The sequence below is a fragment of the Trichosurus vulpecula genome, chromosome 3 (genome assembly GCF_011100635.1).
Source record: "Trichosurus vulpecula isolate mTriVul1 chromosome 3, mTriVul1.pri, whole genome shotgun sequence".
In the NCBI taxonomy this organism is placed as follows: Eukaryota; Metazoa; Chordata; class Mammalia; order Diprotodontia; family Phalangeridae; genus Trichosurus; species Trichosurus vulpecula.
Window position 1 is genome coordinate 379559712 of NC_050575.1, and position 143610 is coordinate 379703321.

The following is a 143610-nucleotide window of genomic DNA, read 5'->3' on the forward strand; positions in this document are numbered from 1 at the left end:
AAGGTCTGAAGCTGGATTTGGCCTGGAAGGCCCAGTATAAATCTCTCATTTTATAAATGAGGAAAGTGAGGCTGGGGGGTGTGGGGGTTGGTAAGTGACTTGTCCATAGTCATACAGGCAGTGGAATTTGAATCTAGGTCCTCTCACTACAAAGCTAGTTCTCTGGCCACTGTATGAGGCTGTCTCCCTCACTCTAGGGCATGAGACTCCAATATGCCTCTCACACCCCCTTCCCTCTCACATATGACTTGGTAAGGTTGGGAAAATGTCCATGAGGAAAGATAACTATGTGGAAGGGAGGCCTAGCCTCTACCAAGTCCTGAGTATTAATTCCTGCCCTTCCTCCCATGCTTCAATCTCTCTCTCTTCTGGGTGGGAGCCCCTTCCCTTAGGACACAGTGCCAGGGAGGAAGCTGCCTTGGGTGGCATGGTGAGCATGCGGAGGAGGTACTGCCGGGTGGGCCTGGCAAAGAGCCTTGGAACCCTGGAAGCTAGGCCAGTAGGAGGAAGGAGGGAGCTGGGTACTGCAGAGGTGAAACCTGGGACCATTGCTGGGGTGGGGAGCATGGAAGGGAGACAATAGGAGCAGAGAGAAGCCTCTTATCCTTCTCAGAAAGTAAAAGTTATTAACAGCAGAGTTCTGGACATGGGACATCCAGTAGTGTCCACTATGCTGGTCTTTTCCTCTAGGGCCCTGGCTAAGAGAAGAGTAAGCCCTAATGAGGGGGAGGATCTTCTGGGCTCTGCATCAGATTAGATGCTGCCAATGTGCCCCAAGGAGGGGGGCATTGCCAGGGCTGCCCCCTCTTCATGTCTGCACCCAATCCTCTCAGCAAGGAGCCTGGCAGATACTCATTGGCACAAATGCCCAGGCCCTTGGCAGAGATCTGCCATGATGGGAGCAGGGAGCATGGGGGGTATTTCCAGCTTTGGGCAAGGACCTCAACCATATATACATATGCACACACATACACATATGCATACTTACACATAGGAACACATTCACATACACATATTCATAAGGATAGTCAGGCATGAATTCATGCAGAGACACAAACATATAAACTTACACACACAGTCAATTCAATACCTACTCTGTGACAGACATTACAATGGGCATTAGGGCTAGAGACACTCAGGGAGTATAGTCTACTAGTAGGGAAATAACATGTACACGTATAAATAAACACCAAATATGTATAAAGTCAATTCCAGGGGAGAGCATAGGCTTCATATGAAGGGCCGTTGGTTAACAATAAGACAAGGCTTGCAAAGGTAGAAAAGATTGAGGGGGTGGGGCTGACATTGGTGGGTGGGAAGGAGCCAGGACTGGGGAGAGGGATTCCTGAATGTAATAGGTACAGCCAGACATGGCAGACTAGCAAGGCTTGTGGCCCAATTGCTCTCCTTTCAACCATTTCTGTGCAAAGCCCACGAATAGGTACCAAAGACTATTACTAGTCTTGTTCATAAAGTAGTGGCAGCTGTCTTGGACAGTTGAGGTACTTCCTCAACTCAATCACTTACCCTCGACACCTAAAGCAAGGGGCACTCCTCTCTTCCGACCAAGCTCAGGAAGGTACCCTGAGGCCCTTATTGGGGGCTGAGCCAGGAAAGGACTAAATGAAACGTTTCTAAGGTTCCCTCAAATTTTGCCGTTTTGTGTGACAGGAAGAGGGGGAGTTGTCTGAAGAGTCAGGGAAGGAGGGAGAAGATGGAGGTCCCTTACTTCTCATCCCTCGTCCTGACTATTGACCCCTCATTCCTCTCTGGAGTAAGGAGCCACTCCCCCACTCCCCAAAGATTTTCCAGTCCAGAACTGTGCAGTCCAGGTGTGTGTTTGTGAATGGGGGGGGGGGGGGATCAAGGAGTTCATGCTGTGGGCACCTTATAGCATCATATAATGTCAGAACTGGAATGGCCCTTAGAACACAGAATGTTAATCCTGGAAGGGAACCTAGAATATCAAATGAGATAATATATGGAAAGCACCTTATAAACCTCGAAGTGCTATGTAAATGTTAACTATTTTTATTATTAATGTCAGAAGTAGAAAGCACTTTAGGACACAGAGCATAGAATGTCAGAACCAGAAGGGACCTTAGAGATCTCTAGCGCAAAGAATGTAGAATACAAATCTGGAAGGGATATTAGGATGTATGGGGAGGCATATGCTTTGGGCAACCTGAGCAGAGTTTTAGAGAGCAGAGATCCAGGATCAGGTTCAGGTCTGTTCAAGAGACTTTGCCCTTCTCCCCCTTTCCTCTGCATTGTGCTGATTTAGGGGGACACCCCAGACCCAGGCTGGCCCCTAGGTTGGCACCAAGCTCTGAGAAGATGAGCTGGAAGTGCCTGGGCTTAGAATAGGGGCCATACCAGGACTTGGGATGTCTTCCTACCACATAGCCCTGCTTCTCCTCAGAAGTCTTGGGGTGGGGCTGGTGCCTACGACTGTGCATGTAGTGTACTTTTGTGTGTTAACTGTGTGTACAAATGTGTGATGCTGTGGGTCATATATGTGTGCTCATGCTAGTCTGTACCTGTGTCTGTCTAAGAAAAGAAGAGGGAGAGAAAGGAGGGAGAGAGGGAGAGAGAGAGAGAGAGAGAGAGAGAGGACAAAGGAAAAAAGAGAAAGTGAAAGAGGGTGGAAGAAAGAAGAGAGAAAGTAAGACGCAAGGAAAAAGGAAAGGCACAGAACATAGACTCGAAGAAAGAAAGGAGGGAGTAAAAGATAGGGAAGAACGAGATGGAAGAGTAGAGGGAGCGAGGTTGTGCGTGAGCGCTGTGGGTGTGAGAATGTGTGTAACAGGGTGAGTGAAAGTATGTGTACCGTGGTGTGTGTGTATGTATGAGCGAGAGTACATAGACCCTAGGGAAAGGAAGAGGGGGATGGGGGAGAGAACTCCGCGCAGCGCTCAGAGCTACATCTTGAGCAGCCCCCAGGGCGTTCAGAATACAAAAGGTGGTGCAGAGAGCCTGGAAGCCAGGCTCCCCCAGCTCCGCGTGCCGCATGCGAGGTGCTGTGGACAGATCCCCGCTGCCTGCATGCCCGGCAGTCCGGAGCGCCAGGTGCCCACGGGCGGGCACCGCATCAGGCGGAGCGCGAAGGGCGAGAAGCTCGGGGAAGTGGCGGCCCAACAGCTCGGGCCGGGCTGAGCCGGGCAAGGCCGGGTTGGGCTCGGTGGGGCAGCTAACTCCTCCAGTCAACTTTGTTCCGGCTTCTTCGAAAGCCGAGCCGAGCCCTGCGGGCGGGGGCGGGGCCGGCTGGGAGCGGGAGGGAGGCGGCCGGGCGGGCGGGCTGGGGCGCAGGGCCGGGGGCGGGCTCGGCCACCAGCTCGGAGGCTGGGAGGGGAGGGGAGGCAGGGGAAGGGGAGGGGGGCACCTGCCCGGGCTCGGCCAGCCCGCGGGGGGCTGGGGGGGGAGGGGATTCGGGCTCGCGGCCCCGGGTGTCCGCGGCCGCCCGGGTAGGGGGTCGGGTGGCCCGGGCCGCTCCGCCTCTCGGCCCCGCCCCCTCTGTCCTTTATAAAGCTCTGGGGGAGCGGGCGAGGGCGAGTTGAGAGAGAGAGGGAGTGCGTCCTGCAGCCTGGCTGGACCCCTCCGGCCCGTGGTCCTCCCTCCCTCCTTCCCTTCCTCTCCCTCCGTCTCTCCCTCGTGCACTCGCTCCCTTTCTCTTCTGTCCCTCCGCGCTGCAGCTCGGACCCGACCCGCCCCCGGGCCATGGAGCGCTGGCCCTATGGCTGTGCGTGGCTCCTGGTGGCCGGCCGAGCGCTGCTCCAGATGCTCCGCTCCGACCTGCGCCTGAGCCGCGCGCTGCTCGGGGCCCTGGCACTGCTAGCCCTGCTGGACTGGCTGTGTCGCCGCCTGCTGCCCACGCTGCCCGGGGTGGCCGTGGTCGCCGGTGCGGGCTGGCTGGTGTTGTCCCGACTGGCTCGGCGGCCCAGGCTGCCCGTGGCAGGGAAGGTGGTCTTCATCACTGGTGAGTGAGAGGTGGACGAGTGGGTGTGGCACTCTGGGGCACTGGGTGTCCTCCCCCTCCCCACTGGACCAGGCAGTGGCCAAGTGGCTACGTCCCCGGAGGGGCCTGAGAAAGGACGGGAAACAACTAACTACTTGGTGGGGGGGGGGGGAGGTAAGGGGGGCGGGAGACAGTGTCGTGTCTTGGAAATTTGGAGTCAAAAGACCTGGGTTCTAATCCTGAACTTTGTTACTTTAGTAGGTGTGAACTTGGGTTAGGTACGACACCTGTTCGTGCCTCAATTTCTTCATTTGTAAGGTAAGAAGGTTAAAATAGAGATGACTCAGAGGTCCTTTTCAGGTCTAAAGAGTATGATCCTAATGCTTCCCCTAGACCAGTGGGTACAGCTCACCAGAGGTGACCAAAACTACTCTGCCCCTGTCCCTGGAGCGAAGAGATGCTACTCCACTCAGTACCTTTGGATCTCTTTGAATAAAACCCCTACTTGCGGTGATTGAGGTGCTTTGGTTAGAAAGCCTGTTGTCCGGTGGTGGGATGCTGAGACATGGTAGGTGCCTTATGCCAAGCTTTCTGCTCTGATTTGGGTGGGGTGGATTTTGGAGGAAGGGTCTGGATTCAGTTCCAGAAAGGAGGCAGTCCCAACACTCAAGGTCTTGGTAGGGCACGGGACCAGTGACGCCTCTTCATTTGGTGGTGCCCATGATCAAGAAGAATGGTGATGGTGGTGGGGTGCTCTCTGAATCAGAAGATGGTTTTATGGCACCGTTCTTGCTCACAGGCTGACAGAAATGAAGGAAACTAGGGGAACTAAGTTAGTGGAAATGCTATTGGAATTGGAGTCAGCACTTTGCTGTTTACCACCTTTGTGTAATCTTCAGCACCTCACTTCCCTTCACTGGGATTCAGTTTCCTCGTCTGTAAAATAAGGAGTTGTCCTCTATGGTTTCTGCTACTTGAATATAGTATGAGCTCACATGAGGGACTTCTTATCACTTATCCATCTCCTGGCATTTTTGGAGTGGCATGAGTCTGTTAGATATTGCCCAGCACTGAGACTCTTCCAGTCAAGCTGGGACGGCTGGAAGGGGTTAGAGCTGGAAGGAACCTTAGCACATAGAATGGTAGAGCTGGTTGACTCTTGGAAGTCAGCTTGTCCAACCCCTTCATTCATTGACCTATGGGAAGAGAGAGAGAGAAGGGACCAGTGTATGGCTAGACTCAAGTGAGGGAGTGAGGAGGACTCGGCCTGAGGTAACTCCTGCCTGGCACATGGGGTATGAGCTCGGGCTAACACCCTCTGACCACCCCCCCCCCCGACTGCCAAAGACACTTTTTGTGGTGTTTACACCATGGGACAGGCTTGGGTGCTGTTTCTCCTGCTCTACGAAATGCTCAGACTTCTTAGGAAGTGAAGTGGGAGGGGGAAGTAGAGGGCAAATCCAAGGTGGGGGAAGCAGAAGAATTAGTGATGTCCTGGGACAGACCTCTCTTCCCTTCTCTGAGCTTTCAGATCTGACAGTGGCTCATAGGATTCAAAGCATCACAGATGCGGAAATGAAATTACTTGCTCAGGATGACCTGAGTTTTTTGGTAGAAGGTGGGATTCAAACCCAGGTTCTCTGACTTGAGATCTAAGGCTGCTGGTGCCCAGACTTGAAAGGAGGGAGGGCAGCTGGGAGGACAGCGGCAAAGTTCTTGGTTGTGTCTGTGACACCTTATGGGTGAGGGCTGAGGAGTAGTGAGGAGAAATGGCTCAGGGATTTGTGTAGGAGAAGCAAGAATTTTATGTCAACCCCGGGGCAGTCTCGGGCAGTGTCTATGGCCAAGACTGGGCAAAGGCCCCAGCAAGAGGTTGAGCAGGGGGCTCAGGTGCCTCCTAGACTCTGCGCTGGGCTAAGCTTCCTTTGTTTGGAGATGGGAATAAATCTATCAACAGAAAAGGGAGTGAGGGTTGACACCGAAGGGGGGGGGAGGGGAGAGGGCCCAAAGGGACTTTTCCTCTTCCTGCCAGACTGGCACTGGCTCCCGGTGCCCAAGGTGGTAAGGAGGACCATGGAGAACCAGCTCGCAGTGCCCCACCCCATCCAGTCTCCTTAGCTAGGATGGGGGGGTGGAGTAGATGATAAAGGAGGGAGTTTCTCCAGGTGGCCTCAGACCCCCAGGGCAAGGAGGCTGCTTCTCCACTTCAGGTGCTTCCTGATCTGCCAGCTGCCCTTCTTTGCCTCATGAGTACCCTCTCCAGTGATTCAGTCCTGAGTGGGGCAGGGGACACTTGGTCCGTTGTGAGGGGAAGAAGGGAGCCACGCTGTGTAGTGGAAAGAGCATTATACTTAGAGTCAGAGGTGGGTTCAAATTAATGCTCCCTGGACATCACTTTCTTGAATGATCCGTTGTATGGCCACAGCGCAATGGATGATTTCTAAGATCTATTCTGTCCATAAATCTTATGATCCTGGAAATATGCAGTTAGGAGATTGGGTTGTGGCTGAGGATTTTAGGAGGGTAGAAATATGCAATAAGGTTGAAAAGGCACAGAATGTGGAGAGCTCTAAAAGCCAGGCAAAGAGATTTGGACTTTATCTTTTGGGCAGTGGGGAGCCATTGAAAAATTTTGAGCAGAGTCCTGAGGATAGAATGTCAGCTTCCTGAGAGCAAGGGTCATTATTAATTTGTCTTTGCATCCTCAGCACCGAGCATTGTACCTTTGTACATAGTGGGCACTTAATAAATGTTTGTTAATTGAATGGAACTGAAGGAGAGTGTGCTCTGGGATAGATTTGGGGCAAAAGGAGGTTGGACGTAGGGGTGCTGGGAAGGAGTCTAGGTCCTAAGGATTAGAGCAGTCCTAAAAGGGTGCCTTGTTAAGTAGTGAGTTTATCAAGGGAGACATTTAAGTAGAGGGGCTGACTGCTTGTTGAGGATGTAGTAAAGGGACTTAGGAAAGATTTCTGATGTCCCTTCTACCTCCTCTTCTGGCCTGTAGCAGGAGGGAGGTGCATGAGACATAAGGAGCACTAAGGAGGAAGAGTCTGCACACTTGGAAGGACTTGGTGAACTGAGGCAGTCCTATGCGTTTAGGCAGAGATGTTGACCTCCAGAAACTCTGGCCTAGCTAGGGTTCCCAGTAAGATCAGTGTGGGCTGCCTGCTTCTAGTGATCTAGCCCTGAGGGGTGAGTATCTGTGTACTGAGCTCAACTGATGCCCACTTACCGTCTTCCTTGGGGTCCATTCCTATGGGATCTCTAGCACCAATCCTGCATCCTACTTTTTCAAAAAATATTTTTATTATTTCATTAGATATTCTCCAATTACGTATAAAATGTTTTAATAATCATTTAAAAACCTTGGAGTTCCAAATTCTCTTTCCCACCCCTTCCCCCTCTTAAGAAGGTAAGCAATTTGATTTCAGTTATACATATGAGGTCATGCAAAACATATTTCCATATTAGCCATGTTGCAAAAGAAAACACAAACAAAAGAAACCAATGAAAGGGAAGATAATGAAAAGAAGTATGCATTCAATCTGTATTCAGGGTTCATCAGTTCTCTCTCTGGAGATGGATAGCGTTTTTTTCACCATGGGTCCTTTGGAATTGTCTTTGTCAGGGTAGCTGAGTCTTTCACAGTTGCCCCAATCCTACTTTGAGAGCCTCCTGGATAGAGACCCTACCTCAGGGACTGGCAGCATACTTGAGAAGTTTGCTGTTTTTCTCAGGTCCCCTTTGCTATTTGTTTTTCTTTGCTCAGGACTCATTGGAGAGGGAACCTCTCTCTCAACTCCCAAACCAGACCCCCTTTCTCTGGCCCCTCTCTACCCTGCTCAGACATTCCCCAGGCTATATGGGGTGGGGGGAATGATACAGTTTTCCTGCCACCTCCCTTTCCCCTCTTGGGGACTCAGCCCTCTGGGTGACCAATCTCACCTTTAGATGCCTGTCTTTAGAACCTGGAGCTGATGTGATATGGAGTCAGTAGACCCACCTTGGACCACATAAGGGTGATGCTCTAGACATCATTTGGGAATAACAATAGATATCTTCCTCACAGGAATTTCTCAGGGTGCCAGACAACTCTTTCAGATTCAGAGTTTGAGCGTGGTCGATGATCTGCAGTAGTAAAGGGGATTTTCCCAATGGGAATTCCTTACACCAAGGACTTTGTGGTCCAAAGAAAGATCTATTGACGTAGAAGGCTTAAGAGAGAAGGCCCAGCAGACCTGGGAAAGCCATGAGCATCTGGAAACTCATCTGATCCCTTACACAACCAGGGGACACAGTATGGAGCACTCTACCTTCTATCCTTTCCACACAATTTCTTTTTAGGTCAATGGGAAACAAGGCACTCAGAGGCCTCTTTGTTGTTGTTGAGTCATTTTTTAATTGTGTCCTACTCGTCATTATCCCATGTGGGGTTTTCTTGGCAAAGATACTTGAGTGGTTTGCTATTTCCTTCTCCAGCTCATTTTACAGATGAGGAAACCGAGGTAAACAGGATTAGGTGACTTGCTCAGGGTCACTCAGCTAGTAAGCATCTGGGGCTGGATTTGAACTCAGGAAGATGAGTCTTCCCAACTCCAGGCCCAGTGCTGTATCTACTTTGCCACCTAGCTGCCCCAGAAGGCTCTGGGCATCTCCAAATTTCTGACTGTCTTCATGGTTCCTAGATAGTGAGTATCAGAGGCAGGGAGAGATTCAGGCCAGGCTCATAGGAGTCCAAGAAGAAGGAATGCAGGCTTCAGGGAGAAAGGGAAGGCCTTGGGGATGGGGATTCTTGAGCTCTGTGGTGGGAGGAGTGGGAGGACCCCTCCCTGGCACAGCATCTGGGCAGTCTCTGCTGCCCTAGGCTGACATCCTGCATCCCTGCTCTGCACCTCAGTTATCTTCTATGACCAAAATGGACTGCATGTTTCTACAAGTCCTTTCTCCCTGCTCTCATTTGGTTCTAAGATTCCCTTCCTGCTCTACAATTCTGATTCTATTATTCTCTGGATGTACATCTCCCCTTACCCCAGCTCCTGAATGAGAAGATCAGTGACCAGAAAGACCTCCCCTGAGCTAAGTAGCTCCTCCCCATTCTAAAGGTGAAAGTGGGCCCAGAGCTTCCCCAACCTGGCAGGAGTTCCCCAATTCCCCAATCAGCCAGGCACACAAACATCAGGCAAGGGCATATTAGGTGCCTGCTGCCCCCTTTCTCAGCCAAATGGGCCAGGAGTTAGGGGTTGGGAAGAGGGCATCAGTTTGAGGGATGAGGTCATGAACCGGGAGGTCATGGAAGGCCTCTAGCCTGATTTCCCCCTTTGGGTAAGAGGGACTGACTACCAGGGAAGGAAGAATGATCTCTCCAGAGGGGAGCTGTTCCATACACATCCTTGTTCCCCTGCCTCTCCCCCTGGACAGCCTGCAGCCTTTCCCAGACACATGGACACACACGTGTTCACTCCTACATGGATATCTGGGCAGAAGCCTATGGATGGGGACACTCAGGCTTGTGTGCACAAAGACACATGGCCCCACATGCATACACAGAAGCAGAAGAATGCTGTGGAGAGAGCTCTGGATTGGCACACAGTGGCCCTGGGTTTGAATCTCAGCTCAGCTACTTACTAGCTGTGTGACCTTGGGTAAGTTACTTAGATCTCTGGGCCTCTAGTTCAAAATCTATGTTCCTGTGTACACATGTGCCTAGATATGCAGAGAGTGGCATCCTGCAACATGTGACTGGATGTGGGGAGACTTGCCCAGAAATGCGCCCAAACCCGGCCATCCATGGACACAAATACCATGCCAACATGTGAACTGAGACCCGGACACAGCAGGACACATGGACAAACAAACACACCTTCACGTGCGCGTGGACAGACGGAGGCGTGGGTGCCCAGATCCATACAGGGACGGGTCCACGTGAACCTCACCCACGAGCGCGCGCGCACACACACACACACACACACAGTGGGGCCACCGCGGCAGGACCGCAGGTTCCCAGGGGGTGGGGGTGGCAGCCCCGCACGCCAGCCGGGCCCCAGACAAAGCTCTGGGTAGCCCTCAGCCTGGCTTTGTTCTCCCGAGGTAACGGGAGGGGGCGGGGCCGGGAGCCAGACGGAGCCTGGTCGGGAGGAGGGGCCAGACTGGGGTGGCGGGAGGCAGAGTGGGGCGGGACTGAGAGGGCCAAGTCGGGAGCGGGGTCAAGGCTGGAAGGTTTCAGACCAGCCAAAAGGGAAAAGGGGGAGGGGTGGGTCACCTTCCCAGGACCCCCTCCCAACCAGAACTTCTCTGGGCCAGTTCCAAAAATGGGACACATTCCTTTCTCAGATCTAAAGAGTGCGTGTCCCCCTCCCCCTCCCCGCCCCCCCCCATGTCCATCCGCACTCCTTCCCCCTTCTCTTTTCCCTCTCCTCTTCTCCCTCCTTCCTCCTCTTCCTTGCTGGCTGTCCTTGCGTCTTCTTTCCCCTCCCTCCCTTCCTCCATCCCGGCCAAATCCCGAGCTGGACATCGGCCCGGAGAGGCCCCTTAGGACTCAGCCGGGACCAGCTGGACCAGAGCAGGGAACCAAAGAGACCAGGACCAAGACCCATGCGCTCACCTCCGCCGGTGGGGAGGAGACGTTAGGGGCTGAGGGGCCAAGGAGTGCCAGGGAGTGGGGAGAAGGGACAGACTGGGTGCCTCTAAAGAATTCATTCATAGAATTTCCATAGGGAGGGAAATTTAAAGACCATCTCAGGTTCAACCACCTCATCGTATATTCAGACGAAGTTAAGGCTCTGAAAAGTGCCTTCTCTGGGGGGCACTCTGGCTGGTCCCACATTTGCAGAGTGGAGATTCAGGTCCAGGTTTTTGTCCATGGTTTTGGAAGAGGACCAAGGACTCCCCAATAGAGTAACTCTGGCTGAGGTGGTGAATGCACGAGGTGGGATAGTGAGCAAGAAGGCTGAAAAGGTAGGTTGTAGTCAGACTGGGGGAGCTTAAAAGCAAAGCTGAGATATACTTTATCCTGTGGGGAGTGGGGAACCATAGAAAGGTTTTGGGCAGGAGTGACCCAAGAGTAGAACCGTGCTTTAGGACGATTCAACAAGCCTTTATTAAACATCTTTGTTCCAGGCCTTGTCCTAGGTGCTGGGGGAGAAAAAACAATGGGAGAATAATTTGGCAGCTTGTTGTGAATACATCAGGACAGGAAGACCAATTAGGGGGCAATTGCATAAGTTCAGGCCAGAGGTAACAAGAGTCTGAAGTAGGGTCTAGCACTTGATGGGGAGGAGGAGTGTGTGTGTGTGTGTGTGTGTGTGTGTGTATTGAGGTACAAAGGAAAGTATGTTGAGTTGCTGAATTGTCTAGTGCATACAGAGGCCCTTGGGTGTTCGCTCTCAGCCCTACCCTGCTTGGCTAGGCTTTGTCTCTGGGCACCATGGATCTTATACCTGACCATCCTGTTCTTGGGACCAGAATGGGCTCTTTTGGGGAGAGGGGTGGAAGGCCTACATAATGGGTACCTAGAAGAGTGGATGCGCCTTTGGTCAGGAACCACAGGGAGAGTGCTACCAGGGAGGGCCCCGTGGTTTGGGGGCAGCACTGTGGCTCCTGAAGTCTCCCACTTCCCTGGCCATGGACAAGAAGGTGAAGGAGATGCAGGGAGAGAGCAGAGGGTGGCACAGGGCAGAGTTGTGGTCCCAGGTGTTTCCTTGGCTCTAGGGTCCCCAGGGGAAGGGTGTTAGCAGGGTTGCTTGGAAGAGTCCAGCCAACCACTTGTTGACTTTTTAGTGAGTGCCTTCCCTTCTCCCATCAAGATCTCTTCCTCTCTGCTGCCCATCATACCCTGATTCTGGCTAATGAGGTGAAGGATGAAGCATTCATAATGCCCAGATCTCCTTTGGATACAGGAAGAAGTGAAAGGGTGACTGGGCTGGTTCTGGTGGGAAGACATCATTTCCTGGGGACAGTGTTATTCAGAGATAAGAGCACTGAGGTGGCAGTCAGATGTAGTAGGTTCTACCACCAGCACAGACATTTTCCTCTCCTTGTAACTCACATCTGTAACATAAGGGATAGAGGATCTCTAAGATCCTCTCCAGCTCTGACTTGCTATTGGATTAAACAAAAACACCTTATTAAGTGTCTAGTGTACCAGATACTATGCTGGGGCCTGGGGAATAAAATAACACCCCCCCCCCAAAAAAAGTCTTTGTTAGTGAAGTAATTTGACTCCCACCCAGCCCTGGGCCAGCACCTGCCCACTAGTTAAGAAAACTCTATTTTGGTGGGGAGCAGGTCACACAGTGTGATATTAACTCAGGTCTTCCTGATTCCAGGTCTGGCATTCTATCCACTGGAACACTAGCTGCCAACAAGTTCGTAGATAAATAAGTGCAACACACACACACACACACACACACACACACAAAAACCCAAACAAATTTTGGTGGAAGTGAGGGAGAGCAGGGCAGCCAAGGGTATCAGGAAAGTGGCCCTGGAAGGGAGCCGTAAGTAAAATCCAGGTGAGGACAGAAGGCATTCCAGGAAGGGGCCATAACTTATGCAAGTCATGGAGGGTGGAGTTAGAATGCCATGTACTGAGAACAGCAAGGAGGACCAAGGGGAGGAATGTCGCACCTTTAAGTGCCAAGCAGAGAACCTAAGGGGTTAAGGAGTCACCGAAGCAGGGGACTTGACATTGTCACACCTGTGCTTTGGGAATTTCACTTTGGTAGTAGTGGGAATTTGACTGCTGTTGTAGTCAACAGCAGTGAGGCTCAGTGGATAAAACGTGGAATCTGAAGGCAGGAAGACCTGAGTTCAAGTCCAGCCTCAGACACCTACTAGCTGTGTGACCCTGGGCAAGTCATGTCACTGCTGTCTGCCTCAGTTTCCCTAGCTGTAAAAGGGGGGGTAACAGTAGCACCTATCTCCCAGGATCATTGTGAGGATCAACTGAAATGTTTGTAAAGTACCTTGCAAACCTCTGAGTTATATAAATGCTGCCTTTTACTGAATGGAATTTACTGCAAGGTTTGGATGGGGGCCAATGGAAGGTGGAGGCATATGTCCCACACCACTATACAAAACCCAGAATGCCAGAGGCTGCTGGCTCTGTTCCTTCAGCTAATAATTCCTTCCTTGCCCCACAGGCTGTGACTCTGGCTTCGGAAAAGAGACAGCCAAAAGGCTAGATGCCATGGGCTTCACCGTGCTGGCTACGGTATTGGAGCCGGAGGGCAGAGGGGCCCAGGAGCTTCGGGCCTCTTGCTCCTCCCGCCTGACCCTATTGCAGATGGATCTGACCAAACCTGGGGACATCACCCGAGCCTTGGAGCTTGCCAAGGCCCAAACCGCCAGCTCTGGTCAGTCTTCCTCTTTAGTGACCTTGGGAGAAAAGAAAATGGGGGGAGGGGAGGCCAGGCAGAGGAGAGGAAGGGATCAGGAGTGGGGTCACCAGGGGAGGAAGTTTAATCAGGGAACATTGAACCAATCAATCAACCAGCATTCATGAAATACCTACTATGTGTTGGGTACTTGTGCTCAGTGATGGGGATTCAAATGCAGTGAGACTGTCCCTACCTTCAAAGAGTTTACCCTTTCCTTGGTGGGGAGAGGGTACAGTATGTTCACTGAGGAAGTAAATGCAGGATATTTGCAAAATAAATGCAAAGTGATTGGGGGAGGGGGCACTCACAACTAAAGCAATCAGGGAAGGCCTCTTGAATGACTTTAACTCAGTCTGGAAAGGAGTTTTGGGTTCCAAGAATTGGAGGTAAAGAGGGAAAACATTCCAGGCAGGGAAAGTAGCCTCTGCAAAGGAAAGGAAGAAAGAAGTGGAAGAGCAAATAGACCAATTTGGCTAAACTGTAGAGTCTAGGAAGGGGAGTAATGTACAAGGTGCTCAGAAAGCCTTAGTGCAGCCTTCAGCTCTTAAACTTCAAAACTGTCTCCCTGGAAAGACGGGCTGGAGCTAGCCTGTCAAGGACTTTAACTGCCAAATGAAGGAGTTTGTGTCTGATCCTAGAGGCAATGGAGTCATTGAAGATTCTTGAGCAATAGAGTGACATAGTCAGATGGGTTCAAGCTGTAGGAATATTAATTTGGTAGCTGTATGGAGGTTGGACTGGAAAGCAGGGAGACCAATTAGGACCAAATAGTCCAGGTGAGGAGAGAGGTTATAAGACCACCTGAACTAGGATGGTTGTAGTGTGACTAGAGAGGGGACAGATTCCGGAGGTGCTGAGGAGGTGGACTAGACAGCACCAGACAATTGATTGGATACGCAGTGTCAGGGAGAGGGAGTAGGAGAGAACTGGGGGGTCATGAACCTGGGTGACTGCAAGATTAATAGTGAAACAGGAGAAGTGGGTTTGAGGGGAAGATAAGAGTTCCCTCTTGGACAGTGTTTAGTTGGAGATGCCTATGGGACACTCTTAGTGTGTGTAGCTCAGGAGGAAGTTGGAAAGTCACCTGCAGACATGATCATTGAGTCAGTAGGAGCGATGATATGATCAACAAGAGTATAGAGTGAGAAGGTCCAGAAAATGGGGTGTGTGTGTGTGTGTGTGTGCACGTGTGTGCGTGCGCGCGCCCCTCCCCCCTCGAGTGTGTGTGGTGTCTCTAGAAGATAAGGTGGGATAGCATCCAGGCCGGGAAGGGAAGAGGCTGAGTGCTGGGGCTGGGGATCAGGAGGATGTGAGGTGGGGGAGGGCAAGAGCCCAGGAACAGAAGCTGGGCTGGCCACGACCTTCTCTTCTACGGTCCAGGGCTCTGGGGACTAGTGAACAACGCGGGCTACAACGACATAGTGGCCGACGTGGAGCTGTCCCCAGTGGCCACCTTCCGCAGCTGCATGGAGATCAACTTCTTCGGGGCTCTGGAGCTGACCAAAGGGCTGCTGCCACTGTTACGTCGCTCCCGGGGCCGCATTGTCACCGTGGGCAGCCCAGCAGGTGAGGGAGGGTCACCAGGGCTGGGGGCTGCGGCTTGGGCGGGAGGGCTAACTCAGCTTCGGCCATGCTCAGCCCAGGGGTCCCGGAGCTGACAGGGGAGGAGAGGAAGATGTGCCGGAACCTCAGGACGGTGTGCGCGTGTGCCTTCCCACCAGGAGACATGCCGTATCCTTGCCTGGCTGCCTATGGGGCGTCCAAGGCGGCGGTGGCTTTGCTCATGGACACATTCCGCAGCGAACTCCTCCCCTGGGGGGTGAAGGTCAGCGTCATCCAGCCCGGATGCTTCAAGACAGGTGCAGATCCTGGGACTGGGAGGTTGAGGGCGGGGCCTAGGCTAGCCAAGTCCACTCCCCGAAGGGGAGGGCAGGACAGATACGCTGGGGGTGGAGTCTGGGAGGGTACCCGAGACTAGGCAGGTAGAGTCAACTTGTCGGAGGCTGGGGACCCCTTCCCCCTTTTCATAGACCCGGAAACAGAGGTCCCAGATGGGATGAGTTCACTGCTTGCTGGGTCCAGGCCTCGAGGATATTCCTTTGGCTCTGTACTGGGGAGAGGGTTGGCTGGGTGACCTTTTGAGGTCCTTCCAGCACCCTCCACGAGATTCCAGATGGGGCAGCTCTGGGCTTGGTTGGGGAGGTCGGTGCGCGAGTCCACCCCAACACCTGCTGCGGTTCCTGCAGCGTCCATGGAGGACCCCGGCCTCTGGGAGCAGCGGAAGCGGCTGCTTGTGGCCAGCCTGCCCGGGGAGCTGCTGCAGGCCTACGGAGAGGACTACATCGAGCACACGCACGGCCAGTTTCTGCGCACCTTGCGTCTGGCCGTGCCCGACCTGAGCCCCGTGGTGGAGGCCATCACCGACGCGCTGCTGGCCGCTCGGCCCCACCGCCGCTACTACCCTGGCAGGGGCCTGGCGCTCATGTACTTCATTCACTACTACCTGCCCGAGGGGCTGCGACGCCGCTTCCTGCAGGAGTTTTTTATCAACCACTCGCTGCCTCGGGCCCTGCGGCCCCCGGCCCAGAACCAGACCCAGACCACGTCCCAGTGAACCGGACACAGCCGCCCAGGGCACCCGCTGGGGAACTACCTGCCCAGGACTCTGCGGGGCAAGCGAAAGCGCTCTGGACTTAGGAGTCAGAAGATCGGGGTTCGAATCTCAGCTTTGCTCCTGCCTACCCGTGTGACCTTGGGCACCTCATTTCCCCCCACCACGCCGTTTCCTTTTAACAGAGGAGCCGGTTTGCATTAAATGATCTCGAGGGTTCCTTCCAATCTAAATCCTTTGATCTCGTGACTCAGCGTGTGGGCACGGCCCAGGGCAAATCCAGATGTTGCCTTGTCATCCGCTGAGTGGCCCCTTCCACTTCAGTGGTGTCTCTAGAGCCTTCCCTCAGAAGAACTCTGAGGGGAGGAGGGAGGACAGGGTCCTACTCATGAAGGGCTGTGCCTGGTAAAACCTCAATGAAAGGAATGTTTCCCAACGTGCTGGGATCTGAAGGGTTAATTCCAACCACGTCTTGGCTGGTTCAAGAATGAGAATCCTCCCTTAGAGCTGCGGGCTCGGCTGTATCCTCTATGCCACCCCACTACCGAGTGATTGTCACTTTTAAAATACATAAATAAACTGGAATTTTTATTTCTCCTACAAGTGGTCAGAATGCATCCTTTCTTTTTTTCTTCCTGGCAATCAGGGTTAAGAGATTTGCCCGGAGGCATGCAGCTAATGCAGAGGCATGCAGTCTGAGGCTGGATTTGAACTCAGGTTCTCCTGACTCCATTTTGCCACCTATTTGCCCCCAGCATCCATTTTCGAAGGTGGTGTCCTGGCAAGGGTTATGAGGATAACACTGACAAGAGGGATGACAGTGATTAGGGGTTTGCAACACAGTGACTGGGAGATGTAGGTGTGTTTGCTAGATTGTAACTTGAAGGAAGGGAGGGATTTTCCCATCTCCTCTAGCCCAGAGAATTCATTAGAAAGCCTCCAGCACAGCTTGCAGCAACCTGCACTTAGCCAGAATGGGATTATACCATAGGAGGTCTGCCCTTCTGGTAGCATCTGCCCGGGCTTCCAGATGAGCCAGCATAGATGTCGTCAGAGGGCAATGCACAGAGTAGGCCCTTTTTACTGATCTGCCCAGACCTGGGATTTCCTCAGTTTGTAGAACTGGTTAAGAAAACTCCTCTTAGGAAGGACAGCAGCTGTTGTGGGACAGTCTTAAGAGAGTGGCCTGGGGCTGGGCACTTGTGTGGCCATGATGGTCATGGTGCTCAGGGGGGTCAGGGAGAGAAATGGACCTCAATGTCCTGGACCCTCTATACTTTCTATGTACTACCTGTCACTTGGTAAATAACCCTGAGGTATGGAATTCCATCCAGGTGTAACTGGCCATGCCTGATGCTGCAGGTACTTATGTGACACCATGATGGGGGGGTGGGGTGGGGGAGGAGGGGTCTGACATGGCATGTGCTATGGGACATTGGTGATCAGTGCCTGGGGGTGTCCAGTACTGGTCTGGGTGACCTGTAACTAAGGGTGTTGTGGGTAGGTGCATGTGACCCTGAGGGACAGGGAATGTGGATCTTGTAGAGGGTGGGGGAAGAAAATGAGTGCTGGTCCGATCCCTCTCAAAGGCCTGATTCTGTTCCATAAAGAATGTGGATGGTTTCCTGTCAGCCCTGCTCTCAAGCCAGGTGCCCAACTCCTTGTGGGCAGCAGGGCCCTTTTGGGAGGGTTTTGTGCCCGGCTCTATGCCAGGTGAAGTGTTTTCGGGGTGGGGAGGACAAAGCCAGACTGACAGGTCTTTCCTGTCTACCTCCTAGCAGGGGAGGTGCTCAAGTCCCTGCCCTTGGCCAGTGACTGACAACCCTGCCCTCACCTGCCCCCCAGGCCAAAGGTAGGGCCTGACCCCCATCCCCAGCTCATAGCTTCCTGATTTAGGCATGGGGGTCCCTGGGTATGTTGTCATAGGCACAAGACATGAGCAGTAGCTTCAGGACAACCATAACCATTAGATGGTCCTGACTCTGAGGAAGTCTGTATGTGAGAAAGTGTGATGGTGGATAAGGGACTTACATCTTAGACTAGTTTGAGCTGGAGAGAAGGAGGCTTCTTCAGGGGTAGATGCCTTCCCCTTCTCAACATCCCGTGGGCTCAGAAACCTTCAGAAAAGAGGCTGGGGTGTCCAACAGGATGTCTCAGAGTCTCAGGCCAAGGTCGGTGATGAGAGGGAGTACTTCTATTGGGCTGGGGGGGCACATACCCACATGCCTCAGGCAGGGCTGCTTTAGTAGTCTAAACTAAGAGTGTGGACCAGCCCCAGCGCCATTCATGGCAAGGGAAAGGAATAAGACACCAGGCTCACAGAGTGGGCAGTTTTATTGTTAGGAGAAACACAAAAACTCAGGGTGAGTTTGAGAGAAGAGAGATACCCCATTCAGTGGAGGAAGGCCTGCACAGCCCCTGACTTCTGTACCAAAGCCTCCTAGCTGAGGGTGACAGGGAGAGGAAAGGCTCCTTAGTTTCTAGAGCCAGAGCCCTGGCTCATGCTGGTAGGGGAAGGTCTGGGGATGTGTGTATATATGTATGTGTGTATGTCAGGGAGAGGGATTAGTATGCAGGGTACTCCCCTGCCTCTAATATGTACATATCACTTTTCCACTAGGGACAGGGCCTTGGGGAAACTGAGAGGAAAGGGGAAGACAGGGGGCAGTCAAGCTGGCTTTCCTGAAGGAGGGGGAGGAGAGGGTATCAAAGTGACCACATGCTTCTCAGATGCCTTTAACAGCTGTAAACATCAGGACAGGGGGACCCCTGTATCCATTTTTCTTAGGGCAGGGGTTTTAACAACACAGAAGTTATAGAGGCTGCTTGTGGGGCATGATGCCAGGATCTTAGACCCCTACCACTCTAGCCCTGACACAGCTCCAGAGGACAAAGGCCGGGGTGGGGAGGAGGAAGGAAGGGGTAGCCCTGCTTCAGCAGCAGTAAGTGCATATGGAACAGGCCAGAACAGTGCCTGAGTTACAAATACACACATGCCCAGTACCAAGGGCTCCCGAGGACCCACATACACATGGAGCCCCACTGTCCTTCCCCAGGGGCCTCTTGGGATCGTGGCCAAAGGACAGTAAACGGGGGATCAGAAGAGGGAGCTAGAAGATGGGGATGTAGTTGTCAATCTTGGCCCGGTGGCGTTGGGCAATGCACTCGGCAATCCACACAATGTTACGGCACTCCTGCTCCTTTAGCTTGACGAAGGCATAGAAGACACCAAAGTGGAACTGGTTGAGGAAGGCCAGCTTGTTCAGCTTCACCTGCCAGAGCAGAGGTGGGTGTGTCACCCCAGGGAACCTCCAGTGGTGGCTCATGGAGGTCGAGAACAAGGATGACAGAGACTCCCACCCAGCCCTGCCCACTAGTCAAGAAAACTCTATTTTGCTGGGGAGCAGGGAAATGAAGACTAAAGAACATTCTTTTACCTCGTGCTCAAAGAATCGGTCCTCCAAGGTCTTATCGCCAGGATTGCTGCCAGCCCCTTCAAAGAGCAGTTTATATTCCTAGAAGGAGATGATGGGAGTGATGCTTAGGCTGGAAATCACAGTGGAGGGTGGTCCTGAGAAGAGGAACATGGGAAGGCGATAGGGAGGGGATGAGACAGGAAAGGCAGATAATGCCAGTGAAGGTCAGAGTAGGGCCCTGGCACTTGAGTGACGGGACCTGACGGCACATGAAGACATGAAAGGGAGAAAAGGAAAGGTGATGAAACAAAAAAGGAATCTCACTTTTTTTGTCAGGGTAGAAGGGTGGGGAAGGAAGTGGGGCCCCTCCCATCCCCACTCACCGGGTAGTAGTCAGCCACAGTCTTGACCTGCTCGTAGTCATCGGCACGGGCCAGTTGGGCCAGGCCCTCAGGGTAGAGCTTCCCACAATGTGGGAACAGCTTGGCCCGGTCCTCCTTGGAGAGCTCGGTGCCAAATGAGTTGATGGTAATGATGAAGGCTCTGCGGTCAGCCTCAAACTGGCATGGATAAACATACATTGGGGGTAAGGGTGGAATGGTAAACTCATGAGCACTGAACCAGACTGCTTTGGTGAATCTGATCTCAGGCTCCCTTGCTACCCTTCCCTGTGTGATGATTCCCTCAGGGATGGTGTTGGGGGGAAGGAGGGATGGTGAAAGGCAGGGCTCAGGTATCAAGGCTTGCTGTTGACCACGGAATGGGAATTTGTACAAACTGAGGCAGCTGGGGGAGGCTGGGAGGCACTTACCTCCAGGATAGGACACATGGCATCTGCAGTGGTGCCACCCAGCAAGGCGCAGAACTTGTAGAAAGACTCTAGGTAGGCCTGGAAACAGAACATTGGTGGACAGGTCAGCTGATCATTCTGTTCCTCTCTTGGTCTTCCCATTCCCACCGGCCGGTCCCACATATGGGGAGGGCTTGGGGGAAATAAGAGCTTGGCCCTTCTGGCCTATGCACAAGGCATCTGGGTAGCAACCTTCCTCCTCAAACCTATGTCTTCCCTCTCACTGGCCTCTCTGGTGAAGCTGCAGAATACTGACAAGTCTCCCCTCCCCCTGCCCTAATCATGATTATGCCACCCACAACCTGTGTGACCTTGGGCATCACCTGTTCTAGGCCTGTTTTTCCATCTAGAAAATGACGGGGATGGGGTAGGGTGGACTACATAATCTTTAGGGATTCCTTCCATCTCAAAAACCTCAGGCTTCATCCCTGGCCTCTCCCACAGCCAGACTCAGCATAGGGCTGAGCAAGTTGCAGGAACTCCTCTAAGCCCTGCTGGTGGGGGGGGGGGGTCAGTTGGGCTCTCTATTCTTGTCACTCAGTTCCCACAAACCCTTGGTCTTATTCCTGGTCCACTGTTCTGCCACATGAGCTCGTGAAGGTGGCCGGGTGGGAATGACCGAAGAGAAAAGAGCTGGGCTGCAGTGTCAGAATGATGTTTGTGGGCGTGAGGACATAGGAAGGTCCTATAAAGCATCTGGCCTGCCCGAGGTTGTCTGCTCCCCGGTCTGGTCTGTGCCTTGGTCTTACTCTATGGCGCTCTCTCCCCACCTCTTCCTCCTGCAATGCTGTCTTCTCCCCTGAGTTAGGATGGACTCTAGCATCATCGGATCCTCCTCAGTACTCTTAGAAGGGAGAAAACTAAGGCCCAGAGACAAGACGGGGCCAGTTTGAAGGGACTTTTTAAGCAGTCATTGAATCCAGCCCATCCTGAGGTGCCACAATGCTGAACAGTGATGTCAGTTGATGGGGACTTCACACCACAGAGGATGACCATCCCATTAGGAGATAGTGTCCTCATCTGTAAAATGGGAAAGTGAGGCTGCACTATACCATCTGGTCTACTCAGAGTTACACCCCAACTTCCCTTCTCCCCTCTCCACCCTGGCTGCTTGCTGCCTTCTGCCTAGCTTCCTCCAAAGCCAGGGGAAAGGAGGTATAGAGGGACCAGGGAACTTTCTCATCCAGGTGAAGCTATTCTTTGGAGACCCTAGGAAAGGCAGGGAAAAGGGCCCTCTGCAGGGCAGCTCCCACAATGACGACTGGTAAATGGAGGCTGCGGTGGCTAACTTTTCCTACTCTGGCCAAGCTGGAAGGACCTGGAGTCACCAGGCCTTTCTTCTTGAGCATGGGTCTTGGTGCAGATGAGGCCTGCAGACAGATGGAGCCCAGACTGAGCATGGCTTGAGCAGGCTGCCCATCTGCCCCCATGGGCAGGGAATGCTCCATGGTGGCACTCACCAGACTGGTACTTGCTGGCCTGAAAGCAGTCAACTGTGGCAGTGTCTAGGCCCTGGGGTAACCTGTGAGCAGAAACCTGTTTGCTCCTGTTTGGCTCTCTTCCTCCTTCTCTGGCCATGCCTTCTCAGTCTCCAGGTCATGCCAGCTAACCACAGGCTCCATGCTAGCCCCTCTCCTCCTTTCTTGCTCTACTATTTGTCTTGGTGACCCATCTGCTCCCATGGATTCAACTATCTCTATACAGATGATGCTCAAATCTATTTGTAAAAGAGACTGAGGAAGACAGGGTTTAAGTGACTTGCCCAGACTCTGTACACAGCTAGTATCTATCTCTGAACCGAGATCATCCCAGTTAGGTTCCCCAACTTCTCTCCTGACCTTTGGTCTCGCATCTTTACCTGCCTATTAGAACTGGATGTCTCAGACATATCCCAAACCGAGCTCGTTATCTTCTGTCCCCTGTGTTACTGCTGAGGGTACTACTGTCCTCCTAGCCACCCAGGCTGACATCTTGGAATCCTCCTCCCATCTCACTCAGTTGCCAAGGCCAGACCTGCAGCCTGGGTGTCATCCTGGACTCCTTCCTCTCTCCTCTCTCACCTGACAGACCCAGTCAGTCACCAACCCTCCAAACATCTCCTTTCAATTCCCCCTCTTCTCTGACTCTGTCTGCCACCACTCTGCCACAAGCCCTCGTGGCTGCAGGCCTGGATTATTGCAACAGTGTGTCTGCCTCAAGTTTCTCACCACTCCAGTTCATCCTCCACTTAGCTGTCAAATGGATCTTCTTAAAGCAAAGATCTAACCAAGTCACTCCTGTATTTATTCAATTCTATTACTTCCAGGATCAAATGTAAAATCCTCTGTTCAAAGCCCTTCATAAACTGACCCCTTTCTATCTCCTCAGGCTTCTTACACCTTAGATCTACCTTTTCCCCCTCACTCTCTGACATCACTGACACTGTCCTTCCTTCTTGTTGGTCTTTGTACGAGATGCTCTCCCTGCTCTGGGCATTTTCACTGGTTGTCCCTTTTGCCTGCAACTATTTCCTTCCAGATCTCTGCCTTCCAGTTTCCCGGGCTTCCTTGGAGTCTTAATGAGAGTCTCACCTACTGCAAGAAGGCTTTCCCCAATACGCCTTAATCTTAATGCCTTAATAAATGCTTGCTGACTTACTCCCAGTATTGGTACCACCTCAGAGCTGGGCCTAATCCTGGGCCACCCGCTGATCTGCCCTAAAGGCAATCACCCAGGATCCTTTCCTGACCATGTCAGTCTAGGTTCCTCTTCCAGTCCAAAACAGGTGCTCTTTCTTAGGCCTCTCCACTCACTTCTGACATCATCTATTTTCTCTATAGGCAAGCCTTTCTTCATCCTCAGGCAGACCGGTTCTCTTGTTCACTTCCCCCACCACCGCCGAAGGAAACTCCTTACAGGTTTCTGATCTCCTAACAGCAATGCAATCACTTAGACTTCAATACTTAAAATCATTCTGGGACTTCCTTGTGTGTATTCCCCCCCAAAGGTGCAGACTGCAACTAATCCATGACTTTCTGGTCTTTGAAACTTTTGTATGTTTTTTTCTATAAATCTTCCACTACAGTCCACTACACTGGGGGGGCTTCTCCTAAGTTTCTTAGCATTATGTGTTTAAATAAATCAGGTTAGAGTTGTCTCAATTGCAAACCATGTATTATTTTTATTCTTCCAGTTTGGCATTGATTAAAATGTTTTTATTGATATGTTTCATTTTTGCATTGAGTAAAATTTCTCCTATATTCCTCTTCCTCTTCCCTCCCAAAGAATCATCCCTAATAACAAAGAGGTTTCTTAAAAGAAAAAGGAGGAAGAGAAAAAAATATCAGTAAAACTGATCAATACACCGAAAAATCTAACAATATATGCAACGTTGCACACTTGCGAACCGCTCTCTACACCAACCAAAGGAATATGGGCAGGAAGGCTCTGCTCATCTCTCTTCTTTGTGGCCAAGCTTCTTTTCTGGAATTATACAATGTTCGCTTTTGTTTTGTGGTGGCTGTTTTCTCTGTTTACTTTGTTGTAGTCATTGTTTATGTTTTCTTGGTTCTCCTTACTTCACTTTGCATCAGTTCATGTAAAGTCTTTCTTTGCTTCTCTGTACAATATTTGTTGTTTCTTACAGCACAGCAATATTCTATGATATCCCTCCACCACAATTCATTTAGTCAACCCCAAATGATGGGTCTCTTTATTATTATGGGCTTTGGACAAAGGATTTTACATTTGATCCTGGAAGTAACTAAAGGCCTAAGCAGAGAACTATTTCCAGTTCTTTGCTACCACAAAAAGTGCTGTCATCAATATTGTGGTGTATATGGAACCTTTCTTTTTCTTTTTTTTTTCTTATCAGTTTTGGTATTGGTTTTGATCTTTGTTCTACTAGGTCAAGGCTCTGCCAGATCAGAGGCAACTGACTGGGAAAGGACATTCATTGTGACAAGCAGTTGCTTCCTATGGCTTCACATGCAGTCAGTTTCCATTTATGGAACACAACCTGTCATTGAGCTCTCCCAATGATGACCAGCACTTCCAAACATCCTTCTTGAAGCAGACAGTGGTGACAGATGGGTGTGCAGCTCTTACCCTCTGGCCTCAGACTGCAGCATCCTAAGCAGCATAGTCCAATGTTTGGGGAGGGGGGGTGCCATCCTCCTTTATACTTACCTTTGTACTAAAGTCACCAAGTATCAATGTAGAGAGAGATTTAATTTGGAAAGTTTCATCAAGACTTTCTTCACAGAATCAAGAAATTCTCCATAAAATTTCTCTGTCTCTTCGTTCTCTTAAGCAGACGATGGTGCCGAAGCTACACGAGCCTTCATGGTTCTCTCTTTGCCATGTTCTCCAGTCATGAGTGCTACAAAGCCTGAGTGCCATGTGCTCCATGGAATGGTCTAGGAATTCAGAAGAAAGCTAGTCTACTCCCCACTTTGTTCACCTCTCCTTCTATTTATGTTCAACTTACCTAGAGCTTCTAGATTCTTTTATAGTGAGAAGGTCAACATTAACAGGATTCAGTTTCTCCAACAATACTATAATTTGGTCACTGGACAAGGCTCGCACATGCTTAGAGTTCCAATAATTATTAACATTCATAGGAGCCTGAAAATTGCAGTTCTTGGCCCTCTCTGGTCCTTTTCCTGATTATTACTACAGAAAGGGACCATGGAGCATTAAGGGCTATTTTTAATTCTTTTTTTCTTTCATGGGATATTACAGCAAAACAATTCTTTCCTTAATGGCTAGCTGACTGATGACGAGCTTCTCCTTACTTAACTAATTTCATCCTGGGACAGCACTCAAAACTTTTGTGGCATGATAAAACCTACTAGAGCTTATGTTCCACTGCCAGCCTTCAAGACCTCAGTCATCTTCATACAATGAGGCAGTGTAGAATCTAGAGACACACACAGTAAGAGAAGGGGATTATTTCTTCCTAAGAGGCTTAAAGGGACTCCCAGATGGAGCTCACCTTAAGGGGGAGAGGCAGAGTATAGCAGCTGACCCTCAGGCTCAGGTATGTGCCCTAAAGAAAAGGTGACCTAGGATCCTCTGTACTGCTTCATTTGCCCACAATTTGACTACACTGGAGGTGACATAATTCTAAATTCCTGAAAACTTGTCAGCTCTGAACTCCAGGAACACCTGAGTTTATGGAATCAGAGGCAGGGAAAGCTAACCCCTAGCCTCACCTGTTCAAAGAATTTGAAGTTGGAAGGGACCTTAGATATAGTAATTTATATTTCCAAAAGTGGGGAAACAATCTTGGGATAAAGTCACTTGTTTCTGGTCACATACCTAGTAAATGTCAAAGCTGGGATGGAAGCCAAGTCTCTCATCTCTTTCCATCACACCGTGTTGCCCCTAGACTAGCGGCGTGATCACGTCCATTCCCTCCTTAGAAGATCAGGAAATGGAGACCCAGAAAGGTGAGACAACTTGTCCACAGTCACGAGACAGCACCAGCACTAGGATTCAAACCTGGGTCCTTAAGAACGCATTGCTACTTCCTTTCTGCTGTGACACTGTCCGATTTCCCTGAGCCGTCTTGATGAAGGCCCCTCCTTTGCCAGAAGCCTGGTGTGACTGGCCCCCAAGCAGTGATACGGCCTCTCCTAAGTCTCTGCCACTGTTACTAGCCAAAAAGGCCATTTCTTTTCTTTGATCTGCCAGACGGTAAGAAACTCTTCCCCACCTCAGCCCCATCTCATACATCACGGGCCAAGTTGTCAGCTCCATTTTTGCTGAAGAATCATTATTGCCAGTGTGGATGTCAGAAGCACATCACACAGGCTGGATATTTTGGGGCCACCAGCAGGAACAAACCACTTCTCACTGGACAAATTGGATTGCCAGCCACACAGGGAAGAGTGATGAGTGGTGAAGAGGTATGGGGAGGAGAGAAGGCAACAACCAAGTACTATAAAGCACAGTCTTACTTAGGGCTGGCAGTCTCCCTTGCCACTGACTCCTGTGGTAAGGAAACAGTGAACTCCAGATCTCTTTAGAAGGATCTGGTAGAATCTTAATTCCAAAGTAATTTATATTTATTCCATAAAACCCCAAACTTCTGCAAAGAATCTAGGCTGCCCAGCTTTGAGCCCCCTCGCGCTGGGTCAGTGCTGGGGAGAAACAGCAGACATATTGATTCAGGATGGGTCTGCATCCCACACAAGAACCCAAGTTCTTATGCTATGTCTGTACCTCACAAGCTCTGATGACACATTCACCAATGCCTTGGCACTATGATGGGATGACTAAAGCCAGTGATTGCTTCTTCCCAGGGAAGACAACAGGATGTACAGCATGAATCTGGGGCCAGAAATTCCAGAATCTTTGAGCTGGAAGGGACTTTAGAGGTTTAGTCCAAACTATATCTGCAGAGGAATCCCTGACAAGTGAGCAGTGCCTTCCCCCTCCCCCCTCATCTCCCCCCCACCCAGGTTCCACCTGAAGGCCTCCAAGAGCTAGTTAATGAGAGGTCTGGCTATTCTAGGACGGTTGTCCCTTGAAGTCCTGGTGAGGAATAGGGCAGGGCCTCAAACCCATGCTTCCTTCCTGCTCTGTGATTTAGGCCAATGGCACACACATATACAACATGCATGCTGCCAGCCTGCCTCAGGACATCCAGGGAACACAAGAGGTTAATGATCAGGTACAAACTGGTCATGAGGGCAGGGGGGTGTTAATGGTGGTGGTGGTAGAAAGGACGTGTCAGAAAAGCAAGGAGCCTCTCCTGCAGAGATCAATCCTGAACCCTAGAGAATAAGTGCCTTTATCAGACATCCACCACCATAGCCAGGTAAGCTGCTGAAGAGCTGAGACAGGACAGCAAAGACCTTCCAGTGGGGGGATAGTCTTAGGCCACTTTGATTGCAAAATCGATTCTGCTGAGAGAGAAAATATGGGGCTAGGATAGTAGGCAATGGGGAGGGCAGGGGAGAGAACAGAGTCAAAGTCTCGTAGGATTTAGAGCTGGGAAGGACCTTGGAGGGAATCTAGGCTAGTCGCTTCATTTGGAAGAAAAACAGGCCCAGGAAGGAAATGACTTTCCCAAGGTTGTCCAAATTGAAAGTTGCAGACCTGGGATTCTGGCTTCAGATCCAGTTCTTTTACAAAATGAAATTATTGTCTAATTGTTAGTGTCCTGGTATGAACCTTTCACGTTCAAGATTAACTGAGAAGTCTGAGGTAGGTAGGTAGTTACTACCCACTTGGAACCTGGCAGCTTTGCCATGGCATGGTCTCTTTGGCTCAGCCAAGAGGCCAGGCCTCTCAGATTTCCCTGGCAGCTAGGGACATCACCCTTTTTGCAAATCACTCAGGACTTCAGCACATCCTTCCCAGTCCACTTCCTGGATCAAACACAGATTCCCAAATCCTTCCTCCTCTCCAGTCCAGATGCCACTAGTCTCATTAGGTAGTGCCTGTGCCCACTGCAGACCTGGCACATGCCACCTGGCTGGGGTAGCCCTAGGGAGATGACTTCTCCTACTAATCCACACCTGGGGAGCCCTTCCAAACCTGAGCATGTCCAGATGTGCCAGGGGCCTGATCACAGTCTCTCAGTTTTACTGATGACTTAGTTCAGGGCTGGACATGTTATTTCTTCAGGTGAAACTGCCAGCCTGGTCTATGGCCCCTTACTCTGCCTCCTCTAACTCAACTGTTTGCCCAAGAAGCTATTCTGGAGTGGGGGAGACAGGTGGGGTTCCTTATACAATAACCCTAATCCCAGAACATAAGGAAGGAAGACCTTAGGGTGAAGCAACAGAAACCTGTACTTTCTCTGGGATGCCTGGTCTCATAGGAATAAAAGTCACAGAATGACCAAGGCTCCCTGCCCCCCCCCCCCCATTTCAAATTCCTTGGAATTCTCAAGGATCCAGCTGGCTGCTCAAAGCCCATGTCAGCTGCTTGCAATTCCCATTCATTATAGGGCAGGAGGGCTTAGCTAATCTCCCCATCTGTGGCCACTGGGATGGACATGGAGCCAAGCAGGCAGGCAGGCATCCCTGGCATCAAGCCCACAGGGGCTTGATGTTTACAATCAATCCTGTGAGCCAGAGAGGGCTTGGGTCAGTGCCTTCTTCACCACCACCCTGCGCCACCGCCCCCTGCCCCCCGCTGGAGAGCAAGCTGATGACTCCAGCCTGAACCAGTCTTGATAAGGACTGCAGGGTAAAGGGTAATCCAGGGGCACAGATGTTGCAGCTGGGCCTGGTGGGGTGGGATAGGGAGGCAGGGACACCCCCTCAGCCCAGGTCTCCCTAGGGATATTGATCTAGGCCTTCATGGCGTTAACTCAGGCTAGGACTGAAGCATTGGTTGGGAAGTTGGGGGGGTGGGAAGGGAGCAGCAGAGGGGGCACCATCAGGCCTGGCTGATTTTAAGGAAAAGCATTGGTGCCAAGGAAACGGACTAAGAGTCAGGAGACCTGGGTTCAAGTCCCAGCTCTGCCACTAACTTTGTTATTTGATCTGAACAGGTGATTTCCCTCTCTGGGTCTGGAAAATGAAGGCACAGTGCTGGATGGCCTCTGAGATAATTTTAAGCTCTAACAAGCAGAATCTAGGAGGGGGAGGGAAAGGTGCCCACTAGGAAGAAGAAGCCCTCTGGAAAATGGCTGGCCATCCATCCCCAGGAAGGCTGGTGGCTCATATCAGAGAAGAGTTCCCTCTCAATTCTCTGGGTTTTCAAGAAGGGTTTGGGAAGGCTGCTGCAGGGGCTCCCCTGCCTACCATCACACCCACAGGTGCACGAACTACATAGACCCTATGCTTTACCCAGCTGGGGTCCTGCTGCCTCCTGAGAGCTGTGGGTTGGGGAGAAGAGTGGGTGAGGAAGGCAAGAAGAGGAAGAAGGAGGCCTCAGCAACTGGAACCAAGCTCTCAGGGTGGGGCGGGGTCTGCAGGAGGTGAGAAGCATCCAGCTGGCAGTGGAGACTAGGGAGGAAGAGATGTTCATGTTAATAAAATCAGCAGATGGTTCCCCTGGTGCCTGAGGTCGGCTTATTGAGTCAGCAGGGGTCATTCCCCCATCCCAACAGCTGGCCATTGTTGTTCTGTCTCTCAGCCCCTCTGTTTTTGGGGGAATGGAGGTGCCTGGCTAATAGAAGGAGCCAGGAGACCTGGTTCCTGGACCTGGCCTCTCGCCTCAGAAGCCCAAGGCCTGGCTTCTGGCTCTTGTGTTCTCAAAGATCAAAGCAGTTTCAGGTACATGTTAAAGTCAAGTGTGTGAGGTTTGAATTCTTGCCACTCCATAGATTACCAGGAGGAATGGGAGGATGTTAAAAGAATATTATGGATCATCATTTAGTCCAATCTCTTCCTCTCAGCTTACAGAAGAGGAAACCAAGGCTCCAAGGAGTAAGCTGATGTTACAGGGAGGGTCACCATTGGAATCAGGACCCCTGCGATTGTAATCCTGCCTTGATACTTCATCTGTGTGTGACCACGGCTAACACTTCACTACCTCCCAGGGATGTTACAAGGAAGTGCTCTGAGGTCCCTCCACTCATGAATCCATCACTGTGGGGACTCTTATTTTGCTGACTCTCCCCACAGATACAATCAGGAACTCATCTGTAACTTAGAGGTCAAGTACCCTGCTCCTGGCTGCACTACTAGCATTGTGTCAGAGGCAGGACTCACCCCAGAAGTTTCTGGATTCCAAGACTGCACTCTATTCATTGGGCCAGCCCATCTTGTACAAATAGGAGTTGTGGTAATTAAATGATTTGCCTAAGATCATAATCCGGATCCAAACCTGGGCCCTTGAACTCTGTATCCAGTGAGGTTTCCACTGTCACACGCGGCCTCTTCAAGGCTGGAAACCTCTTTCAGTTTCCCCCACCCCCATCCTAGGGGCCACATCTGCTTCTGTGGGCCCCAGGAAAACTAGGGAGCAGTATCCTCTGCCCTGACCGCTGTGCTCTTCCTCAGACAAAGTGTCTGCCACCAGACCAGGAGATTGGCCTCCCTTGTGGGATCTGTCAGCAGGGGCAGGCTGTCTCCTCACGGTTTACTTTCTTGGAATGCTTTCTGGCTGGTGCTGGCTTAGAGGGGACAATCTCCCCCAGTATCAGAGGCTGGCCTATTGGGTCTAGGGCTACACCTTGAGCTTGAGAGACCCAACAACTCTTTAGTCTATCTTTGCCTGCTCACCTAAACATCCCACACCTATACCATGAAACAAACAAGAGAAGCTGGGAGGCAAGCTAGTTTTCTAAGACAAGAGTAATGTCCCTGTGGTCACAAGCTCCGCTCACCACCTCCTCTCCTGCCCAGGGATACTCAGAATCATAGACGGTATCGAAGGATGTCAGAGCTGAAAGGGACTCTAGAGACCACTTCATCCTGTTTTTATAGATGAAGAAAATGAGGCCCAGAAAGTCAAGTGACTTGCCAAGTGGTCCATAGCAGAGCAGGGATTTGAACCCAGGTCTTCTGATTTCAAGCATGTGACTCTTTACATTCCAAGATGTGGTGCCCTGAACTTCTGGAGAACAAGGGCAGTGCTGAGAGGCTGCAGGCTGCAAAGCTTAGGCCCCTGCTGGATACTCTCTAAGTGAAGCTGATGGGGAGCCAAGGATATCAGTAGCAGTGTCCTCGGAATCCCTGTGTCTTTCCTGCCCACGAGGACCTGGTCTCACCCCTCAGAAGCCTGAGAGCTAATCAATCAGGCCAGCTCCCTCCCTGGACAAGGGGCACAGCTCACAGGAACCGTGAGCTCTCCTTCCTCAGCCCAGCTGAGACGGCTTGAAAGGGACCCATTGGCAGGGGCTGGCTGAAGCGTGCACGTGCCAGCACCCTCGGGCACTCCCCACCCAGCTCAGCTGTCAAGCCTGGGGAGGAGTCGCCCCACTTGTCCTACATCCTCTCCTCTGAGGGTCTAGGCTAGAGATGGCCTGAGAAGTCACGTTAGTCCGAGGCCCTGCCTTGGCTTTAAGGAAAAGGTGACTTCCAGGAGAGGGAGTAACTTGCCTTGGGAAGTTAGGGCAGAGAGGGGATGGGATGCCCATCCTTGGCCTCCAAATCCAGGGTGCTTTCCTAATTCTATGGCAGTTGTCCTTGTCTTGTCCCTGGTCTGTGACCTTCCCTGCCTGGGCCTGGGTGCCCACTCTCTGGCAAGGGGGCGTGTGTAAGGAGGGTGGGGAGCAGTCCTGAGCCAGCTCCAACAGGTCATAGCACATGGCAGCACTCAAGCTGATCTTATCTGGGCCCCACCGAGGGTGCCCCGGGGATGGAGAACCTGTTCTGAGCTGGGTCTTCACGCTGCACTGAGCCCCTGGGAGCAGCACCTGGCTCAGCCTGAGCTCCAACGTGCTGCATAAATCACCCCCCTCCACATTCCGATCCGCCAGCAGCTGGCCAGACCCCTGTGGAGGCTGAGAAGCCCACGCCACCATGGTGGGGAGGCTGGCAGGGCATCTTTTTCTCAGTTCCCTCCTCACTCTTCCACCAGTCCCACGGATGAGTTCTAGGGGGGAGGGGTACCTTGTACAGAGTGTTGCGGATGATCTCGATGTTCATCTCGTCAAGGTCCTGCTCGGAGATGCAGTCTTGGAAGAACGCAGCTGAAAATGGAGAGACAGGCAGGGTAGGGAAGAATTTGGCAGGCTAAGGCACCTCTCCTTTGGGCCAGGCTCCTTGTGAGGGAGGCCTGGGGGAGAGGAGAGATGGAAGGAGCGAGGACAGGCTCAGAGGAGCCCGAGGAAAGGACTTGACAGTGCAGCTGGAGCTCGGGCGAGAATCCAGCTTGGGGTAGGAGAGGACAGAGGGTCCCCCCCAACCCCCCACCAAGGGCTCCAGGAGTTAGCCCCCCTGCCCCAGGATTTGCTTTAGGGAAATCAAGAGCCTTTTCCAGGCATCTTCTCCATGACTCTCTTTGACTTCCAAACTGCTTGGAAGTGGTGAGGCAGAGATTCGGTAACACGTTTGGGCTGATTTAGGGCTTCTTCCTTGCACTTTTATTTTCTAGAACTGATTTATAAATAAGAAAACTGGCAAGTGTTGGGGCCATAACATGATCTAATCGCCTCTGGTATTGACCCAAAAGCACACAATGCCAAGGACATGCTTGCATAAGAGGCCATAACTCCCCCTTCTCCCCAATGCACACACTCTCGCCTCAGTGTCTACCAAGTGGGGCCAAGACTCAGTGAGACCACCAGTTTCTGTGACTTTCTTCCAAGCTCTGCTTGAGGACCTGGGACAACAGGCATTAGGTGTAGACCCAAGGGAAGAAGGTGCCTCCCAATCAATCTTTAATAAGAATCTTTTTCCATCTGTCTGTCTAGCATGACCTTTATTGGGTTCATTCATTCATTCACTTTAGGCCAAACTAGTCTCTTTCTTTCTGTACTGCCACTAGTAATGGTCTGGTCTAGTCTAGGTAGTCCCTTCTTTCCTTTCCATCCTAGCAAAACCTCACCGAAAAATCCAACCACTGTTTCCAGGGGAAGGGGAATGAAAGGGACAGGGAAGGAGCATGACCTCCTCCCTTCGCTTAGGACACTCACTGCCAGGTAGACTGTACTGGTGGGGAGAAATCTGGTGGAGTTTGGGCACCTGGGATCCTAGAGGGTTTGGTGGAAATAAGGGTAATAGATGAAGGTTGGGGATAGACAAAGATGTCGGACATTCATTAAATTCATCTCTATGATTTTATACGAGGAAATTGAGGTCCCAGAGCTAGTAAGTAGGGCCAGACTCTATCTTTCCTGTCTCCCAACTTAGAACTCTATCCACCAAATATCCACTTATGGCAAAGAGGATTTAATAAGGAAACTGGGAAACCCAAATTCAAATCCCAACTCCCAGACTAGCGTTGTAGATGCTAACCTAAACCTCAGCTGCTTCAACTGTAACATGAGAACCATAATACTTATGCTTCCCCTCTTAGAGTTATTGTGAGGAATGGTCTTTTTTATAAGCATTAGAAATAAAAATATGAATTGTTATTCAGCCTGCACAGTATTTAACCAATGTACTCTTCCTGAAAATGGCCACCGTGTGGATTCATTTTGCTAGGCTACAATTATTTGTTACAAGGGTTTCTCTCTCCTCCCTCCCTCTCTGTGTCTGTCTGTCTGTCTCTCTCCTTCCCTTCCTCCCTCTTTCTCTTCTTCCCTCCCCATTTTAATTGGGACAGAATTCAAGGAGGAGAGGGGAACAGCAATAATGATGTCAAAAAAAGAGGGCCACTGGAATTTAAAAAAATGGATGGAGACAAAAATGCACTAAAGAGAGCAAAAAAGTTCAGAAGGAAGCACATACAAGCAGGACAACTTTGAAAGTAGCATGTGGAGCTTATATGTTAAAAAAAAAGCATGTGGTCTGACCTGGAGACTCATGGTTTCATATACAATCCTCTTTTTATAGTCTCTGCTAATGCTTTTTTACAATGTTTAAGCTCGTAATAAAAAAAAAAACCTAAAGTAATAAAAATTTTGACTCTCTTCAAGACTACCGTACTTTCTATGAATATGTCAAAATCAAGCAACAATACATGAGCAGCTGTCATGGATTGCTCAAAAGTTCATACACACAAAGACATACATGTCATATGTTCCTCAGATTTGCAGATGATGTAAAATTGGAAAGGACAGCTAGTTAACATATGGGACAATAAAATTAGCATCCAAATGAATTTCGACAGTCTAGAAGATTGGGCTGAATCTAAGAAGATAAGATTTAATAGGGATAAATATGAAGTCTTACACTCAGATCCAAAAACTCAAGTTTGCAAGTAGAAAAGATTGGGGGAGGGGAAGAAGGGGAGAACATGCTAGAAACGCATCTGAAGAAGATCTGCAGGCTTCAGTGGGCTGAAGGCGCAAATGACGTTTGGCTGGACTGAGAGAGACAGCGTGTGCAGGACCTAGTGGTTACTAATTTCTCTTGACTCTGTCCTTGTCAGACAACATCTGGAGTACTGCTCTAGGTAACCCATTTTAGAAGAAATATTGGCAAGCTGGAGACCTTCCAAAAACAGGCAAACCTGATGTTGGCAAAAGGCCTCAAGATCCTGCCAAGACAGCTGAAAGACCTAGAGATTTTTAGTCTAGAGAAGAGAAGACTTGGGGAAAACAGTAGCTATTTTCAAATATTAAGGGTTTGTCATGTGGAAGAGAGATTAGGCTTGTTGTTCTGGCCCAGAAATTAGAATGAGGAATAGTGGGATGTGAGGAAGACCCTTCTAACAATGAGAACTGCCCCAAAGAGGAAAGGCTGCCTCACAAGGGGAAGGCTACTTGGAGCTGTGCTGTACAGGAGATCCTTTTTCTGGAGGGGTTCGACTAACTGCCTCTGAGGCCCTTTCCAACTCTAAGATTATCTGCTTCTGTGAAACATGAGGTAACACAGGCCTAGAAAAGTGCCACAACCTTCCCCAAGTCACACAATGAGACAGTCTCAATTCTCTGGGTTTGAAACATGCCTTTCCATCCCTCGTTCTGAAAGCAGGCACAGGAGTGGGAAGGTGACCTAACCCTAGGGAACAGAGAGCCCAGGCCTTAAGTGAACAAATGAGACAGACTGGGAAGGACCCAGGGTGATCACTACTTACCAAGTGGGGTGTCCACTAAGATAGCGCTATATAATTCTGCTGGTGTCTGAGCAATGTTCACGGCCTCCATCTGCTCAAAGCTGCCTAGCGGGTGGCACTTGGGCACAAGCTCAGCAATGGAACGCTGGTGCAAGGTCCCTGTTATCAGCAGGATGACATTGTCGATCATGTAGCTGTAGCTGGAAGGGAAACAAATACACTGGATATCAGGGCATCAGTGAAGGGGTGAGAGACGACCAGGATCTTGTCTACTTGTGCCTAGGCAATGGACCTCAATGGAGGGCCCACCAGTGCCTTGTACCTCCTGCACAGTAGTGAAGAGGAAGTATTATAGTGAGGGCAGTGGAGTGGAATGAAAACCCCATGGGAATTAGAAGACTCAATTTCATGTTCCAGCTCTATCACTTACTAACTTTTGATCTTGAGAAAAATCATTTCACCTCACTGCACCTCAGCCTCCCCATCTACACAATGAGAATGCTTTTGGTATGTACATCCAGATTTTTCATGAGAATCCAATGTGGTTTTGAAACATAAGTAAAATACTGCTAGAAAATAAACTTACTTTTGCATACTAAAGACCAGTTCCAAAATTACTATAATAAAACAATTTTTACTTTGAGTTTTTAAATTTTAATCTAATAAAATGCAAAAGGAGATGTTTTAATCATTACTTTTCTAAACCACCCAAACTAAGTCATCTTCACCATCAGGTCTATTAAGGATGAAGTTAGAGACCACAGACAGGTTTAGATTTAGGGGAAAGTGTGAGCTTGCATTTGAACAAATATCATCAATGTGTTATTATTCTAGTGAACTCGGGCTCTTCCCAGAACAAGTTGGGTGGGAACGGAGTATACGGTGGCAGAGGCTCCCTAGTTAGGCCTAGTATGTTGTTCTGGGGAAGAGCAAAGGTGGGAGTTACCAGGTAGTGCTAAAAAAACAAAACAAACCCCCCAATCTGGACCCTACTGCCATCATGGTAGAGAGGGGCCTGAGACAACAAGGCCCAGGCACTGCCTCCCTCCTGTCCTTTCTCAGTCTGGCCGTTACCTTGGGTGAGGTAACAAGAATCTGGTATGCTAGAGGGGAGAGGATGGCAAAAGTCTCTGTTTCAGAGAACAGGAGAGAGCTGTTTTAAACAAACGTCTCAGTCCTGTGCTATCTGTCATTTTTAGAAGGTACAGATGGCATAGCTATCCAATTTTCAGAAGACACAAATCTGGAAGGGGCAGCTAACATGCTGGAAGACAAAATCAGGATCCAAAGAAATGCCAACAGGTGGAAGCCTGACTAGCCAGTCATTTGTCTGAGAAAGATCTGGAGGTTATGAAGGGTTACAACCTCCGTAGGAGTATACATAGCAAACACAAAAAGCTAATGTGATTTTAGGTTGCATTAAGTGAGGAAGAGCATCTAGAGCCAAGGAGGAAAGAATTCCTCTGCGCTCTTCCCTGGTCAGACCACATCAGAAGAAGGATCATGGGATCACTCATCAACCGAGAGCTGCCAGAAACTGCAAGGATCACCTTGTCCAAGCCCCTTGGTAAAAAGCCGTTGAGTTTCAGGGAGGTTCAATGACTTGCCCAATGTCTCAATGGGAACATCAGAGGTAGTATTTGAACTTAGGTCCCCTGACTCCCAAGACAGTACATTTCCTAGTCTTTGCTGCCTCCTAACACAATAGGTTCAATGTTGGCTGCCACATTTTAGGAAGGACATTAATAAGTTGGAGGGTGTTCAAAAAAGGGCAAAACAGGATGGTGAAGGGCCTCAGGATAATGTCATATGACAACTGAAAGATTTTGAGATATTTAACCTGGAAGAAAAGACTATGGGAAAACACCAGCTCTTCTACGTCCAGCCCAACCCTCACAGGTATGTGGGGTGAGGGGTGGAGAGATAACTTCTGGAGAGAAAAGGCCAGCCACTCTACCCCACCCACCCTCAATTGCCAACTTATTGCCACTCATGGGGTAAGCACCCTGAGGGAGAGATAGGAGACAGCATGTACCAGATAAGTCAAGCCATCACCTCCACCTTGACCACCATCTCCCCTCAGACCCTGATGGAGATAGTCCAGGATCCTGAACTCAAGAGTCTTAGGCATATTAGTGACCCCAATTTGCTTCCAGTCCAGCCCCCATTAACCATCACTGAAGGGAGGAATCATTGTGGAGAAAGGGCTCACCTTCTTTATCACCACTGGCAACAACTGTTGACCAACTTCCAAAAGCAGGCAGATGAGCACAAGAGCCCTGGGGTGACAGGACCATCCCCACCTCCCCAACCAGACCACCAGCTTCCAGCCCAGTCCTCATAGCCACCATCCAAGGAAACAATCCTAAAGAGAATCAGGAGGGCTAGGAGCTCAGACATCCCCACCAAATGCCAACCAATTGTACTTGCTGGACAGGGAAGCTCACCTAGCTGAGGCAGCAAGGCACTCGGAGGGAAAGATGAGAGGCAGTACATGGCCAACCTACCACCACCCTGATGAAGGGACCTCTCCATCTGACCTGCAGCAAAACCCTCCCAAGATGTGTTGCCTCTCTCCTGTTAGAATGTGAGCTCCTCAGAGATCAGAGATTGCTTTATTTTTCTGTTTGTACCCCAGTGCTTAGCAGTGGGTGCATGGTAAAACTTGATAAATGTTCATTGGTTCATTTGTGTTTGAGACACCATGCTGGGTGCTCTCAAGGAGCTCACGCTCATGAGCCCTGATTTGGAAGTTATTCTGTTATCTATCTGTATCCTCAGTGCTTAACTAGGTGCTTCATTCATTCATTCAACATGATTTAGTGTCCAAGTGTTTGAAGGACAACTGCTTGGAAGACGGATTAGATGTGTTCTACTTGGCCTTGACTAGGAACAACAGGAGGAGGTAGCAAAGGGACAAAATTAGGCATGATGTAAGGAAAAATTTCCTGACAAATGAAGCTGTCCAAGAGCAGAGTACACAGCTTGGGGACACTTTAAGCAAAGGCTGGATAACCATTTGCTGGGTAAGTCATAGAGGGGAATCCTATGTCCAGATATTGGTTGGGTTAGACAGCTCCGATGTCCCTTTCCACTCTGAAATTCCATGATTCACTGTGGTTCAAACACCACCTTTTACAAAAAAGAAAAATGAGGCCTGAAGAAGTTAATTTCAAGGTCATAAGGTCAGATCTAGAATCCAGGTCTCCTGGCTGCTAGCTTGGGGTTCTTTCATAACTATCCTGCCCTTCAGCATGGAATAAGAGACTATAAATGAAGGATTTGTGAGAAAGAACTGGCAATACTTAGCCTGGAGCAGAGAAAATTTAGGGGATAAATAGGAGTCCGTGGAATAGGAATCAGACTAATTCTGGCTGGCCCCACAGGGCAGAACTAGGAATCGTGGTTGGAAGTTGCAGAGAAGCGAAAAACCTTCTAACCATACCAGCTCTCCCAAAGTGGAATGAGCCACCTCAGGAGAAACCACATAGCACCACACAACAAACAAGTATCTGCTGCATTGATTTGCACTGATGTGCACAAAGCACTGAGGGGCTGAGGAAACAGTGTTTAGACAGGACAGGAATCCTTCCCCCAAGGATTCTAGTAGGGAGCAAGATAAAATGAGAATCGGCCATAGTATATACATCCATTACAAAGTCACGAAGCAAAGGGCTTCCTGAGGTCTGAAGGGGAGGGCTGTCTCAAGTGGTACAGAGCAGAAATCAGAGGAGGGTTTGTGGAGAAGGTGGCATTGGCATTGACCTGCAAAGGTGGAGAGGAGTTCCACCATGGAAGAGAGGGAAGGCCACATTCAGGCTCCTGAAGTCTAGTGTCATCTTCTGCCTACTCTGTATTTATCCTATAGATTCTGACATACATACATGTCATCTCCTCAATTAGAATGTAAGCTCCTTGAAGGAAGGGTCTATTTTTTGCTTTTATTCATATCCCCAGAACTTAGCACAATGCTTGCTATAGATTAAGAGCTTAATGCTTGTTGTCGGGCTGACAGAGAACACTTTGAGCAAATGCATGGAGACAGGAGAGTGTAGAGCAAGCTAGGGACCAGTTTGACTGAAACATAAAGAAATGATAATAATAATAATGATGGCTAATAATAATTACAGCTAGCAATATATAGAACTTTAAAAAGTGTTGTACCAGAAGCGAGCGAGACACACCACAGAGTATAAGTTTTAAGTGGAGAATTTATTAGCCGGCGGCCATCGGGGTACGGCACCACAAATCAATGGCAAATGTGTTGGGGTGATGGCTTGGCTTATATAGGATATGGGGGTACAGAGTAGGGGGGAAGAGGAACAAAGGTCCTGGCTGATCAAAAGATTCAGTCAGGTTATCGTACTAGTGGGATAATCTCATTTACATTCCTTGGTGGAGTCCCAGAGTCCCAGGGATATCTCCCAGGAAGGGTCTGTCAAGTTATCTCTCAGTGGGATGGTCCTATCTATTGCCATTTCAGGAAGGAGCCATGGAGTCCCAGGGGGTTTGCTAAATACCAAAGATATCTGAATCCATTCTTTCTGGGGGGGCTTGTCAGTAGCTAGGGGTTACTCAGGGGTTCCTAATTTTCCTTGTATTACAAAAGGACCTCTGACACCAAGCAAAGAACTTTAAATTTACTTGAAAGGCAACTGGGAACTAGTTAAGAGTTTTGAGCAGAAGGATGACATAACTCTACCTGTACCTAAGAAAGGTTATTCTGGTAGTGATAGAAGCTTCCAGGCAGTGTGGTGTAGTGGGTACAGGGCTGGCTTGAGTGCTGGGAATGCACAAATTCAAGTCCCATAATGGCTTATGAAACTCTGGGCGCTGGCCCTCAATGCTCCAGGCTACTCTAAGACCATCAGTTGCAGAGCAGGTGCTAATGTGGTATTAGAAGAGGCTGTTTCTTCACAAGGAGATCCTGACATTAATGAAATCATAGCTGTGGCCCCCAATTTAAGTTAGAAGGTGAGAAGGTTGGGTATATCTGAGGGAGAGGCTTAGGGATATCAGCAGGGGGCATGTGGAGCTGATCATTCAAAACTGTGGAAAGACCAAAGGGTGGAAGAGGAATGAACAAGGCCATTGGATTGGACAACTACGAGTTCATCTGTGACCACAATCACCTCCTGATAGAGATCTCACCTAGAGAGAAAATGTCATAGAAATAAACTACAGGAGAATGGAAGGATAAAACTGTCACAAAGATGGATCAAGACATTTTGACCAAACAAGCAAGAGAATTCCAGAAGACAAAAGCCATGCAGTTAAAATTAGAAGGGAAACAATTAACTGGAAAGCCAATCTTTGCAGCAAATTTCTCTGATAAAGGTCTGCTCTCAAATATACCTAGGGAATGATTAGAAATATAGAAGTATCATTCTCCACTAAATAAATGACCAAAGTGTAGGAGAAGGATGTTCTTAAGGGAAGAGCTGCCAACAGCCATGTTTTCAAAAATGCTCCAAATCACTTATCAGTAATGAGGAAAATGTAAATTAAAACAATTCTAAGATTCTATCCTCATCTCTATGAGATTGGCAAAGATGACCAAAAAAGGAGTAGAAGTGCTTCTGGAGGTCAGACACACAAATGCACTGCTGGTTGAGTGATGAACTAGTCTAACAATTCTGAAAGCAATTTGGAATCATACTCCAAATATCATGAAACTGTGCATATTCTTTGACCCACCACTAAAGGGATTATTCCCCCAATATATAAAAGAAAGAGGAAAGGACCCACACACACAAAAGTATCTACAACATCACTTTTAGCTATAGCAAAGAACTAGAAACAAAGAGGGTGGACATTAATTGAAGAATGGCTGAAAAACTGTGGTATATGGTTGACTAAAAGAACAAATTTGGGTAAACCTGAGAAGGTTTGTATGAACTGATACAGAGTTAAAAGTGAGTAGTATCTGGAAAACTATTTCTATAACGATAATGTTGCAAAGGGGAAAAAAATTTGAAAGATTTCAGAATCAATTATTATGTTTCCTTTCTAATTTTAGCTGCACTGTAATTAGATCAATGCAATGACCAAGGAGTTTTCTGCAGAAGACTGATGATGATTCATGAAGTAAACAACTTGTACTTGGTCATTCCACTTTTCAGGAAGTATTTGTTGTGTAGGCAAGGCAATTGTTGCGAAGGCAGGGCAATCAGGGAGAACTGAAGATGTTTGTAGGCAGCTAGGAGCCAATTGTGTGGGAGAGAATAAATGCATGTAAGGAGGGCATGACTGCTATAGTGTCTCTTTTGTACCTGTTAATTCCCATTCCAATTCTTTTTTCAATAGCTCTCATTTCTTTTCTAGTTTTTTTCTCTAGTGCTCTCATTTCATTTATAAAACCATTTTAAACTCCTTTTTAATCCTTATTTAATTTCTTCCAGGAATTCTAGTTGAATTTGAGCCTGAGCTGTGTTTTGGTTTGAGGCCTTGCTTGTAGATGTTTTGGAGTCATTCTCATCTTCTATATTTGTGTCTTAAGAGTCCCTGTCACTATTTTTTGGTGGGATTCTTTGTTTGCTCATTCTTTCAGCCTACTTGCTGACTTTGGAACGGATCCTTGGGCTGGGCTCTGCATATTTCTGGAGGGAATGTCTGGGCTGGTCCTGCCACTGCTTTCTTGGGAGTATCCAGTCTTATGTTATTCCAGGATCTCAGGCACAGTTCAGGGTGGGGACCTGCAAGCTTTCAATGTTCCCAAAGTGGTCTAATAAAGGACCAAGTCTGGGTTTGGGTCTGAACAATATGCCTGTGGGTTTTCCTTGTTTGCATATTCAGTAAACTGCTGGTAGACTCAGCCACTATCAGCCAGTTGGAAAGCTTTGCTTATTCAGAGGAACAGAATTTTGGTCCGAGTCTTTTCTCCACTCTTGAGGTCTCAGCCACATAGCTGCTGCTTGGTTCTGAATTTGCTCCTTGCTCAGTACACAACCAAGGGCCCTTGATTAGCTCCTCAGCCTGGAACCCCATCAGGTTCCTCACTCTACCCAGGATCTGGGGCCTGGAACTGGACAGTGAGCGAAAGAGTTGCTATTTGGCATCTATTTATGCAACCCACATAAGAGTAGGTCCCTCCATGCTAGATCTAGGACTCCTTGCCCTGGTGCATAGCCTCTCCCTGCATTCGAATGCTCTGTAGCTTGCTCCTGGCTAGACCCTGTCTGCAGACCTCTCTGTCTCTTAATGCCAACCTGAGCTTGAAATATGACTCATGGTGATTTTTTTTCCTGGATTACCTGATCAGAATTCAGGCTGGCAAGTTTTCTAGATGTCTGGAGGTGTGTGTTGGTGAATGGGGAGAGCTCATTGTCCTTCTTTCTACTCTACCATCTCCTAGAAACACCTTTTTCCAAAAGTTCAACAGAAAAGGAAAGGAGAGAGATGGAAGTAGCTTGATGAGCTAGAAGAATCAAAGGAAGGTAGGGGGTGGGGAAGGCAGGGCAATCAGGGAGAACTGAAGATGTTTGTAGGCAGCTAGGAGCCAATTGTGTGGGAGAGAATAAATGCATGTAAGGAGGGCATGACTGCTATAGTAAAGCCCTGGGGGAGTCAGAAAGCAAAGGGATCAGCTTCAGCGAACAGTACTGCTCCCTCTTCCTCTGTGCCAAATTAAAGGAGTAAGGAAGGGTCATGATGTAGAAAGGTCACATTTTGAGCACCTGAGGTGCTCACTTCCCCATCACTGCTGTTCTTCAAGTGGAGGAGCACTCCTCATCAAGAACACTGTGGATGGAATTTCTGCTCAGGTACAGTTTGGACTTCTGGGGTCCCTCCAACTCAGATTTTAGAGTTCTAGGATTCTACAAAGGAAGGACAGAAGGAAACCAGCGCTAGGGACAAAAAAAGAGTAGACACTGCTCATTCAGAAAGAGTCTAGCCAGAACATAGCATGGCCTACTTCTAAAAAATAATAACATATAGTGTATAGGGAATGTCACGAGGCACAAAGCAAGGCACACTGGAGCCTGAGCAGTTAAGGGTAGAGAGTGTACTTCATACAAAGCCTATCAGCTCTAGGAACAGCCAGCAGGTGAGTGACAGTGGAACTGGCTTGTGACTGACTGACTGACCACCTAGGGCTAAGTATCAGCCACTTGGGAAAGGGGAGGAGAACTAGGTTTTAGAACCAATGTTGGATGGCAGAGAGATGATGGAATCAAGATGGAGAATGTGACACATATTTTGAGACATGGCCAATACGAAAATTTGTTTTATTTGATTATGTCTATTTGTTACAAGTGTTTTCTTTTAATTTTCTTTTGTCCAGTTGGGGAGAGAAGAGAGGGAAGGTAGGAGGGAGAAAAAAAAGTTTGATAGACAGGAGTTCAAGTCTAGTCTCAGACACTTATTAGCTATGTGACTTGGGTAAGTCACTTAACTTCTACTTGCTTCAGTTTTCTCAACTGTAAAGTGGGGAATAACACTAGCACCCGGGAAGTTGTGAGGATCAAATGAAATATTTGAAAAGTGTTTAGTACAGAGCCTGGCACATAGTAGGCATGATATAAATACTGGCTACTATCATCATCGTCATCAATCAACAACAAAAAAATTAGACCAACATCTTATGCCACAAACCATAATAAGCTCAAAATGGGCAGACAACCTAAATATGAAAAGTCACCTCGTAAAAAAATTAGAAGAGACTGAGATAAGACATATTTTCACAGTTACCGCCTGGGAGAGTTCTTATTCAAACATATAATAAAGGTAATCACAGAAAAAATAAGATAGTTTCAATTACCTGAAGGAAGTTTCAAATGTTGTAGGTAGCACTGGCCCTACCCTATTAGCTGGTCCTAACTGCTAGAGTGAGGATTCTTATCCTCTGCCAAAGGGTGTCACAGACCCCCTTGCGGGGCAATCTGGTAAAGCCTATGGACTCTTTTCAGAATAATATTTTTAAATACATAAAACAGAGCATATAGGATTGGTAAGGAAACCAATTATACTGAATAAATATAGTCATCAATTTTTTAATTCAAGGACCCTCGGTTCAGAACCACTGCTCTAAAGGGTCCAGGGTGGATAATAGCTCTGAGGGTTTCCAGTTTGTGTTTTCCCCTCTAGGCCTAGAGAGTAACTTGCCCAAAGTCACACACAGACCAAGCAGCAGAACTAGGATTAAAACTCAGGTCATCATACTCCAAATGCACCGCTCCTGCCACTGTACTATCCTGCCTCCTTATCGGTGTCTGGATTTGCCTTTCTCACTTTCACATTGGGCTGCGGAATCTACAGCAGGAGGATGTCATGCCCCTGGAGGGTGGTCCACTTTGCCAAGGTCAGGGCACTTTTGTTCTTGCCCGAAGACCAGAAACTCGAAGATCTGGGGTGAGGAAATCATCTTCCTTGCCAATGATGTAACACCTTAGCACATATCCCCACCCCACCCCCCCAGTCCACTGATGGACCCCATCATCGCTCCTCATTTCTAGCTGCTACCAGTCAGTCCCTCTCTGGCCCTTTAGTAGCTTGGCTGAATGGATTCTCTCTCAACTAGGCTACCCTACTGGAGGGGCTGAGGCAGCTACAAAATAGAAATGCTGCCCCAGTGGATCTGGGAGGGCAAGAGTCCTCTAATAATAATGATAATAATGAACCTCAAAGAGTGTTCTGGTGCTCAGCTAAGACTGCTGGCCCCTTTTCCTCTTGGGAATTAATGAGTCTGCCCTAATGGACCTTTTACCCTAAGAAAATGGAGCTGTGGGCAGGGGGACTGAAAATGAGTGATGACCTGGCTGCCTGGGCTCTTGGCCACTTGGTTAACAGAACCTGCCCAGGCTCCTGCTCTCTCAGTCGCATCTGAAGCTTTAACCCTGACCTCTGAACAAGCTCCAGGCCTATAGACGCAAACCACTCCTGAACATGACCACATGTGTGTACCGGCATCCTCTCCTGTATACACCACAGAACCTAACCAATGCTGAGCACATAGTAGGTACTCAGGAAATACCTGTTTAGTTAAATTAACAAATACTCTACCCAGAACAGTCTTCTGTTCCAGGTGAACACACACCCCTCTCTCTTCAGATACAATAAACAGGTATGGCACCCAAGAGTTTGGGAACATTACTAAAAAAAGACTCTCCCTTCCCTCAAGCGGGGCTCAGTGGACACGGAACAATTCTCCCACAAGGCTCTCCAAGTTGAAACTTCCTTGTAATAAAAACCAAACCAGACTTGGGAAAAAAAAAAAAGAAAGAAAGAATAACTTTGGCCCAAGTGTATGTCTTGGAAGGAAGTAAGCAACTGTGGAGTTAGGACACTTGCTGCCCTGGGCCACCAGTCTCCAACAAGAGCTCCCACAAGACTCTCCCAGGCTCTGTGTGGAGCTGCTCTTAACAGGGTTGAACTCGGGCCTTAGAGGAATCCCAGACTGTGGGAAGACATCGTGGTCTGACTTTAATTTTACCATCTCATCAGCTATCATCAGAAGAGGGAAAACAAATCAATTTTAAAGCTATCTTGGTTGACAGGGCCTGGGAATTCCACTGCCTTTAGACTGCACAGTCAATACACATTTATTAAGTACTTACCATATGCTAGGCACAGTGCTGAGTACTGGGGATCCAAAAAACAACCCCCAAACCCAGTCCCTGTTCTCAAGGAACTCAGCCTACTAAGGGAGACAACACACAACCAACGATGTACAAACAAGACATATTTGGGATAAATTGGGGGCAGTCCCACAGGGAAGGCATGAAGATGAAGGAGGACTAGGAGAGGAGTCTTGTAGAAGGTGGAAGCCGGGAAGGGGAGGTGAGGAAAGAGAGAGCTCCAGGCATAGTGGGGACAGCCAGTGACAATGTCCTGGAGATGGAGAATCTTCTGCACTGAAAAGCAAGGAGACCTGTGTCATAGGATTGCAAAATAAGTGGGAGAGGAGAGATGCCAGAAGCCTGGATAGGTGGGAAGGGACTAGGTTATGAGGGGCTTTAAAGGCCAAACAGGATTTCATAAATGATCCTGGAGAGACTAGGAGACCAGTGGAGTTTACTGAATAGAGTGATGATTTGGTCAGATGTGTGCCTTACGAAGACCCATCTGACAGCCGAATGGAGGATGGACTCGAGTCAGGAGAGACTTTAGGTTGGTAGAGCAACTAGAAGCCGCTGGGGGATAGTTGGGGTGATGAGGGCCTGCATCAGATTTGTGGCAGAGTCAGGAGAGAGGAAGGGGAATATGTGGGAGAGGTGACAGAACCTCACGAGTGACCAGATATGGGAGGTAAGAGAGAGACAGAGAGAGAGTAAGGAGGCCAGCAAGATGACTCAGCCTGCAAATGGGATCACCAAGGCAAATAGTAGAGCAGGAAAGGAGGAGAGGGACTAGCATGGAGCCTTGGGCTAACACCCATGGTTAGCTGGCATGACCTGGATGAAGAGCTAGCAAGGGAGACTGAGAAGGCGTGGCCAGAGAAGGAGGAAGAGAGCCAAACAGGAGCAAACAGGTTTCTGCTCACAGGTTACCCCAGGGCCTAGACACTGCCACAGTTGACTGCTTTCAGGCCAGCAAGTACCAGTCTGGTGAGTGCCACCATGGAGCACTCCCCTGCTCATGGGGGCAGATAGGCAGCCTGCTCAAGCCATGCTCAGTCTGGGTTCCATCTGTCTGCAGGCCTCATCTGCACCAAGACCCATGCTCAAGGCCATTCCTGGTGACTCCAGGTCCTTCCAGCTTGGCCAGAGTAGGAAAAGTCAGCCACCGCAGCCTCCATTTACCAGTCGTCATTGTGGGAGCTGCCCTGCAGAGGGCCCTTTTCCCTGCCTTTCCTAGGGTCTCCAAAGAATAGCTGCACCTGGATGAGAAAGTCCCCTGGTCCCTCTATACCTTCCTTCCCCTGGCTTTGGAGGAAGCTAGGCATCTGGCTGCAGAAGGCAGCAAGCAGCCAGGGTGGAGAGGGGAGAAGGGAAGTTGGGGTGTAAATCAGATGGTACAGTGCAGCCTCAGTGTCCTCATCTGTAAACTGGGGAAAGTATCTCCTAATGGGATGGTCATCCTCTGTGGTGTGAAGTCCCCATCAACTGACATCACTGTTCAGCATGGTGGCATCTCAGGATGGGCTGGATTCAATGACTGCTAAAAAGTCCCTTCAAACTGGTCATATAATCTCACAACAGCCTTTCCATCAAGCTTGCTATGTGCCAGGCGCTGTGCTAAGCACTTTACAAATATTATTTCATTTGATCCTCTCAACAACCCTGGGAGGTAGATGCCATTAATATTCCCATTTTACAGCTGAGAAAACGGAGGCAGAGGTCGTGTGGCTGAGGCTGGCTTTGAATTCGGGTCTTCCTGTTGCCAGGCCCAGCAGTCTGTGTGCTATGGTACCACCAGTGACCTCATAGCCTCCCTGGGCCTCAGTTTTCTCATCTCTAAAATGACTGAGTTGCATTAGATGATCTCTAAGATTCTTCTCAACTCAAAAAAATAATCTCTTCTGGATCCCGTGAATGCTAAAAATGGACGAATCCATAAAATAATGGGTAACATCTTTTTTCCAAATATGATTCTATGTCAAGTTGAAAGAATATTCTTTCTATCCATTGCTTCTGTTTATGAGCTAGATATGGACTAGTCCATTCAAATATGGACTTCAAAAACTCAAACTCCTGAATTTAGGTAGAGCTGTTGTAGTGGACTAATGATTTTTCTTCACGAAATCAACTCTGAAAATATAGTCCTACATTCAGAAACTATCTCCAACTTGATTCAGTCGTAATCTTTATTTCTCTATTGTAGAAAATGTATTTTTACGTTTGTTTTCCTAAGTGAATAAAGTTAGTTCCTGACACCTTTTACATTAAAAGAACAACAACAAACATCACATGGGGACAAGAGCGCAGTGCATAGCTCACAAGGGAGCCGTGAGCAAAGCGCTTGTGAACTTGAGAATGCTAACGACACATGAATTGTTAGAGGTAGGAGCTTGAGCAAATCTTGTGGGACTCGGTGTGCTCATCAGTAAAACCTTTATGGGGATGGAGGCAGGAGGGAGGTAAGAGGAAGAAAGAAAGAGTGAGGCTATATGAGCACCAAGACTCTTTCTAGCATCAAAATTCTGTGATTCTAACCACCAAGAGAATTATCTAGAGACTAGAGAGACCCAAGAAGAAAGAAGACACAAAGAGATAAACCCACTGAGCGACAGCCAAGATCTGAGGAGCAGAAAAACGAATGGGAAAGGCTGTGCAAACACAGATTGCCCAGGCTGTGGTCAGCCCAAAAGCCCCAGAGAGATGTGGGTAGATCCCACTGGCCATAGTTTTTCCATCTCCCCATCTACAACGGGCATTTTATTCAATGATCAGGGGCATAGGGAACCTCTGCTCTGAAAGAAAGGATGGAGCAGACATAAGTGTCTCATGCTGTTTTAAGATGAAAATGGGTGTAGGGAGAAAGAGAAGAAAACGGCCCATATATGCCTAGTGAGTCAAATACCATGGAAAGTAGCAGATAAGAAGAATATAAGGACCAATAATTTATAATACACAGTATCCAAGGAGAAAGACAGAAAGACACAAAATATGGGTAATGAAGAAAACTAGATAGTTTAACACAGAGAGGAAAACGCGGCCTCACAGATAACAGAATTGATAGGACAGAACTCATGACAGGAATATTTCTATGGAGGGGATACACTATTTAAAAGGAACAGAGTAAATTAGAAGGGTGGTGGAGCAAGACTGATTATTACACTGATACACTCATACAAGGAAACCCAGGAACCAGGGGTGTCAGGATTGGACAGAGGATCAATAGAGAAACCAGTGATGTATGCTACAGACTACCCAGGTATAAGTAAAAAAAGATAAAGAACATGGGAAATAGATCAAAAATCCAGCATGAAGGCTTGGTCTAATAGTGAAGAGGGACTTAAATTATCTCAATAACTGTTACCTATGCCTAAAGCAGAGCAATTGCTAAATTCTTGACTTATTTTAATTATAATTTCCAAAAGGTAGAGGAGTTGATTAGAGGAACTCCTAAAACAGACCTGATTTTAACCAAAGAGGAGTTAGTTCATAAAGGAAAAATGGTGGGATTCTTGGATTAAGTGACTACTGCACCTTAGAATTTGTGAAAGAAGAAAGGACAGTTGGGAATAGTCTGGCATACACTTTAGGTTTTGAGAAAAGGGATTGCTGAGGCTCACAGAAAGGACAGGTAGGATCCCACGGACACAGAAAGTCAGCTAAGGAGGGATGATCCAGAAGCTATCAAGAATGACATTTGGTATTGTAATGATTGTACATATGTAGCCTATATCAGATTGCTTACCATGGAGGGGGCGGGGGGTGGAGGGAGGGATAGAATTTGGAGCTCAAAACTTTTTAAAAAATGTTAAAAATTGCTTTGACATGTAATTGGGGAAAAGTAAAATATTATTAAAAAAAAAGAAAGAACATCAACAAGAACAAAAGGGCATTTTGGACACCAATTCCTCCAGGCAGCCAGCTGCTCTAATCTAAGCTCCCTCCCCTTCCTGCCCTCCCTCAGGGTGCTACACCACTGACTTCTGCTTTGTGTTTCCTGGGATATTTGGGGGAGCCATGCTCCTGCTTCTAACTTTGTCTGTTTGAGATCAATCAGTCGGTCAGTCCACAATGATTTGCCATATACTCAGCCTGTACTAGGTTAGTAGGGGTTAAAATCAGCATGAAGTTCAGCTTCTACTCTCAGGTAACTTACAGTCTAGCCAGTGGTAAGATTAATATTCATGAAAGAGTGATAAAGGATAAGTTACATTTAGGTCATGCTTTAAGGTTTGCAAAGGGCTTTCCTCCGAAACCTATAAGGTAAATAGTACAGAGGGGCTTAAGCTTGCCCCTTCAAAGTTTGCCACAGATGATGACACTGCTGTCCTTATTACTAACAATGGATCTAGAATGTGCGAAGCTGGTTTTGTAGGGGATGATGTCCCTCAGGCCTTCTTCCTCTCTGCTGCTGAATGCCTCAGACATCAGAGCAGGTATAGGCCAAAAAGACAACTGTGGGGGTTGAGGTCCAGAGGACACTGACACTAAAGTATTCCACTGAACATGACATTTCCACCAACTGGGGAACATAGAGAAGATATACCACTGTATTTTTTTACAATGAGCTCTGTGTAGCCCCTGAGGAGTACCCTGTGCTGTTCACAGAAGCCACCCAGAAACTGCCCTGAGCCCTAATGCCAAAAGAGAAAATATGCCATAGATCACATTGGAGACCTTTGATACCCCAGGAAAGGAATGTTGTGTCCCGTTCTGCCTCTGCTGGCACCACTAGTATGTGGTGGTGTGATTCAAACTGTGCCCAACTAGAAAGGTTCCTGCCTTCCTCATTCCATCCTCTGTCTGTCTGTCTGGGACCTGGCCAACTACATCATGAAGATCCTGACTGAGAGAGGGAGCTGAGGCTTCACTATCCATAGCTGAAGGGAAACTGGGCAGTTGGAAAAGCAAGTTTGAACCAGCTTATGAAGGACCTGAAATGCGAACAGAGGTGCTTGCATTTGATGCTAGAGGTAGTACAGGGAATCACCAGATTTGGAGTAGGATAGTGAAATGGTCCTAAGACTGAAGCTTTGGGAAAATCACTCTAGCATCTGTGTGGAAGACGCACAGGAGCTGCAGAGGACAGAGGGGAAAAGAAGACCAAGGAAGGGACAGTGTCATTTCTCAGGGTGGATGGTACTATGATAAACTTTATGGGGATGAATATAAAGTCTTTGGGTTAAAAAATTAATATTGCAAGTATAACATAGGCAAAGTATGGCTCGATAACTATTTGTGCAAGAAAAACGAAACCAAACCAAAGCAAACACTGAAGATTTTTGTGGGCTTTGGTGGCTTTTGTAACCTTCAGTGGTCAATAGTGCAGCATGGCAGCCCCCAAAGCTACCATGATCTCAAGCTTAAGAGAGGTCACAATCAAGGGAGGAGATAGTTCTACATTCATTCATGGTCAAACCAAAAAGACATCCGAACTTAATTTAGTTGATTTAGTTCTAAGTGCCATGTTTTGAGGACAATGCTAACAAGCTGGAACACATCCAGAAAAAGGTGACTAGGATAGTAAGGGGACTGACAATGAATGCGACACAGGTTCAGCTGGAGGAACCAGGGATATTTACTCTAAAGAAGACGTAGCGGGAGCATCATTATTATCTTCAAACCTCTGATGGCCAAAAATGGAATAGGCTTCCTTAAAGGGTAGGGCTTTCCCTTCCTGGCAGGTGAAGGGACTCCCTATTAAGGTTCTGGTTAGATTAGATGGACTTAACCACTCCAATTCTCTGTTCTTCCTGGCACTGGGCACATAAACCCTCAATGACTGAAGGTGGGGGTGGGGTGGGGGCAGGCAGTAGTAACTGATTACAGGCCCACAGCACTTGCTATTTACCTTGCAAACCTCACTACTCCCTTCTTTAAAATGGGTAGAATATAAGCTAGTCTCCTAGCAGTGTCTGTGAGGACCACAAACACCTGACTTTGGTGGCTCTTGGCCTCTTGGCTACAAGGCAGCCAAGCTGATCCCTTCTATTTAGCTAAATCCTACTTCGACACCATAAAAGAACTGAAGTCTTGCCTTCCCTAAACAGTTTTCCCTAATGATACTGGTCTCTACCAACCTCTATCCCTGAGAGCTTATACTGTACTCACAGTCAGTACTGCCATGTCCAGCATTCTATCCAATAAATTTCACAGGGACCTTTCCAGTTCTTAAGAACTGCCCTCTATACCCTGCAGACCCCACTGCCATCTGGACTATTGATGGAACCTAAGCCTGGGTTTTACCCTCTGACCTTCAGATGTGCCCCAGGGATTTCTGGGCCCTACCATCCAGCCCGCAACAGAACCTCTTTGTATGTATTGTCTCCCCTAGTTAGTGTTTCCGCACCTTGAGAGCTCTGACTGGCTGGCTAGCTTTATGTGATATATGTCCCTAATGTTGAACACAGCGCATGGCATGCTGTTAGTGCATTGTAAATGTCTTTTCATTCATTCATTAGAAGCTCATCTAATTCATTCAACCCCTTCATTTTACCGATAAGAAAACTCAGGCCCTGAGAAAAGTGACTTCACCAAGGTCACATAGGTAGTAAATCTTGAGCAAGAATTTGAACCCACCGCACAATACAGTACAGTGTTAGACTTTGAGTCAGAAGGCTGAGTTCAAATCCTGACTCAGACATTTATTCTAGATGGTGGTTCACAACCTTTTATAGACTCAGTTTCCTGGTCTGTAAAATGGGGAAAAATACCACTTGTACTATTTACCTTATAGGTTTCGGAGGAAAGCCCTTTGCAAACCTTAAAGCATGACCTAAATGTAACTTATCCTTTATCACTCTTTCATGAATATTAATCTTACCACTGGCTAGACTGTAAGTTACCTGAGAGTAGAAGCTGAACTTCATGCTGATTTTAACCCCTACTAACCTAGTACAGGCTGAGTATATGGCAAATCATTGTGGACTGACCGGCTGATTGATCTCAAACAGACAAAGTTAGAAGCAGGAGCATGGCTCCCCCAAATATCCCAGGAAACACAAAGCAGCCAGCCAAGTGGTGCAGAGATGAGTAACTGGAGCCTCCTCGAACTTCTCTGCTCTCCAGGACTCCCACAGAACCCTAGCCAAGCTGCCCAGAAACAGCTGCTGTGGCCAGGAAGGCAGAGGGGCTGCCTGGGGCCAGAGAAGCACAGGGAAACCCAATACGGAATCCCAGCCTACAGTGATTCATTCCAAATCCAGGGTGGGGAGGAGGGACCCTACATGACCCTCAGGAGTGACAGAGGCACCTGGCCCAGAGAAGGAGTGTAAAGCCTACCACACCCAGTCCTGGAAGACTGCAATCAAAATCTCTCTGGGGAGCAGAGCTGGCTGCTCCACTCAGCGGATGGCCACACTAGAGTGAAAGCAGAGGGGCTGGGCCTTGGCAACAGCTACCCCAGGATCCCAGGGGCTGGGCTGGCTCCTTGATTGGGCCCCTTAGCAGCTCAGTCTGAGTGGCTCCCATCTGACCTGAGCTCTGTGCGTCTTCTCCTCCTCTCGACCCTTTGTCCTCTAGAACAAAGGTTCTTGATTTCTGTATGTGTCATGGACCCCTTTGGTGGTCTGATGAAACTTATGGACCCCTTCTCAGAATGTTTTTAAATGCCAAAAACACACAGGATTGCAAAGAAAACCAATTATACTGAAATAAAGTTATTAAAATATTTTTTTAAAAAGTCTGTGGACCTCAGGTTAAGACCTCCTCCTCTAGACCTTGCCATTAAAGTCCTATAGTGTGGTAAGAAGAAAGGCAGCTGAGGTCTGTCCATTGCTTCCTGGGGCATGATCTTGTCCTCTCAGACACAACTCTCTTATGCCTTCCACACAGTTTCCCAAAGTTCCTTAGATAGAACTTCCCCTTCGGCCTCCCAGCACCAGCTTGGCGAGATTCTGTGGTCACTGGGTGTGTGTGGTGGGGAGGTGGAGGGGGGAGAGGGAGAACCATGATCTGCTGACTAAGCAATTTGGTTGCTGGGACAGAAAGCTTCCTGGCTGATTTGGCAACACCAGACAATTCTGGGCATCTCTGGAGTTGGAGGGGGGTGACTCACCATCCTACAGTGCCTGAAGCCAATTGTTCTCAGCTGCGTTACACAGGGCAGCCATTGGTGAGCAAGAGAGGGCAAGACAGGCTCATGAACCAGCTGCTACCCTCAATGTGGTCTGCAGACTCTGAGACAAAGACACTTCCTGCTGCTTCAGTCCAAGGCTGTGCAGGGGTAGAGGGGGAAGGTGGGGGAGAATCTCCAGGTCCCCACCCAATGGCCAGTGCTAACAGAACCTCCAGGGACCCATGACAGCTGGCAGCCAGGCCAATTCCTCCAGAGGTCTACCAGGGTAGCAATGCTCAGTAATTCATTTTTTAGAATCATAGAATGTTTTAGAACTGGAAGAGATCTTAATATTATCTAAAACTGGTGACTAATTGCTCCCTTCTCTGAACTATTACACTACATGAAAGACTGAGCCACCCACTATCTTGTGTTGGTCCATATTCTTCTGTACTTGGTCTTCTCTTCCCAACTAGACCTGAAGGTCTTCAAGCTTCAAGCTAAACTTCCTGTGTCTCTTCTACAAAGCCTAGCACAGGCTTGCACCGAAGGAGACCTCGAGCCCTCCTTGCTGTCTCTGTCTCGCTTGTATAGTTGACACTTCTGGTCAGTGGCAAAGCCCAGGCTGATGATCTGAAAAAATGACTTTCACTTTTCTCTTGGCACAGAGACAAATACACGGCTTCATCTATACTTTGCTATATGCACAGTATTATAAATTTGTACATATCTCCTGGTGGGTGGTAGACAGGGGAAGCAAGCTATGACATCCTCCATGAGTCTCGCAAATGTGTCACAATCAAACACGAAAAGCTAGTGGCTAATATTTACATTGCACTATTAGGGTTGCCAAGAACTTTAGTAGCACTTTTGATCTTCACAAAAACCCCGTGAGGGGAATGCTTTTCTTATTCCCATTTTACAGATGAGAAAACTAAGGTTAAGAAAAGCTAAATGATTTGCCCTGGGTCACACAGTTAGTGTCCTGACCTCAAAGCCAGTATGCGATCCACTATCCACTTAGTGCACTGATGCTCTACAGACAAACTCTGGTCACTAATGGGTAAACGATTTCATTTTTCTGAGCCTTAGATTTCATCTGTAAAAAAGAGGGACTTCAACTAGAGAAGACTTCCAAAGTTCTTTCCAGTTCTTAATGATTTATGACAGCCAGAAGAACTGTCTCCATATATTAGCAGGAAAGATCGGGTACTAGTTTTGAATGGTAAGAGGAACAGAAGAGCTGGGTTAGAGATGCAGTCAGAGGAAGGCCAGGAGGGTGGGCAGCCCTCTCAGAGCAAGATGGTGAGGCCATTGATGGCCAGGTCACATGAAAGAGCAGACCATTTAGTCTGAACCCTGTGCCAGACAGTTCAGCTAGATCAGGACAAAGAAAGGTGGAAGGGATGTTATGGATGGATCATCTAGTTCAATTTCCTCATCCTACTGAGAAACTGAGACCTGGAGAAGATTCGCTCAGGGTCAAAAAAAATAGTAAGGAGCAGAGGTATGCCTCAAATCTGGGGTCTCTGATCCCAAATTCAAGTATGGCATCCTTTCCTGAGGCTAAGAGAGGAAAGGGAAAGACAGAAGGCTGTCCAGGCTAGACCAGGCAGGCACTAGATGCAGCATGAGGAAAACACAGAAGGCTTCCCAGCCCACTGTCATGTGATCCTAGCCAGTAAAGGCTAAGTAGGGAAAAGAAAGAAAAGGAAGGAAAACCCACAGGTGGAGCAGGCACTGAACTGGAGATCCTGCCACAAAAATAGCCTTCTTCTGGCCTGACCCCCACAGGTACTGATGGGAGCTGAGATTCTGGCTTGAGAGAACCTGAGGGAGACCCAAGGATTGCCACCTAGAAAGGCAGAACTTAGCTTAAGGTAAGGAAGACTCCAAAGGGATTCAGAGAATACAATGTTCCTCTGGAGCAAGAAGAGAGGAAAGGCAGTGAGGGGAAGGCCCCTGTGCCAAGGCATTTGGGAAATAAACTTATGTGGATAGTCCTGTTGGCAGGGGGGATCCTGGAAAACACTTGGGCATCAACCAAGGGATCTAAGAAAGTATCAAAGGATGCTAGACTTAGGTGCGGCCTCAAGGATATACTGAGGGAAATATTATGGCACAGTGGAAAGAATAAGAAGTTTGGAGTCAGGAGATGTGGGTTCAATACCTAGGTCAGTCATTAAATGACCAAAGGCAAGTCATTTTTAAAAAACTTTCTGAGCTCTCGTTTCTGCATCTGTAAAACCAGGGCAGTAATACCTACACTAATTACCTTATAGAAATGCTATAAGGAAACTGGTTTGTGAATCCTAAAAAGCTATCTATCCAGCTATCTAAATGTGAGCTACTATCCCAAACAGTCCAACCCTTTCATCTTCATGAAGGGACTGAGGCTCAGAGAAGGGGTGGCTTGTGCCTAAGATCAAAATGGTGGCCAGTGGCACTGTAATGTACATAGAATCAGAGAACAAGAATCCTTCTTACAACACCCCTGGCATAAGAAGCAGCAGCTGCTGTTCAATGTTCCCAATCATGGAGAACTCACTAACTACCCCATGAAGCAGCAAGTTCTATTGCTGGACAGCTCTCATTCTTCAAAATCCCTTCCTTGTGTTGAGCCACACTTCTTAAGTTCCACTCACTGGTTCTAATTCCCACCTTCTTAGAGTGACTCAGAATAGGCTGATTCCCTACAAGACAGCTCTGCAACTGTCTAAAGATAGCAGCCCAAGTCTCTTCTCCTTCAGGCTAAATTTCCCCACATGACATGATTTCTAGACCCTTCACTATTACCTTGTTGCTGTCTTCTGGACATGCTCCAGTTTATCAATGTTCTTTTTCACCCAGACCTGAACACAATATTCCAGACGCAGTTTTGAATGTAGAGTACAATGGCACTGTCATTTCCCGTGATCAGGACACTATACTCATATTAATGTAGCCCAAGATTGGGTTAGCTTTATTAGCACTGGGCTAAGATTGAGTTAAGAGTTTTTTTAAGCAGCCATATCACACTTAACTGCCAGAGCCTTGGGAAAGAGTCCTCATGGGGAGAAACAGGTGATAAACAACAGTGGGTGAATGTCACAAAGATCTCTACTGGGCTCTGTGACGCCCACAGTTCTCCATCCTGAACCAGCTACCTTTCCTTACCTGATCTCTTTTTGACAAACATCCCTCTTCTCTTTACCCATCCCCCTAGGAAGGAGGATGAAGAAAACCCATCACTCTTCTGTCAAGGATGAGAATGACATAATATAGAACTAACCACAGGAAGGAAGGAAGGTCACAACCACTTCCAGGCTTGTGGCATCACAAGGGTGGTATTGTAATTGTTTAGTCTTGTCAGACTCTTTGTGATCCCCTTTGGGGTTTTCTTGGCAAAGATACTGGAATGGTTTGTTATCTCCTTCTCCAGCTCATTCCACAGATGAGGAAACTGAGGCAAAGAGGGTGAAGTAACTTGTCCAGGGTCACACAGCTAGTAAGTGTCTGAGGCCAGATTTGAACTCAGGAAGATGAATCTTCCTGACTCTAGGCCTGGAGCTCTATCCATTGCACCACCTAGCTGCCTGAAGTGTATTAGTATTTAGTATTTTTCAAAGTACTTTCACAACTCTTTTCTCAATTTGTTCCACGCATGATACTGCGGAGTAAGAAAGAATAGCACGCTACAGCAGAAAACACACTGAATTTGAACTTAGGAGACCCTGCTGTCTATTACCTACTTCCCCTCACTGAGCCTCAGTTTTCCACCTAGAACATGACGGTGTTGAACTGCATCTCTTGCTGGCCCTGTAGCCTAATTCTAAGAGACATCAGGATCCCTGTCCCCACAGACAAGGAATCTGAAGTTCAAAGTCCTGACATGATCTACTTTGAATCATGCATCTAGCCGCAGCAGAGCCCACACTCTGGCCTCTTGATGCCAGCCTGGAGCCATCAGAGAGAAGATATGGCCCTGCCACCACAGGGGCCAGATGATCCATCCCTCCAGCCCCATCAGGCCCCTCAGCACCCCTTGGGGGCCAGCTCAGGCCATTCTCACTCTGGGCTGATGCTCAAACAGGCAGAGATTTTAGCAGAGACATAATCCAACAAGAAACTGGGGAAGAAATCAGGACACAGAGTTCTATCCCCCAGGGCAAACTACGCAGGAGGCCAAACTCTTCATCTGACAGTGAACAAGGGGGAGTGGAAGGGAGTGCCGAGCCTAGACAGAACACTCTTCTTTTTCCCAAGTTGCTATACATCCCCATTAATGAAGGAAGTGTTTTTTGCCATTTCAAGTACATTTAATTCCCACAATTGCCATCAGGCAAACTGCCATACTGTCCCACCACCACACAGTCCCTTGCTTGTGTCCTGGTTTCTATTTCACAACTTTTGCGATTCTCCCTAGGTACAAAAATCATCACAGAAGGAAGGAGCTGGACCTTAGGAGGGCTGCTCCTCAACCAGGAGAGGCATCTCTGGCCCTCTGAGAACATCAGGGGATCCTCAGGAGAAGGCCTGGCCTCCCAAACGTGAAACATTGCTTAGAATGAAGGTGGGTTGGGGGGAAAGGTTCTGAGGGGCACAGACCTCTTTGAGGAGACTCAGAAGGGAAGGTGAAGACAAGAATCAAGCACAGAGACTCTGGACACTGGTATTATCTCAAGTCTCAAGCAGGTTTCCTGAGTCTCTTTTAATTGACTCCCTAAACCTGGTGGGAAGATTACCCAGAGAACCAACCCAAAGGCCTTGCAAATGCAGGACTACATAAAGACTCAGGCATAAGAAGAGCAAAAGGGACAATGGGAAGGCAAGGAACTCAGCTGCCAGCATTATGGACTAGGGAACCAAGGGACAGGAAGTCAAGTTATACTGAACCCAGTCCAGTTGGAACTCAATAGATTCTTATCAATGAGCAGAGCCATCAGCTAAAGGAACTCAAGGAAGGCAGGGCAGAGGAGGTCAGCCCTTCTTTCTGTGTTCCTCCCAACCCTCCAGCAAATCAGTATGACAGTAAAGAGTAACTGTACCAACCATTCACCCCCAATCTATTACTAGAGAGTGTGAAGGGGGTTTAGGGCCTTCTCTGGAATAGTGGGAGAGCTCTGTTTTCTCCTCCCCCCACATCCTTTCACCCTGTTCCCCCACTTTCCATCCCCTAGAAAACTACCCAATTATATGTGAAAGGCCAAATGAGGGCACTCTGTACTGTAAAGGGGTCCCAGAAAATTTTCATTGGGAGCTTGGACTTGAGGTTTTTTTAGGTAATGCCCTGGGGGTACTGTTGGCCAATTCCTTTAGTCACAGCAGGGGATGGTCCTTCACCCTCAGACCCCTGGGGTAGGGAGAGATCCAAGTAGCAAGACAGGAGTTTGGGAAGGAACAAACTCAAATCTCTAAGCCCTCTCTGACCCAGCAAAGATCCCATCCCAAGGAAGGCATCCAGGGCAGAGTGAAATGGACCTGCTCTTTCCAGCTCGCTTGCTGCAAGGACCAGGCCCATCTAACTTAAAGCAGATTCCCAGGACTGGCTCAGGTGTCCCGCTCTGGGTTCTGAAGGACAAAGCTCTTGTTGCTCCAGAGCTTGTGTAAGGGGCCACTCCCTGTGGGAGAGGGAGGGAGGGAGGGGTGAGAAGCATTAGGGACAGGAAGCCTAAGCCCAGTAATAGGCATGTTCCCTTGCAAGGCCTTCCTAGGGCTATCTCTGGGGCACACCTGTTTGTCACACAGGCCCAAAGAGCTGAGTATTTTTATAGGTAACTAAGGAACAAAAGAGGACCAAACATAGCTCCTGGAATGACCAGCTCCCTAATAGAGGGGACGGGCTGTGTAGACCAGGGTTATAAGGAACCATCAGAACTGGTCTCACCCTCTCTGGCTGTTCTATTAACTTAGAGCACACTCATAAAAGCTGGAAAGCCACATGTCTTACTACAGGGTCACTTATCTTCTCCACCCTCTCTCCCCTCCCTCCCCACATCCCCATGTGGGTTACAGTTCCTTTTGGCTAGATGATCATAGCCAAGAGGCAGACAGGTTGCTTTTCAAGCTCTGGATGGAGTAAGAAAGTCCATTCTAAGACAAGGAACATCTTTTTTCAAAGCAGTCAGAGGATCCTGGCTGAGATAGGACTTAGAAGATCAGAGGGCCAAAGAAACATACTCATTTACAAAAAAATCACACAGCTAGGAAGCATAAGAGTTGGGGCTAGAAGCTGGTTTTCTGGGCTCCCAAGTTGGTGCTCCATTATACCTCCCTCCATCTCTAACCAGTTCAGCTGCCTTCGAGTACATAAGGGGGAGCCAACCTGTTGTCTGTTTATCACTCCACTCCAATGTGCTGCAAGGACCGAGCTCTCTACTGCCTTAGTGGCAGGAATCTAATCCTTACGTGATGAAGTCCAGGAAGCTGGCCAGTGGTTCATAGGCATGATTCCTCATGTGGCGGAACTCTACCACCATCTTCTCCTTGAGTTTGTCATCAATGACTGACACTGTGAGTGGGGATGCCTCATTCGCCAGGAAGTTCCCATAGTCTGTGCTCTGGAGGTGTAGTTTCAGATCTAGAGCCCAAAGGGGTATGGGAAGGAAGGAGGGAAAAAAGAATATGTCAGAAGAAGTCTGATATCTCACTTATAGACACTTGCCCCTCCTCAAATTTCTGTACTGTCTTGTACCAACCCCAAGGCATAGTTCCTGGCTAACAAAATGGTAATCTTTGGCATCTTATGAGTTCAATTCCAAATCTTTCATTTTATAAAGAAATTAAGTGGCTTCTCTAAAATCACACAATAGCCAGCTGAGACTAGAATCCAGGTCTTCTGACTCCCAGGGAAGTCCTTGTTTCACTACACTGTCTTGCTGTGAAACTCAGGCCTGTTATTCCCAAAGAACAACCCTCCTAAAGTTCCATCAGAACCCTTGACCTTCCTCACCTCTAACCCCAAAGCTCTGAAATTCTGTGTGTCTCACTTTCCTACCCATCTTAGAGGATAAAGGACTAGGATGCCACAGGGATCCTACAAACACAAGTAAGAAGTAGCCAAAGAAACTAGGCCTAGCACAAAACTGCTCCAGGAGCCCAACAGCCGAAATCCTTTGCCATATCCAGGAGGCTGGACGGGAAAGGCCTGGCTTATCTCCTCAATGAGCTCCTTCACTTCTAGAACTAGCTCAGTTTCAGGAATATATGACCACCCCCTTTTGCAGGTGGCTGGAGGGGAGGAGAGAGGGAATATCATAAGGCCCATGGTTACCTACCCTGCTCCCTTCCACCTGACCTCCAAATTTCCAGCCCTTGTTCAATGAACGAGGCTAGATTATCATAATTTATCTGCCTACCCCAGTCAGAGGCAATGGAAGACAGGTTGAGGAGACAATTAGAACCCTAGAGATAAAGGGAAATCTCACCTCTAGAGCTGACCACACAGAAGTTTAAAATCAGAGCTCTAGCCTCCTGAGGCCTGCGGTTTGGCATGAGGTCACTTCTATCTTCTCTCTAGTCACCTAACATCATATCCCCACAAATTGTGCCCTTCCTTCCCTCCCCCTCCCCGGTTTTAGAATCTGTGGGAGAAGTCAAAACAGAGGCCTTCACCCCAATGCCAGAGTTTCTTCCTATTCCCCAAATTCCAAAGGGCCAAGACACTAGTCTAGTCTTCAAATAAAACTAGTAACAGGATGAAGATGGGGGTTAAACATGAATCTGTCTAGTTTCTTTCTACCTTTCCCTATAGATATGCCATCAAGCCTCTCTATACATCCCATAGATGATACACAAGTCAATCTCTTCCCTTCCTTCTCAAGCTTCAAGCCCTAGGCAAAATACAACCCTGGGATCTGAAGTCCCAAATACATTAAAAAAAATGAGATTTTCATACAAAGACATTTCTTCCTTTCAATTAAACAAATATTATCAAAACGCCTACTTTTGTTGTAAGGCACTGAGTTAGATGATGACAATGTGAAGACAAAAATGAAAAACGAAACCAAAAACCCATGTGCTACCCTCAAGGAACTTACTCTTTTACCTAGCACCAGGAACAAAGGATTTGAAATAAAACTATCTCAAATTAGTTGATGGCAGGCTAGAAGCGGCAGAGAGGGTGGGGGTGAGGACCAGAGATGGGAAAATACAACTTCCACTGTTACAGAAGTACAGGGAAGGTCATTCAAGTGGAGGGAAGAAGAGGGTGATGGGTCTCAACACAGATCAAATAGAAGCAAGATGCCATAATAATAATAATAGCTAGCCCTTAGGTAGGCCTTTAAGGTTTATAAAGTACTTTGTAAGTTTTTCATTTGATCTCACAATGACTCTGTGAGGCAGGGGGAGGGGAAAGGGAATAAGCATGTATACAGTACCTACTGTGTGCCAGGCACTGTGCTAAGCACTTTACAGATGAAAAATGTGCTCCTCACAACAATTCTGCAAGGCAGGTGCTGTTATTATTCCCATTTTACAGTTAAAGAAACCAAGGCAGGCGGAGGTAGGTGACCTGCCCTGGGCCACACAGCTAGTCCATATCTGAGACCAGATTTGAACTCAAGTCATTGTGACTCCGGGGCCAACCCTATCTACCATGTCACTTTACTGCCGAGATAAATTAAATAGGTGCTATTTTTATCCCCATTTTACAAATGGGGAAATTGAGACTAAGAGAGGTTAGGTGACTTGACCAAGGTCACACAGCCAGTAAGTGCTTGAGGCAGGATTTGAACTCCTATCTCCTGATTCCAAGTCTAACACTCTATCCATTGACCCTCTGACTCCAGGCTCAGGATATATTAAAGGACTTAGTGGTTGCCTCTTAGTGGTCTCTGTAATTAAAAACAAACAACTGATAAATTCTGGACTTGCCCTGATATACCAATGTATTGAATATTTAATATACCAAAGGCAAAACCTACCAGGGATGGGCAGGACAGCTGGGTTTCCTCCCTGGGAAGGACCTGGCCTCGGGCAGATTTGGTCAAGCCATAGGAATGCTGCAGATGATTCTATCTCTGGACATCAGCTTTGTAAGGAGGGAAACCCAGCCTAAGGGTAAAGGCCAAACCCCTGGGAGACAGCCATGAAATAGAATCTACAAGTGGCAGCATGGTGGAAGGAAAGAACACTGGATTTAAAGTCAAAAGACCTGTAGCTCAACCAGGCTGTAGCTATGGCTTTGGACAAGTACAGAATCTCAGAAGGGCCACAGTGGCCAGCTAGTCCAAGCAGTCAGAAGCCGACAAATGTTTACTACAATACATTCAGCAAGTGATCGTTCTACCTTTGCTTGAAGAGCTCCAGGGAGGAGAAACCCCTGACCTCCCAAGTCAGCCATACTATTTTTGCAAAGCTCTAATTGTTCAGCAATTTATTGACCCAGAAAGTTTAAACCAGCAAATGTCTTGGTAACTTCCACCCAATGTTCCCAACTCTGCCCTCAGGTCCTTTCCTTTTTCCGGGGCTCTTCCTTCTATAAGATGATTGCTAAGATCCCTTCCAGCTGTACATGCTATGATTTTAAAAATCCAAGAATTTCCCTGTCCTGAGGCCTAGAGTCAGCACAGGGGAGCACCAGAGCTGAAAGCCATGATGGATAAGAACTTAAGATAAGAACACCATGTTCTCCTGTCTGGTACAATAATACAAGCTAGCCCAACAGCTGCTAGCCCAAGACTGCCTATTTGTCTATCACATTCACTACCCTGATAAAATCAACAGTGATAGCTGATAGAATCAACAGTGATAGCTTATCTTTAGGGCTAGGGCTACTTCCTCTACTGCTGTCACATCATGGTTAGTAACAGAACAAACTTTTCCCAGAGGTCACTGGGTACTCAGTAAAATGCTGATGGCGGGAGGCCTACTGTATCACTTCTCAAAGAGAGGGCACAGCCTGGTCCTAAATACAGGGAGGGTGTGAGGTATGGGGGAAAGACCACTGTATTTGGCACCAGAAGATCTGGGTTAGAATCTGGGACCTGCCACTAAATACATCTGTGACCATGAGCAAGAATTTTCCTGAGTCTCAATTACCTTATCTGAAAAAAAAAAAGATTTAGACCAGATGATTTTGAAGTTTCCTTAATTGAAATGAATTTAATCAAACACTGTTTGGAAGAGATGCTCAAGGATCTACAATAGCTTGCTATTTCCTAGTGTATTGAGTTTTAGCTCCACTGGGAATTCAAGACCCCTCCACCAACCAGTCTCGAACTACCCATACAACCTTCATTTCCACTACTTCTTAACAAAGACCTCCTATGCCAATCAGATTAGTCTCCTTACCATCCCACGACCTGAATTCCACTCCTGTCTCAGTGGTATTACTCATCTTTCTTCACCAATCCAATCGTACCTATTTGGAGACAGCTTTCCTAATTACTCCAGATCACAGTATATTCTCTTCCCTTGCTGACATCCAGGACGACTTAGCTAGAACCACACACTCTGGACTGGTTTATATGTACACTTTATTGTTCTTTAATTTGTTGTCTTCATGTAGCTAAGTTTTATGTAAACTCCTTGGAGGCAGGGATTATGTTTTCTCTCATATCCCACCATATTTAGCACAAAACTACTCACAATATTCAATCAATGAATACCTGATTTTCTGTGTGCAGCAGGGAGATTTAAGACCTCTGACTACACAGTGAGAACCAGATGGACATGAGGAAAAAAATGATCCCAGTGAGTGCTGTTCTGAAGACAGGAAGCAGACCCTTACTACAAAGACCCTTCCCCTTTGGCAAATAATTTCTGATTCCTAGAATTCAGTTTCCTCATTTGTAAAATGTAGAAGCTGGACAGACTACGATCTCTAGGGATTCTTTGAACTTGCACACTGCTCTGATGCTATACCTTGAGCCAAGACAAGACAACGGGCAACTGAATGGGTACAAACAAAAGGTCTCCATCTGTAGCTCTTATACCTTGTTTCCCCAAGTGATTTTCTGAGCTAAGTAGAAAGTATCCCCCCATCCCCACAAGCATCTGATTGCAGAAGATGTAGCTGGTACATGGAGGAGAGGGGACCTGGGCACCTTGGGAGCTTGGATCCAGACAGAATGTTACACTGGGTAAAACCCTTGCAGTACAGCCCCAATCTCACCAGCAGACCTAGAGACAGATACCTCTCCTCCTGGGACTTCTGCTATCACCCAAGAAATCCTGGAGTGAGGCTGCAAGGAGGGAATAATAACAAAGCAGGTAGTTGACCTTGCCCCAGGTCCCTGGTTGGCACTAAATTCTATAAGGGAAGGGTTCTCTTGCCACCCCCCATAACATCCAGCTCAGGACTAGGCATGCATGCAGTAGGTATTTCATAAATGCTTCTGTTGCCTGAAAGTCTGTGCTATGCTGACATTGAACATTCTGAAGCTTGTTAGTGCCAAGACTTTCTGGAATAAGTGACAGGGATGGGATCTGCCTCGTGGTTTCTACTTGGAGCAAAGGAAGTCCGAAGGGACTTTGCCGAGAATCACTCTAAAAGCCCAAGAAGTTTTTGTTACCAGGAAATTAATTTTAAAAAGCCACTGGGGGAGCTGTGGAGGGGCCTTTCCAGACCATTCTCCCTGGCATGGTCCCATTTCTCCCCACGAACTGGAGAGAGGTGACAGCTTACCAGTCATTGAGGTGACCCAAAGAGGGGTCTGGGGAATGTGACTCTCAGAGCCAGGGCCAGTTAATCCCTCTGCATGTTCTAGGGGGTGGCTTTTCATAGTCCAAGACAGCCAGACAGAGACCACACAGGGATTCTGAACTACCATTGACCCTGCTCTAGAAACCCAGCCACCCAGGGACAAGGCAAGAGAACAACTTCACATCTTCACTTTTGATTGACGCTGCAGCCCTTGGAGCGAGGAGGCTGGGGGAGCCTGAGGGTCCAGTGAGCTCCTGCAGGCTGCATTCTATACTGGATTCAAGCTGCTCCTTCTCACAGGGACTCCTGCAGAGTCCTGTTCTGCATGAGGAGGGCTATGTGACTGGGCTAATGAGCTCGAGGAGGAGGGGAAGTCTGGAACTCATTGTGGGCTTCGTGGGAGACCCAGTCATACAATGCTACTACCCAGGTTCCCCCACCCTGATGGATATTTAGGAGGAGCCACTGACCACTTGGAACCATGAAGGCTACAAGGATGCACATAGCTTGGTATCCTGGGGCTGGGTTCTGAGATGGTATGATGACAACCTGCCAGGCTGGGCATAATGCCTCAACATCCCAGTGATAACAGACATCAAGTTGGCAGAGAGTTTTAGTGACACAAAGAATCTCAAACATGCTTAAGGGTGCAGCAAAGTCTGCAATTCTAGTTCGTACAGGATCCTAGGGACAACAGGGATCTCAGATCATTTTTTTCTAACTCATCTACTCAACCCTATGCTCCACTCAGCTCTAATCCTCTGTTCAACACACCCAAAGATGAGGCTGGAGTTGGAGGAAGGAAAAGGGTTAGAGAAAATCACAGAGTAACAGATTTAGGCTAGAAGGCCATCAAGTCCAAGCTTCTCATTTGATAGGTAAGGAAAAGGAGGCCCAGGGATTGCCCAGGTCCCTGGGTCCCTGGGAAGCCAGCCCTCTCTTGCTCCAAGTCCAGAGCCTTATCAACACCAAGGAGTCATCTACTCCCCAAGGAAGGTGCTTTCTTCGCACCCTGGACTATTCGAATGACAATGAGATAGCTTAGCAGAAGTTCTTCTTGTAATCTGGCCCAAATCTTTCATTGTATTATCAGTCCGCATATAAGCAGGGGGGTCCTTACTGGCAGCATGCCCCAAATTCTGAGATTTTTGTTTGTTACAGCTCAGACATATGATTTCATTGGAACAGAAAATTCCTGATGAAGAAACTCTCTTTACTAATACTAATACAAATCAGCAACTGGCTGTAACTGGTCTTTGAGAGATACCTAGAGAACTCAGAAGTTAAGTGACTTGCCATCATATTGGGGTTTTCCAGACTCTGAAATTAATCCTCTATTCACTACAACAACATGCTGCCTCCCTATGAGATTGTACAGTAAAGTAAGTCATAATAATTAATCAATCAAGTATTTATTAAATGTTTACTATTTGCCAAGCACTAGAGATATAAGGCAAGAGTGCAAAACAGCTCCTGTCTTCAGTGAATTTGCATTTTAATGAGGGAGATAATCAGGGCCATCCCAATGCATCCCCCGCAATCTCCAGCCATCCTGCTGAATATCAGGCCAAGGAACCCAGATGGCTCTGGAGGAGAAAGTGAGGCTGGTGACCTTGCACAGCCCTGCCTCACTCAAATCAAAGTCAACTGCAAGTCATGTCATCATTGTCCTAATGTTGTGATCCTCTTTGAGAACGAAGGACAAACACAACAAAATAAAAACATAAAAGATACAGAGTAGATGAAAGGTAGGCTTTGAGGGGAAGGTATCAGCAGCTAAAGGGATCAGGAAAAACATCCTGAAGGAGGGAGGGTTTAAGCAGAGTCTTAAAGGAAGCCAGAGATCCTTTGAAGTGGATGATAGGCAGAAGAGCATTCTGGGCATGGGACAGGAGATGCACCATCTTGTGTAAGGAACAGCAAGGAGGCTGGTGTGTGCAAGGGAGGAACGTGTAAGAAGAATGTAAAGCTGGGAAGGGGCCAGATTGTGAAGATCTTCAAATGCCAAGGCGAGTTTAGATTTGATTACAGGAAACCATTGGAGTTTAGGTGGATGACACAGTCAGATGTGTGCTGCATTTTGGCAGCTGTGTGGAGCACAGAATGGATGGGGAGAGACTTGTGGCAGGGATTCCAATTAGAAGGCTACTGAATAGTCCAGGGACTGAACTCTGATTGTAGCTGATGAGAATCCCCAAACTTAAGAAAGTATAGAGAGAAAAGGGCCAAGGAGAAAGCTTTAGAATATACCTGCAGTTAGTGGGCATGATGTGAAGAACTAGCAAAATATTGACTGAGGAATGGCCATACAAGTAGGAGAATCAGGAGAATGGTTGTGAAAACAGAGAAAATAGAGTCTCCAGAAGAGATGGAGGTGAACAGTGTCAAATGCTACAGAGAAGTCACTAAGGCAATTGTGTGGCAATTAAGAGATTACAGGTAATGTCAGACCAGCAGTTTTGAAATTTTTTTGTGTCATGGACCCCTTTTCCAGTCTTGAAGAGCCGATAGATCCCATTTAAAGTCATAATTGAAGGAAATACAGTTTAGTTAGAAGTTAATAAAAATAAAGGTGTAGGGTTTTCCCCCCATTGAAGTTCATGAACCTCCCAAAATCTATCCACAAGTCCCCTAAAATCTACTGCTTTAGACAGAGCAATTTCAAATAAATGAGACCAGAATCCAGATTATAGAAGGTTTAGAAGAGAGTGAAATGAGAGGGAGTGGAGGCCCAGAGTACAGACATCTTTTCCAAATTTAGCTAGGAAGAGGAGAGATAGGAATATAGTTAGTGGGCATGGTAGGATCAAGTGAGATTTTTTTTTTCTTTCAAAAGATGGTAGAGACAGTTGTATTTATAGGCAGCAGGGAAGGAACCAATAAAGGAGAAACCGAAGATTTGAGAGTGAGAAATAATGATGAGAGGCAATCTTCTGGAAAACACGGGGAAATAAAGGACCAAAGGTACCTGAAGAGAGGCTGGCCTTGGGAAGGAATCTGACTACCTCTTCATCAGATGCTGGAGCTAAGTGAGGATGGTGAGGGATGAGGTCAGTGGGATGTAAGATGAGGAGGGTCCTCGTGGCAAATGGCCTGAATTTTTTGGATGAAGAATAAGGTGAGATCCTTAGCTGCAAAGGTCCTAGAGATAGTAAGGAATTATTAGGGAAGGGGAATGGTATGGAAGGCTTAAGGAGAATAGAGGTTTGGAAAGCTACCCTGGTAAGTGGGAAAAGAAATCAATTAGAGAGGAGCAGGACTTCCTTGTTGCAGATGAGGGTCCAAGTAAGATTAGATATTATAAAATTATAGTGAACCTAGTCAGCATGGTTTAATGATTTCCTCCAGTTTGATGTGAATAGAAGTGAAGAAAGCATAGAGTTAAAGTAATCCAAAGGTTTTGGCAAGGGGTAATTGGTGATAGAACAAGGAAACTAGGGATTGGAGAGTAAAGAATGATGAAATGGATCACCAAGGCATTGTGTCATGAACCCTTTTTTCAGTATGGAGTATAGACCCCCTCTAAATTCAGGCAGGAAACAGTGTTTCAGTTAGTGATTGGTAAAAATAAAGAGAGGAAGGTGGGGATAGCCAGAGCTGGGGTGATGGTCTGGGATAGTACAGAGGAATGGAAAGAGTAGCAGTGATGAGGATGGTAGTAACATTTATACACCTATGTGCAAGGCACTGTGCTAAGTACTATACAATTATTATCTCATTCGATCCTCACAATTATCCCCATTTTACAGATGAGGAAACTGAGGCTGACCGAGGTTAACTGACTAACCCAAGGTCACCCAGCTGGTAACTGGTGGAGGTCAAATTTGAACTTGGATCTTCCTGACTCCAGGCCCACTGATCTACCCACTGCACCACTACATCACCTAGCTGCCTCTCAATTCATCCTAAAGAGTTTAGGTTTTGGACAAGTAAGGCTTAAGGAGAGATGGAAAGAAAAAAGATTATGATCTGATGAAGGAATTACAGAGTTTCCTGAAGATGGAAGCAAAGCACTTGTGAGTAATGGCAAGATCAAGAATATGACCATCCCTGTGTATAGCTGAGGTGGAGCAGAGGTAGGTCATGGGAATTGAGAAGACAGAGGAACTAGGAAGTTATAGTATTTGAGGGGACATTAATGTATATGTTGAAATTCTGTAGTGTGAGTGCAAGGGAAGACTATGAACTAGGTGCAGAACTCATTCAGAAAGGAGAGAGAATATCCTAGGAGTCGGTAGATAATGGCTCCCAGATGGGGTGATAAATATGGATTGCATGAATCTCAAAGGGAGACAGGTTTCAAGTGTGCTTGTAGAGGAGGAGTATGGCAGTAGCAATGGAGGACAGGAAGAGGTTCAACTCTTTCACTTGGACCATTAATGCTGGAGTATGAGTAAAAATGGTGGCACAGTAGATAGAGCACCAGTCCTGAAATCAGGAAGACTCAACTCTCGAGTACAAATGTGACCCCAGATACCTACTAGCTGTGTGACCCTGAGCAAGTCACTTAATCCTGTTTGCCTCAGTTTCCTCATCTGGAAAATGAGCTGGAGAAGGAAATGGCAAACCACTGCAGTATCTCTGCTAAGAAAACCAGAAATGGGGTCAAAAAGAGTTGGACACCACTGAAAATGACTGAACAACAAATGAGTAAAAATGTAGACACTATTTGAAAGGGTGGCCTAAGATGCACTGTCATCTGTAGGAAGAAAAATCTCAGTGAGTGTCAGAAGATGCAAGGAATAAGGGAAGAAGTAGTTTAAGATGGGAGAAAGTTTGACACAGTAGAAGAGTAAATTAGAATGGAAGGGTTGAGGTGGTTATGGGGTTCAGGGGTAGAGTAGAGTATGACTGAAGTAGATGGGAACAAAGAAGTGCACAGATTGAGTTCCTTTTTTTATTTTTGGAGGGGGGAAAGCAGGGCAATTGGGGTGAAGTGACTTACCTCAGGTCACACAGCTAGTAAGTGTGTTAAGTGTCTGAGGCTGGATTTGAATTCAGGTCCTCCTGACTCCAGGGCGGGTGCTCTACTCACTGTGCCACCTAGCTGCCCCCTGACAGATTGAGTTCTAAGAGTAATATTCTAAGAGTTTCCAAAGAGAATAATTTGAATATCAAAGGATAGAGAGGCCTTCTTATGAGATAGGGCTGTGAAAGTCAACCAACATGAAGTAAAATATGTCAGATACCGCTATCATGCAATATTTTTTTAAAATCCTGTGCAAAATCCCAATCAACATTTGATTCATTCTAAGAATTAGTGGAGTTATGATTATAATCAAATGTGATTAAGAATAAGGTAAAATTAGCTTATTGAAACTTACACACATAGATGCAAACATACCCTATTTACTATGAAATGCTGGTCCCCATTTAGAGGATTTACTTTCCTGATACCAATTATAACTGAATAACAGGACCTCCTATATTCCTCTTCTATCCTTAGGAGAGAGAAGACAATAGCTCTTCAGGTTTGAAATGATTCATTGAGCCTGTTAGTTTTCTTTCTGCAGAAGACAACCCAAACCCCTTTAGCTTTTCCTCAAAAGTTTTTATTTCCTTAAGTAAGGACCCTCAGGCAAGACTTGGGCTGGTAGCAAAGGTCCTCCAGTACTGATCCTCAGCTTGTTTCTTCTTTTCTCAAGCTGGGAATAACCTACAACTACTACGTCTTTCCTGCCAGCTTAAGTCTTGGTGAAGGGCCTTTAACGAAGGCAGCTCAAGACACAGAGAAGAGAATGACTAAAAAAAATCTACAAGCAAAGTCTGAAAAATAAATGCAACTCAGAATCAAGCGCAATAAATTTCTATAAGGGATAAAGAAGGAGCTTAAAAGTAATTTAAAAACAAATGAAAAGAATGGTAAAAGTGGTAAGAGCTAAGGAAGAAAGATATGAAAACAAGAATAGCTTGCAAAAAGAAGTACAAAACCTGACCGAGGAAAATAACTCCTTGAAAATTAGAATTGGCCAAATGGAATCTAACGACTCCAAAAAAAATAGGAAATAATTAAAGTCAAGATACAGAAGAAAATGTGAAATATCTCACAAGAAAAACAACTCACCTGGAAAACAGGTTGAGAAGAGATATTTTAAGAGTCACTGAACTACCAAAAGCTATGACTAAAAAAGAACCTAGAAACTATATTTCAACAAACCATAAAACAAAACTGTCCAGATCTCTTAGAACCAGAGGGCAAAGTAGATAGTGAAAAAGCCACCAGTCACCTCCTGAAAGAACCCCGAAATGAAAACTTCCAGAAAACATTAAAGTCAACATCCAGAGCTCCCAAGTCAAGGAAAAAATACTGTAAGCAGCCAGGAAAAGAATTCAAGTAACAAGGAACTACAATCAGGATCATCTAAGATTTAGTAGCCAATATTATAAAAGAGGAGAGAGCTTGAAATATATTCCAGAAAGCACAGGACTTAAGCTTACAACCAAGAATATCCATCAAAACCAAGTATAATCCTATGGAGGGGGAAAAGAAAAGACTTCTATGTATTCCTGAGGAAAAGACCAGAGCTGACATACAAACAAAGGAATCAAGAGAAGCACAAGAAGGTAAACATGAGTGAGAAATAATAAGAGACTAAACAAAGTTAAACTATTTACATTTCTTATAGGAGCAAATGATATATGTAGCTCCTTAGAACTTTATCATCACCAGGGGTCACAGGAGTCTAATTAGACAGAGGGCCTGAGTGTGATTCTGTTGTGTTTGGATGATCTCAGAAGAAAAATGGAATGGGTGAGGAAAAAGAATGCACTGGGAAAAGAGAATGGGAAAAGAAGATTAGGGAAAAACTATCTCACATCAAAGAAGTGCACAAAAAGGAGTTTATACAAAGCGGGATCAGTGGAAGAGAGGGGATGAATGACACTTGAATCTTACTCTCACCTGAACTAGTTAAAGGAGGAAAGAATACACATACATGCACAGTTGGATACATCTTATCCAACAGGTAAACAGGAAGGAAAGGAATTAAGGGAAAAAAGGGTGAAGAAGTTTTAAAAAATAAAACAGACAAGTTATTAGCTAATTTGATTAAGAAAAAGAATGAAAAAAAAAACAACCAAATCACCAGTAACAAAAATTAATTTTAAATTGTTTTTATATGTAATTGGGAAAAATAAAATAATATTCATAAAAAATGAAAAAGATGAATTCAAAACTTATGAAGAAAAAAATAAAACACATGATTAGAAGGTATCTTGCCCAACTATATGCCAATAAAACTCACAATCTAAATTAAATGGATGAATATTTACAAAAATATAAGTTGCCCAGATTAAAAGAACAGGAAGTAGAATACTTAAACAACGCTATCTTAGAAAAAAAATTGAACAAGGCATAAATGAACTCTCACTTCCCCTGAAAAAAAAATGCCTGCACCAGGTGGATTTACAAGTAAATTCTAGAAAATATATAAAGAAAAACTAATTCCAATATTAAGTAAATTATTTGAAAAAATAGGTAAGGAAAGGACTCTATCAAATTCCTTCTATGACACAAATATGGTCTTGATACCTTAATTAGGGAGTAAAGCAGACAAAGAAAACTCAAATTAATATTATGCAAATTTTTAAAATAAAATATAATTAGCAAGGAGACTACAGCAATATCACAAAGGTAATACACTAAGACCAGGCTGGACTTTTATCAGGAATGCAGAGGTGGTTCAATATTAGGAAAGTTGTAAGCGCAACTGACCATATTAATAACAAAAATCATGATTATTTCAACAGATGCAGAAAAAGCTTTTGACGAAATACAATACCCATTCCTGTTTTTTAAAAAAACCACTATAAAGTAAAGGAATAAATGGAGCTTTCCTTAAAATAATAAGCAGTATCTAACCTGAAACCAAGAACAAATATTATCTATAATGGGAATAAGACAGGAACTTTTCCAATAAGATCAGGGGTGAAGCAAGGCTGTCCATTATCACTATTAAAATTCAATATTATACTGAAAATGTTAGTTATAACAATGAGGCAAGAAAAAGAAATTAAAGGAATAAGCATAAGCAAAGAAGAAACAAAACTATCATATTAGTGGATGATATGATGGTTTACTTAGAGAACCCTACAGAATCAACTATAAAACTCACCAAAACAATTAACAACCTCAGCAAAATTGTAGGATATTTTTTAAAAACTCATATAAATCATCTGCATTTCTATACATTACCAATAACATCCAGCAGGACAAGATAGAAACAGAAATGCCATTAAACATAACTACAGACAGCATAAAATACTTGGAAATCCACCTGCCAAGGCATACACAGAAACTATATGAACATAACTACAAAACACTCTTCATATAAATAAATACAGAACTAAATAATTGGAGAAATATTAATTGCTCATAGGTAATCTGAGCCAATATAAAAAAATTACAATATTAACTAAATTTATTTACTCAGTGACATACCAATCAAACTACCAAAGAATTACTTTATAAAGTTAAAAAAAAAAAGAAAGAGGGCTTATTAGTACCTGATTTCAAAATATTTTGGTGCTGGCTAAGAAACAGAGAAGTTTATCAGTGGAAAAAAGTAAGCATGCAATATACAGAAGCAAATGAGCCCAGTAACCTAGTATTTGATAAACCCAAAGATCCCAAATATTGGGGAAAGAGCTCATTATTCAATATAAACTATTGGGAAAACTGGAAAATAGTCTAGCAGAAACTAGGTATAGTCCCAAACCTTACACTGTATACCAAGATATGCCTAAAACATGTACTTAATTTAGACATAAAGAGTGACACCATAAGCAAATTAGGGGAATATGGAAGAAATTATCCGTCAGATATGTGGATAGGGGAAGAGTTCATAACTACTTAAGAGACAGAGAGAGTTTGCAGGAGCTAAGATGGTGTAACCAGAATTGTCTTTGTTTTCTTTGAGTGACTCAATTTATCTAAGTGAGCTTTACTAGGTGCTAAGCCCCAGGCCCAAACCTCATTAGGTGTTAACGTAATCCATGTGGATGTGAACCTCCCAGGATCCTAAGGGGAGGGGCCAACTCAAGAACCAATCACCAGAGCCTGAGCTCTGGTGATTCAGATGATGTCTGATGTCTGAAGCCCTATAAGAAGGGAGGACAGAGCCATTTGTTCGGGGCTCTGGAGATGGTGTTGATGAGGAGACTCCGAGCAGCTGTAGCTAAGGAGCCCTCCAGCTTGTAAACCCGGATGTTGAAACTTTGTTGAACTGTGGTAACTATCTGTTGGGACTTGAATCAGACAAAGTCTATTGATGTTTGTAATTTGCATTTTGTTTTGAAGTTCAGGGTGCTGGTTTTTTCCCCTGAACTAACTGAATGATATTTGAATTAAAAGTAAGCTTGTCAACCCCTTCACCTTGCTTTCCTTAATTAAGCAGATCGAAAGAACCTGTGCTGTTGGCAGCTTTCTGGGTGCTGGCTGTGGGTGAATCTTATACCCCCACAGAAGCTGCCAGCCGGGTTGTTGACACAGATGGAAAATTTTTACTACATAAAATTAAAAAGTTTTTGCAAAGACAAAACCAATGCAGTTAAAATTAGAAGAAAAGCAGAAAACTGGTGGGGGGAGGGGGAAATCTTTGCAGGAAGTTTCTCTGATAAAAGTCTCATTTCAAAGATATATAGGGAACTAAGTCAAATTTACAAGAAAAAGAGTCAATTAATAAATGGCCAAAGCATATAGGAAGAAATTTGAACTATCAATAGCCATATGAAAAAATGCTCTAAATCACTAATACTTAGAAATGTAAATTAAAACCACTTCACACCTATCAGATTGGTTAAGATGACAAAAAAGGAAAATGACAAATGCTTGAAGGGGGTGTGGGAAAACAGACACTAATGCATTATTGGTGGAGCTGTGAACTACTCCAACTATTGTGGAAAGCAATTTGGAACACCACCCAAAAAGCTGCCAAATTGTGCATCCCCTTTGACCCAATAATACTAATACTAGGTTTACACCTCTAATGATATCAAAAAGAAGAAAAAGACCCATATGTACAAAATTGGAATTGGAAACCTCTAAGTACAGAATTTGAAACTGAGGAAATGCCCATTAATTGGGGAAGAGCTAAAAAAGTTATGGTACACAAATGTGCTAGAATATTATTGTACAATAAGAAATGATGAAGGGGATGATTTCTGAGAAATCTGTAAAAGTTTATGAGCTGATCATGCAGAGCAAAGTGAGCAGCACCAAGAGAACCATTTATAGGGTATTAACAATACTGTAAAGATCATTAACTTTGAAAGACTTAGTAATTAACACAATGACAACTACAATTCCAAACAACTCATGAAAAAACATGCTATCCACTTCCAAATCGAGAACTGATAGACTCAAACTGCAAAGTGAAGCATACTTTCTTCTTTCTCTCCTTCCTTGACATGGCTAATATGGGAGTGTGTTTTGCATGACTATACATATTTGTAATGGGTTTTGTTTTTTTACCTTCTACAGGAGAGTAGAAGGAAGGAGAGAGAGAACTCAAAACTGAAAATCCAATAACATTAAAAAAAAAAAAAGGCAATCCTTGCTGGTAAGGAGAAGCTCACAATCTAATGTGGGGGTTGGTGAGGGAAGGGATAATATGCAAATAACTATGAAAAAATGAGGCATATACAGGATCAATTGGAACTGATCAACCGAAGGAAGGTACCTGAATTAAGAGAGAATGGGAAAGACTTCCTGTAGAAAGATTTTAACTGAGAAGATTTGAACTGTTGTCATTCTTTAGCTGTGACCTTCGGCAAGTAGTTTTATCTCTCTGAGCTTCCCTTTTCCCACTGGTAAATGGGACTAACAATACTTACATCTCTACCTCACAGAAGTGCTGTTAGCAAAGTGCCTTGTAAATTGTAAAATAATCCAGGACCAGCCAAGATGATAGAGTAGGAGGAAGCAGCACAGCCTGGCTCCCCTTACAAGTCCTCCAACAATGAACTTACCTCACTCTAAGTGAGTACATGAAAAGGCCTTAGCCTAAAAGGGCCAGGGTCCCCCTTTGCATCCTGGGTCATCTCCAGTCATCCTGGTGAATATCTGTTCACTGGATCCAGATGGCTCTGGAGGAGAAAGTGAGGCTGGTGACCTTGCACAGCCTTCCCTCACTCAAATCAAAGTCAACTGCAAGTCATGTCATCATTTCCCTGATGCCATAGTTCTCTTCCAAAACGAAGAACAAACACAACAACAACAACAACAAGAATGCCAAACCTGACACTGATTTCCCTAGAAAGAAAATCGAAGGAAAAAATATAGCAACATGTCTTTCCAGCCCAAGATGGCGAATTCAATCTATAAGCAAGTGACCAGGAGAGGAACTATGAGCAGAGCTGGGCTGGGCTGGGATTATGGACTCAGTGCCCAGAGCTCTGAGCTAGGCCAGCAGGGGCTAGGAGTATGGATGAACCTGGACCTCAGAGCCAGGCCTAAAGTACTGGATTCTCAGAGCTGGTCACGGATTCTAATCCAGGTGAGCAGGGTGTGGTCTCCCAGAGGAGCCATCAGTAAGGACTTAGTGGCTAGAGCTCTGATAAAGGGATCATCCAGGGCAAATCACAGCCTCAACCCCCACCCAAAACAGAAATGTCAGGTCTCCCAGATCACAGATACAGCCCCCAGTATACACACTAGGCCAGCAAAGGGGGGCTGTCAGGAGCAGAACAGGAATCCTGGATCCAGAACCAGTCTGAGTTAACAGCACTATTTCTCCACAGTGTGGATCCTGGACTTAACCTAGAGTATCAGGCAAGTAGTAACCTCAGAATAGACTCAGCCCCAGGCCCATAAGAGGGTAAGGCTAGCAGTGGGGTTGTTCTGAACCTGCTGAGCTGAAAGGGGTTGGGGCCAACAACTGGTGGCTGGGACCACCCAGCGGCATGACTGCAGCTGCAGTACCCAGACACAAACTGAGGCCTGGAACCTAGAAAGCTGAGGAGGATAGCGATCAGACCATGGCCTTGATCTGACTGCACAGGACATGTACAAAGTTTGCATGGATCTTTGGATCAAACTGACCCTGTGATCCTTGAGGAACATGGCAATTAATATCCAAAGAACATAGTGGCAGGACATCAGACAAGAAAAACCAGGGCCATAAAAGGCCACAACAGGCCTGCCAGAAGTGCATAGAGTCTGGCCCTAGCACAAAATACTAATTGGGGAACCAAGCTAGAAGAATGAGTAAACAAAAAAAGATAAAAGAGTAATTATGATGCCAGGAACACCCAAGAAACAAACCAAAAAGAAGAGAATAACTCCAAAAATCCTCCAAGAAAAACCTCAAAGAAAAACACAGCTTGGCCACAAGATCAATTAGAATTCCTAGAAGAAATGAAAGAAGAATTTTAAAAAGGAGTTTAAAATGATATTATTAAGGAAATGAGAATGATAGAGGACAGAACAAGAAATGGAGGAAATACTTGGAAAGAGAATGAATGAACATTTAGCATAATTAGTATAAAATCTTACCTACGTAAGATTCCCTAAAAATTAAAATGAACCAAATAGAAATTAATGGCTTTATGAGACCACAGGAAATACTAAAACAAAGTCAAAATAAGGAAATGTAAGACATCTCACTGAAAGGACAACTGACCTGGAAAACAGATCAAGGAGAAATAATTTAAGAATTACTGGACAAAATGAGAGCCATGAAAGGAAAACTGGCCAGACATATCAGAATGAGAAGATAAAGTGAACACAGCAAGAATTCATCAGTTGACTCCTAAAAAAAAAAAAAAAAACCCAAAGTGAAAAATTCTAGGAATATGACATCCAAAATCCAAAGGAAAAAAAAATACAGCACATAGCTACAAAGTATCAAGGAACAACAATCAGGAACACACAAGACTTAGAAACTACCACTACAGTGGAGTGGAGAACACGGAATACAGTATTACAAAAGGCAAAAGATATAAGCTTACAACCAAAAATACTTACTTGGACAAACTTCATATAATTCTACAGGGGAGGAAAATGGGCCTTTAATGAAGCATAAGACTTTCAAGCATACCTGATCAAAAGACCAGGAGTTGAGTAGAAAACTTTGAAAAACACATGGAAGTTAAGAGAAACACAAAAAAGTAAACACAAGTGAGAAATCATAAAGATGATATGTTTGTATTCAAATGGGAAGGGGGGATAATATAAGCATCTTCTAAGGATCATGTCATCAGAGGTCATAGAGGGAGTCAAATAAGACAGAGGGAATGATTTTTGTTGACCTTAAAAGGAGAAAGGAAAAGAGGGGGAAGGATATACTAGGGAAGAAAAAGAGATATGGGCGGAGGATTCATCTCATATAATCAGGCACAAGTAGAAGACTATACAAACGGAGAGGAACAGAGGTTATCACTTGAACCATTTGAAATGGTCAAAGGAAGCTAGATCATATGAAAACTGTAAAGTGATCTATAAGTTTGAATTATTTTTTTTTTACTGTCATTGGAGGTCACTTGGGGTTGTTCACTCCATTTTATAGATGTCAAAATTAAGGTTAGGACTTTACTGGAGATACAGAATTAAAAGAAATAGAACAAGGACTATTTTCCAGTCAGTCAGTGAATATAAATTTATTAAGCATTTACTATGTGCAAGGCACCATGCTAAGTGCTGGGGGTACAAAGAAAGGCAAAAAACTGTTCCTGCTGTCCAGGAGCTCATAGTCTAATGAGGTAGACAACATGAAAACAACTATGTAATCAAAATACATACACAATAGATTGGAGATAAGCAACAGAGGGAAAGAACTAGCATTAAGAGAGATCAACAAAGGCCTCTTATAGAAAGTAGGATTTCATCTGGGACTTGAAGGATGCCAGGGAAGCAGAGATGTGGAAGAAGAGCGTTCCAGGCATGGGGGAATATCACTGAAAATGCCCAGAGTCTGGATATGCAATGTCTTGTTCAAGGAGCAGTAAGGGGGCTAGTGATACTGAAGTGAAGAATATGTTTGGGGTATGGGTAGATTAAGGTATAAGAAGACTGGAAGAGGGAAGAAGATAGGTTGTGAAAGTCTCTGAATGCTAAAGGATTTTAAATTTGATCTTGAAGGTGAGGGGGAGTCAGCGGAGTTTACTGATTGGGAAAAGTGTGTGTGTGTGTGTGTGTGTGTGTGTGAGAGAGAGAGAGAGAGAGAGAGAGAGAGAGAGAGAGAGAGAGAGAAAGAGGGAGGGAGGGAGAGAGGGAGAAGGAGGGAGGGAGGGAGGGAGGGAGAGAGAGGGAGGGAGAGAGAGAGGGAGAGGGAGAGGGAGAGGGAGACATGGTCAGGCCTGGGCTTCAGGAAGATTGATTTGACTGATGAGTGGAAGATGTACTGGAGTGGGAAGAAACTAAGGTAGGTAGACTAACTGGCAATAGTCCAGGCATAAGGTAAAGAGGGCATGTAATCACACAGTGTCAGAGGAGAAAAGAGGGTATATTCAAGAGATGTTAGAAAGGTAAAATCAAAAAGACTTGGCACAGATTGGTTGGGGTGGAGGTGGAGAGAGAGTGTGAGAAGTTGAGAAAAACACCCAGGTTGTAAACTGGGTAATGGGGAGGATAGTGGTACCTTCAAAAGTAACAGAGAAGTTCAAAAGTGAGAAAAGTTTTTCAGGAAAGATAATGACTTCAGTTTTAGACATATTGAGTTTAAGATGTCTAGTAGGCAGCTGGAGTTCGGAGATTAGGGCTGGATAAGTATATTTCAGAATCATAAGCATAGAAATGATAATTCAAACCACAGGAACCAATGAAATCACCAAGTAAAATAGCATAGATGGAGAATGGAAGAGGGACCAAGACAGAACCCTGAGGGACATCCACTTTTAGTAGGTGTGACCATGATGATGAGAAAGGGCAGTAAGAAAGGTACAAGGAGAATCAGGACAGAATTGTGTCACCAAAACCCAGAGATGAAATAATAATAACAATATCATTTATATTATGCCTACCATGTGCCAGGGGGTCTAAAGGGTGTTCAGAGAGGACTAGTGTCTCTGGTATGAGGGCTGCCAAGCCCTGTAAGGAGACGCTCATCTACCTTTGGTGTCCACCTTTTCACCCAACTCTCACTTGTGGCTCCAAGAAGCTGAAGCATGCACAGCGGCCAAACCCCAGTAAAACCATTTTGGCAAATGAGCTAAACCAGGTTGAGGATAACTGAAGGGCCTCGAATCCATCAGTGAGTTAGGGGGATGTCTACCCCAAGCATGTGAAGACTTTCCCTGATGGAATGGGTGGACAAGAACAATTTGTTCCAATCGCCGTGAAGGGGGCTGAAGCAGGTGCTGAGAAAAGCTTAGAGCTTGGTCAGATATTGAAGATGCCAAGGTCACCCACTTCATCCGAGGCCATGTCTTGACTTCTGTCCTGCTACTGGACTTCAATGACTCAGGAAGAGAGTGAGGCTGATGACTTTGTGCAACTCTGTCACTTAGATCCAATTCACACTCAAATCAAGACATCACTTCACTCATCAACTGCAAGTCTTCAAAAACAAAGGACAAACAACAACAACAAATATTTGCCAGACGCTGTGTTGAGCACTTTATAAATATCCTAGTTGACCAAGATTATCAAGGAGAAGAGGATGCTCAACAGTGTCGAAGGCTGCAGCAAGGTCAAGAAGGATGAAGACTGAAAAACTCTGTTAGATCTGGCAATCAAGAGAACTTTGGAGAGAGTAGTTTCAATTAAGTGATGAGGCTCAAAGCCAGACTGTAGAGAGTTAAGATGAGACTGAGAGGAAAGAAAGTAGAGGTGAGATCATCAGAAAAGAGATAAGAGACATGGGACAGTAGCTAGTGGGGACTGATAGATCAAGTGTAGGTTTTTTTGAGGATGGAGGAGATATGGGTATATTTGTAGGCACTAGGGAAGCAGCCAGTAGACAGGATTAAAGATTAGTAAGGGATTAAAGGTAAGTAAGAGAATCTAGGGAATAACAGAAACAGAATGGAATAGGGTCACTTATGCAGGTAGAGGGGTTTGACTTGTTGACGGGGAGGGCCACTTCTTTATGTGAGACAGGTAAAGGAAGAGATAGTGGCAGAAAGCATCTGGGTGATGTGAAATGAGGACGAGGGGAGAAAAGGGAGCTCTCTGTGAATGGCCTCAATTTGTTCAGTGAACTATAAGGCAAGGCTCCTGGCTGAGAAGGTAAGGATAGGGGTATCCATGGGAAGTTTGAGGAGGAATGAAAAGGTCTGGAAAAGCTGATGAGGTGAGTGGGATAATGAGTTAATTAGAGAGTTGTAAAAGGATTGCCTTGCCATAATGAAGTTGAGGTTATCTAACATAAATTTGTAGTGGATGGACCTAGATAGCACACTTTCTTGGTTTTCTCCAGCTGTGTTCAACAGCACATGAGTAGGAATGAAGGCAGAGGATGGCGGGAGCAATGCAGGCTGAGGCTTAGCAGGGCAAGATCAGCAAAGTGATAAAGGGGGATAGGAAGAGAAGAGGACCGTGTAAAGTTGAACTGTTTTATGAAGGAGTTAACATGGGGAAGGGAGGAAGTGAAGCTAGTGCAGGGGTGATGGCCTGGGAAAGAAGTGAGGGGGAGATGGATCAGAGGTCACCATGTAGAAAAAGAATAGGGTATGGGGTTGCAAAGTACTGGAAGAGGTTGAATAACAATAAACTGCGGTCATACAAGGGAATTTCAGAGTTCATGTTCATGGAAGTATTGTGTAGAAAATAACAGCGAGAGAGACCTGGGTTCAAGGTAAATTTAGGGTGTGGATTTATTGATCAAGCGCGTGACTACCTGGAGTATACACTCAAATCAGACAGCCCTGAACTGAGGGACTACAATGCTTATAAAGGCAAAAACCACAATTACACAATTAGGGAGGTCGCTAGCAGAAGCAATGATGTACAGATGCAAAGATCAGCCATTGGTTAGATCCATAGCTCAGAGCTAATTTGGGAATATGGCGCAAGGATACAGGGGTGCAACCATCTTGTGACAAGAGGGTCCCTCCTGGGTTGTGATCAGTTTCCTATAACTGGGTGGAGGGTACGGGGTGGAGTTTCCCAGAAAGTAACCCCTACTTGATCAGCTATGGTCTGAGTGGAGGGACCAAGTTTGGTCAGCAGAATAGTTGCGCCATAACCCAGGGTGTGGGGCTATTTGGTAACAGAGGGGTTTCTCCTTAAGATAAACTTATACCCTACCCTGCAACTGATCCTTGCACATAATGCTGATGTAGAGAGAATATACAGAATGCTGCATCAGAGAAAGGGGGGGGGGGGGTCAGGGGACTAGCCTTGGGCAATCTACCCAGAACTATGCCTTAAGCTGTTTCAAGCCATTACAGAGTGCGGACAGAGACAAAGACAAAAATATAATGGGGTTTAATGGTGGGCTCAAAAGGGATTAATGGTGGGCTTCAATTTGGGTGCTACATTCCCCACTTCTTTTCATGGAAGAGTCAAACCATTGACTCAAGGATATCATAATATATGTGGGGTGTCCTTGGTTGGGAAGTATAGATCATGCATTGACAAATCAAAGGGGGCAGTCCCCTTTGTGGAGATGGGATACAGAGATTCAAATAGAATGTAATTGTCCCTTTAAGGTCCGTGGAGTTCGTTTCAGTCATCTCCAGCACAGCCTCGAGGGGTTCTGCTTTCCATTTTGGGGATCGGGCAGCTTTCACTCGGATATGGTGTAGTCAGGCTGGAATGGAGTCGACTTTTACTGCAGATGGGGTGGTCAGGCTGACAGTAAGAGGCCATGTGTTTCCGAGCCAGAATGGAATTCCCAGGCAGGAAGTGATGGAGTGGGTCAGCTTCAGGATAGGCAGGGCCTTTGGACTGGCATATGGAGCTGACACTGTGTATACTGTAGGCCCTGTAGAAAGCTAATGATGGAAGCGTTAGGGCTCTCTACATTAAATGTTGTCACCCAGGGATAAGACAGACTTGGAACCAATGCCAAGAACCAAAACTGCACACCTCTACTGTGTAATTCTGCTGTAAAATCAAAGCATTCATGAAGTTGGACATTTGCCACCCAGGCAACGCACTGTCTCTGAGGCTGAAGGCAAACTCCAAGTGTACCCGTGTGTACCTACTCTCCTTTGGTGTTTTTGGCATGGTTTGAATGAGTTTAGTACCCTGGCGATACTCATGGATGCCCAAGTCATAACACAGCAATCACCTGGACGCAGGCTGAGCATCTAATGACTGTGCTCACAAAGATATTACCTAGATGGGGCACTTGTTGATTAGAAATTTGCTGTAAAAGGAAAAAGCAGGGACCGATTGTCACATAGCCAATTATGACAAAAAATAGTGCTGCAGTGACTATGCCACCTCATGGCTATACTCAGAAATAGGTGGGAAGTTTTCCTTTTCAAAGGAACACAGGGGGAAACTGAGCCAAGAGGATCCCCCCCTAGTATGAGACTAAGATCGTCTCCTCAGCCCATTCCCGAATGCAGACCTCCACCTGTTCACAGTATAGGATCATTTTCTTTCTGAGTAGCTTGTAGCATTTTTCTTGGATAGTGACCTAATGCAGACAACTATACCCAAATTTTAACACAAACCTGAATTAGTTATGGTCCCAGGTGCATTTCACCTTAAACAGCAAGTCTTGGTAATGAAGCCAGATACAGTTGCTTTTCAATAAATATTAAAATCTGGATTTCACTAGACATCTTTTCTATCTTTTGGCCTGCTTTATGGCCATGTTTATTGTTTAGAATTCAGGACTCACGCTCTTCTCAGCAACCTAAAAGGTGCAAGGACAACTCCAGGGGACTCACGATGGAGAATGCTATCTTCATCCAGAGAAAGAACTATGAAGTTTGAATACAGATTGAGGTGCACTACATGCTCGCTTTTTTTTTGCTTCTCTTTTGTTTTTGTTTTTGGGGTTGTTTTTTGTTTGTTTTTGGTTTTCTTGGGGGGGGTTCTGTTTCTTCTTTCTCATGAGTCAGTCCATTGGTCATAATTCTTCTCCACAACTTGACTAGTGTATAAATTTATTCAATGCAAAGTTATACATGGTAGTTATATGAGATTCCAGGCCGTCTTGGGAAGGGAGGGGGGAGGGAGGGGAGAAAATCTGGAACTCAAAACTATGTAGAACCGTGTGTGGTAAACTAAAAATAAATAAATAAATTAAAAAAAAAAAAGAATTCAGGACTCAAACAAGTTCTTTTTCTGGGGCTGATGACCTAGCCCATGCAGATAGCTTCCAGGGGGCCTTTGCACTTTTACAAAATAAAAAGATTTGGCGAGGCTCCCAGGAAGGGGTTAATAGGAAAACCTTGGGTCTGTCTGCTTTTTTTCTCTGTCTCACTAGGAATAAAATTTAAAAAAATGTCCAAAGCACAGCAGGTTTGGTCCTAATTGTTATCACTATCAAATTGCTACAACAGATTAGCTCACAACTAGAAATTTAGTGGGCCTTAATTTAATTATTTACCAATGCTTTTTTTAGAACTAGCGCACTCCAACACCTGGTACTCCAGCACTTTTGGCACTCCAGCACATGTTATTCCCCCCTTAACTGGAGAGGACCCAAAATCATTTGGGGTAAGGGACGAAGATCTCAATTGCTCGAACTGCTTCCTGCTGAAAAAGGGCGTAGAGCTGTCCCTACCTCAGAGGGTCCTTCCTTTAAGGAGTTGGGATTTTAGCCAGTGTCTGTTGGACAGAAGCAGTATATTTATGGGGGGTGGCAAGATGAAGAGTATGACCAACTTTATGTGTAGCTGAAGAGAGATAGAGGAGTAGGTCATGTGAATGAATCCATTGAGAACTGAGAGGTTCTGTCCAAACAATATACATATTGAAGTCCCCTAGTTTGAGGGCAGGAATTGGGGAAGAAAGACTGTGAGCCAGGCACTGAACTCATTGAGGAAAGAAGTGGGTGTCCTGAAAACAGCTACCACAGTTTTGAACTGAGTGAACTAAGTGAACCTCAAAGGAGGAGAGGTTACTGAGAGATACTGGTAGAGTGAATGTGCAAGTGGCAATGGGGAGAAAGGAATGTTCCAATTCCCTAACTTGACCAATGAGTTGGGGGAATAAGTAAAAGTACTCGAGTAAAAGTGCTAGAAAGGAAGGTCTAGGAAGCCTGTGTCGTCAGGAGAGAGGCAGGTCTCAGTGAGTCAGAAAATGGAAAGAAAAGGAAATTAAAAAATTTTAAAGCAAGTTTATTACTGATGGAGCAGGCATTCCAGGGAGCATGGTGGGAGAGTGGGTAGCTTTAAGGAGAGGGAGGAGCTGGGTTGAGAGGAATGTGAATAAGGAATGGGGCAGTGGAGGACAGAGGTCAGAATGATGGGGGGAGGGTTCAGAATCATTAGAATGGGGATAGTTTGACCAGGTGGGAGTTGGTCAATCACTGTGGAATGAGTTCAGGTAGGGTATTAATATCCCTGGATGGAGTACTCTCAGGGACTTAGGCTGGTCAGATGAATGAACAAGACAGAAAACTGAAGGGATGGTGTTACTCCCCTTCCCCCAAAGACAGGAGACTTTAATGGAATGGCTTTTTTCCTCTTCCTAGGAAGGAAGGAGACTGGTGCTCCATGAAATAGTGTTTCTCTTCTCCAGTGAAAGGAGGGAGATCACATAGGAGACCTGGTTCAGATGGAATGGGGTCTTCATCCTTCATCCTAAGGGCAAGTACAAGATGGAATGGCATCTCTACTCTTTGCTAGGAAGACAGGAGACCAGGTAGGAGACCTGGCCTGGTGGAAAGGTGTTTTCTCCCCTTACCCCAAAGGCAGAACAGGAGAGTCATTAAATATATGCTCAGTGAGTCATTACATACTTCTTAAGTACCTCCCCTGCTCCAGGTACTGTGCTAGGCATAGGGGGTACAAAGGACAAGATAGTCCCTGCAGTCTAATGGGGGAGATAACTCACAACAAGTAGAAACAAACAGGATAAATTCGAGTTCATTAGAAGGCACTAGAATTAAGGGAGAGAGACAGGAAAGGCTTCCTCTAGATGGGAGGATTTTAGTAGACTTGGCAGGAGATGTGGTAAGATAGAAAGAACTGGTCTCATTTTCTCAATGACAGGTCAGGCTGGCATTCACACTTACACTCTTCTCCAATTCCTTCATGGATACTAGATCTATTTTTCCAGTTCTTTGAGGCTAGGATTTTGTGTCTCTTATCCCATGTGGTACCTGCACGGTGGGTGATCTATCTATTCCTTTTTGTTTGGATATGGAGGGGCTCCAGGTAAGTAACAGAATCCCTAAGCCCTTATGGCCCCAAAGAAAGCAAAGACCAAAAAGGGTAAGCCGATTGCCCAAGACTGAATGGCTTCAAGCGGAGCAGGGCCTGAAACCAGGATGCCGACTCAGACAAAACTGGAGAAAGACCTCAAACCCAAAGCATGGATCTCCTCTACATCCTTCTGCAGGCATCTTGCTGGAACCAGCTTATTCTCTCCACTACGCTTAGGTCTCTAGAAATTTTTTTAAAAAAACAACAAAAAATTACACTCAGTCCAAATTCCCTCCCCCTAACACAATTATAACTAGAACCACCACCATTCATATAATGCATTAAGGTTTATAAAATATTTGACATAGATTGCCATATTTGATCCTCACAACAACTTGGTGAGGGAGTTACTACCATTATTACCGCCATTTTATATGAGTAAACCAAGGATCACAGAAGCTAGATGACTTGTCTAAGGTCACCCAGCTAGAGAGCATCTAGTTCTTCAGGTGATCCTAAGTTCAGCGCTCTTTCTACTACACCAGGCCTTCCTGTTTATTACCCCAGGTCCTCCCCAATATTGGCACCTGGCCTTGGGAGGATGTATCATTATGAAGACAGCTGGCCTTTAACCATAAGGGATTTTCAATCTCAATCAGCAGTATTCTTTCTATTCCTGAGAAATGATTTAGTGACCAGATGATGGCACAAATGCTGAGGAGTTTCAGCTAGGTCAGAAACCTAGGATTTGAATGGATAACTCCCTCAGGAACAAAGGACACCACTGTAGATTGTGACTTGGCTGGGACCCACATATCCTTAGAAAACACAGACAAATGTTTAGAGACCCAAGACTAAAGAGAAATACCACAAAATTGGACCTGGGACCCTAGACCCAAGGTGTGGGTAGAAAAGTGGCCACTCTGGCATGAAATGTGATGAAAGGAAGCACAGCCACAGCTGGAGGGTGTGTCAAAAGCCCAGTGGGCCAAGGCTAAAGCAGCCATATCCATGATGTCACCTTTAATACTTGGCCAGTTGGGATTGCTCCAAATTTGGTTACGCTGAGAATGCTGCTGCTACTCTTTATACAAAACCTGTTTACCCTAGATTTGACTACAATGAACTTCCCGAGACTGGCCTTCCCACAGCTGACCCAGGACAGGTTGGAATGAAGGCCCACACAGGCCCAAGGCCAATCGGCTTCTCAATGCTTTCTTTACTGTGACTCAGCACTCACATTAAAATTTCCTACAACTTGGCTCTCGAGGGTCAGGTAGAAGGCAGTATGGAAAAAGAATCACAGACTTTCAGAGGCGAAAAGGAAAAGGACATCTGGACCAACTCATACCTGAGTACAAATCCCTTTTAAGCCTCAGCTCCAGTGATAGGGAACTCACTAATTCCCAAAGGCAGCCTAGGGAGACATCAAGTTTCATGCCTTTGGCAGCTGGCTTTCCAAGGCAGCCTACTACACAGCCCTGTTCTATCTTGGGAAGCTGCAAGACTCTGGGCAAGAGATCCATAGCAATCCTTCCCAAGTTGAATGTATTCCCCAATTAAGATTTCTACCCATCCATGTGCCCTGAAATGGCCTTGAGCATGCATTCCCAGGCTCCCAGAGCATAGGCAGAACTTGGGAATTACCCCTTCTAATGCAGAATTGGATTTCTAAAGCCAATTCCCAAGGAGCCTCTAAATGTTTAGAAAGAAAAAAACCCAGGTCCAAATCTGAAAGCCAAAGGTGTGAATGAAATGAAGCTGGAAGAGGGAACATACCAGACACTACCTATCTACAATAGCCCCAACTACCCAATAGGTCTTGGCCACAGTCTACTTGTGGCTGAGGGGGCCACAACTGGGGGCAGGAGGGGCTGGCCTCTGCCTGGATTGTTCCAGGATCACCGACTGGGTCCCAGAGCTAAGTTAATGAGCCCCTCTGGCCAGTTGGCTGGCTGGCTGACTGAGCACAGCACAGTGTGAGAGAGGACAATGTGTTCTTGGGACTTTCACTTCTGCTTTTTTTCAGAGGTCGCTCAAAAACTCTTGGGGATTCCAGGGGCTTTCAAGAAAAGGGGATTGTTTAGTGGAACCAGATGTGGGGAAGATCAGCTCCAGGGGCTTCTCCCAGGTTTCCTAGGCCCCCAAGTGCTAGCTCAGGCCCCCAAGTGCTGACCCCACACCAAATGAAACTTGGAGCTACTGATAAGGTGTGTGTGTGTGTGTGTGTGTGTGTGTGTGTGTGTGTGTGTGTAAAAACCTCACAATAAGTCATGGCTCAGGTTGGGGTGATGAGAAATTGGGAAGACTGAGGCTCAGAACTTTCTATTTGGCTCCCAACAGTACCCTCTCTTCTTCATAGCCTCACCACTACTACTAGGCAGCCAAAACCTCTGGCTTTAATCCTTTTTGGGCTTCCCTCTTCTGGGAAGGAAAGGATGAAGCTGGGAACATGCCTGGGATTGGCATCCTAGGGCCCAATATCAGCAAGCCTCTTATGGAAATACAAGTCCTGATCTTCGAGGTCATTTTGAGGCCATCTGGTCCATGACATACATACCTGAAGAATCCTCTCTACATCCTTGACAAGGGACCTAGTCTCCTTTTAACTGTCAGGGAGAGACCCTGTCAAAGCTTTTGGCTGAATGAGTTGAACTGCACAAATCATCAAGCATTTAGCCATTTGTCCTTCTTGAGTAAGGAAAGGAAGGAAGAGTCTGATACTTGAGGCTCCCTGTAGAATCCAACATACATCTAACTCAGTTTAGCTTGACATTCAAGGTCCTGCAGTCAACCTTTCTGACTCTCCCATCATTCACTTTCGAGTGCTCTCCAGTCCAGCAAAACAGGCTGTGGAACGTTCTCCAGTACTGTCCTGCTGCTCTTGCCTTCACATGGGCACACCAAGCCTGGTATGTACGGGCCCCCCCACCTCTACCCAGTCTTCCTTCAAAGCTCAGCCCACATGCATCCTCCTCCAGGAAGTTTTTCAAGAGTACCTTCTCCACGAGGTCAGTGCTCACTCTGAAATCTTCCTAGAGTCCTTGGTCAGGACTCCTTCTTTGTCCAATCAAGTGTTCAGCAGGCACTACTCACTTGCGAATGTATCCTCCCACTCTGTCCGCCAGAGACATTCGGTAGACTTCCTGCGAAGGTTTAATTGTTTTTCACCCTATGATTTCACCTGTGGATGGTGCTCCCAGATGATAACCTCCTAATACCAAAGGCACACTGGGGCAGGCTCTGCAGCTTCAAGTCTTGGAGAGAGTTAGTAAGCTGCTTGGGGCAAAGAGAAATATAAGGACTTGTCCAGCATGACAGAGTCAGTACATATTGGCATTGGGACTCGAACCCAAGTCCTCTGGAATCAGAGGTTAGCTCTCTATCCACCATGTCTATTTAGGTCTCTTGCTTCCTTGAGGGGCCAGGACCAGAGACTGACTTGGCTAGAATAGAACTCTTTGAGAAATCTTGGTAGATCAAATATTGGATAGGTGAAATAAGACTAGATTGAAATAAATCTTAAGAACCAGACCAAGGAGTTTCAATTTCATCCTGTAATCAGAAGGGAGCAGTGGAAGGCTTTTGAGCAGGAGAATGAATAAATAAGAATGAAGTTTAAAGAAAATCAGCATGTACAAGAGTACTTGGAGTAGGGATACTAGAGAACTTCCTTCAAGCTTGCTGAATCGTTTTTGCTATACTGGTGAAATACACTACATTTATCTTTCTAATACACTACATTTATCTTTCTATCAGCTTCAAGGAAGATGTAGTGTTCTTTGGTGCTGAGGTAGGTCCTGTTTGCCAAATCTAGGATCTCTGGCCAGAGAGTCAAAGCTGGGAAATTATTAACTCCATGTTTATCTTGTCCCTTTCTCTGCTATCACAACTGGTCCTCCTTTACAAGTCAGGATAGAATCTCTGACTAAAAAGTCCATTATTAACTGGAAGCTTTGACTTTTCTTACTCTTTTCTTCCCTATAGCTAATTAGTCACTACCTCTGATCTATTCTTGCTTCAAAATTTCTTTCCTATTCCCTTCCCTATACTCTGATCTAGTGACTAGCCTCCTGTCTCTTCCTTGATCAGGACACTCCATCTACCAACTCTGGGCATTTTCACAGGCTGTCTCCCATGTCTGGAACTCTCTCTCTCTTCATCTTCAAGTCCTGTCTTCCTTGGCTTCCTTCAAATCTCGGCTAAAATTGGACCTTTGGCAAGAAGCCTTTTCCAATTCCCTCTTGATGGGAATGGCTTCCTCCTGAGATTATCTCTAAGTTATCCTGTATGTATGTTTGTCAATAGTTGTTTGCAAGTTGTCTCCCTAGGCAGCTAGGTGGTGCAGTGGTAAGAGCACTAAGCCTGGAGTCAGGAAGACTTGAGTTCAAAGTGGGCCTCATAGACACTTACTAGCTGTATGACCTATGGGTGAGTCACTCACCCTGTTTGCCTCGGTTTCCTCACCTGCAAAATGGAGATAATAACAGCAGGGTTGTTGTGAAGATCAAATGAGATATCTATAAAGCACTTAGCATAGTGCCTAAAACATAGTAAGAGCTACATGAATGTTAACTATTACTATTATAGACTGTGAGCTTCTTGACAGCAAGGGCTGGTTTTACCCTTCATCATATCCCCAGGGCCTGGTACACAGCAGACACTTAATAAGTGCTTCTTTTCTTGACTATCATTCCTTTTCCATTCTCCCCAATACCAAAAGGACCTAGACCAATGCTTCTTAAACCATGGGTCATGACCCACTGGCAACAGTAAAAGGTTTCTGAATGAGCCAAAAGTTAATTCAAAATCAAATGCATAATGAATCCAAGATATTTCTGACAGAGCAGCGGGCAACTTCACTGCAGCCTTGGTTCAGAACACAAAGCAGTACACTTCGCACTTCAAATGCCCTCAGGCCATGCAACACCAGCGAGCACTGCCAAACTGTGCAAAGGGGTCAGGAGTGGAAAAAGTTTAAGAAGCCCTGACTAGACCATCATCACTTCATGTCAGGGTAATTTCCACAACTTCTTTGCACATGCTCTCCTGGACTCTATTAAGTACTCTTGTACATGCTGATTTTCTATAAACATCATTCTTACTCATTCATTCTCCTACTCAAAAGACTTCCACAGCTCCCTACTGATTACAGGATGAAATCAAAACTCCTTGGTCTGGTTCTTAAGATTTATTTCAATCGGCTAACGGGACAAAACAGGAAAACGATAAATGTTGGAGAGGATGTGGGAAAATTGGAACATTGCTACATTGTTGGCGGAGTTGTGAACTGACCTAACCATTCTGGAGAGAAATTTGGAACTATGCCCAAAGGACTATAAAAATGTGCATACCCTTTGACCCAGCAATACCACTTCTAGGACTATAACCCAAAGAGATCAGACAAGTGGGAAAGGGACCCGCATGTACAAAAATATTTATAGCAACTCTTTTTATGGTGGCAAAGAATTGGAAATCAAGGGGATGCCTAGCAATTCGGGAATGGCTAAATAAATTGTGGTATATGAATGTAATGTAATACTATTGTGCTATAAGAAATGAGGAGCAGATGGACTTCATTACAACCTGGAATGACTTATATGAACTGATGCTGAGTGAGAGGAGCAGAACCAGGAGATCAATATACATGATTACAGACACACAGTATCTGTAAGGACTAACTTTGATAGGGTCAATTCCTCTCATCAATGCAAGGTTCAAAGACAGGCCCCAAAAGACTCATGATGGAAAAAGCTATGCACATCCAGAGAAAGAATTATGGAGTCCGAATGCAGATTGAGGCAAACTTTTTGCTCTCTTTTTTTTTTTTCCTTCTTTTTTGGTTTCATTTCTCCTCTCTTGTGATTCATTCCATTGGTTATAATTCTTCTTTACAACTGGACTATTATGTAAATAAGTTCAATGTGATATATGTGTATATGTAGAACCTACGTTGGATTACATGCCATCTTGAGGGGGAAGGGGAAGGAGAGGGAGGGAGAGAAATTTTGGAACCTAAAAACCTATAGAACTGACTGTTGAAAACTAAAAATAAAAAAAAAATAAAAAAAGATTTATTTCAATCTAGTTTTATTTCACCAATCTAACATCTGATCTACCAAGATTTCTCAAAGACTCTAGTCAAGTCAGTCTCTTTGCTCCTGGCCCCTCAAATATGCCATACCTATTCATAATATCATGTTTCTGCTTGGGCTGTTTCCTTTGCTTCTAATAATTCTTCCCTTTCTTCTCAACCTGACCAAATACCTATCCATTCTCTAAGGTTCAGTTGGTCCTACTTACTCACAAAAAGCCTTTTCCAAATGCTTCAGCACACAATTCTGGATACATCTCCCTTTGTCTATAACTTCTATAATACTTATTGGAGGTACATAACCATACTGTTACTTAAAGATTTCATGTGTGTGAGTGATTTCCCATCTGCACTCAAGATTGCCATCTTGAGGCATGGAGGTAACCAGATAGCTAACTCTACCCCTCTCAAAAGAAAGGAGAGTGGTCTGTACAAACACCAGGATAATGAAGGAGTACTGGAAAGAGTACTAGATTTGAGATGAAGAGACCTAGGTTAAAATCCTGGATCCTAGACTTGCTAGTTGTACAATGTGAAGGCCCAGAGAGACTAAGTGATTTGCCTAAATTTTCCGATCTGTAAAATGTGAAGGTTGGACTATTTTGATCTCTAAATGTCCCTTCTACCTTCAACAGCTTATGATTTTAAAAAAATTTAATCCAAATCTGTCATTTCACTGGGGTGCTTTGTGGACACTGCCTCCACTAAACACAGGAGCCACAGTTCTCCATCTCCTGGAGAGTTAGTTGAGGCACTTAAAGGCTAAATGACTTGCCCAACGTAACATGGTTATTAAGGGGTAGAAGCAGGATCTTCTCCTACTTGGTTCCCAGCCTGGCCCTCTATTTCTTCTGCCATTCTACTTCTCATCATTCTACAATTAGTTATTAATATCAGTCTACCCCTGCACCATTCCACCCCATAAGGAAACTGAGAACCAAGTTAGAGTTCTTTCCTGGCATTCAGACTTGTTCCCAGGGTACTGTAACTTAGCCCATCTAACCCCTGCCCTCTGATGCGGGCTGGAGAATATGCTACCTCTTATGATAGCTTTCAGCACATATGCCAGGAAGAAGAGGGCTCCAGTGTTATTTGCCTTACTCCAGGTCACTTGGGATAGTCCTGGTCCCATCTTACTGTCAGGGAATAGATAAAGAGGGGGTAAGTTGAGAATTGAACAGCTGCTCCAGCCAGCTGAGTGAGTGCCAAAGCAAAGAAGGGGTGGTTGGAGCAGATAAAAGGAATGGACAGGGCAGAGCTTAGGGACTTACATGGAGCTCTTAGGGTTTTCTGTCTAGGGGACTCTGAACACAGCAGGCCCAGCACTTGCTCAGTGGGAAGCCCCAGGACTGGCTGGGGCTGATGGGCCTTTGGAAAAACCTGGAAACAGCCCTTGGCACCTCTGCCTGCACATTACTAGGTTTCATTTGGCACAGAGCAAAGCCAGCACAGCCCTTGCTGGAGAGGACACCGAGTTCTCATTCTTTGGTCACTGCATTAGACATTCTATTTCACATTATAGGATATATTAAGAGAGGTGAGGGGTGTGGAAAACTGGTTGTGAGCAGCCATGAAAGGAAGCCTCGGTCAATTCTGAGGGGATGGCCAGGAGTCTGTATGAGGCCTCTGACCCCAAAGGATGGGTCACTTGCAAAGAAGCCAGGCCACACTGACTCCAAATGGCACAAGCCAGTGCTCCTTCTCTGCCGACAATCAGTGAATGGCCTGCTAATTATGCTCAGATTTCCTACAGGGAAGACCTAGAAGCCAGCTGTTCCAGGAGAGCTCCACTGCTTGAGCCAAAACCCCTCCCTGAGCCCATTCCTTAAAAGCCCCTTAAAACTTCAACTTTACTTCTCCCCTTTCCTCCAACTTCATTCCCCTTCTTCTCCGCTTCCATCACGTTCCTGCTTTCCTGTTCTTCCAACTCACTCTAAAAGCCTCTACCTCCCCATCCACTGACTTGGAGCTTCTAAACTCTGACCCAAGATGTTGGGAGGTAATTTAAGGGCAGTGGGTAGTAAAAGGACCTTCCTAATTACCATCTGAGCTATAAAGAACACCCAGTCCCAAGGTGTGCGTGGTTGCACACAAGTGTGTGTGGGGTTTAAAAGCATCTACTCCATCCTATAGGGAAACAGCCTGTGTGACAGTCGGGAGGGTGGTGTGAAGGACTATCTGTGCCAGCAGGGAGGGGCAGAACTGGTTACTACTACACCCAGGGCAAGTTCCAAGAACAGCTCCCTAGGAGCCATCCTGAGATGGCACCTATGCATTATCCCCTTCTCACCTGTGCCCAAAAGGCATAAACCAAAGGGAAAAATCTGGAGAAGGAATTTGGAACTTGGCTTCTTTTACTTCCCACAGCTTAGTTGGCTGGGAGGGGGGAACCTGCAGCCTTAAGGCCACAAGTGGCTTTCCAACTCCTTAAGAGCGGCCTTCTAAATCCTTAAGAGCAGCCTTTTGACTGAATCTAAATTTTACAGAACAAAAAGCTACAGTTAAGGGTTTAGAAGGCCACATGTGGCCTTAAGGCTGGTTTGTTCTGCAAAATTTGGATTCAGTCAAAAGGCCACAGTTAAGGATCTATAAGGCCACATGTGGCCACAACACCCTAGGTTCCCCACCCCAGGTTTAGATCCTTCTTGTTTTTTCTTGGGTGGGGTCTGGCACTACTATAGATTAGAAGCTTCTTCCCAGGTAACCAGTGATAACAGAACCCTGAAGAGTAGGAGACCTGGGTTCCAAGGCCAGCCCTGTCACTTTCTTTCTAGATAAAGCTCAGCTGATCACTTCACCTTGGAGCCTGAATTTCATCACTCCTATTAGAATGGAAGAGATGGTGAGCAAAGTCCTTTCCAGCTCTAACTCCTATGATTCACAGAGAAGCAGTGTGGCAGAGTGAAAAGGGTCCTGGACACAGTATCAGGACAGACTCAAATGCAAAGTCCCATATCCCTAAGCCATTTAAATTCTATGAGTTTCAGTTTCCTCACCTGGAACATGGGGATAATAACAGCATCTCTCACAGGACTATGAGAGCAAATAAGTGTATATACAGCTCTTTGCAGACCTTAAGGTCTTACATCAATGTGGTTCCTAACTTTGGGGGTGGGGGGAAGAAATAAACTGCTTTTAATTTTTAATTAATTTTTTTTCAATTGATGAGCATTTATTTTCACTCCCTTCTACCACTGAAAAGAAAAGAAAAACCAAATCCTTGTAATAAATACTGCAAAGTCAAGCAAAAAAAAAAATTCCTGCAATGGCCATGTCCAAAAACACAAGTCACTTTCTGCATACTGATCCATTACATCTCTGTGGGGAGGGAGGGAATAGCATGCTTCATCACTGGTCTTTGGAGTCAGAATAGATCAATTCTTTGTTGTTGTTTTAAACACTGAGATTACAGGAGAGGAGAGATCAGGGCAGATACTGACAGAGCTATCCCTAAATTTGGTAGTGGGGAGGAGGCCCATTAGAGAGAGGAAGGAAGTCTGTGAGTGGAAGGGGGCAGGAGGAGAGGACTCTTATAGAAGTCCCTGATTTGGAAGCTGCCCCATACCTGCCGGCCAGATGGGCTCCCCAGCCAGGGCACCTCTGAGGACTCTCGTAGGTCTTCGTTCCTACCTGCTATGGCCTGGTGGGCAGGAACAAAGGGGGCACACAAGGCCTCTTCAGTGCCCTACAGGATATCTGGCCTTAGCCGAAGAGCTTGAACATATGTGAAGTAACAACAGGACACACTGTCCAAGAAGCACATTTACATAGGCTCTGGAGCTCCCTGGGAGAGGTCTTGAGCCAGGTCTGTGTTGGGTAACAGCTGGAGTGTTCGGCCAGCTACACAACATTTGGAGTAAGACCCAAGGTGGGGGAAAGTGGGGCCAATATTTTTGGAAGCTTTAAATCTGCTCTTTGGAGTTGGCTCCAGTGAACAGGCTCCTTGGATCTCTCACTCCAGGGTTCTCGAGCAGTGGGACTGCTTTGGGAATCCACCTCCAGTGCTTTCCTTTGGTGGGCAACCACAGAGTCCAGGGGAGTGGAGCATGCCCCAGGCACCAAGCTTCCCAGGATAATACATGGCAATAAGCTGCAAGGACCAGGACCAACTATGCCATAGATGGAAAAAAAGAGAGACTACCTTCTTATAGCATAACCCTTAGCAGGAAGGGACACTTGAGCCCTAGGCTCTCTGTATGAAAATCAGCCAGGTAGAAAGGATTACTCTTTACAACTGTTCCCTAGTTTTTGCTTCCTGAGTTCCCTACCCTAGTTTCTCAGGTCTGTCAGTTCCTTTAGGAGATCTGTTTTCTCACAGGAAAAGAGGTTGAAGGAATTTAGAGTTGCTGAAAACATCCTTTGGGATCATCTAGTTCTACTTTTCTAGGGAGTGTGACTTGCCTTCCCAGGCCTTGATCAGAACCAGGCCTAAAACTCAGGTTCCCTGACTCCTACTGCTATGCTTTGCCCACTAGATCATACTGATTTTTGCATAAGAAAGGGGGCCTTGCCTCAAAGGACTGCCCTAATAAAGGGTATGGGGAAGGAAATCCATTCCCCAGATGAACACTGGATTTGGAGTAAAGAACCTGGGTTCATTAAAATCTAGACTCTGCTACTTAGTACCCATGGGATTTTAGGCAAGCGCCTTAATTTCTCTGGGTCTCAGTCTCTTTGTCTCCAAAAAGATGATGGCCCATATAACCTCTAAGTTCCCTCCCACACCTGTGTTGTATTAACAATGAAAAATATGTACAGAGTCACAACTGAGTGCCTGTGTTCAGTAGACATGAAGCGGGGGGGGGGGGGGGGGGGGGGGGGGGGGAGGTTGGGGAAAGGAATGGGTTGAAAAGGAACATTAAGAAAATTCCTGTCCTCAGAGAGGATACTCTGGCTGAGACAGTTATATTTTAAAATAACTATGTGTCCCAAAATGCCAGAGTATCAGTGAGTTCAAGGGGAAGGGGAGTGGAGGGAAGAATAAGCGTTTATACAGCACCTACCATGTCCCAGGCACTGTGCTAAGCACTTGACAATTATCTCATTTGATTCTCAGAACAATCCTATGAAATCAGTGCTGTGATTATCCCTGTTTTACAGTTGAGGAAACTGAGGCAAACATATGGTGAGTGACTTGCCCAGGATCACAGAGCTAGTAAGTGTCTGAGGCTGGCTTTGAACTCCAGGTTCAAATAAGCCAAGGGCTGCAACCTGGACTTCAGTTGTCCTGTCTTGCAGCCCCATGGGAGGATACACCCACTTTAGAGGAAGTCCTGCCCTTTGGGGATGGGACAGAGAGCCTGCAGTGTGCCCCATTCATAACGTCTCGGTTCCAGAGGACATGCCCTTAAGAGCAGTTCACCAGCATTTGGCTCGGCCTCTTCGATGCCAAGCCTTTTCTGACTACTCTCTGCCCAGGGGTATAGTTGGCAGAGTAGAAATGACTATGGCTCCACCCACCACACCCTCCTACAACTGGGCAGATTTAGTCATGGGCTCATGGACCTAGAGTTGGAAGGCTTCTCAGAGGCCTCTAGTCCAACTCCCTTCTTTATAAATGAAGTGACTGCAGCCTAGGGAGGCTAAGGGACTTGTCTGTGGTAGTTCACTACAGATAGTGAACATCCAAGGCAGGATCTGAAGCCAGATCCTCCAATTCTAAAGATAACACTCTCTCCTAGTTCACTTATTTACCTGCATGTCTCTGGGAAAATTACTGCCCCTTTGGGACATCAGTTTATTCTCTATAAAGTTAGCAGGTCAGACTAAAAAACTTAAGGTTCCTCTTAGCTCAAGGTCTCCTAGGAGGCCTCATGGGTCAGAGGCTAGGGAGCTATGACAGTACAAAGCGCTCTAGGAAAGAGCTTACCAAACACAAAGCTGCCCCAGAGCTGAGGCAGGTGAAGAGAAGGTGGGGGAAAGCTGGGCACCAGGCCCAATGTTCCCGAGGCTTTCCTTGGCACCTAGCATAACCCAATCCCAAAACGAAGCTGCAGAAGTTATGGTGCCAAGAACCCAGACAAAAGCACAGGGCAGGAGGCCAGAGTTCTGGACCCCAGAGCAGGGTGTTCAGGGAGGAGAGATCTGGAGAGGGGAAGGCAGATCATGATCGATGCAGCTCCCCAGTCAGAGGAGAAGTTACAGTGAGAATGGCCCTTTGGAATGGCTGAGTTTTAACAGCTGCTATGACACAGTCCAACTTCCTCCACACTTGAGCTCTTCCAAGCAGCTCTTCGAGGCCAGCCCATCACTCCAAAGCCTCTACTACTCTCCAAAGAGCTAAGTCATCTTAGAAATCCCAGGCGATGAGCAGGAGCTCCTGACCTGCTGCTTCCCATCTGCCAGGAAACAGCAGAACTATATGGATTTGTGACTACACAAAGAGCACTCTGGAAATTGAGGTATGGTGCCCCAGGCCAGAAGATTGCTTTCCAAGTCTCTTTCTCCAAGTGACATTCTCCACCCCTTGGCCTTCTGACTCTGGGTCTGTAAGGGGAGTTGAGGTCATGCAGGGTGCTCCTGAGGCTAATGACTTCATGTGCTGAGCCAGGAGAGGGAAAACACCACTGAGTCAAGACTAACCAGTTCTGAACAGAAAATTATTTTCCTCTGCCTGGGAGTGAGCAAGAAGTACACATCCACAGGATCCCTTGGGCTCTGGATGGGAAGGGAATATGACAGGGGCCTTCAACAAGTGAACCTGTCCTGCGGAGACCCAAGAGCCATCAAGAGTTCTAGCACTCCCCCTTTCTGATGCCATCCTTCAATGTAGCTGGGGACAAGGGGACTACACTCCAATGGGAGAGAGAAAGGCATCAGGGAAGGGTGGAGAGAGTTTGGGTTCAAATTCTGCCTCAGACATTTACTAACTGTGTGACCCTGAGCAAGTCACTTAACATCGATCAACCCCAGTTTCCTCATCTGTAAAATGAGGGGGTTTTACTCAATGACCCCTAGGGTCCCTCCCAGTTCTAAATCTATGATTCTATGTCCACATGGGTAGATAAAGAACACAAAGTAATATGAGGTGGTTTGGGTTGGGGGCGGCGTGGCATGAACTGTCTCCCTTGTGTCCTTGGAGCACCTACCACAGGCTTGTTGATGAGATGGTACTGCATGCTTCCCCCATCATCTAATCAGTTTTCCCACACTGGATGGTGCAGAATGGGAAGGGGATGGGTAGAGTGGGTGGAAAGCCTTTGAATTCCCACCTCTAAGTCCAGAGGGAGGGCAGTGTTGGCAACCCTGTGACCACACAGGGTGAAGGCCAAGGTCAGGTCCATGTTTTAACATGATGAATCCTGCCTCTCACTTTCTCTGCCATCAAGGCCAGCCCCCAGAACAACAACAATGCTGATAAGGTGGCAAAAAAGCTCCCCTCAAGGACCTGGCACTCCTTCTGAGGAAAGAAGACACATACTTAAAAACAAACATATGAAATATAAAAAGTGACATCACACAATCTCAGAGTTAAAAGGGTTTTTGCAGCTTTTTAGTTTAACCCCATGTGGCAAAAGAAATATTCTCTACTGCTCCACAAATGGTCATCCTATTTCTAAGACTTCTAGTGTCAGGAAACTTACACCTTCTGAGTCAACTGCTTCTACCTGTGGGTAACTCCCTTGTGTCTAAGTATGTTCCCCAACATCAAACCTAAAATCTACCTCCCTCTGGCTTCTCCCCATCCTTCTTCATTCTGCCCTTCCAGGTTAAGGAGAACAATTCTAAACCTTCAATCCCATGATTATCCTTCAAATACCTGAAGACTATGATCACATCCATTCACCTGTAAAATAAGGTGGTCTGATTTCTAAGGTCCCTCCCAGCTCTAAATATTATGACCTATGACCTGCCTCTGTGCAAACTGACTCTTAACTCTCTGCCCTCAGAAGCCAGGGGCTGAGCACCTCCTCTCTCATGTCATCATCTCAAATGTCAACTTATCTCCAAGGTAAGTATACCAAGGTCCTTCCAGTAATATTCATGGAGCCAAGTTAACAGTCTCTCCTGCCTGCCCCATCTCTGAATGTTCTTCTGCTGGTCAATATCCTTCCTCAAATGTAGTACCTACAACTGACCATGATCCTCTAGGCAGAGATCTCAGGACCAGCATCTCCCTGGCAGTGGACATGATGCCTCTCAATGCAGCTTTATAAGCTGCCATAGCACACTGCTGATTCACAGTATGCTCCCAGTTCACCAAAACTCCTAGATCATGTTAATTGATGCTCTTTCTCTTTGTATCACATTCATTTCCAAATATATCTATCCCCCCAATATATACGTTGCAAACCATTATTTGCTTAAAATATATTTTTTTTAAGAAGACACAGTCCAGCAAGACCAAAACACTGACAGTCTGACAGAATGTGAAATATTCCATACACACAGTCCCCCACTTCTATAATGAAGGGAGGCATGTTTTCTCACCTCTCTCAGATTTTCACCTGAAAAAGGCTAGGAGTTAAAGGAATGGCATTATACTTCCCCTTGTAAATTTTTTTCATGCAAATGTAAAATTTCACATGTATCTCTAATAAATTTCAAATTAGTAGATTCAATCCATCATTCTAGTCTGTCAGGATCTTTTCAACTTAAAAAAAAAAAAGCCTTATCTTGTTTTTTTATATCATCCTTATTTCTGAATATATTCCACCCCTCTACTACCCAATAAGCCATCTCTCTCTCAAGATCTTCATCCAGAATGCTGGTTATCAAGTAGGCCAAGGTCTGCAACCTGAACCACTGATATTCAAGCCTCTTCCCCTGGCATCTCTGTGAAGGTGACCTATCCAGGCCAAGTAAAACCAGCCCGTGGTGGTGAGAACAGGAAACATCGAGCTGGAGGCATACCCCTTGCATCACAAGGTCAATGTTCCTAAGGGCATAATCTCCAGAGCTATTCAATGGGCACATCACCACTGGCTAGGTCTGAAGGAGCAATCCCCCAGAGAACCCTCCAGCTGATTATCAATTTTTCCCTTATTCCAATTCATTCACTGCTACTCCACTGGGCCTGGAGTCAAAAAGCCTTGGGTTCAAATACATTCTCAGATACTTCTGAACTGTGTGACCCTGGGCACGGTACTTAATCTCTACCTGGCTCAGTTTCCTCAGCTATAAAATGGGGATAATAGGATCAAATGAGATTAAATGTGTAAAGTGCTTAGCACAACAACTGGCACATAGTTAAGTGCTTCATAAATCCTTTTCTTCCCCTTCTCCCTCTCTTCTTTCTACTCTCTGGGGCCACTTTTGCAACCCCCCCCCTTCTGACGTTTTCTTCCAGAATCACTAAATTCACCCAAGCACTCTCTTGCTTTTTCCACAGTGCACTCCGTCTGGTGGACACCAACTGCTGTCTGCCTTCAGAGTCCTCCGCATCCACATCAAGGAGGCACATCAGAAAAGAGAAATGGAATAAAGGGACAGAGCCAAAAAGTAACTGCTACAGAACAGCCCAGGGAACTGAGGGGCCTCACCAGGCCTGCTAGTCATGCCAAAACATTGCCTGGCTGGGAAATGGGCCTTACTAACCCCATATGGTACTCCTCTTTGGTTGTGTGCTCCCTCTGGGAGGATGCCCATAGGGTCCTAGGGTGAGCTCCAGGAAACAGTGATTATAGGCAAGGACCTAGGGCTGATCCCCATCTCCATGAGTCCCTAAGGAAAGGAAAAAGATTCTAGAAATGTATGGCAAAAGGTAAAAACTCTAGGTGCTGCTCATTGTCAGGCCTCAGTTCTGAGACAAGTTCCTTCTCTTCTCCTCATTCCCTCTGGGAACCTGCGTCCCTCATTGAAGCTGCTCTCCTTGGCCACTGCTGAGACATATGGGTCTGACCTACTTCCAAATGAAGGCGGTCCCATGTAGCCCTGTTTATGGCTTTATGTCAGGCCTCAAAAGTTATTCTACAAACAATATTGGAGTTTATGGCTAAGCAAACAGTGTGAAGTTCACCCTATTTGCTCCCCCTGAAGCTACAAAGGTGTCAACAGTAGTAAAAGGAAGGAACAGAATGGGGGGGCAGTTCATATTTGGAGGTACTTCAGGGCTAATCACAAAAGGAAGAGGGACCAAGCTTGGCTGTGATGGTTGCAGCAAGATCCTAGGGCAGAACAGAATAAATCAGTTCCACACACAAGCATGCGTTGTGTTCAGAGGATGGTGCCAGGTGCTAAGGAAGAGAAAAGGTTTCAATAAGGCACTGGCTAGCTCCCCTCATGGAGTTTACAGTCTGGTGAGATATGGAGAAGAATGGCAAAAGGAGGGACTGGACCAGATGATCTCTAAGATTTCAAGATACACAAAAAGAAGGTGCTTTGTGAGGTCATAGGGACTCAGTAAAAAGCATTCCCAAATGCTAGGAGCAGGCAAGGTTTCCTTGAAATGTCTGAGTTAATCAGGAATTCCACAAATGAAGGAGAGAGAAAAGACCTTTTAGGCATATCAAACACAAAGGCACAAAGAAAGCCCAACACTCCTTCAGGAAAATAGCAGTCCAGTTTGGCCAGAACAGAGGGCATGTGGAAGACAGTAGGATGAGATAAGGTGTGTGTGTGGAGGGGGATTCCCCAGAATGTGGAGAGTCTCAATTGTCCATCTCAGGAGTTTACCCAAAAGGCAATACTGAATTACTGATGATTTTTGGGCATGCCAGTGATGGAACCAGATACACCCTTATGGAAAACAGTTTGGGAAAAGGTGAAGGATAGATTAGAGGTGAGAAAGAACAGAGGCAGGAAAATCTTTTTAAGTCTTAAAAAGGAGCCCTTTACTCTCCAGATTTACCGAAACAGTGACTCTTAGTAGATGAAAGATAGGAAGGGATAAGATGGAAACACGGAACCCTCAACCAGAAAAGGTTGGCCTTGGAGCAAGGGGCAGGCTAGGAACACTGATATATCTCTTCCCGCCATCTAAGGAACACCCATTGCTGTCTCCCCTTTGACCCAAAGAAAAGAAGGGGTAGCCAGGGGAGGGACCAAACAAGATAGTGGGAGTTAGAAGGAGCAAGTCAGACTAGAGACCTCAGCTCCTCTACTCTGCCAGAACAATACACCAAGGAAGAGGATGATGAGGGTAAAGGAGATGGTAAATTCCATAGAGAAAACTCTGGCACGCTCTCCCGCTATCTCTCCCTCTCTCTCACTCTCTCTCTAAGGACCTCTGGTGGCCAGAAGAAAGAGAAGTCAGGAAGAAGTAGGAAAGGCTAAGGGATGGTCCTTTTCTGCCATCTTGTGTTGGAAGGGAGAATACCATGGATAATTCAGGTCTGGGAGCCTGGGATATATAGTTCCTGGTCAGGAGTCTGGCCAAAAACGCCTGGGGGACTGACAAACAGTTGGAAAAGAATTCAGAGATAGAGTATTTATAACTTAACTTTATAGATGTGGAAACTGAAGTCCAAAAGAAAACCGGACCTGGACTCCTAGATTGTAAGGAATATGAGGGCATGGCCTACATCTCATCTCCCTTTGTATTCAAGTGCAATGTCTCTGGAAGAAGGATGAGCTCATTAAGGAGATCACAGTTCTATTAAAATACTGGTGAACAAGGAATATTATTAATTACTCGAATGAGTAAGAAAATAGACTATAAAGATAAACATTAACAAGTCCCTGCCTTCAAGAAGCTCACATTCTAACGGACACAAAAATACAACTTATACAGTGCATTACATCCAATAAGTGCCCGATACCTGGTCACCCTACTTGTGGCAGAGCTGTGTCCAGAACACAGAGATCCCAGGCACCAAATGAGTATTCTTTCCATGCAAAGATAAGAACTGGAGGTGGGTTGCTTCTGTTCTGAGTCTTAAAAGGGGAAAGAAATGCGAAGGTAAAAAGGAACACACTACTATGCAACCATAGTACTATTCCTCATGACTGAGTACTGGAGTACTGGAGAAGAGTGTACATACATGGAGGAAAAAGCAGGAGGCAGATGTCAGATGAACATCATTCAAGCAGGCCAGCACACACACACACGCGCGCGCACACGCACACACGCACGCACGCACACAGAGTTTAGTGTAGAAGTATATTCAATTCAACAGGGATATTTCTCTTTTGAAGGAGGAGGGAAGGTTACGTGGGAGGAAAACAGTATGGAGGAAATAGCCATCACCAAAAAACCTTCAACTTCAGAGGATGGATCCTGAAGGGGGAGGAGTTTAAAAGGAAGGGAAAAAAGAAGAAAATAAGTAGAAACTAAGAGGATGCCTCTCCCTTGGGAAAGGACAGTGATCACGCTTGGTTCATTTCCCCCTTGGTGCGCCAGGGAGAGTTGTAACTCGCTAGAGGTGCCAAGAGTCACCTTTAGGACCAACCACCAGGATTTCAACTCAACACATCCCAAACCAAGCTTTCTCTCACCCTGTAAGCCTGCTGCTCCTCCTGATTCTACTATAGCAACACCATTTACTCTGTCTCCCGTATCCATCAACTGGGGTTTATTCTTTGGGAATTTGCCATGGTGTAATGAAAGGAACACTAGATTTGGGGGTCAGAGAACCTTCATTTAAATTCCTCTTCTGCTCTGTGACTTCATTCACTCAATGACCTTAGAACTTGTTCTCTCTGTGCCTTCACTTCCTCACCTGTAAAATAAGGTGGTCTGATTTCTAAGGTCCCTCCCAGCTCTAAATATTGTGACCTATGACCTGCCTCTGTGCAAAATGACTTAACTCTCTGCCCTCAGAAGCCAGGAGCTGAGCACCTCCTCTCTCACATCATCATCTCAAATGTCAACTTCCACAAATCCTATCTCTCCAGCACTGGACCTTTCACCTGCACTTACCAACCAAGGTGGGCCTTCTTCACCTGGATAGCCTGCCACCTTCTTCAGCCTTTCCTGACCCCCTCTATAACCTCAACTGGCATCGTTTAAGCTCAAAAGCAGAGACTGTTTTAGTTTTGTCTTTGTGCGTTGAACAACCAGCACAATTCCTTGCAGACAGTAGGTGTTAAATAAATTGGTTGAATTGGATCATTTTAACTCAGTATGTCCAAACATAACTCACTCTTTTTAATCATCATTCTTCCTGTTGCCCGGACTTAATCAACTTTGGATGAAGAGAGAGAAGAATCAGATGACAGAGCCAGGGATAGGTATAGGGCAGCCAAGAGAAAGAGATGTCTGGGGACAGGGGGGATGACGATCAACCCACCAATCAACAAGTAATGGTTATGAGTAATCTTACTATGTTTCTGGCACTGTGCAAAGTATGGGGGGAGGGAGGGTTACAAAAAAAAAAGCAAAAAAACCATCCTTGCCTTCAAGAAGCTTTCATTTGAATGAGGAGATAACATGTACATAAATAATAATACATTTATCTAAGATAAATACAAAACAGATACAAAACGAACCTCAGAGGGAAAGGCATTAGCAGCTTCAGTTCTAAAACTTTGTCTTGAAAGGGATTCTAAGTGGCAGTGGAGGCTAGAGGTCTCCTTTTAGACCCAGGAGACAACGTACAAACGTGTGGATGCAAAAACTGAAGCACCTTGTGCAATGAAATAAAGTATAGCTGAGCCAGAGAATGAGCAAAGGGGAGTAAAACGACTGGAAAGCTAAGAAGTGCATAGAATTTGAAGAGCTTCAAATACCAGAGAGCTTATATTTGATCCTAGAGGTAATAGGCAGTTACTGGAGTTTATTGAGCAAGGCAGTTGACATGGTCATACCTGCACTTTAGGAAAATCACCTAGGCAGCCATGTGGAGGAGGGAAAGAAAGGGGAAGAAAAACTTAAGACAGGAAGACCCAGTAGGAGACTATTGACACAGTCTGGGTAAAAGGTCAGAGGGCCTGCACTAGGGTGGTACTTGTGTGTGAACGGAATAAAGGGGCTAACGATGGATTGTGACATTCAGGTCCCCGGGGCATTGTGCATCTGCTGCCCTGCCTAGTTTCCACTCCACAGAACAAGATGCCCTCCTAAGATTACTGCATCATCACCATGCTGCTAACACAAGCCTTCCTTTGGCCTCCTCCTCCCTCTGTGTGCAGGGCAGGGTACCCAGCTCTTCCTGATGCTTTCCTTTCCAGAAGGCAGAATCTGGACTCTCTGATTATACCACTTTGCATCTGCTGCCCTACCTGCCTTTCACTCCACAGAACAAGATGCCCCCTCCCTGGGTACCCCCTCATGTCCTGTGTCTTCCCCCCACTTCCCTGTCTCATTTTGCATGTTGTCTTCCCCTTTAGATTGTAAGCTCCTCAAGGACAGGAACTGTCTTTCTTTTTATTATATTCCTAGCACTTAGCGCGTGTTTATTAGATTGGATTAGAATGGCCACAGGATCACAGACAGAGTCCCCCATCTCCTTCAAGAAGAGTCCAGCAGGGGGAACCAAGTCTCCACCAGGATTTCTTAACAAGCCAAAAAACAGAAGAAGTTATGGGGCAGGAGAAAAAGTGAATGGCCTAAGCTTCCATGATAGCAAGTCAGCAACGGAGCAAGGACTAGCACAGGGTCTCCTAACACTAGATATTTTCTATTATATTATAAGCACAGCAGCCCTGATGTTCATAAAAGGCTTGAGTCATTACAAAAATATTGCAACATTTGGTATATTATTTTTAAGAAGAGGTGTGTAAGGGTTTAGAAAGATTTATATCCAATTTTTAAAAAGGGAAGGTCTCAGTTTGAAAATTGGTTAGTCTAAAAAGCCTTGACTAGAAACAAGTCAATCTGGCCCTCAGCTTCTTCATCTGTAGGATTAAGGGGCTGGGCTCAGAGATCAACCTCTAAGAGCTCTTTAAACTATAGGTCTAACAATTCATGGATTTGTGAATTCATTCCTGAGAGTTCTGAAGGAATAAGATTTGAAAGTATATGAAATAGCCTAGTGTAATTAAAAGAATACTGGATCTGGAGTCAGAAGAGCTGAGTGGGAATCTTCACTATGCCCCTTGGTATAATCATGTGCAAGTTACTTGATCTTTCTGGGCCTCAGTTTCATTATCTGTAAAATGGGGAAAACCAGATGACATCCAAGCTCCTTCCTCTCCAGCTCTCAACCCTATGATCCTGTAATGATCCTGTAATTTTCTGGTTTTCATCAGTAGGTTATAGGGGTCTGGCACAACATCAGAAACCAGGCCAAGAGAAAGAAGGGAAAAAAGACCAAATAGAGAAAGTTTATGTTCAAAACAATCAGCGCCCGTTCCAACACTGGATCCCTGCTATAAACATTGTGAAACAGGAGTTCCGTAACCAAAGTAGAATGTGGATTGTTGCTGACATTACTATAAACAACTTAGCTGATACAAATCTGTGTAAAATATAAACTGGAACAAGATGTAATCAATTGAAGAGATGGAAACATTAACAATGTGAAAGATGGAAATAAGTCAAGAAAGAGGTTGGGATGAGCTCTAGCATGGGAAGAGGGAGTTAACCAAAGGAGTATCTGGACTGAAAACAACAGTCAAGGCATGTTCTATGCCAGCCTGGTGACAGCAACATAAACTTCATGGAGAAAGGCAGCAAAGTAGAGGGCAGAGGTTTCAACCATGAGTCAGGAGATGAGTATTCCAGCCCTGGTTTGGACAACCACTACCTGCTGAATATCAACCAAATCATTTTTTTCTGGGCCTCAACATCCCTATCTATAAAATAGGAGAATTGGACTACAAAATCTCTACAATTCCTGCTAGTTCTCAGAGCCTATGACTGAGAGGTCATGTAGCAGGCCAAAAAGATTATGATCTAGGGAATAAAAAGCCTTCAGGCCTTCACTAAGATCCTGCCAAATATTTATCAGTGCTCAGTGTTTTGTTTTACAACTACTGTATGTTGGTTTGGTATATGGAACAGACTAAGGGTAACAGGTGAAATGCCCTAAGCTCTCTTGGGTCTTTGTATTTCATAAATTCTATTTCCATTTGGTTTCATCTCCTCACTTCTCACCACACCATTATAATCCTATCCTTTTAGGACTTGCATTCTCCCTGACTACTACCCTTCATATGTCTGGAATAGGTATCCCCTTATAGCTCTCCCCGTTAAAATCCTTTTCTTCCTTTGAGGTCCAACTCAAACACCTCCTCCCTGAAGCCATCCCTGATCCCATTTGCTGAGGATCCCCTCCCTCCCCCCATATAGCACTTTCTTTTGGCAAGTCTTATCCCAAGACCAGTAGACCACAAACTCTCCAAGGACATAGACTGGCCTGTTTTCATTATTGGTTGATATTGTGATTACTGTGCTGGACATTAAAATGTCTTAATTATTGTGAAAAGTTTTAACCTCCTCCTCTCAGCCCCCTTCTCGTCCCCCCAAGGGGAACCCTGGACCATACTTTGAGAACCACTGTGCTAGAGAAAGGAAGCTGGCTATGAATTCTCTTTCTCAGACAGGCTGTGCTCTTACAGTAAACTGATACACTGGTACCAAATTGAGTACTTGTTTGGGATATAGGAATCAGTGAATTTGAGATTTAACTTTGTTTTCATGGGTCTGATCACCCCTGGGGTTATGGGTCTGCTAACTTGGAGAAGGAACATGCAGGTTCGTCAATCTCCACAGAGAACTGTGATTGAGAGATAAAAGAAAATAGTTTATGGGACCATGGGACTGAGAGCTTGAGAGGTCCATTGAGGTAATCTAGGCCAAACACTTCACGGTACAGATGAAGAAAACCAGGCTCTGAGAGAGGCTATAGCTTAGCCAGAGTCACACAGATAAGGATTTGAACTCTCTGATTCTGAATCCAGGCTCCTCCTACAATACCATGCTGCATATTCAATATATGGACTGCCCAGAAGAAATGGGATACTTTATTTAGATTCTGAAAGGGTAACAGTTAACTCACACTTACATACCACTTTGTAAATCCTGAAGCATTTTAGCTGAAACCACCCCTGTGTGGTGAGCAGTGCAAGTATTCATCTAATTATAGGTTTTAGGGATGGAAGGGTTCTCTAAAGGTCATCTGTTCTAACATCTTTATTCTATAAAGGAGAAAACAGATCAAGGGAAAGTGACTTTCTCAAAGTCATATGGAAAATAAAGAGCACAGCAAAAGAGCAAACCTAGGTGCTTTAACTCCCAGATCATTGGTCTTGCTTATCCCCATTTAAAAGATGAAGAAATTGGGGCAGCTAGGTGGTGCAGTGAGTAGAGCACTGGCTCTGGAGTCAGGAGCACCTGAGTTCAAATCCGGCCTCAGACATTTGACACATTTACTAGCTGTGTGACCTTGGGCAAGTCACTTAACCCCAATTGCCCTGCCTTCTCCCCTGCGAAAAAAAAAAATTTAAAAAGATGAAGAAATTGAGGCTCAGAGAAATTAAGCAACTAGCCCAGGGTCATATAGCTAGTGAGTATGGTGTTGCAGCTGGGAATCTTAATGAGGTGTTCTGAAATGTCTTTTTTTTTTTTAAACTACAGCATGTTATCAACTCATCAGTTCAAACAGTCCCAGGCTCCTGAGGATGGGACTATATCCAGTCCCTAGAAGGCCAGATTTGATGCCACATATCTGACAGATACTTGGATGTTTACTAAAAAGGGCATTAAAATAATCAGAAGAAAGGCTTTCCAGCTCCTTCTATCATTATGTTAGATGCTGTCAATAAAAAAGCTCTAATCAGGGGGCCGGGGGGCAAACCCTAAAAGAAAGTAAGCCCCCAAATTTAGGAAACAAGATGACCAAGACAAAATTTCAGACAGGCAATTGCTTATCAGATGAAGGAAGTTGTTGGTCTGACGAAGAATGCTAAGAAGAATCCATTCCCCATGAAGGGAATTTGAATCTACAACAGGAGTAAAGAACCTGTCACTTGGTCCTCAAATTGATCTCAATCAGCCTGAAGCCAGTTTCCTAAAAGATCAGGAACCTCTTTGCTCAATATTAAAGAAAGGGAACAAGCATTTGTTAAAACCAATATAACTCCATGCTTGTGAAAATGCAACTTGGCTTTTAAAACTGCACATGATGGTCATGTTACTGCATCAGAGAGGACGCTTTCCTTCATAAGAGCGTTATTCTGTGAATCTCCTGATAACAGTAATGATTACACAAAATCATGAGACTCTAGAAAGTTAGAGAAAGACTGTGAAGATCATATAGTTCAACTACCCCCTAGAGAAGAGCAAAATTGAGGCTTAAGGAATAGTTTAACTTAGCACCATGACAGCAGAAGGAAAAACAAAATATATGTGATGTGGTTATTCAATTTTAGAAAAATGAATTCTAATTTTATGGTGATATTGAAGAAAAATAAAAGGGAACAGTAAAGTTTGAATAATCCAGCTTGGGAGAATATTCAAAAAAACACTTTTTGGCAGCCCAGGGAAACTATAATCTAAGAATCAAGAAGACCAACCACCTGAAGAAAATCCTACTATGATTAATAAGGCAAGTCAGAAATGACTACAAGAAGCAGGACAACTTTCATAAAAAGGAAACCTTTCCTAATCAAGAACAAGGAAGAACCCCAAAGCATGACAGGTCAGGTGAGGACTGGAAATTAAAAGGGCCAAAAAAGAAATTGGAGAGGCACCCTGAAAGAAACTCCAAAGTCGACAACAAGAGCTTCAAAACATACCTGAAGAGAACTCAGCCTAAGAATAGGTAGGTAGGTCCCCTTCATTAGAGTAAGAAGGAGAGTTCAGTAATGCTACATCAATTATGCAAGGGAGGATTAGGGTTTCTTTGTCACAGTGGGGGCTTGGACAATGAGAGTTTTAAGAAGCTGGGCAAAGGGAAGTCCTCAGCAAGCTTTTGGGTAAGACAGGAAATTGGGACATTAAAATGGAGAACTGGGCATGAAGAAGTCATGAAGACTGGGATAGGAGGGACAAGAGTTGCTGGTCTCTCTCACTTTTAGTATCTTTTCTCTTTTTCCTCTTCCTGCCTTTCTTGCTCCTAGATGTTTCTATCTCCCTCTCTCTGGACGTGTCTCTCTCTCTTCTCTCCCCCTCCTTTCTCTCTCTCCCCACCTCCCTTCTCTCTCTCTCCCCCTCCCTTCTCTCTCTCTCCCCCTCCCTTCTCTTTCTCTCCCCTCCCTTCTCTCTCCCCCTCCCTTCTCTCCCTCCCCCCCCCCCTCTCTCTCTCCCCTCCCTTCTCTCTCCCCCTCCCTTCTCTCCCTCCCCCCCCCCCTCTCTCTCTTTCTCCTCCCCCCCATCTCCCTCTCCCTCCTCTCTTTCTCTGCTCTACATTAATAGATGTCTCTCCCTGGACTAACTATAATTTGGAACAGAAAAATATTTTTAGTATAGATAGACTGCCTTCACCTTCTATACTCAATCTTAGCTGCCATTCTTTCCCATCCAACCAGGTCAGTTTCCTCACTGTGTTCCTCACAGACCATGCTAATTTCTGTCTTTGCCTTTGCTTCCTATGAGGATAATATCCTCTTTGCTCTCTATCCATTTTTCAAGGCCCAGCTTTAGGCTCACCTCCACCATCTTTGCAACTTTCTCCAGCAATCATCCTTTCTCTCTGGGTTTTCAATCTTTCCCTCTCAACTGGCTCCTTCCTATCTTAATTTGTGCACATATCACATTTTTCCTCCAGCAGACTTCAAGTTCTTAAGGTAAAAAAGTGTGTACTTTTCCCTCCATCAGTAACTATTATAGGACAGGGCTTCTGCAGAGAGCAGACACTTTATAAAAGTATGATCATTTTTATTGGATACATTCTGATTAATATAATGAAGCATTTTGTTTCCTGTTATTAATTTTTAAAGTGGGTGAGATGTCACATGCTATAATAAGTTCCAAATATATATTTAACCTAAAATTTAAAGATCACATCATAAGTAACTTCGAGAAGAATGGAAGGAGGTCATTGTAAATATATCAAACTATATGAACAGTTTTCAAAAAAAGAAATTCAAACTATCCACTATGGGAAAATTTATTCAAATATCTAATAAGAGAAATGCAAATTACAACCGCTCTGAGGTTCATTTCATACCCCTCAAGTTACTAAAGATGGTAAAAGAAGAAATAGTCACTGTTAGAGGGAATGTGGGAATATGCTGTTAGTGGAGCTGCCTAGTAGGGCAGCTAGGTGGCCCAGTGGATAGAGTGCTGGGTCTGGAGTCAGGAAGACCTGAATTCAAATGCAGCCAGCCTCAGACACTTACTAGCTGGGTGACACCGGGCAAGTTACAATCCTGATTGTCTTAGAGAAAGAAATGGCAAACCACTTCATTATCTTTACCACAACTCCAAAAGAGGTCAACAAGAATCTGACATGACTGAAAAACAACAAGAGCTGTTAACTAATCTAAACCTTCTAGAAAATGATTTGGAATAATAAAAGAAAAGTCACTAAGCTGTTCATGTCTTTTGACCCATTGATGTTACTAATAGATATATACCCCTAAAGAGACAAAGACAGAAAAAAGGTCTAAAAGACTAAAAAAGAAGTCTACCAAAATATTCATAACAGCACTTTTTATAATAATTATAGTAATAATTGTATAATAATAATAATTGGAAAAAAATATTGTGGCATATGAATGTAATAAAATATTATTATCTTTACAAAATAAGAATTCAGAGAAGATGGAACATGAGGAATTTTGAGAAACATAGGAAGACTTATATGAACTGATACAGAGTGAAGTGAGCAGAACCAGCACAAAAATACCCATAAGGACTGCAATACTATAAATATAAAACAACACTAAGAGGAAGCTGAATGCAGATTAACTGCAATGACCAATTATGGTCCTGGAGAACAGATGAGGAAACATATTTCCTTCCCCTCAGTAGAGATATGAGGGACTACAAATGCAAACTATTGAATACAATGTCTGATCAAGTTGCTGCTTTGTTCATTTCTACTGTTTTTATTTGTTGCAAATGAAGACTGGATTGGGAAATAACTATGGGACAAAAAGTAAAAGGCATGAATCAAATTTAATTTTTAAAAATGTAAACACTAAAAAAGGTGGTGAGTTATGTTTCTTTAAATGTACAGACTAAATTAAATGAAAGCCACAAATAAAAAGCAACTTAATTGAGACAGCACGGTGCAGCACCCTGGACTTGAAGTCAGAGGATCAAATCCCGATTCAGCCTCTTATGACCTAGATGGCCTTGGGCAACAAACATCTCTCTCTATGACTCAGTTTTCTCTCTTGTAAAATAAGGGAGTGAACTAGATGACCTCTAAGGTCCCTCACAGGTCTGCACTCTAGGATGCCCATGATTTGCTTTTTTGATTTTGTTTTGTTTTGGTTTCTCCTATAGGTTTATAGCCTTTCACAGAGGGGAGAAAAGTTTCCTTGCCTGTGGATGATAAACTACTGCTATCACTACCTCTCTTCAGTCCCCAGCGGAGATAGTCAGGATGCTGAAACTGAAGAGGCCTGGGAAGAGCAATATGCTGCCCCCCCAACCCCCACCCCAGACTACTGGCCCTGCTTCTAGCCCAGCCCTTGCAGTCAACATCCAAAGAAGCGCCCAGCCATCCAACTGCCACATATGAGGCAGGAAAGCCAGCCTAGCTGAAGCAGCAAAGTAGCCCAAGGAAAAGACAAAAAGGCAGCAGGTGCCAAGGGCAAGTCAAACCAGTGCTATCACTTGGACCATCAGACCCCACTGAGGAAAGACCAGGACTCTGAATGCAAGAGACCTGGGAATAGTATTGCTCACAAACCACTAGCCATGCTTCCAGCCCTGGGCTTTACAGGTACCAGTGAGGGGAGCAATCACTCTGAAGAAGGGGCTCATCTTTGTCCCCACCATACCAACCAATGACCAACTGACACTCATGGGAAGGGTTTGGGGAATGTCAAAATCCCCCAGATCACAGGTTCTGCTTCTAGCCAAAACTTCCAGAGGCCATTATTCTAGGAGGCAAATCCTATAGAGAGAAAAATAGTTCTGCAGTCAGGGAAGACCCCCACCTCCTTAGCAACCACAGCTCATGACCTGGAAAAGAAAATTCTAGCCTACAAATTCCTTGGCACTGTCAAACAGTTCAACATCAGAAACAGACATGATTTTTATTAGTGGAAATTATATTAAAGAAGAGGCATTACCATCTGCTCTGCTGCTCTCCCCTAAGGAGCATAGGGCCTCTCCACCTGATTTGTAGCTAATGATTCTTGTGTTTTTCTTCCATTAGAATGTAAGCTCTGGGGGCAGCTAGGTGGTGCAGTGAGTACAGCACCAGCCCTGGAGTCAGGAGGGACCTGAGTTCAAATGCAGCCTCAGACACTTGACATTTACCAGCTGCATGACCTTGGGCAGTCACTTAACCCCAATTGCTCTGCCTTCCCCCCTCCAAAAAAACAAACAAAAAAGAATGTGAGCTCTAAAAGCTGGTATTATTATCTCTGCTCTTCTATTTGTATCCCTTGCATTTAGCACAGTAAGTGCTTAATAAATGGTTGTGGTTTTTTCCCCATTCACAAGGAATCTTCCCAGAAGTGATCCATTTTGTGAATTAGAGATATATGGCTAGAAGGTAATTTTTTTAAATAGCCAACAGAAAATAAAATCAACATAAAACTGTAAACTTATGCTGTATGACCTTGGGTAAAATCACTTCCCTCCTCTCGGCTCCCTTTTCTGTGAAATTAAGAAATTGGACAAAATAGTCCCTAAATTGCTTTCTTTACTATAACATGATGTAACAATTATGAAAATGTGTCATTTCAACATAAATATAAGCAGAAAGGGAATAGTCAGCAAGAAGTCTAGAAGGGGAAATTAAAAAACTGAATGAGGAGTAAAAATTATGGATTCACTGACTGTTGGGGCTGGATAGACTCTGAGAGATTGTTTGGTCTAATCCCCTTATTTTATAGATGAAGAAATTCTGTCCCAGAGAGATTAAATATGACTCTAGATACCAAAGAGAGAATACCCTACCCAGTCGCATTGACATGTGTCACCCTTATGGTAGAGAACAGTGACTTGTCAACTTGATGGAAATAACCCTTTAGACCACTCCTCTCTCTTCACTCTAATTCTACAGCTACTAAGTAACCTTCTGATTATTAGATTCTCTTGTACTTCAAAGCGGATGACCAGAGTATCAGGAAGATACATCTCACAACATAACTGAAGAAACTCTGTTGATAACAACCTTCCTGAATTATGAAACAATGTACCATTGGGTTTTAAGGGCAGCTAGGTGGCACAATGGATAGAGTGCTGGGCCTGGAATCAGGAAGACTCATCTTCCTGAGTTCAAATCTGGCCTCAGATACTACCTAGCTGTGTGACCCTGGGAAAGTCACTTAACCCTGTCTGCCTTAGTTTCTCATCTGTAAAATGAGCTGGAGAAGGAAATGGCAAACCATTCCAGCTGTATCTTTGTCAAGAAAACTCCAAAGAGGGTCACAAAGAGTCAGACACAATCCAACAACAACAAATTACTGTGTATTAAAGTTATCTATCTTTGTGTCTTATCCCCTTCCTAGGTTGTAAACTTCATGGGGGTAGGGATCATCTAAACTTTGTACAGTGTTCTACAGAGTTTTGTGAGTATTCTGGCAGTATGAGCCACTTTAACAAGGCCTTATTTCTCCTCACCATTCAGGTTCCAGAAATACAGAGCTCAGATACTAGAGTCTACAGCTGTGATGATCACACCAGTGCATGGTGGTCTGTCTCTGTAGCTCATCCTCACTGTCCCAGCTCACAGCCTAAGAACCAAGAATGTTAGAGCAGAGAGGGAACACAAAGATTGCATAATCCAATTCCCTAACTTTACAGCTTGGGAAACTGAGAGAGCAAAATAACTTTTCTAAGAGCATACTGCTAGATACTGGCAGAGCCAGGATCCAAGTCTATCAACTCTTAAGCCATACAGACATCAAGGCAATTGTTCAGTCATACAAATTATTCCAATTCCATTACTAGGCCAGTTTTCAAGTAGAAAAGCCCATTCAAAGGGCAAGCCCATTCTTGGACTTATCAACTGTATGACTGCAGGACCACATACTTGGCACTTATTACTTTAAATATCACTACCTCTAGTAACAATGACTAAGAGCAATAAATTTTGTTACTAGAGGTACAGGGAATCTCCTCCAGGATGGGAATCATCAAATCAAAGCATACAGAGCTACAGATCTTAGAGACCATTTAGTTTAAGACAATACAATTTACAATCTTTAGCCTAGCATTCCAGACCCTCCAGAATCTGGGCCCACCTTAGCTTTCCAACTACGGCTCATACTACTTCCCCTAAACATACTCTATGGTCTAGCCAAAATGGACTGTTCTCAGTTCTCAGAGTACAACTCAGGAAGTTCTGTCCCTGTTCATGTGTGGAACATTCTCAAACCTGGATCAACTGCCATGTCTTCCTTGAGACCTCTTTTGACCCCCATCAGTAATGATCCTTCCCCTACTTTACCCTCTAACATAGCACTTTGTATGTAATTTATACATTTAGCAAGACCAGGCTGTTTTTGCTTACAAGAACACTGTCTGCAGCAGATTTCAGGCATGGTAGTATTTTTTAAATGTATTCATAAATCATTAGAGCCAAAGGGGACCTTAGAGATCACTGAGTCCAGTCTCTTCATTTTATAGGCGAAAAAACTGAAGCCCAGAGAGAGGAAGTGATTTATTTGCTCCATGCTACACTGCTTGTCAGTAACAAAACTGTCTCTAGGACCCAAGTTCAGTGCTTCTTCAAAGCATAGCACTACTGAAGACATTCCAGCTAGAAGCTGAAGAGGAAAAGGATTCTAAAAGTGGAATTTATACTAATAAGCATTGAGTAAATACCTCACATTTTCCAGCAGGTAAATAAGTGTCTCTGTCACTAGAGAATCAGCAGCTCTATCACTGCCAGAAGAGGAAGAAAACAGAAAAGAAAAAGATCTTAGCAGTCTTCGATGTTGCTCAGCAATGGCATGAGATTTGACGTAAGAGAAGGTTAGTAATAAGGGTATCACCACACTAGGATTATCTGTGGTAGGGAGGAGGAGAAAGCAAACTCTAGAACCAGGGTGGGGAACCTGCAGCCTCAAGGCCACACATGGCCTTCTAGGTCCTTGGGCACTGCCTTTTAGCTGAGCCCAATTTTTATATTCCTCTTATTAAGGGAATTTGTTCTGTGAAGTTTGGATTCAGCAAAAGGACTGTACTGGAGGATCTAAAGGGCCACACATGGCCTTGAGGCTACAAGTTCCCCACCTCGATCTAGAAGGAATGTTGTGGAGGTATGGAATGGTCCATCTACTGCTGGATGGTGGTAGCCATCAGGGATCTTTCACCAAGTCCAAAGATTCCTTCTGAGCTACCTGTAGGCTGTATAGAATATAATGATAGCACATTTATATATGATTTGCAATAACCCTGTAAGGTAGGTAATATAACTACACTCTCCATTTCACAGATGAGGACACTAAGGCACAGAGAGGTTAACTTGCCCACAGGAATAGATATCAGAATTTGTACTATCTCCTGATTCCAAACTCAGCTCTTTCCATTATGCTACACTGCTGCCATTCGATAGTTCAAACATTTTATTAATTATCTACAACAGACATTAAGTGCCTACTGTGAGCAAGGTACTATTCTAGGCACTGAGGATACAAAGAGAAACCCAGTCCCTGTCCTAAAAGACCCTGCATTGTACTAAGGGAAAAAATATGAATACAGGTAAGGGCAAAGTCAATCTGGGGTGGGAATACTAAGAGGAGAAAGGAATCCATGAAAAGACTCATGTAGGATATGGAAGCTAAGTTGAGCCTTGTAGGGACCTAGGGGTACCAAGAGCTCCCCAGAAGGGGGCACATTCCATGCTTAGGGGATAGCCAGTGCAAAGGGACCAAAGGTACACAGAATGCAAGTACAAGGAACAAACAGCACCAGTCTGGCCAGAAAAGCATGTGACAGGAAGTGATTTACGATAACTCAGGAAAGGTAGGATGCAGCCACATTGTAAATGGCAATTCTGCAGTTCTATGGAGGTGGAATCTGGGAGATCTGAAAAGTGGCTGGATTTGGGAGGTGAAGAGTCCAGGAGGACTGATGATTTGAACCTGGGTTACTGACTGAAAAGACATGAAAGGCACTATGCTGGATGCTGAGGATAATATGTGTTTGTGGAAAACAAGACAAACATGATATAGTCCTTGTCCTCAGGAAGCTTATATTCTATGGGGAAGTTATAGTGCATTTACAGATAAATAAATACAAGGTAATCTGAAGAGGGAGGGGGGAAGGAATTAAGCATTTATATAGCTCTTATTATGTGCCAGGCACTGTGCTAAATGCTATGCAAATATTACCTCATTTGATCCTCACAATAACCTTGTGAGGTAACAGCTCTTATTATCTCCATTTTACAGTTGAGGAAACTGAGGCAAACAGAAGTTAAGTGACTTGCCCAGGGTCACACAGCTAATAACTGTATTTGAACTCAGATCTTCCTGACTCCATGGCCAGTGCTCCAATCCACAGTGACACAGCTGCCTCTAAAGTTAGTTAAGCCGTTGCTGAGAGAACCTTAACAAATTAGGGAAACAGAAAAGGATTCCTGTAAGAAGTGGCAACTTGAGGGAAGCCAAGGATTCTGAGGTGAAGGTGAGAATGCAGTAAATTTCAGGCAGGAGAGAGAAGATGCCCATGGAAAAGCACAGAAATGGGAGCTGGAATGCCTAGTTCAAGGAACAATTAGTCATAACCAGTTTGGCTGGAACAGGTACATACACAAGAGACAGACAGACAGAGGGACAGACACTGAAGAAGAAGGCTGTCACCAGATTTTGAATGTCTGTAAATGCCAGACTACACGGATTACATTTTGTCCCAAAAATAACAGTAAGTCATTGAAGATATTTGTTCACTCTGTGGTTCATCAGGACTCTTTTTAAAAAGGATCTTAATGAAAAGGACTCCAGAAATGGAAAATCCCTAGATAAATAAGGACAAAAATATTCTGTTTCCACCCCACCTCCAATCTAGATAAAATCGATTTAAATAACAGAAAGGAAATCACAAAATAATCCGCCTTGGAGATGAGTGTGAAGGCGAGGAGGGAAAAGGAAGAGGCAGATTCATTCATGTGCACTGGCAATGGGATAGGGCGCGGAAATTAACTACATATGCGCCTGAAGGTATTTATTTATTCAATACAGTTTTAGCGCCAGCAGACAGCAGCCTACCTCTCTCAGCAGCCCACTCCAGAAACTCTGAAGTAACCAGGGAGTGTCCCCACACTCACACCCCGCGGAGAGCCACACATCCTGCCTCTAAGAATTATCTTGAACATTTACCCTTTGAGGGAAAGTGAGCAAGAGTTCAGCTTACAGTCCTCCATTTTCCAGGGGTTTCAATCCCCAAGTCATGGCTCAGATCCTTCCCACTGCGTGATGACAGCAACACAGACCCAGCCCTCGCAAACTCCTCCCACTCCTGTGCTGGACAGCGGCCCCCTCGCCACAGGGCTCCACAGTCCCGTGTTTTGTGGATCGGATTTGGAATTGGCGGGTTGAACTTCAGATTACACAGACCCAGAGAGGAGGGAGGAGGCTGCTGGCGACGGGGGCGGGGAAAGAGGCCACGACCAGCCCCGCTCAGAGGAAACCCTTTTCCACCTGCTGGGCAGAGCTGGCTAGAGGGGGAGAAAGGAAGCTGCCAAGAGGGGACGGGCTCGACTGGGCAGATGTGGCAATAGCAACGCGCGCGGGCGGTGGACCCAACCCTGCGAGCGCCAGCTCCGTCCCCATGTCCACCTTCTACTCTCTAGTCCAGGGGCGAAGCTTCAGAAACAGTAGGGCCCCCCCACTCTCCTCCGTGACCTTCCACGTCTCCCTGCTCCTAGTGACCCACCCCAGAGCCCTCTACTCCTTCAGTGTGCTCCGCACCCGGGCCTCGGGTCTCCCTCAGCTCCCATCGGCGCCTCCTCTTTTTCCCCGACCCGACTCCCTCTAGCCCCCGAGCGGACAGAGAGCAGCGAGGCCTGGGCTCCATGGATGACCGCGCCTGGCCCGGGGCCCCCCTGGGCGCACCCCTGAGGGTTCTGCTCCGGGCCGGGCGGCGAGCCGTCGCCTTCCCCCCTCCTTCCCCGCGGCGGACGCAGCTTCGCGCTCCCCCCCCAGGCCGGGCTGGCCTCGCTCACCCTCGAGCGTCTCGCACTGCACCAGGTTGACGTAATCCGACTGGCTCAGCACCCCGGCCTTGAGGCCCCGGACCAAGCCTTCCAAGTAGCCATTGTCCACGTTGAAGTAGAGCTCGGGGAATGCCGACATCGTGGCAGCAGCTCGGCGACTCGGGGAGTTTAAAGGGGGAACTACTGCCGAACCGGAACCGGACCGGGCATGTGATCCCGCCCCCACGGATCAGGTGACGCGTCGCCAGGGCGGTGGCACTGACAGCCGAGTCAGATGACAAGCCCCTCCGCTCTGATCACGTGATCCAGGGCCGAGGAGAACTATTGGCTTACGAGGAGAACTATTGGCTTACTAGGACTCCTGGCTTCACGGGAAGAAGCGCGCATGAGCGGAACGAATGCCTCATTGCGCATGCGCGAAAGTTCGTGCGCTACGGTTCTAGTACCCAGGGGGAGATCAGTGGGAGTGAACTGTGGCCGGGAATTGTGGGCCAGTACAGCTGAGGTCTCTACCTCACGACCTGCGCGTCCCCTCCTCCCCAGGCGCTGTCTGTTGAAGGAGAATCTTCGCCCTCCCCGCCTCCCGGGGTGTGTGGGGAGGGGCGCTAATTCAATTAATTCTCCTTCCCCCCCCACCCCCTTCCATTTCGCCCAACCTAGAGAGCTAGAAAGGCCTCCTGGGGTAGTGGGGAGGTCGCAGTACCGGTTATTAGGACACCAGGTTTCTAGTTCCAGCGCTGCCAATGACTAGTTGTGTGGTCCTGGGCAAGACTCCTCCCCTCTCTGAGCCTCAGTGTCCTCAGCTGCAAAATGAGAGGCTTGGGCAAGAAGCTTATTCCTTCTAGCTCTGCCTTTCTCCCTTAAGGCTTTTTCCCAGATGTCTCTAAATTAAATCAAAAAGACGTTCTAGATTCCTTCACATATTTGAAGAACTGTCTTAATAGCTCTTTAAGGTTTGCAAAGCTCTTTGCCGGTATTATCTCATTTTGTCCGCACGACCACTCTGAGTTAGGTGCTAGTATTATCCCCATTTTACAGCTGAGGCCGTTGAGGCAGAGAACTGCCGTACCCACGGTCACACACAGCTGAGGAGTGTCTGAGTCAGTATCTGAACTAAAGTCTTGATGATTCCTAAGTCCTGTGCTCTATGTACTGTGCCACCCAGCTGCAAGCAAAGGCTGGATGACAGCTTGTCAAGGATGGGGGGGATTAGGAGTTTGATTAGATAGCCTTTGAGGTCCCTTCCAAATCTGTAATAGATTGATTTCTATAGGTCACGCTTGTATCTTTCTCACTGCACCTAATGCTATTGGTCAAAATCGAAGGCTCTTAATAAATACTTAGAAATACTCTTCTTCAAGTGCTGGGAAGAGGAGGGCCAAGGTGCTGATGTGAGGAGTTTGTGGGAGCAAGGAAGTAGTTAGGTAAAAGGCCAAGCGTGCAGTTAGGGAAAAGACTAGTGGAGACATCAGTGGTCCAATAGAAAGGACCCTGGGCTTGGAGAAGAATAAGCACGGGTTTGAATCTCACCCAAGTGGTATACTAACTTCCCTGAACTTTATCTTTCTCATTTATAAAATGGAGATAATTGTACTACCTACCCTTCCCAAAGGTGTGTTTGGTTTTTGGTGGAGTGTTTTGGAAACCTGAAAGGTCTATGGAAATTCGAGTAGTTGTTATTGGCTAAATCAGAAGAGGTGATACTCGGGCAAGGATAAGGATAGGTAGGATAGGTGGACAGGACCGGTTTCAGGAAGGTTGTCCGCAGTGGAGATAGTGCCTGCTCCCCGTCTACCCATTCTCAGTCCTGTCTGCCAGCCACGAAAGCTCAGGTCAGCGCCCTGCTCCTGCGGCCAGAGTTCCAGAACTACCCAGCCCTAAGCCTAGTCAAAGTTTGCTCCTGTTTTTGGACACAACTCCTGGATCTGGAGTAAGAAAAAACCTTGTAGCCACAGGTTTCCAGCTTTGCTCTCGGGAGCCTTTATTGGTGCTTGTACATATCTGGCTTCCGGCTAGCCCTCAGCCTAGCCCAACTAATTGCGGCTACAAGGATGGTTGGTGCTGATCTTTCGGCAGTAGCAGAAGGCGTTAAAGAAGCGGCAGTAACAGGTGGCGCACGGGTCGCAGCAGGGGACCTGGTGACCCAGGCAGGACTCGAGAAGGCGAACACAGCGCCGTGGGGAGCGATCTTCGCGGTTCATCGGACCCGGCATCTGCAGAGGACCAAGAAGGGAGGGTTCTGACGCTCAGGCTACCATAGCAGCTTGGCAATTAACTCACTGCCCGCAAATCCCCAAAGGATGTCCATGGCCACTACACATCACCTCTTATGGAGTCTCTTCATATTTCGAGGGGAGGAGATAAAAAAGAGACCCCAGTATTTCTAGGTTTATCATTGAGATTTAGACACGGAAGGGACCTCATCTAGTTAAAAATTTCCACTCCCCTCATTTCACCCAGAGAGGATGATTTACCCAAGGCAAAACAGCTAGTAAGTTGCAAAGAGAAGATTACAACCCAGGAGGACCTCTGACTCCGTATTTTACCTGAAAACAGTGGGGTGGTAGTGATCCTTGGTTTAACTCTGAAATGCTATGATTCTAGGTAAAAGGCTGCTGGAACATGAAACGTCCCTATTATCCCACTGGAGCTTCACCAATCTTTTCCTTTGTTAAAGACCTTTGCCCAAGTCCTAGTTTGCTACTTAGTAAGAGTTGACTTTACAGAGAACTTTTAAGATTTACAAAACATTTCACCCACATTAACATTTGTACCTTACAACAAAACTAAGAGGTAGGCATTACTGGATACAATTAAATTCAACAAGTATTAAACTATTTGGGACCTACTATGTGGTTAGTAAACATGAGAGGAAGGATTTCATCCCAGTTCTCTCCTCACTCTAGCATTCTCTCCATTACACTGTATTTTCTCTTACTACCTGTGTGGATTCAGGAGAGATATTTAATCTCTCCCGGACTTAACTGGAGTAGACCTAGATAGTCTCTAGGATCTTTTCCTAGTCTAAGTCCTGTGAACTTAGGAGGAGAGAAGCTGAAGAAACGAAGAGTTTTCTCCCTTCTGCCAGGGGCTTAGGTCTTGTGACTTTCTTCCTTCCCTGCAGGGATACTTACCCCAGGTGCCAGAGCCTCAGGGTCTTGCAGGAGGGATTCTTCTGCCAGCTCGGATGCCATCTGCTCCAGTTCTGGCTGTATACCAGGGCCTGGCAGGTAGAGAAGAGGTGAAGGGAAGGTAGCCCCCTACCTAGTCCAGTCCAGCCCAGCCTACTAGAGGATCCCTGGAGTGGGAGATGGGGCAAAACTTAGGGAGAATGAAAAGCAGTGTGTGTGGAAGGACACAGAATCCAGGTGCAGGAGGAAATGGGCATTAGTTCTAAAGACTGCCTACAGTCCCTAATTCCAACCTGGTTCGCTGGAAAGAGTATGGGGTTTGGAGGCAGAGGGGACCTGGGTTCAATTCCTGACTATTCCACCAACTACCTATCTAGTGTTTCAGTCTCTGGAAAGTGATGGAATTGGACTAAATGATCTTAGAAATCTTTTCAAGCTTCTCGGGTGGGTGGACACCAGCCTTGGAGGAAAGGGGAAGGTTCCTAATTTTTCTGACTGAGCCTCAGAAGGAAATCTTTAGTCCCTTGGTTGTCCATAACTCCCTAAGTTTCAGTACTGACCTGAGAGTCCCAAAGATGCTGCAGGAGGTGAGTGCAGGAGCCCAGAGTACAGAGCCTGACTTGACCTACTCAGTCTGGAGCCGATGGCCTCTGGGTACTGCTGAGTGGGCTGGGCACCCAGGGTGGTGGGCAATCCCTGCAGCATGGCCCAGCTCAGCAGCAAAGCATTCAACATCATCTGGCATAGACACCAGGAAAACATGGACTCACCCTGTGCTGCTGGGGCTCCTGAGTCTCATAGCTCTTGACATATCTCAAGTCTGCAGCACTTAGTCCCCCATACCCATTCCCTCATCCCTCTGACCCCCCCCAAGACATTCACCTCATGCCACCCCCTCCACTGTTCCCTGACCCTTACCCTGAATGACAGTCATCTCCTTTGAAGAAGTCACCACCCTTTCTCTATATAGGCTCCCAGATAGCAATAGTGGGGCTGGGGTCCCAAAGGCCATTCCCTCCCCCATGAATAATTTAAGAGGCTCAAGCCTGGGGGGTCTCACCGCCTATGAATTTGTCCTTGTCCCTTTCCTTGGAGATATCCTCTTCCAACTGCCCTCCCAGCGGCTCCCCTGTTTATATATCCAGGCCCTAATGAAGAAGCAGGCCACATGACTGCTTGGTGGGATGGAGGAATGGAGGGGGGGGTCATCCTGAGCCACAGACATTGTTCCCTGAGGTCCCCGCCCTCTCTGTCACCGGCATTGGGGGTGGGGTGGTATCCTAAGGTCAGCAGTACAAGGGCTGGGGCCAGGAAGCTACCCTCTTGGGATATAAAGCAAAGGGGCTTCCCTCATCTCTCCTTTCAAATCCCTGGGTGTCTTGAACCAAGGATAAGGGTTCAGCCTAAGAACCTATGACAAAGAGGGGTCCGGGGCGCTCCACTCCTCCTTTGAATGAAAAGGGGGGCTAGGCAAATAGGGAATGGTCATGTTTCTCTGGGCTATGGAGGAGGGGAGAGGGGGAGGGGGGGTCGAGAGGGAGCAGGATAGTGGAGTAGGGACCATAGAAGTGATTAGGAATAACAAGGCAGGCAGGCAGCAAAGAGCTTTTTAATTTGTGGCCACAGAGCTGTCCACCCACTCTACATCAGAGCTTTGTAATCAAGGCCCTATGCAACCTGTTCCATTTCCTCAGCTTCCAGGAAAACAGAATGAGAGAAAACTGATGTCCCACATTGGGAGAGAGAAAAACCTTGGTGGGGGGGGGGGAGGTAGAAGGAGGGGTTTGATAAAGCACCAATTGTTTGCCAGGGAACACACCCACTGCAATCCTCATTAACCACTAGCATGCTCCCCTGTCCCCCAACCCTAGCAGGTTTTCCTGGAAGCTAAGGAAATGAAAATAGAACAGGACATGCCACCCAGTGATTGAATATCCTGGAGCTGAGACCTGGCAACCCTAGATTAAAAAGCTTTCAGGGATGCCTGCCTCATTGTTGCTAATGGACCCCAACCATTTGTACTTGGTCACACCTTATCCGCTCAGATCTTCTGAAGAGGGCTGGGGACCTGGAACCTTCTCAGCTTCCAAGACTGACCCTCTTCACTCAAAGATCCTTGGGATATAAAGGAGCCCCAGTACTGTCAAAAGAGTCTCTCTTTGTACACAGGTTTACCCATTCATGAAATGGGACTAATGCAAGACAGTGGAGAGGCTGGGGCTATTTTCAGCCCCAAGAGAAATGGGAAAGGAAAATTGGGGAGTAGTATATGAAAGTTTGGATGTTTTTTTCCAAGGGTCCTAGATTTTTTGGGACAGGCCCAATTTCAAATATTCAGTCCCATTATCTCTCTGAAGATCCTTCAGAAATACTATATTTCAGCAAATAGTAATTGGGAAAAATAATAGCTTAAATTTATATGGGGGCAGCTAGGTGGTGCAGTATATAGAGCTCTGGGTCTGGAGTGGGAAAGACCCAAGTTCAAATTCTGCCTCATGAAACTCACTAGCTGTGTGACTGTGATTCAATCACTTGACCTCTGTTTGCCTCAGTTTTTTTCATCTGTAAAATGGGGATAATAACAGCACTAGGCTTGTTGTAAAGGTCAAATGAGATGATCATTATAAAGTGTCTGGCATGTAGCAAGTGCTGTATAAATGTTAGCTGTTATCGTTAAGGGGGTGATCAGGGGAACTCCTGATTACCTTGAGAAGTGCTCTGGAGACTGAGGCCCTCTGAGAGCCCAATCCCTGTATTCCATGTCATCATCCATTTTCATAAGCAAGGTCATCAAACGCACATGCTTCTAGGTCTGAGCCCTCATTGGCCAGTCCCCCATTCCATGGAAACATGCCAAAGAAATACAAGTTAATTGGCAGGGGGCACTAGCAGCAGGGGAGTAGAGTACTGCTAAAGGCTTTATGTACACAAGCCCAAATTAAAATATTGTGCCTAATTATCCCAATAAACCATGCATAGCACATCAAGAAAGGAGCAAGAGGAGAAAAAGGTGGAAAACTGAGCATTGATCTCTTTTATTTGTTTTTTGGTTTTGACCTGTGATTTCATATTTGCCACTTGTAGTATAAGAGAGTTGCCTACAGGCACTAACAGGTAGTGATTTTTCCATGGTCACTGCCAAGATGTAAATCGAAGTCTTATCTCCAATCTAAGTCATCACCCTCCATATTGCTCTTTTGACTTTTTAGACTTTGCAGCCACCATGTCTCAGCCACAGTCTTACCCTGGAAAATCCGTTATTCCCTGCGGCCTTATCATCCTGGAACATGTATTATTCTCTGTGACCTTCTCAATAGCATTAGAAAGACACTGCTGGAAAAACCTGGGAAGACACATACAAACTGGTGAAAAGCAAAGTGAGCAGAGCCAGGAGAACATTGTACACAGCAACAGCAATCTTGTAACGACGATCAACCATGAAAGACTTAGCTACTGTGATTGAAACAATGATCAAAGAAAATTCAAATTCCATATGAAAAATGCCATCTACCCTCAGAGAGAAAACTGATAAACTCCGAGTGCAGAGTTTTAACTTCCTTTATTTTTCTTGTTTTTTATGTTTTCTTTTGCAACATGGTTAATACAGAAATATGTTTCACATGACTTCACATGTACAAGTAATATTATATTGCTTGCCTTCCCAAGGGGTAGGGGAGGGGCAGGAGGCAGGGAGAGAATCTGGAACTCAAAAAAATGTTTAATAAATAATGTTTAATAATAAAATTTTTTACATGTAATTGGGAAATATTTAACAAATAGATAAATTATGTATATATATATACATATGTGTATACATATATACACAAATGTGTGTGTGTGTATATGTATACAGAGAGAGAGACAGGCAGAGAGAGAGAGAGAGAGAGAGAGAGAGAGAGACTGCTGAAGTTTCAGTTGGTTGAGTGGTTTGAGAGGGCTCTCTTGCCCATGTTCCATCAACAACATTTCAAAGTTCCATTGGTCAAGAGTAGGATTGGACCTGATTATCCACCTGCAGCCTATCCAGCATAGCCAGCACCCATGCCCTGCACCAGTGAACTGATTAAATGCCTACCTTATTTTTGTCAGGGGAAGGTAATAAGGGACTTCAGCAGGAGCCTCGAGAAGTTGGGCATCTTCTATTAGCAAGCTGTGGATAATTTTCCGAATGATTTATCTACTGGCATTTACAATGGTAGGACCTGCATTGTAAATAAATAGAGATGTCAATATGATGGTTTTAAGCATAGGTTAAAACTCATACTATAAGGATGTTTTTTAAAATATATGGACACTCATATCATACATACCTTCAAAGAGGACTTCTTGTAAGTATGTTGTCTCTCCTATTAGACTGTGAGCTCCCTGAGAACAGGAACTGCTTTTTTACTTTCTTTGTAACGATTATGTTGGAATGCTCTCCAAAAAAAAAAGATATAGGAGGAAGAAAGAGGGATTCACTGGGACAGGGGTGGAGAACCTTCTGCCTCAAGGCCACATGTGGCTTTCTAGGTCCTTGATGCAGCCTTTTGATGGAGTGCAAGTTTTACAGAACAAATCCTTTTATTGAGGGGATTTGTTCTGTGAAGTTTGGATTCAGTCAAAGGGCCACACTTGAGGACCTAGAGGGCCACATGTGGCCTTGAGGCTGCAGGTTCCTCATTGCTGCTTGACTGGGAGGAGACGGAAAGGAGAGGTAGAATAGGGAAAATTTTCTCATATAAAAGAAGTGCACAAGGATGAACTTTTACAATGGAGGGGAAAATAAGGAAGGGGTGGTAGCAGGCAAAACTTGAACCTCATTCTCACCACAATTGGTTTAAAGAAGGAAGAATATATGCACATTCAGTTATAATGAATGTAAAAAATTTTGACAGCAAGTTTCTCTAACAAAGACTCCATTTCTCAAATATATACTGAGTATAGAACTGAGTAAAATTTACAAATATAAGAGCCATTCCCCAAATGATGAATGGTCAAATTACATGAAAAGGCAGTTTTCAGTAGAAGAAATAAAAAACTTTCTATAGTCCTTTGGAGGGAAAAATGGTCTAAATCACTACTGATTAGAGAAATGTAAATTAAAACAACTTTGAGGTACCACTTCACACCTATCAGAAATGACAAATGCTGAAGAGAATGAAGGGAAAATAGGTACACTAATGAATTTTTGGTGGAGTTGTGAATTCAGCCAACCATTCTAGAGAGCAATTTGGAAGTATTCACAAAGGGCTATAAAACTATGCATATCCTTTGATCCAGCAATACCACTACTAGGTCTGTATCCAAAGAGATCAAAGAAAAAGTAAAAGGACCCATTTGTACAAGAAAACACATAGCAGCTCTTTTTGTGGTGACAAAGAATTGGAAATCGAGGGGATGCTCATCAGTTAGGAAATAACTGAGAAAGTTGTGGCATATGATTGTGATGTAGTACAATTGTGTTGTGAGAAATGATGAGGGTATTGGTCTTAGAAAAACATGGGAAGACCTATATGAAGTGATGCAAAGTAAAGTGAGAAGAACCTGGAAATAATTATGCGTAGTGATAATCACTTAATATCAATTTAGTAACTTCATTAAGATCCAGAGCCTGAACGAATAGCCTCTTTGTTCTCTGAGTAAACTCAGAGAATACCTCTTCCTATATCAAAAAGCACAGATGGGGCTGACTTAAGAGCACTCTTTACTCTGTCTATGGCCATTAAGGATGAGACCCTTAACCTGAGACACTATCTTGAATAATGTGACTTTTTCTTACTTTAATATTTTTATGGACATATACTATGTTGTGGCATGTTAGTGGTAAATTAAACACAGAGATCCTGGGTTTTAATTTCAATTAACATTTTGTCAACTCTCTTATCTTATTGTATTTACAACCTATTCAATTTATAAAAGTCCTTTTCTTGTATCATGGTTAAACATACATGGAGATCATAAATTTGAGTAACACAAACATGCTGAGTTGTGACTGTTCTAAAAATGTATTTAAGCTTTCTCATTCTTTGTTCAGATGTCAGATTTCATCTGGCCCCATACATGTATGTATGCTGCTAGCTTTAAGAGAATAAATAATATGAATTTACATATCACCTAGTTTGTTTGCCTCCTTTAATCAAACTTTCAGGTCGACAATAGTAACAGCAATACTATAATGATGATCAATGTGAAAGACTTGGCTACTCTGATCATACAGTGATCCAAGACAATTCCCGAGGACTCATGATTTTAAAAATGCTATCTACCTCTAGAGAGAGAATTGATGAATTCTGAGTACAAATTGAAGTACAATTTTCTCATTTTCTTTATTTTTCTTGCTTTTGGGGGGGAGTATGGCTAATATGAAATGTGTTTTACATGATTTCTCATGTATAATTAATATCATATTTCTTGCCTTCTCAGTAGGGGTAGAAGGGAGGAATAGAATTTGGACTCAAAATTTAAAATTAAAAAATGTTTAAAATAAATAATAAATTTGAAAAAATTAAGATAGCAGCTGGAAAACAGGGACTCATTTAAGCTCTCCCCCAGATCCCTCTAAAGGCCTGTAAAAATGGCTCTGAACAAATTCTAGAGCTATAGAACCATGAAATAACAGAGGGAAGCAGGTATCCAGCCCAGGATGACCTGGATGGTCACTGGGAAGGGTCTATGGCACTGTGCTGGGAGTGGAGCACAGCCCAGCGTGTGTCAAGGCAGGACAGACCAGGGTGGAGGAGATCTGGTGAGGAGGACTTAGGGCCAGGAATCACTGAGCTATGGCAGTTACCAGACTTCTCAACCCACAAATGCCAAAGACCACGGAGCAGGTCAGTGAGAAATCTGCTGGATCCAGGTGAGAGAAGTGCTCAGTCTGGCCCCAGCCTTGGGGGTGGTGGAGGTGGCACAGTGGCAGAGGCACAGCAACAGCAGCAGCAGCAGGAAGCTCCTGCACCTGCTTCCAGAGCTCCAGCTGTGGTTGCTTCCAGCCCCAGGACCACCCGGTGGGAGGAATCAAGTGGTGGATCAGAGTGGGAATGCAGGGAGCACTTTGCTGGTGCAGAGGCAAGATTATCTTGCTTTGCCCTTCTCAGATCTGGGTCACAGTCCTGGTTGGCAGTTCTCGGGGGAGGAGGAGCACTGGTGCGGGAGAGCTTGTGGTGGCTTAGAAGTAGCTCTGAAAACAGCAGTGCAAGGCCCCTGAAGCTTGGGACAAAGCATTCTCCACTCTGAAGGCAGTCATAACCTGACCAAAAGCTCAAGGGTCAAGTAGTTGGCTAGGAACATGAGCAGCAGGCAGTGTAAAAGGACTCAGACTATAGAATATTTTTTTGGTGATAAAGAAGATCAAAACATACAGCCAGAAGAAGTCAACAAAGTCAAAGGGCCAATGTCAAAAGCTTCCAAGAAAAATATGAATTGGTCTCAGGCCATGGAAAAGCTCAAAAAGGATTTGGAAAATCAAGTAAGAGAAGTAGAGGAAAAATTGGGAAGAGAATTGAGAGTAATGCAAGAAAATCATGAAAAACAAGTCAATGACTTGCTAAAGGAGATCCAAAAAATACTGAAGAAAAGAACACCTTAAAAAATAGACTAACCCAAATGGCAAAAGAGCTCCAAAAAGCCAATGAGAAGAATGCCTTAAAAGTCAGAATTAGCCAAATGGAAAAGGAGGTCCAAAAGACCACTGAAGAAAATACTACTTTAAAAATTAGAATGGAGCAAGTGGAAGCTAGTGACTTTATGAGAAATCAAGAAATTATAAAACAGAACCAAAAAATGAAAAAATGAAAGACAATGTGAAATATCTCATTGGAAAAACCACTGACCTGGAAAATAGATCCAGGAGAGAGAATTTTAAAATTATTGGACTACCTGAAGCCATGATCAAAAAAATAACCTAGATATCATCTTTCAAGAAATTATCAAGGAAAACTTCCCTGATATTCTAGAACCAGAGAGTAAAAGAGACATTGAAAGAATCCACCGACCGCCTCTTGAAAAAGATCCCCAAAAGAAAACTCCTAGGAATGTTGTAGCCAAATTCCAGTTTCCAGGTCAAGGAGAAAATATTGCAAGCAGCCAGAAAGAAACAATTTGAGTATTATGGAAACACAATCTGGATAATACAAGATCTAGCAGCTTCTACTTTAAGGGATTGAAGGGCTTGGAATATGATATGGAAGTCAAAGGAGCTAGGATTAAAACCAAGAATCACCTACCCAGCAAAACTCAGTGTAATACTCCAATGCAAAATATGCATTTTCAATAAAATAGAGGACTTTCAAGCTTTCTCAATGAAAATACCAGAGCTGAATAGAAAATTTGACTCTAAAATATAAGAATCAAGAGAAGCATGAAAAGGTAAACAAGAAAGGGAAATCATTAGGGACTTACTAAAGTTGAACTGTTTTGTTTACATTCCTACATAGAAAGATGATGAGTGTAACTCATGAAACCTTTCTCAGGATTAGGGTAGTATATATATATATATATATATATATATATATATATATATATATATATATATATATATATAGACAGAGGGCACGGGGTGAGTTGAATATGAAGAGATGATATCTAAAAAAATTGAATTAAGGTGTGAGAGAGGAATATATTGGGAGAAGGAGAAAGGGAGAGATATAATGTGGTAAATTATCTCACACAAAAGTGGCAAGAAAAAGCAGTTGTATTGGAAGGGTAGAGGGGACCCGTGAAAGGAAATGAGTGAATCTTGCTCTCATCAGATTTGACTTAAGGAGGGAATAACATACACACTCAATTGGGTACCTTACCCTACAGGAAAGTAGAGGGGAAGAGGACAAGAGAGGGGGGATGATAGAAGGGAGGGCAGATAGGGGGAGGAGGGAATCAAAAAGAAACACTTTTGAAAAGGGACAGTGTCAAGGGAGAAAATTGAATAAAGGGGGACAGGAATAGGATGGAGGGAAATATAGTTAGTCTTTTACAACATGACTGTCATGGAAGTGTTTTGCATAATGATACATGCATAGCCTATGTTGAATTGCTTGCCTTCTCAAGGAGGGTGGGTGGGGAGGGAAGAAGGGAGAGAATTTGGAACTCAAAGTTCTAAAAACAAATGCTCAAAAAAAAGTTGGTTTTACATGCAACTGGGAAATAAGATATACAGGCAATGGGGTATAGAAATTTATCTTGCCCTACAAGAAAGTAAGGGGAAAAGGGATGGGGGGGGAGTGGGGAGGCAGAAGGGAGGGCAGACTGGAGAAAGGAGTAATCAGAATATATGCCATCTTGGGGTGGGGGGAGGGTAGAAATGGGGAGAAAATTTTAACCCAAAATCTCATGGAAATCAATGTTGAAAACTAAAAATATTAAACATTAAAGAGATGTGGGGGAAAAATTTGAAAAAATTAAAGAAAAAAAAAGCATTGTCCATGAACTCCCTGTTGCAACAATCTGCTAGCGGCTGCTGAAGGGGTGTAAGACCCACCAACAACCAGCACACAGAACGCTGCCTGCACAGGTTCTTTTCATCTGCTTTACTAAGGAAAGCAATGTTAAGGGGTTAACAATCTTACTTTAATCCAACATACAAATGTCATTCGCTTAGTTCAGGGGAAAAAGCCAGCACCCTGAACTTCAGAGCAAATACAAACAAATTACAAACATCCACAGACAGACCTTGTCTGAGTCACATCTCAATGCATGGTTACCAGGATTTAACAAAGTCTGAACATCCGGGTTTGCAAGGTGGAGGGCTCTTCACTACAGCTGCCCAGAGTCTCCACTTCAGCACTTCACCAAGAGTGAGAGCCCCGAGCAAACAGCTCTGTTCTCTCTTTTTATGCACTCTTTAGCCATCATCAAACGTCATCTGAGTGACCAGAACTCAGGCTCCTACTATTGGCTCTGGTCTTAGCAACTCCCCTTAGGACCCTGAAGGCTTCATGCCCACATAGGCTTAGCACCTAGTAGATAGGGGTTTGGGCCTGGGGTTTAGCCCCTACTAAGACTCAATCAAAGACACCCAACTTAATGGATATTACACTCCCCTCTTTGATCGAGCAAGCGAGCATGTAGAGAGGAAGCTAGGTGGGGCCATGGATGGAAAGCTGGTCCTGGAGACAGGACATTGTTGTTGGTTGGTCTCACTCTATGTGACCCCTTGGACTTTGGCCAATTTTCCTGGAGTGGTTTGCCATGGCCTTCTCCAGTGTGTCCCTGGAGTCAGGAAAACCTGAGTTCGTATATGACCTCAGACACTTACTAGCTGTATGACGATTGTCAAATCACTTGACCTCTCTGTCTGCCTTTGTTTCCTCACCCATAAAATAGGAATTATAATAGCATCTACTTCCCAGGGTGGTGGTGAGGATCAAATGGGATAGTAATTGTAAAGTACTTACATAGCGCCTGGCACATAGTAGGTTCTATGTAAATATTAGTTATCATCATCATTATTATTAGTTATTATTCCAGCCATGGAATCTTCTCTCAGGAACTCTTCACTAACACTGCACAAGGAAGAGCGTATTTGCCTCAGGCATATGCATCTGCTGCAGGTCTCCACCTATGGCTCTGTATTGAGGGAGGTGAGAGACCTTGGCACTGAAAAAAAAAATCAATGATGAAACGAGAATGCATGAAGAACCTATCCTATGCAGGCATTTTGCTAGGTGTGTGGTTAGTTACAAAGACAAAAAAGAAACAGCCCCTACCCTCAAAAGGCTTACATTCTATTGAAAGAGTTATGAGTTGATAAACCATTTTGGAAAGCAGTTTGTAACAATGCCCCCAAAGTTGTGATACTGTGCATTCCCTTTGACCCAGCCATACCTCTACTTGGCCCATACCCTAAAGGGATCAAAGAAAGAAAAAAAAGGGACCCATATGTACAAAAATATTTATGGCAGCTATTTTTTGTCATAATCCCAAACTGCACACCAAGTTGGGGGGGGGGGGTAATCAAATAGTCAAATATTTATTAAATACCTGCTATGTGCCAAGTACTGTGTAGCTAGGAGATTCAATGAATAGAGTGTCAGGCCAGGAGTCAGGAAGATCTGAGTTCAAATCTAGCTTCAGACACTTACAAGCTGTGCAAACCACTTAGCCTTGTTTGCCGCAGTTTCTTCATCTATAAAATGAGCTAGTAAAGGAAATGGCAAACCATTTCAATATCTTTACTAAGAAAACCCTAAATGAGGTCATGAAGAGCCAGACACAACTGAAATAACTGACCGACTGTGTTAAGCTCTGAAGATACAAAGAAAGACAACAAAAGCCAAAAAAAAAAAAAACCGTGATATTCCATGCTCTGAAGAAACTGACAGTCTAGTGAATAAAACTAGGACAGTATATAATGACATCAACATTATAGAGAAAAACAACATGGAAGATACTAGAACTCTGAATAATGCAATGATCAACCAGGAGTCCAGAAGACTGAAGATGAATCATGCCACCCACTTCCTGCCAGAGAGCTGATGAACTTAAAAATGCAGAATGAGACATATTGTCAGAGATGGTTAACGCGGAAATTTGTTTTGCTGGACTGTATATATATATTTGTTATGAGGGTTTCATTTTTATTTTTCTTGTTTATTATTCAACTGAGAGAAGGTGCAATGGGGCAAACAAATTCTTGTTTTAAAATAGTATTTTATTTCTCCCCAATTAAATGTAAAAACAATTTTAACATTCTTTTTTCTTAAGTTTTGAGCTCCAAATTCTATCTCTTCCTCTTTTCCCTTCTGGGGTGGTAAGCAATCTGATATAGGTATACATGTACAATAATGTAAAATATTTCCTTATTAGTCATTTTGTGCAAGGAGGCTTGAAAAAAAAAAAAAGAAATGAATTTAGAGAGAGAGAGAGGGAGAGAGAGAGAGAGAGAGAGAGAGAGAGAGAGAGAGAGAGAGAGAGAGAGAGAGAGAAGAGAGAAAGGAAGGAAGGAAGAGAAAGAAAAAAAGAAAGAAAGAAAGAAAGAAAGAAAGAAAGAAAGAAAGAAAGAAAGAAAGAAAGAAAGAAAGAAAGAAAGAAAGAAAGAAAAAGAAAGGAAGGAAGGAAGAAAGAAAAGAAGAAAGGAAGGAAGGAAGAAAGTAAGAAAGAAAGAATGTTGGCCTATACTTAGTTTCTGCCGTACAGTTTTCCAATTTTCACAGCAGTTTTTGTCAAATAATAAGTTTTTGTCCCAAAAGCTTGGATCTTTGGGTTTATCAAATGCAGGATTACTATGGTCATTTACTACAATGTATTGTGTATTTATTCTATTCCACTGATCCACCACTGTATTTCTTAGCCAAACTAATTTCTTAGTTTTGATAATTACCACTTTATAATACAGTTTGAAATCTGGTACAACAGATAACAAATTATTATAAAAATAACTTTTAAAGAAAATCTAAATAAAAAATAAAGTTTGTCCCACAATAAGCATGGATGTGCTTTATACGTTGAGGCAGCAGCTGGCAGCAGCTTCAGCAGCTTCAGCAGCTTTTGCTTCAGCTGCAGGAGTAGATGGTACATCAGGACCACCAACAGGTGGCTCCATGGATCCAGGATACGGAGGTGGTGGCGGCTGCATGTACCCTATGGCCCCATCCATCATGGGAGGTCCTGGATAAAACTCAGGTGGAGGTAGTGCATAGGGATAGTTTGTAGGGTTTGGGTACATTCCATTGGCAGGGGGCATAGGAAAAGCATAGGCTCCATTGGGCATGTAAGAGTACCCATAAGCTCCATTGGGGACTTCACCTCTGGAGGCTTGGGCAGCCACCTGTAGCATCCGCTCTCCAAACTCAATGGCACCCCCTGCTGCAAAGGTCAATCTGTATATAGCTGATCCTTCCCAGCTACCTCCTGCTTCAGCCTTCACTGTTCCTCTGATGTAATTTGCACCAAACACAGGCTGCTTGATCTCATAGTCTTTCGTTAGGTAAAACGGCATCATGAATGACTGCATGGAGTCCTTTCCCTTGGTCAGAAAAATAAGGAGTCAGATAGAGGCTGCCTTTCTTGGTTCCTTTGAAGGCATCTGTCATGTGATCCATGTCACTGAAGGAGAGCTCCACATGATCGTAGGTCATTAGAATGTTCTTGGTGTTGTTGACAAACACTCCACTCTCCGAGTGGTTCCTGTTGATCGCCATGGCCAGGCCACACAGACGCCCTGTTCCAGAGCCCTGAGAGTACTGCGCCTGTGCTCTGGGCCCAGCCCCGTGTGTCATTGTTTGGAATTCCTTTGTGCCTCTTTTACCATTAGGTCAATTCTGTTTTTTTAAGGTGTTATTTTCTTCAGTACTTTTTGTGCCTCTTTTACTAAGCTGTTAATTCTCTTTTCATAATTTTCTTGCATCCCTCTCATTTCTTTCCCCAATTTTCCTTTATTACTCTTATCTCTTTCACTAATTCTTCCAGGAATTCTTATTGAGATTACATCCAATTAACATTTTTCTTTATGGCTTTGCTTGTAGCTGTTTTCACTTGGTGTCTTCTGAGTTTGTCTTTGTCTTTCCTGCGCCATAGCAGCTTTTTGTGGTCTAATTCTTTTTTTTTTGTTGTTGTTTGCTCATTTTCCCCACCTATTTCTTGACTTTGGACTTTATGGTAAACTTGAGTTCTGCTCACCTAGGGGTGGGAAGGCACTGTCCCAAGCTTCAGACTTTTTCGTGCTACTGTTTTCAGAGCTAGTTCTGGGGATCTGCAAGTTTTTGGTGCTTCCAAGATGGTATGACACTGGCAGAGGTGTGGTCACTGGTCGCCTGGTATGCACTCTGGTCTTTAACCAGGAAGGGCCCCTCGTCCCCTCTAGCTAACACTCTCTTTGCCTTGGGACTGTAACCAGAGCCTCTGACCAACCCCCAGTGCTCCTCTCCTCCCTGGAATTGTGACCCAGAACTGTGTAGGAGCAATAGAGCTGTCAATCAATGTCAGCTGTACCCAGGACCAGCAAAAAATCCCCTGTAATCTCTTTCTGACCAGTTGTCCAACCCCCTTACGGTCTCTGGGCTGAGAGCACATGAAGCTATTGCTGCTAAGGCCATTGCTGCCGCCACTGCATGTGTGGGCTCCGGACAGGCTTCTACCCCGCTGCCATGAGCCTTCTTCGGCTGAACGAAGCGTCACCCCGACATTTTGTGGGCTCTGCTGCTCTAAAATTTGATTTGAGATGTTATTTTTAAAGTTGTTTGGATGGGTATATTGAGAGAGTTCATCTGGGCTGCCTCTAATCCACCATCTTGGCTCTGTCTCACGTGTTCCCTACTTTTGACTCAATACTATTGTACCTTAGGATGCTAAGTGAATTTCTGAGAGACTGCACTCGAATTTATGGGAAGGGGGTGGGGAATGGTAGCAGTTGTTCTTACTGTGCTAAGAGCTAATTATGTCTATTGGCTAAAGTTAATGGGAAGCACATCAGTGGGGGTTTGTGAGCCATATATAGTTTTAGGGGCACCTGTCCACTGGTACTACTTGAATCATGAGGTAGTAGCCACCTTTCAGGGAGTAGATGAGAAGTTGTGTAATAATAATGATAAAATTGTTCATATATAATCCTTTAAAGTTTACAAAGCAATTTCCTTAAAACAATCTTGTCAGGAATAGAACTATTGTTTTGCCTGTTATCACAAAATTGACAAGGAAGTAAAAAGACTTTCAAAAGGTCACATAGTCAATCTAGGTGTTAGAGTGGGTATTTGAGCACAGGTTTCCTGACTCCAAATCTAGTGCTTATCTCACTATACGGCACTGCTTCTTAAGATGTTGCTGTAGTTCAGTAGGTAGAAAACAAGGAAAAGAAGATGATTAATCCTGAAGCTGAATGATAGACCTGTGTTGGACCTAGGTTTCAAATCTACAAGCATTTATTAAGTACCTACTTAGCTGCTATATATGCCTAGCAAACCATTCCAGTATCTTTTCCAAGAAAACCCCAAATGGGGTCATGAAGAGTCAGGCACAACTGAAATGACTCAGCAACAACAGCATGTTACATTGGTGTTGATTGAAGCTTTCTGGTTTCTGGCTGAACACATAGCAAACTTGTACATCCTCATTGAAATGCTCTGTCACTACTACATTTTTTGCTGTTTCCTTCTAGAGATGAAGAGCCTCTACGATAGCCCCAAAGGCTTGCTGGTACTTATTTGTGTTGGTAACCAAAAATGGGCTCCTTAGCACTTAGTTCAACAAGTGCCCTTGAAGAGTTTGGCTTTTATTTGCTTTGATTAATTCAGTGTATTTCATTGAGTCTTACTAAGTGCTAAGCCCCAGGCCCAAACCCCTATTAGATGTAAAACCTTTGTGGGTGTGGATTGGCAGCTAAGGTGGGGCTAACTCCAGGGAAGGCCTAGTTTACATGTCTGGGAGAGCAGAGGCTTTTAGACCACATGGGTTTAAGTCCACCTCTTTGTGACGATTCTAGGTCACGTGGGTAAGTCGCATGTGTGACTCACCCCTGACACTGAAAAAGATATAAAAACCAGGGGTTGGCTGTTTGTTCTTTGGAGCTCCTCCCTACAGCAGTGGTGGCGCTTGACTCTGGGCCAGCCCTTGTTCTGAGCTCCCGGGCTGAACCTAGATGTTGGTAACTATGAATCTGTATTGGGTCTGTCTGTTGATGTTTGTACTTTGTTTGTAATTTGCTCTGAAGTTCAGGGTGCTGTCTTTTTCCCCTGAACTAAGTGAATGATATTTGTGTGCTGAATTAAAGTAAGCTTGTCAACCCCTTCGACCTTGCTTTCCTTATTAAGGCAGATCAAAAGACCCTGTGCTGTTGGCAGCTTTCTGGGTGCTAGATGTGGGTGGATCTTACACCCCACAGAAGCTGCTAGCCAGATTGTTGAAACATTATTATAAAAAGTATGAACAAGACAAGGAAGCAGTTCAGTAAACCCAATATTATGATTGATGAATCATGTCTTACAGTAGATGCTACACTCAACACCAGTCTTTGTATACCTTACACCATCTCCTCCTCCACATCTCCATACTCTTCAATCCAATCACACTGACTTCTTTGCCATTCCTTACACAAGACACTCCATCTTTCAACTCCAGGCATTTTCTCTAGCTGTCCCCATTGCCTGAAATTCCCTCCCTCCTCATCTCTGCCTCCTACTGCTCTGACTTCCTTCAAGTCCTAGCTAAAATATGACCTTCTACAGGAAGGCTTTCCCAATCTGCCTTAATCCTAGCATTTCCCCTCTGTAGATTATCTCTAGTTTATCTTGTATATAGCTTGTTTGTACATAGTTAGTTTCTCACCCATTAGATTGAACTCCCTGAGAGCAAGACTTATCTTTTGCCTTTCTTTGTATTGTTAGTACTTAGCACAGTGCCTGACACACAGCAAGTACTTCATAAATGTTTAGGGACTGGCTGACTGACACACCAACAGTCTCCTCTCCAGGTAAAGAATGTAGGGAGGTACAACTGGCTATTCTTCAACAGTTAGGGGGGACTAGGTGGGACTAGAACTCAGGGGAACAAGAGAAGGAGCCAAACTTGAGTTCCTGAACACATAAGTTAGTGTTGCCAAGATGTCTGGGCATCTCCGTTTCCTCCTGCCCATGAATTACTCAGTATCTCTCCTCATAAGTTACCCATGCCAACACTGATAATTCTCTAAATGAGTCTGCCTAAGGTTGCCCCAGGAGAATATGTTCTGTTCTTGCTGAAGGATCAAGAATGAGAGTATTAAAAAAAAGTTACCAAAGTTTTGTTGGATGATTGACCTTTGGGGGACTGAGGCATAGCCCCCACCTCCGGCTCTTCTTTCACTGGAAAGGGGCATGACTCATGGTGGGGGTGGAGAGATCCTACGAGGAGAGTAGCCAGGGAGAGGAATGATCAATGGGAGAGGAGTAACCAGAGTATTACCCCAGAGGAGAATGACTAATACGAAAGTGTCTGTTGTAAGCAGTAGTGCCCTATGAGAAGAGTGATCAGTGGATGGACAGTAATCAAAGGAAGGGGAGGGTCCTCTAGAGGAGAGTGACTAATAGGAGGTATCATCCATGAGAAAAGAATGACCCAAGGCAGGAGCCCTGTGGTGAATTTTCTAGGTCTCCAAGGGCCACCCTCCTTGTGCCTAGGAGAAGAGAAACAGGTAGAAGGAAAGCAGCCTCTTTCCTAGAAATGAAAGCCATATGGTCAGGACATTCTGGGCAGCAGTGAAATCTCTGTACATTGAATGTATACTGTGGAACAGAACAGAAACAAGACTGGAAGTCAGAAAATCGCTCAATGGCCCAGAGTGGAGGTTGGAATTGAAACATCTCCATGACTCAAAGTTCAACTTTCCTTTCCACGTGTATGAATTTTCTTTTTATTCCAAATTTAAAAAAACATCATATAAAATGAACATTTCCTTATACATGGTTGACTAGAAAAAAAGAGCATTATACATGAAACTATGAATAATTGTTAGGTAAAATTGGCTTTTCTTTTTAAGTATACAATAAATTCAACATAAAATGAACTTTCAAAACTGTTCTGCTTGTTTGTGATTCCTTCTGTTCTTTTCTTTGCATTAAAAATTTTTCAGTGGTTCTTGCTCTTTTCTTTACTCTTTTGTTCTGTAACCTGTGCTCTGGAGTTACTCTCCCAACCACTCTCTTTCCTAGCAGGGTGGGTCACCACAGTACATCTCCCCTGTCTGGGTCTAGGGTTAAGCCGGTGGAGTGACTTTTCTAGGGCAATAGCTCACAAGCTATTTCAGATGCTTTTGCCCCAATAATTATCTATTGATATTTAAATACCTTTTAGAAAGGTATGTTTACTGGGTTCATATAACAAGAACATTTGGTATAAAATATCTCCCAATGGGGCTTTGGAGATTTTTTTTTACACATGGAAAAGTGTCATTTCTGACACTCTGAGAAGCAGAAAAAGACAACACTCTCCTGGGCAGACCTTGGGCAGACCCATAGAGCAAGTGAGCAATATGGAGTGGATGGCTTCTGAAGTTCCTGCCAACTTAAACCCAAACCCAGGTCCTCTGACCCCAAATTCAGTGTTTTCTCTAGAATGCCACAAATCCTCTTATAAATCCATACTCTAAAGCTGTAGGGAGTGGTGGCTCCTTCTGCCCTGACCACTGCAAGCAGACTTTGCCTGGCCTCCAATCTCAACACCCTGATTCCACTGGTTTAGGAAAGAACATTCCTTCTTCCTTTCCCTTTCCCACCCATATCTATGCTCTGTGCCTCTGGAAAAAACCTATCTCCCCTATCTCCTCTATCCCCATCATGGTTAACACATTCTCCCACAGATTTTCATTAAGGGAATCCTGCCTAGGCTCTTAGCTTCCCATTTCCCATATCTCTCACTGTTTTACCAAAAAGACATTAAGGGCCTCCACAAACAAAATATCCACGGTCTGCCTTCTTGGGCCTCTCTGGTCAGTCTCTCCTATGTCTCTTTCCTCCCAAGAGGCGACTTTTTAGGTCCCACCACCCAGGATCTACATTAGCTACTGTGTATATCCAAACACTGCAAGCACACACTCCCTTCCTTCAAGTTCCTCACAGTCTAGTTTGGAAGCCGGGACACACAAGTATGAAAAGGCAATTAGAGGCAATATAAACTGGTTTAGATCCTGGATTTTCTGCTTATTACTTCTGGGACCTTGGTAAAATAATTTCCTTCCCCGGGTTTCAGTTTCCTCATTTTCTGAGACTCAAGGACACAGATTAATAGACAAATAGAACTCTTACTCAAACATCATTCGGGTGTAGGAATCTTAAGGGAGGATTAGTGCCTCTGGTGTGAGGGCTGCTCAAACACCTGTGGTGTTCACTTAATTCACCCAACTCTCACCTGTGGCTCCAAGAAGCTATAGCATGTCCAGTGGCCACACCCTGGTAAAAACCGTCTCAGTAGAGGGGTTATACCAGGTTGAGGGTAACTGACAGGACTCGAACCTGTTGGTGAGTTGGGGGGCGGGGTCTTCCCCAAGCATGGGCTGATGAGAACAGTTTGTTCAATAGTCATGAAGGCAGCTGAAGTAAGCATTGTGGAGCACTTAGAGCTTGGTCAGACATCAAAGACACCAAGGTCATCTGCTTGCATCCCAGGCCATCTCCAGTCATCTTGACTTTTGTCTTGCCACTGGAGATCAATGACTGTGGAGGAGACAGTGAGGCTGATGACTTTGCACAAGTCTGCCTCACTTAAATCCAATTCATTCACAAGTCAAGGCATCACCCTGTGATGTCATTGGAACTCTTTGAAAATGAAGGACAAATAGCAATGGTTTCCTCATTTATAAAATGGAAGAGTTAGCCTCAAATGGTTTCTGACTTCCCTTCTAGAAGGGAGTAGTATAGTTTGTAGGGCCCTTCCAGTCCTAACATTCTATGGGGGTTGGAGTGAGGGATAGGCCTAGGCTAGGGGTAGGGAACCTGCAACCTTGAGGCCACATGTGGCCTTGTAGGTCCTTAAGTGCAGCACTTTGAATCCAAACTTCACAGAACAAATGGATTCTGTGAAGTTTGGATTCAGTCAAAGTGCCGCACTTGAGGACCTACAGGGCCACATGTAGCCTTAGGCTTCAGGTTCCCCACCCCTGGCCTAGGTTATGACCATAGCAGGACAGTTTTGAAAGTTTGTCCCATCTTGATAAATTGTCATGGCGAAATCACACTCTTGGGCCCATCTTCAGTGCAACAGTTTGATTTAATCCAGTTAAGTCATAGGTTCTTTAAGTTCATATTGTTTCTGTTCCCTCCTTGGGTTCTTTCCAGCTCTAATATTGTAAGTTCTAAGGTCCCTTCTAGTTCTGTCATTCTACGTTTTACATTCTGAGGTCCCTTCTACCTCTGACATTCCATGTTCTTTTGTTATTGTTGTTCAGTCTTTTTCAGTCATGTCTGACTCTTCAGGACCCCGTTTGGGGTTTTCTTGGAAAAGATACTAGAGTGGTTTGCCATTTCCTTCTCTGGTTCATTTGATAGTTGAGAAAACAGGCTTAAGTGACTTGCCCAAGGTCACAGGTAGCAAGAATCTGAGGCCAGATTTGAATCCAGGAAGATGAGTCTTCCCGACTCTAGGCCTGGCCCTCTATCTACTGTGCCACCTAGATACCCAGTTCCATGTTCTATCTTCTAACATTCTGTGTTATAAAGTCTCCCTTTAAATCCTTTGATATT

At 45.5% G+C, this 143610-nt stretch overlaps 3 protein-coding genes and 1 pseudogene across 3 annotated transcripts; 1 reads left to right on the forward strand and 3 right to left on the reverse strand.

Moving 5' to 3' along the window:
* Positions 1–3717: 3717 nt before the first annotated feature.
* HSD11B2 (hydroxysteroid 11-beta dehydrogenase 2) lies at positions 3718–15946 on the forward strand. The gene is made up of 5 exons (XM_036752645.1): positions 3718–3976; positions 13096–13308; positions 14713–14898; positions 15054–15191; positions 15579–15946. Exons 1-5 carry the CDS (start codon positions 3718–3720, stop codon positions 15944–15946), a joined length of 1164 nt encoding a protein of 387 aa, XP_036608540.1.
* A 2313-nt stretch (positions 15947–18259) lies between these two features.
* ATP6V0D1 (ATPase H+ transporting V0 subunit d1) lies at positions 18260–120653 on the reverse strand. Its single transcript, XM_036750771.1, has 8 exons — positions 120369–120653; positions 59762–59933; positions 34784–34962; positions 31711–31790; positions 20171–20248; positions 19743–19919; positions 19381–19458; positions 18260–19215 (listed from the first exon to the last, which is right to left on the reverse strand). Exons 1-8 carry the CDS (start codon positions 120496–120498, stop codon positions 19054–19056), a joined length of 1056 nt encoding a protein of 351 aa, XP_036606666.1. The 5' UTR covers positions 120499–120653; the 3' UTR covers positions 18260–19053.
* Positions 120654–122392: 1739 nt separating this feature from the next.
* On the reverse strand, positions 122393–124225 carry LOC118841327 (agouti related neuropeptide). The gene is made up of 3 exons (XM_036748706.1): positions 124051–124225; positions 123494–123582; positions 122393–122572 (listed from the first exon to the last, which is right to left on the reverse strand). Exons 1-3 carry the CDS (start codon positions 124223–124225, stop codon positions 122393–122395), a joined length of 444 nt encoding a protein of 147 aa, XP_036604601.1.
* An 11677-nt stretch (positions 124226–135902) lies between these two features.
* On the reverse strand, positions 135903–136605 carry LOC118842650 (annotated as a pseudogene).
* Positions 136606–143610: the final 7005 nt, after the last annotated feature.

Coding starts and splice junctions, on each gene's coding strand:
- HSD11B2 (XM_036752645.1), top strand. CDS start 3,718: ATGGAGCGCTGGCCCTATGGCTGTGCGTGGCTCCTGGTGGCCGGCCGA. Junction 14,899..15,053: donor CACCGTGGGCAGCCCAGCAG/GTGAGGGAGGGT, acceptor CCTTCCCACCAG/GAGACATGCCGTATCCTTGC. Junction 15,192..15,578: donor GCCCGGATGCTTCAAGACAG/GTGCAGATCCTG, acceptor CGGTTCCTGCAG/CGTCCATGGAGGACCCCGGC.
- LOC118841327 (XM_036748706.1), bottom strand. CDS start 124,225: ATGTTGAATGCTTTGCTGCTGAGCTGGGCCATGCTGCAGGGATTGCCC. Junction 123,583..124,050: donor AGCATCTTTGGGACTCTCAG/GTCAGTACTGAA, acceptor TCTACCTGCCAG/GCCCTGGTATACAGCCAGAA. Junction 122,573..123,493: donor CTGAGGCTCTGGCACCTGGG/GTAAGTATCCCT, acceptor GGTCCTCTGCAG/ATGCCGGGTCCGATGAACCG.
- ATP6V0D1 (XM_036750771.1), bottom strand. CDS start 120,498: ATGTCGGCATTCCCCGAGCTCTACTTCAACGTGGACAATGGCTACTTG. Junction 20,249..31,710: donor TCCGCAACACTCTGTACAAG/GTACCCCTCCCC, acceptor TTCTGTTTCCAG/GCCTACCTAGAGTCTTTCTA. Junction 19,459..19,742: donor CTGTGGCTGACTACTACCCG/GTGAGTGGGGAT, acceptor ATCTCCTTCTAG/GAATATAAACTGCTCTTTGA.